Genomic DNA, 121,896 nt, shown 5'->3' on the forward strand with positions numbered 1-121,896 from the left:
TCATAAATGTGTTTTACAGTTAGTTTGGATTTGAATCAAATAAGGTCAACATATTACATTTGGTTGATATATGTCTAAATTTCTTGAAACCTACAGATCCCCATCTTTTCTTTTCTTGTAATGTTTTGTTGTTGAAGAAGAAACTAGGTTATCTGTTCTGTAGTTTCCCAATTTGGATTTTGGTAATTGTATCCCCATGTGTCATTTCACGTGTTCCTCTGTTCCCTGTATTTCTGATAAACTAGTAGTTGGATCCAGAGGATCAGATTCAGGTTTGATTTCTTGGCAAAAATAATGGCTCGTTGGGGTTCACCTGTGTGGAGGGAGGTCTATCCCTTTGTGATTTGAAGATTGAGCAGCAGGTTCAGGTGTTGCCAATCTGATACATTTATCATAAAGCTCCCCCGGCATGTAAGAGCTAAAACTCTTTGATAAAACTCTTTAGACAAAAACAGACTGGTGTGGGCAGTGGGCAGGAGCCAGACCTTGCAGGGTCTATCCGGGCTTAAGTGGAGACACGGGGGAGCGGGCAGGTTTCTATTTTGGAAAGATCACTCTGGACGTTGAAGGGTAGGTTGGAGAGGGAGCCAAGCTCAGAGGGTTGAGTGCTGTAGGATTCCATTTGCATGGCTTTTGGGAGCGGGCAGAACTAACCGTGAGGATAGAAAGCAGATCTGGGCTTGGGGAGGACGGTGGGGGCGACAATGGGGGGGCACAGGGACTCATGGGAGGTAATGGAGCCTCCCACAATGGAGTTGTGTGACTTGGTGGTGGATGCATAAGTGTTGTGTCTGTCAGGACTCATTATTCCACCAGTTAGTCCAGCACTTGCAGAGGATCAGGATGCTGCTGACTCAGCTCTGTCCCCAGGCTTTGTCAGTAACCTCCAAAGCTTTAGGCCCTGCCAGGAGATCTCACCTGGATGGCGGTCCCTTGTCCGTTCATTCATTTAACAAGCAATGACTGGGCACCCACTTGGGCCAGGCTCCATGCCGGACACTGGAGACTCAGACGACCAAGACCACCCTTGCCCTTAAGAAACATCTAGGCTGGCTGGTACGTGGCCTCAGTCCATCTGACATGTTCCCCAAGGCCTTAACTGGTGCCCACCTCTCTTGCTCCCCTTCTCTCCTCCAGCCAGCCAGGTCGTGCCAGACAGAACTCACAGATGTACCAAAAAATAGTCTTTATTGTCACTAGTATAAAACAGAGCAGATCAACTGGCCTCTCAGTCTGTACAAAGTGTGGGGCATAAGACCACCTGGGTTGCCCCCTTTTCTCCCATAATGCCCTGTCCCAAAGCAGTGCCCAGGAGCTCCAAGACAGGGAGAGGGCCACCCCAAGTGCCTTCCCTTGAGGAGAGGGGTAGAGGGTAGACTGGGTGAGGGGTACTTTCTGCCTGAGGGAGGAATAGGAGCAAGGCGGAGCCCTCCAATTATTCACGATCCTGTCCCCACCTTCTGCACCCTCCAAGTCCACTCTATGAGTGGAGGGAGTGGTGGGCAGCCTGGAGCTGGTTAAGACATGTGCCTGCTTGTGTGGCAGTCAGAGGGCCACGCGGGTACAGCAGTGGCGCAGCAAGCACGGCAGGATGCCGCGGTTCAGCTGGTGGAACTCCACAAGCTGCAGCAGGTCAGTGAAGCGAGTCTGGCCATCATCCATGCTGAAGTAAAGGCGGCCCTCCTCCTCGCTCTGGGGTATGGCCATAAGGGGTGGAACGTCAGGGAAGGGCACGAGGCTTGAGGAGCCCCCTCCTGGGTCAGGGCTGAGGTCCCCACTGTTTGTGCAGGGAGCAAGGACAGCGGGAGATCCCAGACCCACTCAGGCCTAGGAGAGCTTCTTGAGGGGCCCTGATGAGGAGGACAGTTTCTGGGAGTCCTGTGTCTCCACTGCAGGAAGCTGGGGCTCTTACAGAAGGAAGGATTACTCACCGGCAGGATAAGATAATGTTTGACTTTCTGCAGGTGGCACAAAGAGAGGACAAAGCCCTGTGGGTTCCGCTGACTCTCTCGGACCAGGAACAGGCTACCAGGAGACAGGGCAACATTACCAGGGGACACACGGTTGCCACCTACCCAGGGTCTCTTCACCCCAGGGTGTGCTGCCCGGCCGAGCCCTGCCCCTTACCCATCTACCAGGCCCTGCTGCCCGATGAGCCGCTGGCTCTCCTCGCGGGAAATGCGTCCATGGAACCAGGGTTGGGTGCGGTGGATGGCTGGGGTAGGGAAGGCAGATGGGCAGTCACTCCAGGGAGAGGACCCTCATCCTAACCACCCCCACCGGGAATGCTCAAAGCCAAGGCAGCCCCCACCCCCAGGGACGCTGGGTCCTCTCCCACCTGCACTGAGGCTCGAGCCTGAGCATGGGGTGGGCAGGCTGAGACGGTGGTTCGTCTTCTTCTGCAGAGCAGTGGGGGACACGGGGGTCAGGGCGTGGCTGGAGTATTACCCAACCCAAGATTCTAGAACCCCTTTCTGCAGCTCCCTTCACCCCTCTCTTCCTCCCACTCCATGGAAACCCAGGACAAACATGCAGATGGGTGCTGGCCCCTCACCCTCCAGGCCTGGGCCTCCTCCAGGGCTGCGCTCAGAGCTTCCCGAGGGTTCTCGATGACACGCCCAGCATGGCCAGAGAAGTCCATGGCCACCAGGGTGTTATCCGAGACACTCCTCTGCAGACGGGATATGATGGGGGAAGGGTCAGAACAGGACCCAAGTACCTCCAGGCTGGGGCCTGAGTGCCCACCCCCAGCTAACGCCCCTGTGTACACTCACCAAGGGTGGGGAACCCACACAGGATGGACGCAGGTGGCGAGACTGTGCCTGCTGGTAATTCTTATACAGCTGCATGCCATACTGGGGGGTAGAGAGAAAAAGAAGGCCTAAGGTCAAGCAGATCCTGGGGGCTGGGCTGTGACCCCCCTAGACCAGAACTCCCCAAAAGCAGCACTGTGTCTCTGCCCCTGGATAGGGAGCTTCCCAAAGCCAGAGCTGCGGATCCTGCCTTGGACCAGGGGTTCTGGAGAGCAAGGCTGTGATGCTCCCTCATTCCAGAGACTTCCTCATTCCACATTCCTCATTCCACAGCTGTAACTCTTCTCTCAAGCCAGGGATCCGATGGGTGGGGCCAGCCCCCCAGGCCAGTCCCAGAGCCTCACCTTGAAGAGGCGGAAGGCAGCTAACCAGCAGGTGCGGCTCTGCTCATCCTCACTGCAGAAGATACGAAGCCCCTTATGGCCATTTCGAAGCTTGTTCGGCTACAGGGAGAGGAAACTGGCTGGTCCCATGTCTGCCTTTAGGACCAGATGTCTGTCTCCTGCCTCCATGGGGCAGGGCACAGTGCAGGGAGAGGAGTCTGGTGTCCCAGATGGAGCTCAGAAGCCTCAGGTAGGATCCTGGGGCCTGAGCAGCTCCCGCTCCCTCCCAGGCAGGCCAGGGTCTTCACCTTGATACAGAAGCCGAAGTCCGTGGGCATCCCATAGAATTTGCGGCCCTGGGTCACCACATACACGTTGGACTCATTCACATCTGCTACGTACTGCAGGTGCCTAGGATCCTGTGCAGCATGGGTGAGCAGCACTTGTCACAGGCAGACCCTATCCCTTTGCTACTACCACCCTAAACCAGTTGGAGAGATTTCAGGCCCAGAGAGGGGCAGAGAAGTGCCCCAGGTCACACAGCAAATAGAAGTAGGGCCAGGACTCGAACTCAGTTCACCTGCCTTTCCCACAGCTACTTCCTGGGGCAAGTAAACTGGGAGGGAAAGAGGAGCAGCTGAGGGTCACAGGGCCCAGGGGAAGAAAGGTCCAGGAGTTCCAACAGGGAAGGGGGAACTCCTAGAAGGACCGGAGATGGGGTATCCAAGGGGCTGGGGCTGTCACCCTCAAGGACTCACCTTGGAGGTGCCCTTGGTGGAGTAATAGAGGCCAGACCGGCGCAGGAAGCAGAAGAAGCGTTTCCAAAGCTTGCGTCCCGACCCCCGCAGCTGCAGGAAGCCCTGGATCTCTGGGAAGCTGCCTGCATTCAGGAAGTTCTGAGGCCAATGGAGAATAGGGTGAGAGGCCTGGAGGGGGCCTGACATTCACATTCACACACACACCCAGGCCTTCATAGGACCTGCCTTTATGACAGGAGGTGCTCTGATGCATTTATTGTCCCCATTTAACAGACAAAGAAACTGATGCTCAGCCAGGGAACGTCACTTGTCCACAGTTCCATAGGGCATAGGACTGCGCTGGGCTATATCCATCACACAGAGGGGAGGCACAAGGCTTAAGGGCCGAGAAGCAATGGGTGATCCTGAGGAATCATGACTATGTCATGAAATGACATATTCAGGTGAAACCTCACCTGGATGAGGTCTTCGTGGGATATGCCCGTATGTGCATCAAAACAGCTGGACACCATCTTTTCTGGGAACAGGGCATGCTGGGGGAGAAAGGAGTCAGGACTCAGGGATGGAGGGTCCAGGCTGGGGATCGGGGTGTCCTAGTGCCCAGACCCCCTTCACACACACTCACTGGGGAGCTCTTGAACAGTTCATACTTGGCGAAGTTTTTCCGGAAGATGAAGCGGCTATCTCCGCCAATGGGCCAGGCAGCCTGCACTTCCACCACTGATTCATGGTCCTCTAAGCCCCGCTCTGGGGTCAAGGGCAAAAAGCAGCGGTCAGTGGAGACCAGCCAGGCCTCCCAGATGAGCCACCTGCCTAGCCCAAGGTGTGAAGTATTGCCTTCCAGCCCAGGCAGCCCCAGCACCCCAACTCACCCAGTGCTAGATGTGGGTGGCACTCCACCAGCCCCCAGTTTTCATCACTTAGGGCATGAGCTCGCTGCACCAGCATTTCACAGACATAGCGAGCTGTTGCACCTGCCGCCACCTCCACCGACCGGCAGGCCCCATCTTCGCTGTATACCTTTACTACCTGCACCCAAGGAATTACAGATGACTTGAGGAAGGGCAAAGGGTGGTTCTTTCCCGTTCCCCAACCTGCTGTACTCTGAGGGACCCCTGACCAAATCCCCCCACCTCCACAGAACTAGCGTTATATCCACCCCAGTCCCGTCGCACCCCCATATCCCAGACTTCTCTTTCCCAGGACAACTCACATGAGGGCAGCTGGCGTCTCGGGGGAGCAGCCCCCTTGCACTGCAGGACCCCCCAAGAATGGGGGTCTGTGAAGGGGGACTGCAGAGCTCAGGGAAGGGGTTCGGAATGGAGGGTAGAGAGCTTGCCCGCAGCTCCTCCTCTCGAAGAAGTTTCCTATGGCCAAGTAGGGAGGAGTTGACTGCAAGCTTCTATGTATAACCCAGCGCTGACCGCCCCCCAACCCCTCCTCAGTCCCAGTACCCCATTGTACCTGCTGGTTGGAATGGGCAGAGGCTGGGACCTCTTCACCTCCCCAGGCAGGGGGGGATCAGGAGGTGGGGGGGTCCCAGGAGGGGTCCCAGGGGCCGGGTACAGGTCTTCCGGGAAGCTGCTGGGATGAGGTGGAGACAGACCCAGCTCCATGACATCTGAAGGAGAAGACGGGGCTGAACGCAGCCGCCCTTGTGCCCTTGTCCTGGGGAGAAGGGCCAAGAGGACCCAGACCTCCTGACTTCACACAGCTGTCAAGGTGCCCCTCAGAGTTTACATTGTACCTCAGTGCTCCCCCTCGAACTGGAGTTTCCCTGGAGCCTTTGGGGAAGGGCAAAGTGAGCCCATTTTACAAAAGGGGACACTGAGTCCCTGAGAAGGAAGCATTCTTGCCCCCATCACAGGTAAGCCAGGGAGTGGAACCTGGTGTTTGGACTCCAAGTCCAGTGCTCTTCCTTTAGCCCCACGTTGCCCAGGGGAAGAGCTAAGAGGACCCCCCCACCACAAGCCAGGCGGCAGCAACAAACTCCACAACCCGCAGACTGTCTGGGGCTCAGGCTCTCAGTGTCAGGGCAAAGGGCCACCCCACTCCTCTGGGCTCTGCCCCAGGTTTTTCCAGTGCTTCGTTGGCAGACCTGGTTGCCAGAGCCTGTTGTGGCAACGCTGGCCCAAGTGCTGAGTGATGCACAGAAGGGGAGAAGGAGGTGGGGAAGGACAGGAGCCAGGAGGGCAAGAGGCGGGCTCAGCTGCAGTAGGAGGGACAGGGCCAGCCTGGGGGCCCTTGCCTCAGCAGCCCCCAAACCTTGTGTGCCCTCCCCAGGTCCCTCCTCCTCCCCAACTTTATTGAAACCCCAATACCCGAGCTATCTCCTCTGAGAAGACTTCCTAGATTTTCCACATTTAGACCGAAGGGCTCCCTCTCCCCAGTGTTGCTGAGGCCACACTGCGCCTGTGCACCTGTCTTATCCACCCACCAGTCTGAAGATGCCCAGCACTACCAAGCAAGACCAGGGTCTTACCCATGTCTTATCACCCACAGGTGCTGTACAGGCACCCAGTAAGGATAGGGGAGATGGGGCAAAGATGCTGCTGAGGGTAGAGGCAGGGCAGGCCCCTCCTTCACAGGAACCAAGACAACATCCCTTTGGCTGAGCTGAGACCGGGGAGAACCTGGGTGAACCCACCAGTTCCAGCCCCCAGCTTGCTCTCTGGACACTGGGCTAGTGCTGTTAGGCTGCTTCGGGCACCCAGGATTGCCCTCCCAGGATGGGGCAGGCCTCTGACCCTTAGGTGAGGGCATAAGGGGATTTGGGGGACAGGTGAGTCAGGGTGGGGCGGGACAGCACTGCCTGGAGCTCTCCATTCAACCTTGACTCATCTGTACAACTTCCTGGCTTAGGAGAAACACAAACAACCCTACCTCTACCCATACCCGCCCCCAACCTACCCGCCTGGGAGGAATGAGGGAGGCACAGGGCAGGGAACAGGATAGGGGAGAGGGAGGAGGATGCAGGGCCTGAGGCTCCTGACATCATCTCTTCCCCACCCTTGGCCTACCTACGATTGCAACTGCTCCAGTCCAGGTGGGACCTGCAGTCTGCCCCCAGTCCTGTAGCCACCACCCAGCCCAGGAGCCCCCTCACCCAGGAAGGAGAGAAGAAAAGCCCGGCCTGGATTCAGAGGCCCATGAGGAGTGGAGCCAACCTCTCCTTGGTGCCCCTGGCTCCCGAAAGAAACGCACAGCGGTCCCTCTCCTGACCCGGCCCTACCGGGCTTTCATCCTGCTGCTGCGGCCCACCCCTAGCACCCAGGACTCAGCTGGTCTGGGAGACTCCAGCACATCACCCCTGGAGAATGAGGGTCCTGCTAACACACTTTCTTGGGTGTCCTGGCCAGAGGGGTGGAAAGTCAAAACACCCAAGAGGACAGACACAGACAGGCAGGCAGGGAAAGGCCTGGAGAGAGAGCCAGGGAGGGTGTTCAGACTCCCGCTGGGAAGGGCAAGACACACCCACCATCGGACATCAACAACAGAACAGCAACACCTAAACACAATGCCCCCACCCCCACCTCCTGTCTGACCTCTGGCAAACAGCCCAGCATTCCAGGGAGGACTAGGGGGAGGGGCTGCGGGGCTGCCCCTTCCATGAAGTCAGAGACCAACAGTGGGGCAGGGGCAAGAATCAGGGAGGGGAGAGGGAAGTAGATTTAAATCGGATTAGAGTCTTGGGTCAGAGGGCAGAAGGGCCACTGAAGACTTCGGTTTGGCCTTGAGATCCCTCCATCTTGCCCTCCAGAGCCTTCTAAGGCAAGAGAGGAGTGGCACAGTCAGGACCAGAGGTGAGATGGGAGAACTGGGTCCTAGCTGTGGGGCCTGGTCAGCCCCCGTCCCAAGAGATCTGAAGCTTTCCAACTGGGGTCCTAGGAAAGCTTCTGTTGAAACCGACCCCCGAAACCAATCTGCCCCTCAACACTGCAACTCCAAGCTGTGGCTTCCTCAACCGCCTCTCCTGCTCCGGCGGCTCCGGCCCCACCCTCCTTCCCGCCCTCCCTGTCTCCTGCCTCCTTGTTTACTTCCTGAATCTTGCCTCACCTGGCTGGCCCCTAGGGCGGGTGGCAGGGCCCAGTGTTTAGAGCCGATAGAAAACAAGGCCACCTTCGGTGCTTCCCAGGGCGGGGGGGAGGGACTGGCAGGGAGAGGCCTAGACTGGGGACCTGGAGGTGGCGGAAAGGCCCCGGTCTGGCCCGGTACTCCACACCCCGCCCCCATCGAGATTTATTGTAGTGAGGAAGGCTTAATCTCTGCGGGAGCTCTTAGGGTGCAGGGCCCTGGTGAGGAGGCGGGAAACCCCTAGGTGACCCGGAGTTGGGGGCAGCGCCCAAAAGCCTGAGGCCCCGCCCACTCCCTCACTCAGGAAAAAACACCCAAGCGGGGGGGGGGGGGGGCTGGGGGGGGCAGCTCTTTTAAAGTTTAATTTGGGAAGAATGCTGGAGTGTCTGTGGAGTTAATCATTAGAGGCTGCTTGCCTTCATGAAGGGCCCCCCTCACAGCAGGATATCGGGGAGAGAGGGGAGAGCAGAGTCCAGGACAGGCAGACCAAGAGGGGGCATTCTTGAGGGGCACTGGGATTGGGAGGCCTTCCAAGGGCAGACAGGTGCATTCTCCACCCGCAACGTGCCAGGGAGACCCAGACCCAGACCCGGGTCTTCCTCCAGCCTGTTCAAACACACAAGACCATCTGCCCAGCAACGCGCACCCAGACTCTCCCCAGGCCCCACTGCGCTGCAGACCGCCCAGCATCCAGCCCTCCAGCCTTCCAAGCCCATTTCATTCTGAACCAGGAGGGACCCCAGGGCCTACCTCGCCCGTCCGAGGGCAGGAACTTGTGTTCCTGAGCAGGATACAATCCGGAGAGACGGAGCTCTAGCAATGTACAGAATCCCTCACATTTACTGCCCTCCAAATTGGAGGGTGCACCCCCTTCCCGCGCGGAGACGTCAGTCTTTAGTAGAGACTTGGGGAAACTCAAACTGGAGTAAAATCAGATTGCGCAAGAGAGTGACTCGGTGCAGCTCCCTCGGTATTCGGACCCTGCTCCTAACTCTCTTTCTGGGAATGTGGGGAGGGGCTAGTTTCAGCGGGAAAGCTCGTCTCCTGGAGGAGAGAATCTGAGATTTTACTTCCCTAGCCCCACCAGCTAGTTTGCCCGGGGGGCTGAGGAGAGGGTTTCAGAAAGGGAAGGAAGGAATAAGGAGGACAGGAAAGGAGAACAGGGAAAGACGGAGGGAGGGGGCGAGATGGGAGACTGGAGGAAAAGAGAAAGCGAGGCCGCCAGAGTAACACAGCAGGAGGCGGAATCTTTCCATATTGACCCGCGACCTGGCGAGGCTCCCCACCCCCAAGGTGAAGCGCCCGCTTTGGTCGTTACCTGGACCCTGGGTGTTGTTACACCTGGCTGGGGCCACTGGTTTAGGGAGGGAGACGCCAGGCCCTTAACTACCTGTCCCCCTCCTGCCCCCGCCCTTGGCCTGACATCACTGAGGGGGGAAGGGGGGAAACCAGGCGGCCGCCGGTCCGCACACCTGGGCAGCCAGCCAGCTCCTAGCCCTGAGACGGGCACAGCTGGGCCCTGGTGCGGCTGGAGGTGGGAGCAGATTGTCGTCTAGGATCGATCTCTGTCCCCTTACCTGGAGGAGCCCCAGCAGGAGTAGCAGGACACGGGGTCCGAAGTCCGGCTCTGTCTAGGAACCCTAGATACCTGGGCTTGATTTTAAATCCACTCCCTCTTCTTGTCTGCAGGTAGTAGGAGGGTGTCCTGACTTTGGACGTAGAAGTGGGAGTTGGGGGAAGGTGAGCCCTGTGTGTCCGGGCTCCTGGCCCAAGAAAACTAAAATTATCTTGGGCAGGTGGGGGCGGGGCTGGGGGAGGGGCCTGGGAGAAGGAAGCACACGAGCGGGGGCGGGGACTCCCTGACTTCGCCGGCTGGAATTGTTTTGGCCCTTCTTAGCCTGGCAGCAGGTGCCGGGGGAGAAGCGGGGAAAACAGTCGAACTTAGCCTCGAGAGCGAAGATCTAGAGTCTCAAGACCTAGGAGGGAGGGGCTAGGAGCTGGAAGGTAGGGGGAACGGCCCCGCCCACTCTTCCCATGCCCCTCCCCAAACCTGGCCAGTTTATTGGCCAAGATAGGGGGCCTGTCGGCAGCTCTGGGTCCCACCTCCTGGGGCAAAGAGCACGCTGCGAATGAAGGAAGCCAGCCAGAGGGGATGTCCAGCACATGACCTGTCCCTTGACCTCCAGCCACAGTCTAGCCACCCAGGCTGCACCCTAGCCCCTCGGAGGCACCCAGGGTCTGTCTTCCCTTCTGAGCAAAGTCCAGGCTCTCAGCTTCTCCTTTTGAAATCGAAGGGGTTAGGCAGGGTCTCATGGTGGGAGGAGTGATCTGGGGAACGCTCTAGCCAGGTGCCAAGGAACTCCCCTCAGGGCAATCATGTTAGCGCTCTCCTTTGGCACTAGGCAAACACAAGGACCTGGGAGAGGGCCTAGGAGGCTGAGATCAAAGGCAGCAGCCACCTCCCAGCCTGAAGTGGGTGACAGTTGGGTAAACAAACATCCATAGGGTGATAAGAGGTCTGCCCTGGGGGACCATCAAGGAGTGGCTCCAGCCTCAACTTTCTCCAGCTGGGTTTCCCTTGAAAAACCGGGATGAGAAATAAGCAAAGAAGTGGGGAGGGGGCAAGATCACCTGGGCCATGGAGAAGCTTGTACAAAGCACAGTAGACAATTCACTCAATCATTCATTCTACTAATATTTGTTAAGTACCTTCTACATACCAACCCCACGCTTGGTACTCGGGATACAGTGGTCAGCAACAAAAACAGACCCTGCCCTTATCTTCATGCAGCCCAGGTGGGGAGACTGATGTTAATCAAAGAATTACACAAATAATAAATGACAGGTGATAACTATTCTAGGAGAATGACTCACCCAGGGAGTTAGGAAAGAATTCTCTGTTGAAGTGACAATTGAGCAGAGGGGAAGCTGTCTGGGGCAGGGAGGAGGTTCGAATTGGTGGATGGGAATTGGGGCAGGAGGCACCTTTCATGATGACAGAACAAGAGCCAAAGCCCTTGGCAGGAGGGGACACAGCAGGCAGACGCAGAGTAGGGGCGGAGGAGAAGGAAGGAGAGGAGGCCACAGGTAAGCCCAAGCTGATGTGGAAGGTATGGCGAAAGACAAGTGTTTTGGACTCAGCTGTTTTTCTCAAATTGTGGCCTGTGACCACCTGCCTCCAAATGTCCCTAGGCTTATATAAGAAACAGATCCCTGGGCCTTTCTCCATCTGCTGAATCTCAGTCTCTGGAGCCAAGACCCAGGAATGTGTGGTATTGACAAGCCCTCAGGTGGTTGTTCTGTAAACTAGGTTTAAGAGCCATCCATCCTGTCTGTCCAGACTGGCAGGGCCTATGGGCAGAGGCCAGACCTGCAGGGTCTATCTGGGCTTAAGCAGAGGCACGGGGGAGCGGGCAGATTTCTATTTTGGAAAGATCACTCTGGATGTTGATAGGGACGTTGGAGAGGGAGCCAGACTCAGAGGGCTGAGTGCTGTAGGGTTGCATGTGTATGGCTTTCTGGAGGGGACAGAACTATAAGGACAGAAAGCAGATCTGAGGTTGGGGAGGAGGAGGTGGGGTTAACAGTAGAGGGGCACAGGGACTTGTGAGGAGCTGTTGTGCATCTTGGTCACGGTGGTGGATGTACAATTGAGTGTGTCAGAACTCAGAAAAAAGTTCACTCGAGAGGGTGAATTTTACTGTATATAAATTGTATATGAAGTTTTTTAAATAAAAAAAGACAACAACAAAAAAGAATAGATTTATAGATCAATGGAGCAAACTCAAGAGTCCAAGCAAAATCAAGGCCCAGGGATCTGTTTACATTTCCTTTACATTTCTGGTCAATTGATTTTTGACAAAGAGGCCAAGACAATTCAATAGGGCAAAGGATAGCCTTTTCAATAAATGGTTCTGGGGACAATTAACTATGCACATGCCAAAAGACGAATTTAAATCCTTACCTCACACAGTGTACAAAAATTAACTCAAAATAGATCATAGACTTAAATGTAAAAGTTAAAACTATAGAGGCTGGCCCAGTGGCGCAGCGGTTAAGTGTACATGTTCTGATTCTCAGCGGCCTGGGGTTTGCTGGCTCGGATCCCAGGTGTGGACATGGCACCGCTTGGCAAGCCATGCTGTGGTAGGCGTCCTACGTATAAAGTAGAGGAAAATGGGCACGGATGTGAGCACAGGGCCAGTCTTCCTCAGCAAAAAGAGGAGGATTGGCAGTAGTTGGCTCAGGGCTAATCTTCCTCAAAAAAAAAAAACAGTTAAAACTATAAAACTTCTAGAAGAAACTATGGGAGAAAATCTTTGTAACCTTGGGTTAGGCAGAGATCTCAGATATAACAGCAACAGCACAAGTGACAAAAGAAAAAGTTGGTAAGTCAGATTTCATTAAAATTAAGTTTTTTGCACTTTATAAAACACCATTAAGAAAATTTTTAAAAAACTTATCAAAGACTGGGAGAAAATATTTGCAAATCATATATCTGATTAGGGACTTTGTATCCAGAATATATAAAGAACTCTTATGAATCAATAAGAAAAAGACAACAACCCAATTAAAAATGGGCAAGAGATTTGAATAGATGTTTTTCCAAATAAGATACATGAGCAGCTAATAAGCACATGAAAAGGTGCTCAACATCATTAGTCATTAGAGAAATGCAAATTAAAACCACAATGATGTACTACCTCCCATCCACCAGGATGGCTATAATCAAAGAGACAAACAACAACTGTTGACAAGGTAACAGGGAAACAAACCCTCATATGTTGCTGGTGGGAATGTAAAATGGTACAATCACTTTCAAAAACAGTTTGGCAGGTTCTGCAAAAGGTTAAACATAAACTTGCCATACAACCCAGCAATTCTACTCCTAGGAATCTACCCAAGAGAGATGAAAACACACGTACATACCAAGACACTTACATGAACATTCATAGCAGCATTATTCAAAATAGCCAAAAACTGGAACCTCCAATGTCCATCAACTGGTATTGAACAGATAAAAAGGTGGTATATCCATACAATGGGATACTCTTCAGCAACAAAAAGAACAAACTACTGGTACATGCCACAGCATGGATGAACCTCAAAAACTTTTTACTGAAGAAGCCAGAAGTAAAAGACCACATATTGTATCATTCCATTTATATAAAATGTCCAGAAAAGGCAAATTTATAGACAGAAGACAGATCAGTGGTTGACTAGGACTGGAGCTGGGAGCTGGATTGACTGCAGACAGGCAGGAGGGACCTTTTCAGGTTAATAGAGATGTCCTGTAACTGGATTGTAGTGATGGTCGCACAACTTAATAAATCACTGAACTGTTTAAAAATGAATGGTTTAAAGTGGGTGACCTGTTAGTGTACCATGGTGGGACTCCAGGGAAGGAAGAGGCAGCGAGACAGTCTTCATTTCTAGAGCTGCAAAATGGGAATAATGATGCCAGCCCTGTAGTGAGGCTGGGATGAGACACGGGAGGTGCAGGAACCGGGTGCACGTGGAGGAAGCATAGAGCCTGAAGAGCGGGAGCCCGAATGCAGGGGAGAGGCAGTCTCTGTCCCAGATTGTGCCTACTGTTTCGAGTTTAAGAGTCAGAGTACTTGAGTGTGTAACTAGGGGATGGTTTAAAATGCCACCAGCATGTTAGTGACAAATAGCAACTATTCCATACCAAACCCCAGGCCCTGGGTCCGCTTGCCCCACCACTTTCTCTTCCTTTTGTAAACTGTAAAGCGCTTTGCCGTCTATGATCTTTCATTAGATTAAATAGGCCGTGAAGTCCAGCGGACACCAAGTGCGTGACAAGCCTGGCGCCCTAAGAACCCCGGCCAGGAAGATGGTATGGGTCAGACCACCCGCCACCCGGAGCCCTCCAGCTGGCGATAGAGCCAAAACGTAGCAGCAGCCGCGGCCTGCAGGGGGCGCCCGAACGTAACGCGCGCCTCCGCCCCGCCCCGTCGGCCCCGCCCCGTCACGTGTTCGCGGCGTCGCGCACACCCGGAAGCAGCGGCTGGAGTGGAGCCGGCCGCAATGAGCGGGGAGCCGGGGCTGACGTCCGTAGCGCCCCCTCCCGGGGAGATCGAACCGGGCAGTGGGGTCCGCATCGTGGTGGAGTACTGGTGAGCGGCTCCAACCGGTGGGGGTCTGGTCCGGACGGGGGTGGGTCCACAGTGGCTCCTCTCCCAAAACCCAAGCGGACCCCAGGTATCGTCTCCCTAGTGAACCCTGCGGCTTCGAGGCGACCTACCTGGAGCTGGCGAGTGCCGTGAAGGAGCAGTATCCCGGAATCGAGATCCAGTCGCGCCTGGGGGGCACAGGTGAGGCCCGCAGAACACCTGCTGAGTCAGTGTTCTAAATCCCAGCTCTACCACTTTCTAGCTCTGGGATTGGCTGTTTTATATAGTGTCCAGCAGTGTCTGGCACATAGTGAAATGTCCAGCCAACTTGAGTCCCCTTCCGTAGATGAGGGGGTCACAGATGAAGCCTGTAGAGAGAAACTGGTGAGACTACAGAAGTGTAGTGTTACGGGGGGTCGGAGGGTGGGATGCTCTTCGTCCAGTTATGAAGCCGAGTTCAAAGGAAGGACACACAGGTAAAAACTAGGTTCCTTTAGCTTGACCCTGGATTGGGAAATGGCTTAAAGAATTACGAGTCTCTAATGGAGCCGGTGGGGGACATGAAGGAGACTGTGTGAAGCCTAAGGAGTGTGGAGGGACCCCATCTGGAGGGCCTCCCCTGACTTTTGCGTGTTCTCAGCATGCACTTCATTCATTGATTTATTTCATACCAGGGGCCTTTGAGATCGAGATAAATGGACAGCTGGTGTTCTCCAAGCTGGAGAATGGGGGCTTTCCTTATGAGAAAGATGTGAGTATTTGCAATCTTGGGAGGACCCTCGCTTCACCCTGCCCCTACAATCCCCTTCCACATCTCTGCCCTCTAGCTCATTGAGGCCATCCGAAGAGCCAGTAATGGAGAACCCCTAGAAAAGATCACCAACAGCCGTCCTCCCTGCGTCATCCTGTGACTACATGTGACTACACTGGTGCCCCTTTGGGTACCAGGAGAGAACAGAAGCTTCTGTGGTCTTGGGGGTGGGAGAGAGACCCTCTCCATGGACATTTCCACAGCCACCTTATACCCCCTTCCCAGGATTAGTGCCCACAAAAGCCAACTCCCCTCTCCAGCTTAGCCATACCTGTCAGATGCCACCATAGTTCTAACTTATTTTCCACTAACCCTGGGCAATATCAGCTATTGGTAATAAAGTGACACTACAAACACCTATGCCAACTAGTGTGTTTTTATGTCCAGTCTGGGGGTGGGGGATGGGCACAGAGGGCAGCCCAGCCTTTACACCACCAGGGAGGCTGTGCTGGGTGGGTGGGCTTTTTCTGGATAGCTACTTCTAGTTTAATGATCTCCTCTCTCATAGCCAAGGCAAGGAAAATGAGTCACACAGTAGCCACTGCCTCTTCTTTCCTCTACCCCTCCCCCACTGCTCCTACCCACAGGGGGAAGTCATCCCATTCTGGTGGGTGGCCTTAGGAATTCATTTTTTGGTGAGCAAAAGTGATCTGGTTGTCAGAGATCTCTCAGATCAGAATCCCAACTCTCAGATCCCCCAACCCAAAAGCCAGGAAACTGGAAGATAAGCTCTTCAAGCTTTCTCAAGATCCCTAGGGATCCTTCCAAGAAAAGATGAGTTGAGTCTAAGTTAGGAGGTGAGCAGTAAGGGATGGCACAGAGCCACCCCTAGACATAGGCCAGTTCCCAGCTGTTTTCCAAAATATATTTGCAAATGGAGATGGTGGGTGTGGAGAAGGGACATCCCTCCCCCAATCCCAGGGGTGCCCCTTCCACAATACCCACGCTCCCCGAGCCCTTATTTCATCTTTAAAAAAAACCCAAAAAACATAAGTAAAAACAAAACAAAAAAAGCACTCTGTACAAGAACTGGATCTGGGCGCTCCTGCTGCTCCCATCTTCCTGGGGGCAGTTAGGTCTCAGGGACAGTCTCTGTGTGGGTTGCTCTTCTTCTTACTCCCTTGGGGCCCCTTCCCCTCCTAGGCCCAGCTTCCCTAAGTCCTTCAGTGCCAAGGATCTGGAAGAAGAGACCAGACTGCTGAGCAGACTGTGTCTGTGGCATCCATTGGAACCTACAGTCTGCTGGGGCAGGGCTCCAAAATCACTCAAGACTCCCCAGTGCTGCTCCATCTTCCAACCAGGCTGGGCCCCTCTCAGCCACTTGGGAATTGGGAGTAGGCAAGAAAGTTCCTGGCATGGCAGGTTCCCCTTGAAGTGGTCCAAGGGCCCTCTCCCCGCCTGGTCCCGACATGGGCCAGAAGTCCGGCCGTCCCCACTCCCTAAGGGTTCAGCAGGGCCTCAGTGGACTTGGCTTTTGGGCTCACACTGGCACGTCCAGGCCCAGGTATTCCGGGTTCTCTGCTGTAGGGGTCCCTTCAAAGGTGCTGGGTGGAGAGCCCCGCTCTGATGGGTCCTGGTCCCAGTAATAGAGGTTGTCAAAGGCTGGGCTGAAGGCAGGAGGAGGGTGGGGCTGAGGGGCAGCTCTGCTCCGGGGTGCCAAGTACTCAGGGTTCTCCACGGCACCCCCAAAGGCAAAAACGTCTTTGACAACCCCATTCTTCCCGGGGGAGAGAGTCTTGGGCCTTTCCAAAGTGGCACCATCAGGTCGACAAGGAGACAGAGGGCCCTCTAGGGGCGAGGGGGGCTGCGGCCGAACCTCTGGCTGGTTCACGTATTCTGAAAGGGCAAGAGAAGGGGGCTTGTCAGGGGATGGAATCCACGTGTCTGGGCTACTACCACTGCCCTCATGGTGGGCTGAGCACCCCCAACTCCCCCACCTCCCAATCTCTCAGCTCAGGCTTGGGTTCCATACCAGGCTGGGGGCTGCAGGACAGGGGGGCAACATAGCCGTCAGTCTCCGGGGGCAGGGGTACTGTGGGGTCCTCGCTGTACCTCTGTAGAGGGCTGGGGTCATGTTGTGGGAGGCTCTGCAGCCCCTTGGCTGCCCCCATTCCCAAGTCACCATCAAACACATCAGAGCCAGCCCCTTCTGAAGGTGCCAGTGGAGACTTGGGGGGCTCCTCCTCCGAGGGCTCCAGCCCCAGCGTCAGCTCACCACCGCCACTCTGGGGACGAAAGAGGTCATGATGGGAGTCATTCATGGGTGTGGGATAGAGACTCCATGGGAGGTGAAAGGGTCACAGGAGATAAACAGAAGTCACCTTTGGGGTATGACAGTCACCGTGGAAAGAATGGGGTCATGGGTTGGAAGGCAATAGGAATCCTCCTTAGGGATAATGGGGTCTCCAGGAGAGGTGATGGTTGTGGGGACATTGGGCTAGGGTCCATTGGGGTTGGGAGAGGTAACCAAACACACCCAACACAGTGTGAACGAGGGCACTGACCCTGGAGGATGAGCTGCGGTGCCTGCGGTGGGCTGTGCCCCCAGCACCAGGAGCAGGGTCCGGGCAGAAGAAGCCCTGCTGGGGTACCAGGTACTCCTCAGCATCTACCAGGTCCCCCATGTCATCATCCTCCAGCAGCGAGCGGTAGAAAGTGCTGTCCAAGGGGCTGGCAGGGCCCAAGTCCTCATTCTGGGGAAGAGGGAGACAGAGCATGGCAGCCTCTCCCCAGCTCAACAGGCAGCCTCCCGAGGAAGGCTCAGGGAGGACAAGAGGGATGATGAGTCAGGTCAGGGCTGGGCTTGGAGGCCTGGGACCCAGGAGTCATCTCCTTTTCCACCCTCTGCAGGAGAGTCCTCTTAAAGTCATAGGCAGGGATGGGGAGCAAATGCCCCCGGTACCTGGATGACCACAAAGCGCTGGGGGTCCCTGGCCATGCGGGAGAATTCGGCCACCAACTCCCGGAACCTCGGCCGACATTCAGAGTCAATCATCCAACCTGGGGACAGGAGGGAGCTCAGCATCTCAGCTGTGGCTGCAGCCTGTGTGCGGGCCCCACTCCCTCCCTTTGCAGTCTGGTCTAGACAACCCCAGTTACTAGAGTCCAGAGGCCTCAGCTGGTAGAAAAGAAGTACTAGACTCGGGTCCTGAGCCAGAACTTTGAGAATCTCTACTAGTTTCCCCTTTTATTTTGCGTATGAGTCTCTTTCGAGCTGGTCCTTTAGAGCTCCTCTGGATTGGTACTGTAAAAGGGAAGCCAGAACCTTTTGAGGCTCCTTTAACCATATCAGGGCCCCTGGGTCCACATCCTGCTCTTGGCCCCCTCTCAGGTCCCTTGTAGGCCCCTCCACCCAGGACTTCCCACCCCTCCTCCAGGCAGTTGGCACAGCTCAGCCACGCACATTTGACCATAATCATGTAGACATCAATGGTGCAGATGGGGGGCTGGGGCAGCCGCTCCCCCTTCTCCAGCAGGTCAGGGATCTCCCGAGCTGGGATCCCATCGTAAGGTTTGGCCCCAAAAGTCATCAGCTCCCACACAGTCACACCTGGGCAGAGAGTTAAGAGTTGGGGGGACAAGAGGGATCTTTAGTGTACTGAGCCCCCAAAGGCTCTGCCCTAGAGCCTGGAACCACGGGGAAAAGAGGGGAGGGACGCCAAGGGGCAGGAGCCACACAGTCTTTCCCCAATCCCTGGGAAGTGCACAGACCCTGGCAGACTGAGCTACTGGCAGCCCCTTCCTTCCCTCTCACATTCACGCTAAGGCGTCTCCGTTAATTCTCCCCATCCTGGCTCTCATCCTTCCACCAACATCTCCCCCAGGGCCATGGCTCCTTGTCCATCCCTTCCAACCCTCCTCACCACGCACCATAGCTCCACACATCACTCTGGTGGGTGAACCGCCGGCGGAGAATGGACTCCAACGCCATCCACTTGATGGGCACCTGGGAGAGGAGAGGAGGAAGTCCTTAAACTAGGTGTGGTGGGCAGGCGGCTGTTCTCAGAGTTTTCCCAGAAGCCAGACCCTACTCCACCTCGCCTCACTCTGCTCCCTCCTCTAACCTTGCCCCCATCCGCATGGTACTCTGTCTCGTCAATGTCCAGCAGCCGAGCCAGCCCGAAGTCTGTAATCTTGACATGGTTGGGACTCTTGACCAGCACATTCCGGGCAGCCAGGTCCCTGTGCACAAGCCGCACATCCTCCAAGTAGCTCATCCCCTGGGATCAGAGGCATCCCTGTGGACCATGCTCTGGCCACACTCTCCCAGGAAACCTCCCCATCCTAGCTCTGCCTGGAGACAGAGGCGCACCTCCAAGGGCACCTGCAGAGTCCAGACCCCCTAAGTGCATACCTTAGCAATCTGCACACACCAGTTCAGCAGGTCCTGGGAGCCCAGGCGGCCGCGGTGTTCTCGGACGTGGTCTAGGAGGCAGCCATAGGGCATAAGCTGTGTCACCAGCTGCACTGTGGATGTCAGGCAGATGCCCAAGAGGCGGGACACATATGGAGAGCCCACACCAGCCATCACATATGCTTCCTGGGGGCAAGGGTACACATTGAGAAGGTACGGGAGACCACAAACCCCCAGCACCACACACCCCTCCTAAGGGCTGAGGCAGGACGGGGGACCCTCACCCAATCTAACTGCATCCCTCATAAACCAGAACCATGGCCCACAGATTAGAGAGGTTAAGAGTTGAGGTTTGGGGAATCATAAATTGTCTCCCAGGAAAGAGAGAGAGACCAGAGTGCAGACCTGCAGCCAGGGGGTCCCTCCTACACTCCCGGCTGGAGAGGGTGGAGGGGCTTACGTCCAAGATTTCTTTGTTGGCTTTGGGGGATGTGTTTTCCCTCAACACTTTGATGGCCACTGGGATTTTCACATTTTCTCCATCAGGGATCCAGATGCCCTGGGCAGAAACAGGAGAACATGAGCAGGAAGGGGGCCGGCCAGATCCAACTTGCAGTGGTCCAGAAGGTCACTACTTGTGCTCCGAATACCCTTCCCCATCCTTAGGCCAACCCCACTATTGAGGAACAACCCTCCCACTTAGGCCCATCCTCCACTCCTTTTCCCCTTGTTCCAACCTCTGTAACTGTTCTACCAAAGAGCAGGCCCCCCCACCCCCTGCTCCCCTCCACTCTTGGCCACACCCCACCCATCCTCTGAGACCGCCCACCCCAGAACTTTGGCCCCACCCCTGACCTTGTAGACTGTGCCAAAAGCTCCGGATCCAAGCACCTTCACCTTCCTCAGCTCTGTCTCTTTCAGGATTCGCATCTGAGCCTGGTTGGGCATCGCTCCGCTAGGTGTCAGCGGCTCCACCAGCTGGGGTGAAGGGATGGTGCATCAGTGTCGGGGACTGAGCTGCAGACCCAGATGGGCAGGGAGGCCCTCAGACTGCCTCACCTCCGTTTCCTGCAGCAGCCTCCGCATCGTGTATTTCCGGATCTTCTGCCGCCTTCGCTTGATTAGGATGCCGAGGACCAGACCAATGACCACCACCAGCAAAATGCCCACCACAGCAGCAATGATGGATGTCACAGGGCTGGGGGCGGGAGCCAGGGTCAGGGATTGGGGACCAGTCTGGGGCAGGAGGGATGAAGGGGCCCCATGGAAGGGCATGGAGGTCAATAGCGTTTGGAAAGGGAAGTTGGAAGGGTGCCCCACAGGTTCTGATCCTCTCTGCCCTACTCTAAAACCTCCCTTAGCTCCCTACTGCCTCCAAGATAAAGACTAAACTCCTTGCTGGGCATTCAAAGCCCTCTCCATCCACATCTCCAAATTGTCTATGCTCTTGCCCATGGTTCTACCCTAGGATTCTCAAATTTCCTGACAAAAATCACCAGGGAGCTTGTTAATATGCACGAGTCTGGAGCCCCACGTCCAGAGATTTTGACTGTGGTATGGGGTGGGGCCCTGGAATGTGCACCCAGTGATTCTGAGCTTCCAGCCAAATTTTTCACCCATAGGTCATGATTTTCCACAACTCTTAGCCTCTGCACAGACTGCTACTTCTGCCTGGACCACCATTTCTCTGTGGGATCCTCCTTCAAGCCTTGGCTCATCCTGGGAAAGAGGGAGCTCCTGGGTGTTGACCCTGCATCGTGGTCTGCCTGGCCCCTCCCTGGTTTAGCCAAGGGCTGGCACATTGCCAGCCTCTCAGCAACGCTTGTTTAACGGACAATGACTGCCTAGGACAGACTCCAGGCTGTTTTTCTCCCCAAAGCCCTTCCCAAAGCGCCCCACTGCCTAGAAACCAAGTCCAGCCCTGTGGCCTGGTGGTGAGGGAGGGCCTCTGCCCTCCAGATCTGGCCCTACCCTGACTTCACGCCTCACTCCCTTCTCTGTGCTTTCTCAATGGCCCACCACACCAGAACCTTTGAGCAAAAACATCCCAGATTTTCCTGACCCCTCCCCCAAAATGCCACCTGGTTGCCTTCCCCCTAATGCAAGTGACATACCTGCCCCTTTTTTAAGGCGTGGCTCAAACGCAGCCTCCTCCTGGAAGCCTCCCGCCACCCACCATCAAGAATTCACTGTTCCTCCTCAGTGCTGCAGCTGCACTCTCGTCTCTATCTACCTGGAGTCCCGGGGAGTTGAATGCCACCTGTGTCCCTTACAAGACATCTAGCTACTCGAAGGTGGGGAGGCGCTGGGTGTCTGCGCCATCTTTTCCTGTTCCCCACTCCCCCAAGCATCCTGAGCAGGTCCTCCATCCACTTGTTAAAGCGAATTGAGGGGAGGATCAACAGAGCAAGAGTGGGCTGGGCTGGGATATATGTCATGTCAGGAGACCCCATCCCTGCAGCAGTGACCACCCAGGGGCTGGTGGGGGACTGAGAGGCAACGTGGGGTGCGTCCTGGGGATCAAGCTGACCTGGCTCTCTGTTCGGCGGGACAGCCCCTGTCATCCAGGTCCAAACAGCTGCAGGAGAGAGAGTCCCGTCAACAAGGCTGGGATCCACCTCCTGGGCTCACTCCAGCCTCACAACAGCCTCACAACAACCCGGGAGGTGGGTGTGGCTGGGTTATTACCCCAGTTAACAAAGGCAGAAACTGGGCTCAAGGTCATCAATACTCTTTCTACCACCCCACGAGGGGAGTCCTCCTCCAGCCTGCAAAGCCACGTCCCCTGCTCCCCTGCACGTCCCTGTGGGGGGCTAGGAAGTGGAGGGCACCCAAAGGATCAAGTCCAAAAGATCGACTATTCCCTCCATAAAGGAATAGCAAGGCAGTAAACTGGCACAACTTTTGCAGGAGACAGTTTGGCAAAACCTATTAAATGTCTGTGACCCAGCAGTTCCACCTCTTGGGAGATACCCTAAAAATGCCAACACCTGTACTCTAGGAGGCATGTACAAGACGCTCACTTGTACATAGAGCTCAAGTGCAATAAGCTGTAAAAGAAAAAAGGAAACAAGCTCAATCAATATCCCTCACACAGGGACACGGTTAAATAATACTACATCCACGCTGCAGACTGAATCGTTAAAAAAAAATAGGAGGTAGATTCGTGTGCACTCACAAGCGGGACCTCCAAGATACATAAAGGGGAGTACAAAGTGCAGAACAATTTGTAGGCTGTGATCCTATTTACATTAAAAAATGCACACACGCAAAACCCAAAACTGATTATATATGAGTTGAACTATATGAAACTATTATCTCTTGATCATTTTTGACCTACAAAAACAGCAACCTTATATGACTCAACCTAATATAAATGCAATATATGTTTATGTAAATGTGTAGACAAAAGCCTGGAAAGACACACAGCCAGAGTGAATCTGGTGGTTCTCCCCGGGGAATGGAGAGACTGGGTGGACGGGGAGTGGAAGGACAGGGCACATTTGCTCTGCAATGTTTATACTTTTATGTTGTTGAAAATGTTTATCACAGCGCTGGCCCGGTGGTGTAGCGGTTAAGTGCACACGTTTCACTTCGAGGGCCTGGAGTTCGCCGGTTTGGATCCCGGGTGCGGACATGGCACCGCTTGGCAAGCCATGCTATGGTAGGTGTCCCACATACAAAGTAGAGGAAGATGGGCACAGATGTTAGCTCAGGGCCAGTCTTCCTCAGCAAAAAGAGGAGGATTGGCAGTAATTAGCTCAGGGCTAATCTTCCTCAAAAATAAATAAATAAATAAAATAAAATGTTTATCACAAGGATGTATTCATGTATTTCATGTGCAATTAAAGACAATCAAATGAAAAAAATAAAAAGAACAGGGTAGATCACCATGTTACGACATGGAAAAACATTGCAAAACTCTGCTAAGTGAAAAAAAAGCAATTTACAAACAATATGTATGATCTCATTTTGGTAAAAAGAATATATGTTAGAATGTAATATGCACAGATAAAAACAACTGAAGAGTAATAATATTTATATTGATACAATTAAACATATTTTATATGTCATAATAATATATAAGCATGTGCACAGATAAAAACAACTTGACAAAAAATATTACAAATTATTAATGGTGGAGATGGAAGGGCTAGCGACATTTATATTTCATGTTTTCATTAAAAAATTTTTAACGTTACTTTTGTTATCAGAACAAAAAAAAGATACGAAGAAGTAAGAGTCTCAGAGTAAAAAAAGGCAGAGTTGTCCCCCTTTTATAATAAGAGCTCCAGAGAAGCTCCTGGAACGATGCCCTCCTTTCTGCAGAAAAGGCCCTCAGACTCACGAGTGGGTGCAGTTGATGGGGCACGGCTGGCACGTGCCCTCCTCATCTGGGAACTTCCAGATGGGCATGAAGGAGAGGTCAGGTTTCACACCGCTGGGGCAGCGAGCCACGCAGAAGGGCGGGTCCTTGTAGTGCGTGCAGGCCACACACTGGTCAGCCTCCTGGGAGGGATGGAAGGGTTTGTGGAGGGCTGGCACCGCTACCCCCAGGGCAGCAGGATCAGGCCCTTGGGTCCCCTTCCTGGTTCGCATGGCCACTCAGCAGCACGTTCACCCTGCTCCTGGGACCCCTGTTCTTCACCCAGCTCCCCCTCGTCAAAGTTTCACCCCCGAGGTGAGGGCTCAGGTGAAGAATGGCAGGCCTATTACCTAACAGGAGGGGGCGTATTCCCTGAGGCACAACAAACAATGATAACAGTAACTAACATGGAGAAAGCCTTTCCCGTGCCAAAACCTATTTTAAGAAATTCTTACTACACCCCAGTAAGGGAGGTGCTAGTATAATATTCACTTTACAAATGAGCAAACCAAGGTTGGAAGCAGGGCCTGGATTTGAATCCAGGTAGTCTGATGCCTAAGCCCACAGGTCTGACCATCTTGCCACAGCCACAGCCAAGAACACAGGCTTCCTGGGATCTTTGCATAGTCCCAAGGGTCTCAGGGTCCACTACACAACTCTTCCCCAGCATCCCAGCCTCCTTTCACCCTTCTGCTGTTTGGGCCTGAGTTCGGAGCCCTCTCCAGGGATATTTTACCAGACTCGGCCAGGCCTCTGGCGATTCCCCAGCATCCCAGCCCTTGCTTCCCCTCTCCCAGCTCTGAGCCCACCAGCACCTCACCGATCCAAAGCAAGTCACTGAGCCATTCTGGGGCTGACATTCGGGGTGGCACGGCAGACAGTACCTGTCCTTCACATATTCCCGGGGGAGCCTGAGAGAGGGGACGGCTGGTGAGGAGATCTGGAAGGATCTCCCATGTACCCCTCCAGCTGCCCCCCTCCTCTGCCCCGCATACCCCTGCAGTACTCGGCATTCCTCCACGCATTCCTGGCCCCGAAGGAACTGGCTGCAGTTGACACACTGGGTGGGGCCCGGACCCCAGCAGTGCCCGTGGGCGCACAGCGGGTAGCAGGCCAGGCCCTCGCCCACTGCAGTGAGGAGCAAGGTGGCAGAGGGGACTCTTAAGGGAGGCTCCAGGTCCACATGAGCCAGGGTAAGAGGCTGTGGGGGTGGCTCTGGGCTGGAGGGGTGGGGTAGGTACAGGGCAGTGCACAGAGAAAAAGAGTTCTGAGGTCCCAGGAACAGGGAGGAAAGGGAAGGCAGGGTTGCGAAGACAGTGTGGCAGGACCCTGCTAGAAGCCATGACAAGACGTCAAGCCAGCCAGAGCTGTGTCAAGAATGGTGCGCCAGGAAGGGGCAGGCTGCACAAGTCCCAGATTGCTGCTGCTAGGGGCCGGTGGTTACTCCTGCGTGCTGGCAGACGGGGAGCATGCAGCGCTGGGCTCCATCTTACCACACTCGTCCTCTGGGCGGTTGGCACTGTGAAGCAGGGCCTGGTGGGGGTTCCGGAAGAGCTGGGCCCAGGGCACCGTGTGGACGAAGCAGAGGCGGGCATTGTGGTGGACAAGGGCCAGCCCGCTGCCCAGTTCCTGCAGCGAGCGCAGCCCCAACCAGCTGATGCCCAGCCCTTGCAGGGTCAGCGAGTAGGCACCACTGTGGGAGGAGGAGTGCTCAGCTGTGGGGTGGACAGTGTGCCACCGATGCCGCCCTGGTCAACGAGGGCTGCCCTCCCCTTCCTCCTGTCCCCAGCACACTCTGCAAACTCCCATCGAAAGGCTGCTGCTGGAGTCCTGGGGAACGGGAGCACCCACCGCGCCCAAAGCTTCTCCCAGGCCCCCTCCCCTGGTGCTCACTCATGCAGAACTCGGCCCCGGATTACTCGCAGGTTCTGGAAGACACTGAGGTCAGGCAGGCTGTCTGGCCACGCTGAGATGTACAGGTAACCTGCAGGCACAGGGTGAGGTTAGGGGTGTGGGGATAGGACGAGGACCCCCCACGCCCTTCAAAGCAGGATGCAGAGGCAGAGCCCACCTGTGATCTCCTCCAGGGTCTCAAACACTCTGAGCTGCTCAGGCTGTAGCGGGGCAGTGTTGGAGGCTGGGTCCCTAGAAGGAGGATTAGGAGAGGAATCAGCTGGGCCAAGAAGGGGGTAGGCGTGACCCCCAGAGCTGGCCCTGCCATCCTCCTCCGCCCTCCCCTCCATTAATGATTTCACTTAAACCCTTTGCCCATCAAGCCCAGCTATTCCCATCCTAAGCTTCAAAGCCCAGGCCCTGGTTTGGCAGGCTCCACCAAATCAGTATTTACAGCCTTTGATCGAGAAATCCTACTTCTAGGAATGTGGCCTAGAGACACTGGCCTTTGTTCCCAGAGGCATGTCCAAGGCTGACTGTAAAGGCAAAAATTGAACATGACCTAAATATTCACCAGTAAATAGAGGAGCTGTTTGATACAATCCTGATCTATCCAGACTATAGACGAAAAACTAATTGAGGGGAGCTTAGTATCTGCCAGGCACTGTGAATATTAAGTCATCGAAGCTTTATAACCACTTTATGAGGTTGGAACTATACTGCCCCCATTTTACAGATGAGGAAACTAAGGCACAGTAAGGTCACATGACTAGTAAGTGGTAGAGCCAGGTGTCAGGCCCAGGCAGTCTGGCTCCCAAGCCCAGGCTCTTAGCTGCTACTCTGCAGCCACCTGCTCCACGGCTGGTGATAGGACGAGGCAGCTCGACTCGAACTGTCGTGACCAGCTCTCCAAAGCAAAGGGCAGACAATACTCGCAGTAAGCTCCCATTTACATAAACCCCTCTCCCCAGCAAAATCACTAAGACTGTCTTTCTCTGTGTGTGTGTCTGTGTACGTGTAAATGGTCTAGAAGAACACGCAATCTGTTAGCAGCGGTCTTCTCTGGAAAGGGGAGTGGAGGGGAGAAGTGTTGAAAGGAATTGTCTCCTTTTTTTAATAATATTTTTATTGAAGTACAATTCACATACAATAAAATGCACAGATTTTTAGTGTACGGTTTGCTGAGTTTTGACAAATGCATTCACTTGTGTATCCACCACCTCAACTGATATACAGAACATTTCCATCACCCCAGAAATTTCTTTTGTGTCTCTTTCCAGTGCCCCCACTCTGGGGCAACCACTGTTCTGATTTCCATCACCAGAGTGGTCTGCCTATCCTAGAACCTCACATAAAGAGAACCTCACAGCGTGGACTCTCTCGTCTGGCTTATTTCATTTAACATAGTGTTTGAGACTCATGTTGTTGTGTGTATCAGGAGTTCATGTCTCTTCACTGCTGAAAATTCCATTGGGTAGACACAACACCGTTTATTTATTCATTTACCTATTGACACACACTTGCGTTATTTCCAGTTTGGGGCTATTACAAATGACGCTACAGTGAACTCAAGGAGAATTTCACTTTATCTGGATGGCTTGCCCTCCATACAAGTGCATGTTCATGGATAACATGTAATTTAGGAAAATAATCCCCCCAAAGTCCCTGTTCCCTCTGGTTTCCCACCTTCTTCCTTTGCAATCCCGGCCTCCCGCCTCTGTCTCCCACCGTCCCCAAGAGATTCTGCCACTTCCGGACTTCAGGATTCAGTGACTGCCCTCATGCTGCCTCCACCCCTTGTGCCACTCCGAGTATCCTTACCCCTCAAAGCTCTCCGGCAGAAATGCCAGGCTCCCAAAGATCTTCTTGCAGCCAGCAAAGTCCTGGATGTTGGCACTGGTGACCGCCCTCACCTCCCGCAGGTGTTCCATGCCCAGGCCATAGCACACTGCGGGGAGAGGGGCCAGTGGGGAAGCGGCCATCTCAGCCCCCACACCAGGACTGATCAGCCCCCACATGGAACACCAGGAACTCAACCCCCCTGGGGTCCTGTCCACAGTCCCCTCCTGGGGCCACATGCCCCCTCCCGACACTGGCAGGAGATATGGGGGAACTTGTGGGACTGATCTGGGGAGGGCCAGGGGCAGAGACAGTGGGAGTAAAGGACTGGGTCCCAGGAGGGTCTGTGGAAGGGTGGGACAGCGAGCGAGGCCAGGCTAGGTGTGCAGAGGGGCAGGAAGTGAGGTCTGGCTCAGGGGTGGCCAGTGGGTACCTCGGGCACAGGGCTTGCTGCATTTCTCACACCGCTGTGTTCCGTCCTCAGCTGTCACCTCTTGGTTGTTCAGGGGACAGACCAGGGTGCAGGATCCCACGTCCGTAGACAGGTAGTTGTCTGCGGAGATCGAGATCATGTGACCACGAGCTCTGGCCCTTCACAGTCCACCATGAGGAGTGTCACCGTGCCCAGGTAGTACAGTAAGAACCGTATCACCCGATACTGAAATGCCCTTACTCTATGTCCAAGCACGTGACATTCATTTACTCCTCATAACAGCCCTACGTGATAGGCACTGTTAGATTCCCCTTTTGCCAAAAGGGAAACCAAAGCACAGAGCTTTATGTAAATTACTCAAGGTCATTGTGCTAGTAAGTGGAAGAGCAGGATTTGAATCCAAATGGTCTGGTTCTACATTCTGTCCTCTCACCCACCACGGCGAGGTGACGAGGACTCGAAAGCCCACTCCTGTCTCCTGTGAGAGAAAAGAGGTCCCCAGGTCCGAGGCCAGTCCCTAAATGCCCATCGGTAAATAGGGAAGCCGTTAAATAAAACTCAGATCTACCTAGACTATAGAATAAAAATTAACATTTAGGAGCGCTTAGTATCTGCCAGGCACTGTTCTAAGAGCTTATGAATATTAATTCATCCAAACTTTATAATCACCTTATGAGGTTGGGACTATACTGGTCCCATTTTACAAATGAGGAAACTGAAGCACGGCAAGAAGCTCACATGACTAGTAAGTGGTAGAGCCAGGTGTCAGGCCCAGGCAGTCTGGCTCCCAAGCCTAGGCTCTTAGCTGCTACTCTGCGGCCACCTGCTCCACGGCTGGTGATAGGACGAGGCAGCTCGACTCGAACTGTCGTGACCAGCTCTCCAAAGCAAAGGGCAGACAATACTCGCAGTAAGCTCGCACTTACATATACCCACCTCCCCAGCAAAATCACTAAAACAATGTTTCTCCCAGGCACTCACAAGGACAGGCGGTCACACAGCTGGCGCCGAAGGTATACCGGCCCTCAGGGTTGGGCATGGACTCGAAGGTGTCCGTGTTGTAGATGACCAGGGATGGGCAGTGCAGCTCACAGATGCCGCTGTGGTTGAAGTGGAGGCAGGCCTGGGGGCACAGGCAGCTGCTGGTCACTGGGCTGTTTTTCCCTGGTGTGCAAGGGGCAAGAGGGCAGTACCAGGCAAGGTGCGCCACCCCTTGCACCCCTTATGGGGTGGGGCCCGGAGGGCACGTACCAGGCAGTCGGAGTGCTTGGGGCCTGTGCAGCCGGCAGCACACTGCTCATGGCAGCAGTCGGTGGGCCGCGGGCCCTTGCAGCGGGCACAGCCACCGGCACAGACAGTTCTCGTCACTGTCAGGCAAAGGGCAGGATGAGGGCTGGGCGGCAGGCAACCCAGGCGCCAGTCTGTCACCAGCATCTCTTCCAGGGGGAGACTTCCTGCCCCAGGGAAGACGCCCGAGGCCGGGTGTCCCACCCTCCCATGTCACCTTTCTTCTCCCCAGCCCGTGCCCCCCCAGATTCTGGGCCTCCCTAAGACTCACAGTTCTGACAGTCCTCGGAACTTTCTCCCCAGCAGTGGGAGGGTCTACAAGCTGGAGAACAGGGTTGGCCTGGGGAGAGAAACAGAGAAAGAGTGAGAGAGACAGAGACCAGGAGACAGAATGCACAGCGAGGGAGAGACCCAGGCAGGAAAACAGGGCTCCGAAAACAGAGGCACATCCTCGAAGCAGACGGAGACAGGACAGAGGACCACAGAGATGAAGAGGCACAGAGAGACGGCAGGAGGGACTGAGAAAAAGGAAGTGGGTGGTGTAAGTGCGGGGTCGGTGGGCGGGGGGATGTAACGCAGGAGGTTGGGGTCATTGGGCTGTCTGAGAAAGAGAGGAGGCCACAGGTGGGGAGCAGTGTGGCTTACAGGCCCGTGAGCGGTTGGTGTCTATCAGCGTGAGGGTCAGCTGGTTGTTCTTGTGGAAGATGTCCTCCCACAAAATCGTGTCCTGGTGGCAGAGCTGGGGGTTCCGCTGGATCAAGACCCCTCCCTTCAAGATCTCTGTGGGGCAGGCAATAATCACAGGCTTATTTCTCCGTCTGTCACCTTCTGCCCTCCCTTGGGGCCCATCTGCCTTCTAAATGGAGAGCCAGACTCTTAAACATGCCCCAGGTTCCCGGGGCACAGAGAAGACACCTTCAGCATCTTTTAGCCCTACCAATACCACCCCCTCCCTCACACACAGGAACAAACCAAGATCCAGGGAGGAGGGAGTTGTCCATGTCAGGATCCAGATGTCCAAGTCACTTTCTCCTCTCCTCCTACCTCTACTCTGTGCACACTGCTTAGCAGTTAAAAGAGAGACTCTGGAGTCTGAAACCCGGCCTCACCACTAACTAGCTATATAACCTTGAGCAAGTCACTTATCCTCTGCAAACCTCAGTTTTCTCATCTGCAAAATGCGAATAACATTGATGCTTCCCTTGCAAGATTGTAGCATGACTGAAATGGGATCACCCATGCAAAGCATCTGGCACACCCTATCAGCTCCAGGGTTGCCATGTGCAGTTACACAGGTTGTTCACTGCCCATGTGTACTCAGCCAAGAAGTGGCCTGCATCCTACTTCTTACTGTGTGGGCTGGCAAAAGCTGTGACTTCCTGGGAAGAAGGGAAATCTTTTTCTAATCTTCACAAGGGCACCTTCCCTAGCTCCACCTGCATCCATCCAGAAGGGCCCTAGTTAGCTCTCAATAACCAGGAGAAAGTTTCAATGATAATGATGACCACCTGTGAGGCTTCGAAGCTGTAGCTCCCGCAGCCCTCCTGGGACAGCCCCTGTAGCAGAGGTGGCATTGTCCAGCAGGTCTCCATTGTCCAGCACAGCCAGGGCGTAGTTGTCCTCAAAGAGCTGGGTGCCTCGCACGATTCGCAGCCTCTGCAGTGGGACCTGTCTCACTTGGTTGTGAGCGATGAGCACATAGCCTTGCACCTCCTGGATATCCTGGGAGGGGACAGCGTAGGGAGGGGCTGAGACAGGCCTGGGCCCTGGAACGTGACTACCCCCCTCAAGGCCTCCTCAGGCTTGCCCAGTGCTTGCGGCTCTTGGGCAAGGCCCCCATCCACTGAACAGTCCTGCTCCCTCATGCATAAAACGGAGATCAAGGCCGCCGCTCCCCACCTCCCCGAACCAGATTCTCGTATGATCAGGAAAGATAATGGCACGGGGAGCACTTTGCAGACTGTGAGCAAGCACCCAACCCTCTCTGCGTCTCAGTTTCTTCATCTGTAAAAGGAAAGGCCGGAACAAGATGATGTCTGCGATTCAACAGACCAAGCATCGCACACACGGCCCCACTCTAGGGCACCGTGGACACAACCCAGCTGTCTGGTTTCCACTCTCTTGATGCTTTCAATACATTTCCCATTTTATTTTCAAAATGGGCACCCCAGGGGGAGTCAAAGCATGCCTGTTGTTCCCAATATACAGATAAAGAAACTGAGACCAAGTGAAGCCAAGGGCCTAGACCACATTCCCATGGCTTGTCAGTGGTGCAACTGGACCTGGAACTCCCATTTCCCATGAGCCCTTTCTCTTTTTTTTTTGAGGAAGCTTAGCCCTGAGCTAACGGCTGCCAATCTTCCTCTTTTTGCTGAGGAAGACTGGCCCTGAGCTAACATCCGTGCCCACCTTCCTCTACTTTATACGTGGGACGCCTGCCACAGCATGGCTTTTGCCAAGCGGTGCCATGTCCGCACCCAGGATCCAAACTGGCAAACCCCGGGCCGCCAAAGCGGAACGTGCGAACTCAACCACTGCGCCACTGGGCCGGCCCCGAGCCCTTTCAATACTCCAGATGGGAGAGGGACAGTGGCCAGGGCAGTAGGACAGGGGTATGCAGGAGAGGAAAAAAATTTAGCAAAGGAACAGACGCACTCCACCCAGATATGTCCACAGCCAGCCACGTTATAGAGAGGGAGTCAACCAGTCTTTCAGTACAATGGGTAGGGGTTAGATATCAGAAAGGACTTCCCAGCTGAGGAACCAGAACAAGAGAGGAAATATAGGGCAGGGGCACCCTCTTCTACCACCCATCTATAAGCAGAGGGCTCAGCCCAGTTGGGGGCAGAGCCTGGCTGGGCTGCTCATGGGCCTCACCTGCAGGAAGGAGAGGCTGGCGCTGGCTGGCAGGTAGGTGAGCTCCAGGTTACCCTGCACCACCTGGCAGCCCTGGTAGAGGTGGCGGAGCATGTCCAGGTGGGTCTCAGGACTGGCTGGCAGCCGCAGCTTCATGTCTGTGCCGGTGCACACTGGCAGGAGTAAGGAGATGGGTCAGAGGACACTACCCACTGAGCTTCTCCACCCTGGCCACGTCCTCCATACTCAGTCCCTACAGTTGTGCAATCTCAGACAGTGAGAAAGCGCAACTGAAGGACCCCTCCTCTCTTGTTACACATCTCAGACAGCAAGAAAGCACAACTGAAGGACCCCTCCTCTTCTTCCATAAGGTCCAACAACAAAAGAGAGTTCTCAAGTTTGGGAAGAGGAGGGAAATCAGGGGAGAGGCTCCTTCTGACTCGACCCATCCTCAGTATCCAGAGAGGGCCTCGTCCTGCCAGCCCTAGGGAGCTTGCCCACCCCATTCAGAGTTTTGGCTGGCAAAGAAAGCCTCCCTTTGTCCCAAAGGCACGACTCAAGGCCAAGGGGTAAAAATCACCCAAGAGAGGCAACGATGAATCATGAGTCCTCTGGATACCCCCTGCCCCTCTCCCAGGCAAACAAACTCAGGGCATTCCCCCCGCCCCATTCCAACGCCACCCACATGCCAACCTCCTGGCAAGGAACACTCACCCCCACAATGCCACCCAGAAAGCGGGAAGGAGGGTCAGCTGGAGTCATATCTGGGGCATGGGGACCACTGGGGGCTTGGTCCCTGCAGGGACCTCTGGAATTCCCCCAGGCAGAGAAAAGGAGCATCAGACCCTGACTGTGGGCATCGGGACCTACGCTGCAGATACTAGGCCAGAGTGATGCCTACTCCAAAGGCTCCTACGCTGGTACCTCACCCTTGCCACCTCCTCAGGGCAAGACTCCAGAACCAGCTGGCAGAATCTATGCCATGAAACTCCTGCCACAAGGGCACTACGTCAGCCCTGTGTACCTGCCCGGTGCCAACCATTGGCCCAAGGGCATCAAGACGAACCACTACCCTGGCCCCCCTGGACCCTAGATGGGTGTCCCAGAGACCAGAAGTGCACGCTAAGTCCAGGAACACTACAAGGGGTAAACTACCCCTGGTGAGGGGTACTTTGGGCAGTGGCTGGCACCATGCCTGACAGCAGGCGGGGAGAGTAAGGTGCCCAGTTGAACCCGTTTTTCTGCTCTGGTGAGAAGATGAATCATGTAGTGCGTCTTGCTCAGGAGGGTGTGCCAGGAGGAGGTGGGTGGAGGGCACCCCCAGATACACAGTCCCACAGGTGCCTGAGCTGCCCAGAATTCCTGTTGGTCGCCACTCCACCTCCCACGGACTCCATGCAGAGTCAGGGGGACGGCATGGTGGCTGACTTCAAGGTCTGACACCAGGGCTCGTGCTCCCCCAGCAACTTGGAGCCTAAGGTCAAATCCTAGGGAGTAATAAGAGATACTCCTGCCTCCAGAAAGCTAGGGAAAGGCTGGTAGAGCAAGCCCCTGGGGTGCCTGCCTGCGCCAATGGCTAAGAGCTGGCAGCCTCCCACTAACACCCAGAGTGGTCTCTGCTCCCACCCTTCTGGGCAGATAGGGGAGGAAGGGGAGGACCCAGAAATAGAACTCAAGGGTCCCTCCCCCCAGACTCCTAAGAGAAACAGGAGCAGGGGGGTGGCAGGCCAGGCCCAAAATAACGCCCCACTGCCAGGACCTCCCCCGGCCTCGGCAGCTTCAGCTGCTTTGTAGGCACAGCTGTCTCCAGGCCCAGACCCCAAGGCCCTGGCCCAAGCCTGGGACAGGGACAGGGAGAGCTGGGGCAGGGGCTGTCTCCACCCCCTGCGGACCTCTGCCGCCTCTAAGGGACACAGCTGTGGCAGCCAGGCAATAGGAAAACAACAACAATGGGAACACTGGGAGCAGCAGCATTAACTGAGTGCCTACTGTGTACTTAGCAGGCATTCGGAGTAGCCTCAGAACATCCTCCAGAGGCTAGGACTGCAAACTCCATTTTGCAAAGAAGGAAACGGAGGCTGACAGGGGTTATTCTCCCAAGATCATAAAGCTTGTGAGTGAGCAATAGAGGCAGGATTTGAACTCGAGTCTGTCTGACGTTAGAGCCCACATTCCTTCCACGAGGCCTAACTGCACACATACAAATTCACCCCACATCCCGCACAAAGGTAAAATACACACCAACTCTACTGATGCCACAGATAAACATTACAGGCTCTGGGCTGGACAGGGTGGCTGGGCTGGGCGGGAGGACCAGAAAGAGCAGTAGCCCCGCCTCACTAGGGAGTTTGTGTCTGATTTAAGTCTGATTAAAACTCTTTGCAACAGGTCGTAAACTTGGTACCCTGAGACCTACTCCCAGGGAGCTGGAGGCTTGTGGGCTGACACCCCCATCAACCTGACAGGAAGCCTAAAAAGCCCTCTTGACACCTCCCCTACCTCCACCTCCCTCCCCTTCACCATGGCCCTCCCACTCCCCCATTTCCTCCCCAGTCTCCCCCTCCCCAGTCCTCATCACAGTCCCCATGTCCACCCCACCCCCATTGATTTTCTTGGAGGACATGGCACCCTGCTCCACACTGGGGAGTTCTTTTGACTCCAGGACACCTACCCCTCGGAAGCCCCAACCTCCAGCTCTCCAGGGCAAAGTCAGTATGACGCAGGACCAGCCCAGAGCCAGGGCAGGGCACACAGTGGGCGCCAGGTAAGTGTTTGCTGGATGAACGAATGAATGAATAAATGAATGAAGTCCAATCAAGAGTTTCCAAAGCAAAAGGGACCAGTTGAGATCATGGTGTCCATCCCTATGCTCAGGGGCTGGTCAGGGTCGCCCATGTCCCTTCAGCTGGACTTCAGCAATCAGGGTTTGGTCCCAGCTCTGAGGGTGCTCTCCAGTGGGTTCTCTCCTCCTCACCAGCCTTCAGCCCCAACTGCTCCTCTTGCTTACCACACGAAAGTCAATATTTCCTTTGGTTTCCAGGAACATACCTGCATCCCCAAAGCTCCCCTCCCCCAGACCCACGGGGCCAGAACCCATTCTTGCGACGCCAAGACTCACCCCACAGCCACCCCTGGTGTATCAGGCCTGATGTCAGACCAGAGCCTGGGCTCAGGGTCATTAGACCAGAACCCTAGCCAGGCTGCTCACTGTGTGACCTTGAGGACGTGCCTGGACCTCCAGGGCAGAGGCCAAATCAGATTCATCTGTATGCCCGGCCATGCCTATGACTTAGTAATGAGTATTTACTGACCTGAACTTGGCTGTAAGGAGGGGATAATAAAACAATAACAACTCTTACTCTCTGCAGGGAAGTTAAATGAGAGTTAAATGAGATAATGAATCAAAAAGCAGTCTGTGAACATGACAAGGCTTTGTCAACAAAGCTGAGGCAACACCAACATTGGCTGTAGTAATTCCCCCACTCCCTGAGAGAGCACACGCCCCTCGCCCTACCCTGACTCTCTTCCCAGGGGGACTCTCTTCCCAGGAATGGGGAGGGAAGGTGGCCTAGCGAGAGATGGAAGTGTCACCCCAAGGGGGCTTCCCACAGGTTGAGGTGGGGGAGGGGGCTCTCCTTCCAGATCATTCCAGCACCCAGGGGCAGACACAACTACCTGGGCCTGCCACCAGCCCCCAGCCCCAGCCCCACACTGGTCCTTCATGCTTCCTCTCCAGCTTCTCCCCTGCCCAGAGCCCTGCAGGTCCCACTGGCCTCCACCCAGCTCCTGCCCTCAGCCCCCTGCCATGCCAGGAGGGTCCAAGTGGATGGCAGACATGAGCTGAACAGGGAGGGAGAGGACTCTGAAGCCAAGAGGAGACCTAGAGGGGACCGTGCTCACCCCACTTTCTATAGTCCAGATAAGGGAGGTCACTCATCTGAATAAGAGTAGCACCTGTACCCAAGTCTGGCCACCTGGCTGCCCCTGAGGCCTTGTTCAACCCATCCCTGTACAGATATGGAATGAGACTTTGACCAGCTCCTAACACCTCTTTATTAGAGTCCAAAAATGCCCTGGACATTACTGGGTCGCCAGGAAGCCCTGGCTAAGTCACCTCCTTCCTTTGAACTTCAGTTTTCTTATCTGTGCACCTCCCTCACAGGATTGTTGCAGAGAGAAAATGAAACTGTAATGGAGAAGAACATGGCACACAGGAGGCATGCTGTCGTTTTTAAGTTAAGGCTTAGGAAGTTCCTACAGCAGGAGTAGGGGTAATTCCAAACCAAGAGAAAATAAGAAGTGCTTTGTATGTGGAATGCAATCTATTTTCTCTCTTTGCATTTGATCCCATCTTTTCAATTGTTTTTTCCTGAATATTAAAATGAGGTTACTTTCCCTAAGCATAGTAAAAAGAAGGAAGGAGGCTGTTGGGGGAATCCTATGGGAATTAAAATATGAGCTTTGCAAGATAAAGAGGATGTGTTTGCTGCACTTTACGAAACTCTGACCTCCAAGAAAGGATCTCAGCAAAACCCTGACCCTCTGGGCCCTCCCCCCTCTCCCCTTCCCCCACATTCTTGCCACAGCCCTCAGTCCTGGGACATAATGGGGGTGCTGGAGGCAGCTGGGTGGTGCGTTGCCATTTTAACCATTCCCTGCACAACACACAACCCAGCAGTGCAGGTTGAGGGGTGAGGAAGACCCGAGGAGGCCACAGTCGTCGGTGGGGGAACTGACCCCTCAGATCCCAACAACCTGGCTCCTCTCCACCTGCTCAACTCGCAGGCCCAGGTGAGGAGGGCAGCCAGCCTGGCCTCACCCTTTTCAGCAGAAGGTCAGGGGTGAAGACACCCGCCTGGAAAACAAGAAGGGGAAGGATGGGCTCCGGGAAAGAGGAGCCACCTTCCTCAGAAGGAAGGAAGGTGTGGGGCCACCTCCCGCTGTTTACAGCAGATCTGGCCCAGCACCTCGAGGGAGTTCCTTGAGAGGACAGAGTTCAGCCAAGTCCCCAAGTCAGCAGGGAGACTGCTGTTTGGCAACACAAAGCCCAGACACACAAACACACAGACCACACAACTCAAGAACACTCGAGAATAGATGCCCCTCAGACAACACAGCAACGCTCTGCTCTGACAGAAGGGCCCCGGGGCAACACACAGACAGGATAACACCCACCCCTTCTCCAGACTCCCTGACCTATGGAGACCACCCACTACTTCCAAAACACTCTCATTTTGTCTTCCCACAACCCTGTGGTGCAGGGAGCAGGGTCCCACATTGTTCAAGGTAGATTTATATAGTGATTGCAAATGTGTAGTCGGAGGTCGCACTGTCTGGGGTCCAATCTGGGACTCACCACTTACTTGCTGCTACTTAACCTCTTTAAGTCCAGGTTTCACCCGGAAAATGGGAGCAGCAGCAGGACGTCTCTTATAGGGTTGTTCTAAGGGTTCAAGGAGGCAACAAACGGGGAACACCCGCTCGGTGCCCGCACTGAGTCTACTTCCAGTACACATACCTCTAATCATTGTTGCACACGGACTGACAGGCAGATGGGCAGGACACACACTGCACCCCCCACAAACACGCACATCCCCCTTCCCCACATACAGCCAGAAGAAAAGGGCAGGACAACCCAGCCCTCTGCATACCCCTGTCTGGTCCTGTTTCTTAGCCTCCCTCCCACCTCCAACCCCCCAGGAATCACTCCCTCAACAACTCTCCCACTTTAAGCCCCAGACCAGGAAACCCACCGCCACCCCTCCGGGGCCCATGCTCTCCAAAAGTCACAAAGCCCTCAGTCCCTAAACGGGCCCTAAAGGAAACGTTCAAAACAAACGTCTCCTCCTCCCCCACCCCGACTCCGGCATGAGGCAACTCTGCAGTCCGACTGGCCACTCTCTCCTCCCCGGCTCGGGCTGGACAGGTTGCGTCCCCCACCTCCCCACCCCCCACACCCCGATCCTGCCCGAAGCTGGAGTAACTAAACCCTATCGGCCGATGGGGGGCGCGGAGGGGGCAGGGGGAGGGGCGGAGAGAAGAGACCCCCGAGAAATCCAGCTCAGTCCAGTCTGGAGGCGGAGGCTGCCAACTGGAAAGGCTTTGAGATAGCTTGAGGGGGCTCTAGAAGGGGGAACACGAACGAACACACGCATGCACCATGCGATACACCCTTTGAGGGAAAACTTTCTGAACAATTTCAGAGAACTTTCTTGACAAGTCCCCGGAGCCGTCGCGGAGTCTGGGAAGCGCCCGCCTCTTGAATGGGACATCTAGAGCCGCTCAGCTGTAACTGACCCCCCCGTCCCACCTTCTTTTGCCCCCTCCCTGCCGAGGACCGGCTGCTCCGAGCGCCTGGACTGTCAGAAACTTCGGGTCGGGGAGCTCGTATGGCCCCCTCTGCCCCCGCGGGCCCGGGGATTTCGGCGGGGGTCCCAGGCTGCAGGGTCCCGTCCTGCTCCATGCCCACCCCACACCAGACCCACCTTGGGTGCCCGCGGCTCCGGGGGGCAGGAGGGCGAGGAGGAGCCCCCAGCGGCACCAGGCCGCCAGCTCCATGGTGCTCACTGCGGCTCCGGCCCCATGGCTTCGGCTGGACCAGGCTGGGAGGGCGCCGGGCGCGGCGAGGGGAGGGGGCCGGGCGCTCGGCGCCGGAAAGGGCACCCTGCGAAGGGGCGGGCGGCTGCCTCGGGGGGCTCTTCTCGGCTCTCTGGGCACGATGGGCACGATGGAGGGGAATCTCAGCTCCACAACTTCATTCCTGTACTTCCTCAAGGCAGCCCTCCTCCTCCACCTCCTCCTCCTCCTGTGATTGGGAGCAAGCGCGCTCACAGCTCGCCCCCCCCACCCCCTCCAACCGCATTCCAGCAAGTCCCTGGGAGTGGCAACTCCCAGCTTCACTTTCTCCCTCTCTCGGCGCAGGCCTGGGGTGCGTCGCTCCCAGCGCTCGGACGCCCGGGTTGCCTGCAGCAGTTCTCACCCATTCCCATGGAGAACCCCTAAAAGGAGAGGAGGGTGCTCGCACCGCCTTCGTCGGGAGTCTGGAGCAAATGCTTTAGGCTGCCATCCTTAACTTTCTTTTAAGTCTCAGGTTTTATCGTAAACATTCCTGGCGAGTCTGCATCCTACTCCATCACATGCCTTGTTTTAATATCAAATAATGGTTTTCCCACTGCGTCCTTAAGTAAAATCGATAGCCAACGAGGGGGATGTGTTGTATTTCGCCTGTGGCTTCCAGGACTCCCTGGCATAGTCTCTGGAATTTTGGGGGTATCTTTTCCAGTCTGAAACGCATGGTTTTAAGGGGGCCTACAGGTTTGGGGTGAGTCAAATCGGAGAGACTTCCATCTCAACCCTTCCAAGAACGCCTCTCTTGTTTCTTTCCGGGGGCATTCAGCACCCAATTCATCCGAGGTTTCTTCTCTGTCTCTTGCCTTTTATTAGCCTGCTCAATTCCACCTCCCCACCCGCATTCCACCAAGAGCCCCTGACTCTGTTCTTAAGGCCGCCCCGTCTGTGTGGAGTGGGGGTGGGGGATGGAAGGAAGGCTTGTTTTTGTTGAAAATTCCAACAAAGTATTGCATGGGACATACTTACACTAATAAATTATTCGTTGTTTATCTGAAATTCAAATTTAACTGGGCATCCTTATTTTTATCTGCTAAATCTGGTAACTCTAGTTGGAATGCCTCAGCCAAGGGCACTCCTGCGCTGGTCTAGAGGGGATCAGAGACACCTACTGGGGACTAGAGAATGAAGGACACTAGCCTTGCTTAAGCTGCTTCCATATTCCTAGCATAGTATGAAGCAGGCACTTTCGCTAAAGGGGTTGAGAACAGGGCACCCTGGGATCAGAATGACCTGAGTTCAAATCTCAACTCCAGTGCCTATTAGCTGTGTTACCTTGGGCAAGTGACTCAGCCTCTCTGGGTCTCAGTTTGCTCACCTGTAAAATAGCCCTCTGGCATACTGTGCTGAGGGTTAAAGAAGATATGCTCCTGAAGTTCTCAGCACAGTACTTGGCACATAGTAATTGCTCAATAAATGGTCTCAGATTTTGTTATACTGGGGCAGATCCAGGTTTTGCGGGGCCTGAAGCTTATGAAATTTGGGAGACTCTCTTTAAGAGGAGGAATACAAAGTTATGAATACAAAAATAGACACATGCTTCCAAATGAGGGGTCTGAAGTTCACCCTTCTCTAACACCATGCTAAGTCCCCCTCTGGCTCTAACCAGTGACGGCCAAATTGCAGATCAAGTTCTATTAGAAAGTCAATCGTGAAACCAATTTAGATGATCAAGTCAAGTCTTTTTTTTTTTTTTTTTTTTTAAGAAATAGAATGGAGAGGCCAGCCCGGTGACCAAGTGGTTAAGTTCCTGCGTTGTGCTGCGGCAGCCCAGGGTTTCACTGGTTCAAATCCTGGGCGCGGACATGGCACTGCTCATCAGGCCACACTGAGGTGGCGTCCCACATGCCACAGCTAGAAGGACCCACAACTGAAGATACACAACTATGTACTGGGGGGCTTTGGGAGAAAAAGGAAAAATAAATCTCTTAAAAAAAAAATAGAATGGAATAGAAAAGATCTGCACGCACCACATCCTCACGTGTAGTAAGTGTGAGTGTGGGTAAGGGCATCTGTGTCTGAGGTGATGAGGTACAATGGATTTATTCCTTGGATCATAGTCGCAAACACTGAAGAAATACTGCTGTGTATGGGGACACAGCAGCCCTTCAGGATGGCTGTCAATATCCCTATTTTCTCTAAGAGTTAGAGTTAGGGTGAGGGTCAAGGGGGTGGAGGCTCAAGTGGAGTTAACCAATTTGCCCAGGACCGTCCATCTCAGGGCTAATGAGGGAAAAGCTGAACAGCCAGCAAAACCAGACCCACTCCCTCACGCATCACATAGGCCAGGACCTAGTCAAGGTGCCTCCCGGCCCTGCAGGCAAACGAGACCGCTGACCTGGCTCCAAGAGTCATTTGTGGTCACATTGTGGAGGTCTTGCACCCTGAGTGCATGCCGCCTTCAAGAGACCATCAGGGTGTTAGGGTCAGGGTTAGAGATGTCCCTTCTCCCCCAGGCCCCACCCTCCCCTCCCTTTGTGTTAGAAGGGTTTGTCCAGCCAGGAAAGTGGCACCATCCTTTCTGGACCCATACTCTGTGTCCCTCTTCATCCTAGAGCCACACTCCTCATCTTACTAAGTCCTCCGGGTGCCCGAGGAGGCGGGCATTATCTTTCCCCATTTTGCAGAGGAGGAACCCTGAGATTCCGAGGTAACAAGAACTGAGCCATGAAGCTTTGACTTCATCCGTTATGCTCCGGAGCCCTGAATCAAGGGTACCTGAACCCCCTCTCTCCCCGGCTCCTGTAGGGGAACCAGAGAAGGGTCCTCCAAGAAATCAAGGTAACTACCAGTTCCTCACTCCACAAAGATCCTGCCTCCCCCCAACTCCCTCCCCGCCAAGGCAGGCCCACCGGCTCTACATCCCAGATCCCAGGAGGAAACCCAGACTAGAGACAATGCTCAGTCCTAGTGGGCTGCGGAGGGAGGGTGGAGCAAGCAGCAGTGGGGGCCAGAGTGGGGATGAGGGAGGAGCTGGGGTCAGAACTCACGCCCCAGGAGGAGGCTTGAGAGGGGCTGAGTTGCCCAAAGAGAATGAGCCCATTCAGAGCCAGGAAGGAAGGGGAAAAAACCTTGTCTGGTGTTTGACAAGAGGAGAAGAAGGGGGGCAGGGGTGGGCGCTGCTGATTCGCTTCTCTCCTCCACTGCCCCTCCAGCAGGGCCTGGCAGGAGAACCAAGGAAAGAGGATGTCTGAGGGACAAAGGCTGAGGGGGGGCCTGAGGAGAAGGGAGGGGGCTGGGGGATGGCTGGGTGGCTGGAGGAGCCTGAGAGTTTGCCAGAAGGGTCCAGTGAGGGGCCTGGGGAGAGGGAGACAGCTACAGAGGAGAAGGGTGACTACAGGACAGAGAAGAGTGGACCGAGGGACAGAGGGCAGAGGCATGAGGCCTGTCGGAGGAGGTTTTTGCGCAACAGGTACTGGGCCTGCGGGCCATGGAGGTGCCCACTGGCGCTCAAGAATCAGGAAGGGGCTCTGGCTTAGGGAGGTGACCTCTAATGGTCAACAGGCTGAGGTCTGGAACCAGCAGCCTGTGAAATGCCAGTCAATCATTGACCAGCCACTGAGACTGGGGGGTACAGGAGGTTGTGTGCATGCCTGTGTGCATGTGCGTGTGTGTGTGTGTGTGTTGGCACCAGAGTCTCCTCCCCTCTGGCTACCTCACCAGCTAGCCTGGGGTCAGAGGACTGAAAACAAACAGAAAAAGGGAGGAGACGGTCCACAGTCCGAGGTCTAGGCCACATACTGGAGCCTACCCCACAGGTCTCGAGTCTGGGGCATGGGTTGCTGGGGAAGTGTTTATATGAATTAGTTACTTAGAAAGAGTCCCCCCAAGAGTAGGGGGGCCTCCCTGAGGCCACAGGAGAGTAATTTGGAAACTTCTGATAAGAAAATCTGTCGTTCGTAAAGGTGGCCTTTTAAGAACACTTGCATCCTACCCACTGGGGGCCGTTCCCCACTCCCCGGGCCCAGAGTTAGCAAAGGAGCAGAGCCCAACCTGGCAAGCTGGGTGTGCTGATCTCCTCCCTCAGCCCCTCTCACTCGCATCTCGGGAATGCAGGCCCAAGGCCTGGGGAGTTTGCCTTTTCTCTCCCCAGGCTGCTTTGCCAAGACAAAGAGCACTCGTGCTCTCAGCTTCACCTGGCTTTAATGCATTTACATGTGGCTTCTGTCCTGGCCTGTGCATACCAGGCTGTCATGGTTTGTGTTCCTGTGTCCTGTGCTCTCAGTGTCTTTGTGCTGGCTGCTAAACATGTGCCCTTCATTTATCTGGGGGTCTGAGACAGTAAGTAACTGGGCTGTGTGGCCTTGAATAAGGCTCCACTTTGCCATCTGAAATATACGAGAGTTGGACTGAATGGTTCCTGGTCACAGTGTTTTAGGATTTGGTGTGGGGGCAGTGACCCCTTCAGCCCCCACACTTGTCCCCTGAAAGCCCCATTGAGCCATTCCTCTGCCAGATTCTGGATTCCAGATTCTTTGTTTCACAAGCACTGAGTCTTCCTGCTCCATTCAGCTCTTCAGGACCCCAAGCTCACCCTGCTGGCTGCTGGGGATACAGACACTGGGGTGTGAACGAGAATAATCTTACCTCTGGCTTTTAGTTTGGGGAAGAGGAGACTAGGAAGCTTCTGGAAGCATAAAACTATGGCCATCAGGAAGTCCTGATTTAGAGGGACACTTCCAGTTTTAGCTGTTTTCGTTCACTGAGCCCACATTGTTGATTCCTCCCTTTCCTCGCCCTTTACATCCAATTGTTTTTTAAGATCTATCAGTTCCTCTTCCAATCCATTTATGTTTTTCCCACTTCTCCCACTAACTAGCCTAAGCCTCTATCAGTTCTTCTCTAGGAGAAAGCACTAGCCTTTCACCTCCCCTGTGCTGCTCTTCCCCCCTTTCGATCCCCTGTCCTTTTCCCATGATAGCCAAAGTAAATGTTTTAAACACAAATCAGATCATTTCATTCATTCCAGTGCGAAAAACACCTCCCAGTGGCTTCCCATTGCCTCAAGTCTTCACCGTGACCTGAGACCCAACAGAACTTGGTCTCTGGCTGTTGCTTCAATCTCAGCCTTCCAGTCACCCAGACAGGCCTCTTTTCTGTTTTTCAGAGATAACAAACTTGTTCCTGCCTTAGGGCCTTTGCACTGGCATTCTCTTGGCCTAGAACAATCTGCCCCCAGGTATTAGCAGGGCTGGTTCCTTCTTGTCATGCAGGTTTCAGCTCAAATGTCACTTTCTCCAAAAGGCCTCTGACCACCCAGTCCAAAGTAGGCTCCCCCACCCTCCCTCACTTTTACATTATCCCGTCACATGACTCAACACTGTGACCACATGAAATTGTTCTCTTTACATTTTCCCTTTGTTTTTAATTGATATATACAGATGGTACAAAATTTAAAAGGTACAAGAATAAGAAGTGTCCCTCATGTCCCTGTCACCCAGACACAGAATCCCACTTCTCCCCAGAGGCAACAACTGTTTCTACTCTCTTATATATCTTTCTAGATGTATTCTCTAAGATAGCAAACGTAATATATACTCTTATTTTTCCCCACATGAGGTAGTGTGTACACACACACACACACACACACACACATACTGTTATACCTCTTGCTTTTCTTTTTGTATTTTAATTATTTTATTGCAGTCATATTGATTTATAACATTGTGTAAATTTCAGCTGTACATTATTATATCTCAGCTTCTGTTTAGACTGCATTGTGTTCACCACCAATAGTCTAGTTTTTATCTGTCACCATACATATGTGTCCCTTTACCCCTTTCACCCTCTCGCCACCCTTCATCTTGCTTTTGATACTTACCAAGAATATCACAAAAGTTTTTCCATGTCAGTGCATTACAAATCTGCCCCATTCCTATTAATTTCTGTCCAGCATGCCATTGTAATTGTATGGATCTCCCTCAATTGATGTAATTCATTCCCTATTGATGGACATGTAATTGTTTCCTTTTTTTTTTTTGCTGTTGAAAATAATGGACAATGCTGCCATGAGTAGCTTTGTACTTACACCATTTTGCACTCGTAAGTACACCTAGAGCCTGTGTAAGTATACCCAGGAGAGAAATTGTTGGTTGGAAGGTTTGTGCAAATTGCTGGGTTAAAGGGTTATGTGTCCTTGTCAGTCAGATAGTGCCAGATTCTCCTACATAGTGATCACACCAACGTGCTCTTACGTTAGCAGTGAAATGATCTTACTCTTTTGTTTGGTGCTTGTTTATTGCCTGTCCCCCTCCTCTGCCTTGTTCAGCACTCTGTCCCCAGAGCCTCACACATGATAAATGGCAATAAATATTTGACGAATAAAGGAACTTCTTGGTATGCCCCAATTTTTTTCTAAGAATATGAACAGTTTGCCTATGAGCCCTCAGCACATTGCACTATTACTTTGTCTTTCTCCACCTTGGACTGGGAACCATTTCTGCTTCATCTTTTTTTCCCTAGTTCAATGGCTGACACCCAGTAGAGCTCAATAAGCCTGAGCTGAAGGAATGAACTAATGACTTTGCAGGCTGTGACTCGCATATGAAGCCAAATACGAGTTAGGAAGCCGATTAAACTAAGGGGGCTGGGGCGGGGGCGGTAGAGGGAGCTCTGGGCTGAAAAGTTGGGAGAGGGAGAGGCCTGGTGATTGTCTAGAGATGTAGGGCTGCACTGGCAGGAAAAACCCTCAAGAGATGTTCCAGAGAGACAACAGCTCATCTTCCACCAGAGCAACATGCCACAAGTTTCAACTGTTCCCATCCACATTTTCTTTTTTTTTCTGAGGAAGATTAGCCCTGAGCTAACATCTGCTGCCAATCCTCCTCTTTTTGCTGAGGAAGACTGGCTCTGAGCTAACATCCGTGCCCATCTTCCTCCACTTTATATGTGGGACGCCTACCACAGCATGGCTTGATAAGCGGTGCCATGTCCACACCTGGGATCCGGGCCAGCGGACCCCAGGCCATCGAAGCGGAACGAATGGATTTAACCACTGGGCCACTGGGCCAGGCGTCCCCCTACTCCACCTTTAACTGAGGATAGTTTTCTTCATCACGTCTGTAGGCATGAGTTTTCAGGGACCTATGAAATGTTTAAGACTAGAACAAATTTTCAATGTTAGTTCCAAAACATAAGAAAACTACAAAAATCAACTAATATTTTATTAAATGTATACAAAATGTAACAATATGTCAACTATTAACAGCAACTGAATTCAACTATACATAGTTATTTATAAATTTTATTTAATGTGTATTGCCACATTTTTTTTCCCCCTGCTTTTTCTCCCCAAATCCCCCAAGTACATAATTATATATTTTAGTTGTGGGTCCCTCTAGTTGTGGCATGTGGGACGCCGCCTCAACGTGGCCTAATGAGTGGTGCCATGTCCGTGCCCAGGATGCGAACCGCGAAAGCCTGGGCCACGGAAGCGAGTGCATGAACTTAACCACTCGGCCATGGGGCTGGCCCCAATTGCCACATTTTAATATGTTTGATATAATATAGGAAGATTCCTCCAAAACTGGAACCTTAAGAATTTTAAAAGAACCCTATTTCTACCTTGGAGCTCTCTCAAAGGAAGAATCTCTGCTTTGTCAGGATTTAATCCTCTTTATTCCTAAATTTCCTCATCTTTAAATGGGGATCCCTGTAAAAAGATTCATCCCAGCATTATAGTAAGAGAAAATGAAATAATGTTATAAAAGGACTGACCTATCAGATGCAAAGTAGTATTAGTACCGGATTATTTCTGGTCAGCTCCTGGAGGGCTGAGCGGTTGTTTTGTTCATTTCAGCTTCCCAATCAGTATCAACTGGGTGCTCAACTCCAGGGGGCACTATTCATGTTACATTTAACTCGAAAAGGCACCATTCAGAGAAAATGCACTGTGAATGGTGCACCCTGAGCGCCATTCACAGAAAATACCATGTGAATAGTGCCCCCTGGAGGTGTGCTTTGCCCAGCAAGTTGCTAGAGCTAAGGGCTGAGGAAGTGTTTGCTGAATGAGTGAATGAATGGAATCCAATTTTACTTCCTACTCATTTCACCTCCCAAGATAAAAAAGAAAAGTTGACCAGGAGGGAAGAGAGTGGGGGAGGAGGAAAGGCAGTCATTAATCTACACATGCTAATTGTGCATCTAGCTACAAGGTTTCAATGCTTCAACGAGATGGGGGTGTGTGTGTGTGCGCTGGTGGTAGTGCGGGGAGGAGGCGGGATACTAAAGCAAGGATCCTATTCCCAAAGGTCCTCCTCTTAATTTTCCTTGAAATATTACACCTCTCCTATCTCAGCGTCGTCTGAATCACGCTGGTAATTTGACCGTCCTGGATTTGGACTCAAATTCTTACGTTGAATTACGTTGTTTATTCATTTTGTTAAAAAAAAAAAAAGGGGGGGGTGGTTCTTAGCGCCTACCATGAGGCAAATTTTGTACTACCAGTGCTGGAAGTAGAATGGTAAACAAGATAGCAGAGGTCCCCACCCTGCCTGGGGAAAACAGACCACTGTATGTTATATCATCCTCCAGGTGTTATCCCAGAAGTGGTGTTTAAATTGAGACTAGAAGAATAAGCAGGAGTGGGATTAAGAGGGATACAGACGAAGCAAAGCCAGGAGGCTTCAAAGACATGGCCCCTCGAGGTAGGTCTGGGGCAAGGGAGGGAGGCCAGTGGGCAGGGGCGAGATCGTGCAGAGCTTCTGGAGTTCTGATTTTATCCTGAGGTTAGTGGGACTCGTTAAGGGGCCACTGCGGCAGTCTCGGCGACAGATGATGATGTCTTTAACTAGAGCAGTGCCAGTGGAGATGGAGAGAACCGGACAGGTCCAGGTACATTAGGAAGTGAAATCCGACAGGGCTGGGGACAGAAAAATAGCTCTTCCTCAAATGAAGAGACCCTAGAGAAGAAACGAGACGGATGTTTATAAAAGACCACTTTATTCTGCTCCTTAATCCACCCGGCGCCCCCTTTCCCTTAACTCTGTCTCCTCAATATGGACATGACAGTCAGACGAGGGGCGGGGCAGACGCCCACAAAAATCCAGGAACTTTTATTTAAACTGCATGGACGTCAGCGGACGGTAGAATAAAGAGCACAAGGCACTTCCGCTTACTCCGGAAGTGGAGGTTCCTAAGCCCCTCCGCCGGCGGAGGGCCAGGGTGCAGGGATGGCCGGGCGGACGGCGGGGCTGGTGCTGCTGGCTGGGGCCGCCGCGCTAGCAAGCGGCTCCCAGGGCGACCGCGAGCCAGTGTACCGCGACTGCGTGCTGCAGTGCGAGGAGCGGAACTGCTCGGGGGGCGCACTGAAGCACTTCCGCTCCCGCCAGCCAATCTACATGAGTCTAGCAGGTAAGCCCCACCCCGCGACAGGCCACGCCCCTTGGTCTTGGCCCCTCCCCCTGCACCCCAATCCCCCTCTGCAACTCTGAACCTTAGTACCCCCCCCACCCTACTACCCCGGGTCCCTTATGAGTGTAAGTGAGTGGAGCCCCAGGGTGATGAGAGCCTTGGCAGCCGGTCTTACTTTCCCAGGAGCTTTCGTTTACTTTTTATTTATTCGGCCAAACGGGTATTTACTAGATACACCTGAGTAGCAGGCCCTGAAAGGACACTGAAATCAGATCAGTCCCCACGGAGGAATTAGCTTTCTCAAGTGGAAGGTCGAGGATGATCTGAGCCCTAAGGACCCTTAGATTAAGCAATAGGAGCATGTGAGGGAGGAAAGAATGTTTCTGGCCTTGGGGGGTGGGGGCAGTGACCATCTTGGAACCTTCTGTGAAGGAAGGGCTTCCGGACGGATCCGTTAAATTTGGACCTGTGGCAGTAGTGGTCACCTCTGGTGTGACAGGTGTCACAATAGGTCTGTTAATTTTCACAACAACCCTCTGAGGTAGTTTCTCTTAACCCGGTTTTACAGAAGGGGAAAATCAGCGAGGTTAAGTGCCCTGCCTGAAGTCGCACAGCCAGTCAGTGGTAAAGCAGAATTTCTAGTTCTGACCTGTTTGACTACAAGTTTGTTCTCTTTACTGTCCCTTTGCATTCCAGAGAGTGGAGGCCCTGGGCAGATGTGGGCACATCCAGCAGCTTGGTTTACTCAGGGAGCAGGGTGCCTGAAAAGGAATAATGGCAAATAAAGTTGGAAAGGCAATTTGGGGCCTCAAAAGCCAGACTGAAGAATTTGGACTTAATTTTCATAGAAGGAGGGTGAGACAGCAAGGCTTCCTCCCTGGGGAGTGAGAACAAATCCTGTGTTCAGGAAGGGCAGATGTAAATGCAGGTATCCGTAGGTGAGTCTATCAGATGCTAAGATCCCCATCTTGGGTGAAAGGAGAAGAGAAGAGACATTGTTCACTCACTGTACACCCCCACCCCCTAAAACCACACACACATGCACACACGCACACACATGTATGCGCCTTTCCCTTATGTGTATATCCCACCATGCCCCCTCCATCCAAGTGGGAAGCTAGAATTTTGAGATTTCTTCTGGGTCTCTCCAGCCTGCAGGCCCTCTTGGCCTGCATTTGAGCTTGGCTTTCTCTTTGCCGCCCGTGTGGGGAAATTCATGAGACCAATTTACCTCTTTCAGGCTGGACCTGTCGGGATGACTGTAAGTATGAGTGTATGTGGGTCACCGTTGGCCTCTACCTCCAGGAAGGTCACAAAGTGCCTCAGTTTCATGGCAAGGTGAGTTAGAGGGTCAGGGTAGGTATATGGTGGGGATGTGGTGGGAAGACGATACCCCTCAGTTGGACACACTGTCCAGGCAGTTGAGGTGTGGGGTGGTGGGTGTGAATTTGGGGCAAGTACCTGTTCTTCTCAGAATATGCTGGTTTCCATATAATCAGATGGGACCAATGTGTCCTGCCTCTGGATTTGGAGTGACAAGATCTGAGGTCTCCTCAGAGAGTGGTGCTGGGCTTCTTAGGGTATTTGAGATGCCCACCTTGCTACAAGGACAAATTACCTGACCCACCACGGCATGCTTTCTGTTGCTTCTTCAGTGAGAGTCTGGATTAAAATACCAATACCCCTTGGATTGCCCAGCAAGGCACAGTTTGCTGATGCCTTTTGATACAACATGATCTTGTTCTATCCTGTTGAGATTGGCAAGAATTATTCTCCATAATTTGTCACAGAGTAAGCTGAGTCTTAGAGGGCTGTGGTCACTGGTAGAGGAGGCATTAGGGCCTCTGTCTTCTGGATGGCAGGTCTGTGCTGTTTCCACCAGGCCATACTGAGCCATCTCCACTGACCCACGTGGTCTTCACCAAGACCAGGCTTACAGTGCTCTGAGTTCTGGCCAGGATGGAGGAACAGCCCTCAGCCTGGGAGGAAGGGGAGCTCATTAACCTGAAAAAGGACTGACCCTGAGCTTTGGCCAAGGTCTAGGGCTGAAGAACCAGCTGGGGACCTGTTGATGCAGCATGTCAAGAAAAGGTAGGCTGGGCCATCCGAGGTTTGCTTGCCCCTGAGGCCCCCTCCGTGTGCTCCTTTTTCAGTGGCCCTTCTCCCGGTTCCTATTCTTCCAAGAGCCAGCTTCTGCTGTGGCCTCTTTCCTCAATGGCCTGGCCAGCCTGGTGATGCTCTGTCGCTACCGCACCTCCGTACCAGCCTCCTCTCCTATGTACCCCACCTGCGTGGCCTTCGCCTGGGTAGGTAACCTGGCAGGATTCCTGCTCTACACCCTCATCTAGGAAGGAGGAACTCTTAGATCTCCATTCTCATCCAACAGCGTTTCTACCCACCGAGCTTCCCCTCTGTTTTCCAGGGCTAAATTTGCAGCTGTGGAGTGGTCAGGCATGGGAAGAAAACAAGGAAGGTGCTGAATCAGTCCTTATCTTTCTAGCAGAGTCCTAGGCCAGGCTATTTGAGAGGGAGGGAGAGAGGAAAGAAACATCATTCTTGTTCCTGAAGGAGGAAGCCACTAAAAGATCGAGCAGGGCAATTTACAAACACAGAAGGGAGATGGGTGGTAGGGAGCATGCTGGGACCACGGGTCTCTCCGAGGACTCCTCTGGAGGACCTGAAGCAATCTCAACCCCAGCCCAGGCCTGGAGGCAGTGGCAGCCACAGCACTGTATCGAGAGCTCAGCCTCGTCTTGCCTGGAGATGCCGAAATATGTTCCATCTGAGTCTCCAGAGAGGGCTCTCAGCTTCACAGTGTGACTGTCAGAGGAGCCAGCATCCAGGGCCTGGAATTGTGTGAGAAGCATAGACTGGGGTACAGATAGGAACTGTGGCAACCTTGGGGAGGGTGTGAGAGTAAGAGGTCGCAATGGATGTCTCTAGATCAGAGCTACCACTGTAAGCCTTAGGGAAGCATGCCCACTCACTCACCTTCCTGCCATCAAAGCAGCCATCAGTTTATATGTTGAGCACCTACTGTGTGTCAGGCACTTTGCTGGGCTCTGGTGATCCAAAGTGTATAAAAACAGACAGGTCCCTGCCCTCTAGTACTGACCGCACAAGCACACAATTAAATGTAAAGGTGCAGTGGAGGAGAGGTGTATAGGGGTATGATGGGGGACCAGACCAACGCAGGGCAATCAGGGAAGCCTTCCCTGAGGAAAGGGCATTGAAATAAGATCAGAATGATGACTGAATGTTAGCTAGGTGCATTCGGGGAGGGTAGGAGGAGTCCTCTACACGGAAGACTCAGAATGTGCACAGGCAGGAGAGAGCTCAGGTTGTATGAGGACCTGAAAGGCCAGGAAGCCTGCCATGCAGGAAGCCAGGGAGTGGGGTTTGAGATGGGTGGGCAGTGGATGGGGCGAGTCCCTGGAGAGCCTGGGCACATTAACACTTTAGATCTTGACTCTCAAAGCATCAGGAAGTAATGAGGGTCGGAGAAAAGGGGTTTCTTAAATAGATTTGCTTGGAAAACTCATTCTGGCTACTGTGTAGAGAACAACTTGGAGGGGGCAGGAGAGGATGCAGGGGGCTAGTTGGTCGTTTTAGCATAGGGCACAGTAGCTAGGCTAGAGAGGTGGCACAGGTCTTGGGAAGGAGGTTATTAAAGACAAGTGTGTTTGAGCTGTGTTTTGGAGGTGACATTAAATTTTTTTAAATGCGTTTATTTAACAAATACATACATAGCTCTTACTGTATGCCAGGTACCATTCTAAGCATTTTATAAATATTAACCTTGTTAATCCCATAACAAGCTTATGAGATAGGTAGTATTAATATCCCCAGTTCACCGATGAGAAAACCAAGGACTGGAAAGATTAAGTAACCTGCCCTAGCAGCCAGGGTTTGACCAGCCAACTGGCTCTAGAGTCCAGCTCTTACCATCCCGGCTGTACTGACAGCCTCAGCGGTAGGTTAGATGAGGAGAGAGGAATCAAGGATGAGCCCTGTGTTTCCGCTTATGAGACACTGATAGCTGTGAATGTGGATGAGATCACCAGGGGGAGCTTAGCAAGAAGAGAAGGGGTCTAGGAGGGAGCCCTGAGGAACCCCAAAACTTAATGGCTGGATAGAAGAGCACAAGCCAGTAACGGAGACAGAAGGAGTGGCCAGAGGGGTAAGTGGAGACTGGGATATCATGTGGTTGGGGGAACCCCGGGACAAGGGCAGGAAGGAGAGAGTCATCCATTCTCCTGAATTCTGCTGGACAGTCAAGTAAGATGAGAACTGAACGACGCCCCTGGATCTGGCGACCCTGGGCTCTCTGAGGACCTTAGGAAAACTGATAGTGCAGGATGCTAAGAAATCCCGCCAAGCCTCAGACTTGGGAGATGGGGATCGGATCGGAAGGAGAGCAGGGAAGAAGGCTCTTAATACGCCTCTGGGAAATGTTGATCCTCGCTAATACTTTCTATTCAACAAATATTAATAATAATTGTTATGAATTATAGAACGCAAATCACCTGACGGGCATTGTCCTGAGTTCTTTACATCCATTTTCTCGTTTAATCCTTACAATACCACCATGAGCTCTGAGTAAGGCTCAGAGGGGGAAAACTTGCCTAAAGCTGGCAGCTAACAAGTTAGTGAATAACGGAGGCAGGTTGGTGCCCAGGGCTGGCTGACTCCAGGCCCAAGCACTCAGCCTCTCTTTTGAACGTGCACGGTGACCAGTGTTTGTTGAGCATTTGCTGTGGGTAGAGACACAGGTTAGCACTTGTGGGAGCTGAAGCCCCTGCCCCCAGAAGCTGAGCCTAGTGGGAGGTGCAGGTCCATGCAGGCAGAGCCGAGGAGGGCTCTGGTCAGGAGCCCTGGGAGTTGTAAGGAGGGGAGACCATGTCTTCTAAGTGGAAAAGTCTGTCGGGGAAGCCCAGGGAGGAGGAGAGGTTTCCTCTGGGACCTGCAGGGCTGGCGAGGCTCAGACACACACCTGTGAGGGGACAGGAGGTGGGATTCCGGCATTCCAGGCTGGGGGCGCAGCAGGAGCAAAGGTGCAGAAGCTGCAGAGTGTGAGAGATGGACCGGCGGCCTTGGGAAGCTCAGCCTGGCCACAGCGTGGCTGTGTGAAAGGGAGAGGGAGGTAAGATGGAGCAGAGAGGCCCTGAGTGCCAGGCTGAGGGGTGGGGAACTCTTGTGTGGGTAGGGGCCAGGTATCAGCACACTCCCTTACAGGCATGGGTGGGATAGAGCCCCCACTTCCTGTGTAGGCCTCTCAGAGAGAAGGACACTTGGTCCTGGCCAAGAAAGCAGGAAGGGCAGGGAAATTAAGGAGGTTACACCTGCCCCCTTTCCCTTGGGGTTCTTCCAGGGACACTGCTTTCTGGGCCCACTGCCTGCACTGCCCCCTCGCCCGCACCCCTGTTAGAGAGCACAGGACAGCCCTGCCCAAACTCTCGAACAAAGCTCAGAGCCTCCTTGGATAGACCCGTGGGTCTGAGGGGACCTCAGAGGGTCCAGCCTTTGTCTTCTCGACATGTGCCAGAGGCAGTGGTCACTTCACAACTCTCATCTTGATCCGCTGACCCTTGAGTCTTTCATCTCACTGGCGTCTGCCACTCGGCTTCCTTCTTGGTGAGGGTCATACCTCCCAGGGGTTCCCTGCAGTCCAGTGTGGCCGAGGACCCTTAGGGACAGAGCAGGAGATGTTAGGTTGGGAGAGGGCAGTACCTGGGGCCTGTGTCTTAGGGCATCCTTAGGGATGTGGGGTTCTGGGACAGGGGACTCCATCATGCCACCATCAGGCCCTTGAGGGACAGAATCTTGGTGCCCATGTTGCCGTTGACGATCCCGTTTGGATTTTACCTTGATCTTTAGTGTGTGTGTGTGTGTGTGTGTGTGTTTGCAGGAGGGAGGGGTCCTGGGCTGTGTATAAGGTGTGTCTGTGGACTTTGTCCTGGGCTGAGTCTTCTGGAGCAAGTGGGGCTCCTGATTTCTGTTGGGGTGGAGTAGGAAGGCCCCTCACCTGCTCCAGGTTAGATCTTGGTGGCGGGGGGTGGTCTCAGTCTTTTTCTCTGGGAAATGAGGAGACTCTGTCCCCAGCAGGGCTAATGAAGCTTTGGCACAAGAAGCCAGCCTCTGCCTTGACGCTTGGACCAGGCAGCAGCCAGCCTTTAGGGGGCCCATCAAAGCTCTGCACACCACAGACCTTTGACTTCCTGGAGTTGGGGGCTTCTGCTCTGCCAGAGCTGGAAGGCCAAAGCAGTTCCGCACCCCTTCATCCAGCAAGGAAAGGTCCTCAGGGGTAGAGGTGAGGGAGTGAGGGTGCCAGGAAAGCCCAGGATGATTGACAGCGGTGGGGCTGACTGTGCTCTGCCTCTGCGGAGGAAACGACGGGAACAGAGAGGTTGAGGCTGCGGCAGAATGATGGTTAGACTTCACGAAGGATTTCTCTATGGTCAGACAAGAGTCAGTGGAACAGGCAATGGCAGGAAATCAAGGATTCCTTTTGGATCGTGGAAAAAGCCCTCCTTCTCCCATCTCCATCCAGCTCTTCGCCCTTCTCTCTCAGGAGTGGACTGGGGTAGGCTTGCCCTGCCTGAGGCAGGGGATGAGGCACAGTGGCCTCTGAGGGGGCCCAGGGTGGCAGCAGGCGTCATATTTAACATTCTGCCTCCCCCACTTCTGAGACACCGAGCTATTTAAAGACCCACTTGTCCCCACTGCCACGGTGTCAATGACAGCCCCGAGCACTGAGGCTTAGCACTGGGTCGAATTCCTGACAGATCTGGCTCACTTGGCATCCACCCAGTTTCACGGCGGTGATATTTTTGTCTCAATTTTCTTATTTTCCAACAGACTGAAACAGCCTCTGCTCTCCCTCACCCAGCTTCCCTGTCCCCCTCCATTCCCACTCTCGTTGGCACCCTGCCCCTGGCCCCCCGCCTTTCCTCAGTGTTTACCGAAGTTCTTGGCGCCTGCTGGGCCAGCCCATCGCCCTCCTGGCCTGTCTGATTGGCCACTTACCCAGTCTGCCCCCTCATTCTACTCAAGCTTGGCTGAGGAGTCCAGGAGCAGCCATACCCTTGCGTCTTGAGGGCTTTCCTTTCCTTGCATATCTGTCCATCTGTCACTTGAGTCTTGATTACACACACTGCGTGAAGAGAAACAGCATCTCTGCAGTGCCTCCTGGTGGGGTAGGGGCTCAGGAGCAAGGAGGAGGGGCTCTTCCTAGAGCGGAGGTGTCCGCATTCTGCGATCCAGAAACCCTAAGGCCCCATGGCTTGACCTGGAACATTGTGACTCTTAGGAAGAGGAAGGTGCACATGATAAAGGAAACTGACGTTTGTGGAGCACCTGCTCTGTGTGCCAGGCAGCAGTGACAGCAACCATTTACTGAGTGGCTTCTTTGTGCCAGGCATTTCAGAGACATCACCCTCATAACCCTTATGCAGTGGGTACTAATATTAACCCCATTTTGCAGGTGAGGTAGCTGAGGCTCAGAGAAGCTGTTATTTGTTCAAGAGCACACAGCTATTTAGGGGCTGAGGCAGAACTTGAATCCAGGCTCCATCTCATTGTGGAGGCTGCAGACATTCTGCCCCCAGCCTGGAACTGTGGGATGGGCTTTAGGCAGCTGTGGGGAGACCATCCCTTCTCCCCCTAGACTTCCTTGCCTACAGGGAGAGGGGGAGGCAGACTTGGCCTCTTCAGCCTCAGGTTTGTGGAGAGGTATGAAGGTCCCAGGTTGGTCAACAAGGTGGAGAGAAATAACACCTAATGTTTTACCCTGTCCTGGGCACTGTGCTGTACACTGTACTTGTTTTGCTCATTAAATTCTTATCAACACTATGATTATTCCCATTTTACAGATGAGAAAACTGAGGCACAGCAAGGCTAAATAACTTGCCCAAGGACACACAGGAAATGCAGAGCTGGGATCTGAACCCTGGCAGTCTGGCCCTAGGGCCTGCATTCTTAATGATTCTATCTCCCAAATCTGAGGAGAGGGTCAGAAGAGGAGCCCCCCATAATGAGACATCCCCAGGGGAGAGGGGACTTATCAGGGGTGCAGAACCCAAGCTTCAGGTGGGTCTCTGTAAGTGGAAGGCACCCCTGGGAGGCGGTTGGACTGGGGACCAAGCAGCCCCCAGCCCTGTCCTGTGAAGCTAAGCTCTAGCCCTGTGTGCCGGCCCCCTGCTTTCAGTGTTCCAACTGCCACTTAGCTCAGTCCTCTTGTCACCTCCCCTTTCCTGCCATGGGTGACAAGGAGGCCTGGCCGGCTGCCAGTCCCTGCTGCCTTCCCCTTGCCTTTCACACTGGCTCCAGGGCCACTCTCCTCCCCAAAGATGTCCCTGTTCCTGGCCTGCCCAGGAGACCTGGCCCCCGTGACTGCCTGGGCCCTGTCTCCAGCCCTGAGCCTGCTCTTCTCCCCATGCTGCCCCTGAGCATCAGACTTTGTAGGAGCAGTGGCCGAGAAACCACCCCGTCTGTCCCACTCTCCGGCCTCCAGACCATGCCTCTGTCACCGTCTCTGGGGAAGGGGCAGCACCAGGCACGGGACAGGACGACCATCCTCAAAGGAGGAGGCAACCTGACCTAGAATAATTACCTGACATCAGGGCTGGGAAGGGACAGAGGATCAGTTAGGTCGGCCCCTGATCTGTCCCGAGGGAAGCTCGGGCCTTTGCCCAGATCATGAGGAGCATAAGCAGCGAGGCTCAGCCTAGGACCTGGGCCACACAGACTTGCACCAGGCTACTGGAGTCTCCAGAGACTTCCAGGGCTGACTGGCTTTGCAACAGAGCCCTGCTGGTCCCGTTCTCTCAGAAGCCCCCTCCGACAAGCCGTAGGGAACTCATTCTGCTGTCTGACCTTCCTGCTGTAGTACTGGACGGAGAGTAGGAGAGTAGCTGCTTACCCTGCTCCTGCTGTCCCCTGCCTGGCCAGTTTGCCTGCTTCACCAGACCCAAGCAAGCAGTTCCTGGCCTTCACCCATCTCAGGCAGGCCTGTCCCACCCTAGCACATCCCTCCCTACCTCCAGGGCATTCCAGGCTAGACCTCTGCTGGCTGTTCCTTTGATGGGTTATCACTGGTTTCCCAGCCTTTCCTCCCAGCCCCACTTTTTTCAGTCACTTGGGCGTCTGCAGTGGATACAGTAGTCCTTGAAAACAGCACCACTTCCCACAAGATCTAGGGCTCATTTGCAAGATAATTTGTATTCTCTCCTTGCAGTTAATTTCCAGGAAAAAGGCTGTAACTGTTCCCCTGGGCTCTTGCCCACTACAGCCCCTCTAGCCCTGCTCATCTGCTCCTCCCAGAGTTCCGAGCAGCAGCCACTGGTCTGGCGGGTTGGGCCGGCCCAGCCAGGAGGAAGCTGGGCTCAGCTGGCCAGCCTCCTCCTCAGAGACTTGGCCCCAGTGGGATATGCTTGATCTGCCTCCCTTGCTTGCTTACTCAGGACACGCCCCAAGCTGGCTCGAGCCCCTCCACCCCACCCACTTCATTCCCGCCCCCAGAGGCTGAGGTCACTGGTTCCCCTGGCCCGGGTGGGGCTGTCATCACCTGCTGGTTGGGGGCGGAGGCGAGGCCCCCCGGGGGCTGTTGTCTTAGCGATTGAGTAACCAGGGAACTTGGTTCTGCCGGAACTGGTTCCCAGGCCAGGCCGGAACCTGTGGAGGCTGCAGCCCCCGTGGCCTAGGGGGTTCAGGGTGGTGGGAACCTGAGCCTGCGGGAGCTGGGCTGGGTGGGGCTGGAGGGGCACAGGTTTGTTCATGGGCTCCAGGGCAAGGAGAACCACCTTTCTCTGCCCGAGGAGCCCCTCCCTAAAGTGAGATGGGTGTGAGCTTTCTGGGGGTCTTCCCTGCCTTGGGGCGCCATGCTCACCAGCCTCCTCCCTCCTCAGGTCTCCCTCAATGCTTGGTTCTGGTCCACAGTCTTCCACACCAGGGACACCGACCTCACAGAGGTGAGCACCCCTCCCGTGCCCTCTCCTGCTTGGGACAGTCCCAGAGGAGCCCAGGACGGCTCAGGCAGAGCAGGCTCTTAGGTCTCATATTGACTCTGTTTACGGAGCACTTGCTCTGTGTGGGCATTTTAAACCTATTAGTGCACTTGAGCCTCACTTGACCCTTGTGAGGCAGGTGTGATTATTAGCACTTCCTGACTGACGAGGCAGCTGAGCCTTGGAAAGGCGAAATCACTTGCCCAGGATCACCCAGCCCGTAAGGGGGTGCAGTCACGACTTGAGCGCACAGCTGTCGCGCTCCAGACTGCGCCCTGAATTCTGTGGCATGCTGTAACGTTCTGGAGCCTTGATAGGCATCCTCCACCAGGGCCTCTAAAGCCTCCTGCTGAGCTCATCTTTTAAAAATTGTATAATGTGAATACGAGGGTCATCTTGTTAAATTTGAGAGTGAAACAGCAATAGGCAGAAGGAGCACAAGACGTGGTCGCCTCTGACCACGGCCTAGAACTCCCATGTTAGACTCTGGCTGTGCCTCTGCCACCCCACATTGCCCCCATCCCTTGTGGGTCCTCTCTGGGCCCTGCCCTCCACAAAGCCTCCTGCCCTCACACCGGCCCCTCATCCAGCTCTCCCTGTCCTCAGAAAATGGACTACTTCTGTGCCTCCACCGTCATCCTACACTCAATCTATCTGTGCTGTGTCAGGTGAGTCCACCTTGGCTGCTACAGAGGCAAATTCAGGCTCTGGGGGAGGAAAGGGGTCACCCAGCCTCCCCTGGGAGCCCTCCCCAGGGCCCTCCTCACCAGTCCCTCCACACATACCCATACCCTCCGGGCTGTTCTGCTTGGGGACTCTGGGGCAGGATTAGGGGCCCTGGCTCTTTCCAAGGAGCTGTAACACTTGGTCCCAGGCCCCTGGGGGATTGGAGGCCTGCCCAGCTAGCCTGTTTTGGTGGGGGAGGGGCAGTGGCTTTCAGGACCACTAACTGATGGTGGGGTGAGGGGGTGCTTCAGGGAATGCTGCTCTGGGGACGGGCCACCCTCCATCTGAGCAGCTGTGGATGGCGGGACAGGACTGTGGGGCTGCAGCACCCGGCTGTGGCCAGTGCCTTCCGGGCCCTCCTCCTGCTGATGCTGACTGCTCACATCTCCTACCTGAGCCTCATCCACTTTGACTATGGCTACAACCTGGCAGCCAATGTGGCTATTGGTGAGGCGGGACTGGGGCCCTGGGGGTGGACCATCTACAGAACTGCTGGCTTGGGGTGGGAGTCAGAGGTTGGTGCTGTTCCTCGAGAAGGAGGTTCTAGAGAGACCCTTCCTGTAGGGGAAGAGGAAATAATTTGGGATGGGAGAGAGGGGGCGCTGGGAGGAGAGTCTGAGGATGGTCTGGGGTCAAAGAGCATGGGGATGGGGGATGCCTTGCGGGGTGAAGGAGGTCCAGGGAGTGAGCCCCTCCCTGCCCCCCACACCCAGGCCTGGTGAACGTGGTGTGGTGGCTGGCCTGGTGCCTGCGGAACCAGCAGCGGCTGCCTCATGTGCGCAAGTGCATGGTGGTGGTCCTGCTGCTGCAGGGGCTGTCTCTGCTTGAGCTGCTTGACTTCCCGCCTCTTTTCTGGGTCCTGGATGCCCACGCCATCTGGCACATCAGCACCATCCCAGTCCATGTCCTCTTTTTCAGGTGGGTGCTACTCTCTGCCCAGGCCTCACCTTCTTTGTGCTCTTCCTTTCTGCTCCTTAGAAGAGACTGGGGCCTCTGGGGCCCCATTCGCCCCCTCCCAGCTTGCCTGCACTCACCCCACCCTGCCCCCAGGGAACCGCTCAGAGCTGTGCCTCAGTGGGCTCCTCCCTCTGCCCGCAGCTTCCTGGAAGATGACAGCCTGTATCTGCTGAAGGAATCAGAGGCCAAGTTCAAGCTGGACTGAAGGCCCTTGGAGCGGGTCTGCCCACTGGGGATCCTGCCCTCTCCCTGCTATCTCTCCTTCTCCCCCCAATCTTTGAGATGATTTTTTTCCTTTTAGCATCTTGAACTTGGACATGAAGGGTGTGGGCCCAGAATCATGTAACCTGCCCACCCCCTTTCTTGCCCCCACGTTGTCCTCACAGGTCTTCAGCACCTATTTGGGCCTGGCCTCTCAGCATCTGGGGCTGGAGAAGGGGCAGGCCCTCTGGTTCCTGGAGCTGCACTAGGGAAGAACTGTGTTCCTAGCTCCATTGAGGGGAGAGCTGCCTCTGCCTCCTCCAGGTGTCCCCTCACTGCCTGAGTGATTCCCAGAGCCCTCTGTCTAGCTGGGAGATCAGATTCCACAGGCCTTTGGGGATACAGTGGGGTCCCCTTCTGTTGCCCACCCCATGCCCTCCTCCAGGGCACCACTAGGTGGCACTAGACCCTTGCTCTTTGGCTGCTCGAGTTTTAAGGCAGGTCTCATTCTCCCCAGCGAATCTTGAGGGACCAAGCTACTGGGATTGGGGAGGGGTCTCACTCTGACTGTTGCCCCAACCAGACCCCCAGGAGGCCTCACCAGGACCCCAGAGGGCCCAGAACAGGAATCCCTTTGACCCCTGTGCTACTGTTGTGGTTGGGAGCCTGCACACAAGTGTGTAAGGGAGTGTGGGCCAGACTGAGTGTTAGGTGACGGGGTGGTGGGCCCAGGCCTGGGGGGTGTGGGATGCTGGGTGGGACTATGTGTGAGCACCGGCCTGGGGCAGTGTGGAAGGCGGGGGTGGTGAGTGGTTTTAAAGTGTGTGTGTTGAGGGGCAGGCAGGTTAGTGTGGGTTAGGGGAATATGCATAGACTTGAGTGTGAGATGAGTGTGAGTGCAGGTGAGTGTGCTACACAGTGGGGAGAGGTTGGAGCAGGATAGGGTGAATCAAGTCACCATCAACAACCATTTATTGAGCACCAACTCTGCACAAGGCCCCAGGCCAGGCAGAGAGTAAGGATATCCCCAGGATCTGGGGGGGGTATGGGTGTCCAGGCTGCGTGTGTGTGTGTGCGCGCACGTGCTCTTGTCCGTTTCCCCTCTCCTTTGCAAACCTGATAGTGCCCCACACAGCTCAAGATCACCCTCCAGAACCAGCCCCCACAAAGGCAGAGAAATGGGGATCCTCTGGGCCTCTCCAGCTCCCTGTCTCCTTGCCTAGGCATGGTTGAACTTCCCGCTCCTCCAGTGCCCGCCTGCTAGCCCCTTCACCACAGCCTGGACCTTGGGGAGGGAGAGGGGCCATCTGAGGGAGGAGGGGAGGAGGCTTGTGGCTGGGTCTGGTTTCTGGCCTCCCAAAGGCAGGCAGGGGCCACCTCGTGCCTGCACTCCAGTAAAGGTGACCCCTGCCAGTTGCCAGCAGCCCTAGCACATTCCTGCTCCACAAGGATAGAATGTGGAGCTCCAGAAACTTTCCATTCAAAGGCACTCTCTGTGATTGGAGCACGGAGTCTGGATTCTTGTTCTGTCCCTGCCCCGGGTCCCACACCAGGGGTAGGGCACTATGCTAGGACTCCAATCTCAGGGACTTGGGTGGCCTGTGTTAGTTTCTTTTGATACTGAGAACTATTTTAAGGTAGGAGGGTACAAGGGACATTCTTAATAAACCAATTCTCAGCCTCACCTACCCTTGTTCAGCTCGTTTCTGTGAGTAGGGTGGGCTGGAGGCAGCAGACAGGTGGGGTCTCTACCTAGGCACGTGGGGGTGGGGGTGGGAGGGTGGAGATGCAGAGCTGGGCAGAATCCAGTCCAGCTCATGGAGGGGCCTGCGTCGGGGAGCTGGTACCCCTTCTTCCCCTCTCACTTCCCCTGGGCCTTTGTTTGCAACCCCGCCCCCCTGCAAGTTCCACTTCAGTCTCCTAATTGCCCCTCCTCCTCCCCTTCTGGTCCTAGGCTCCACTACTATTTGTTCTTAACCTTTCTGAGCTTCACCTGCAAACAGGATAACAGAACCTGCTGTTGAGTGTGAGGACTAAATGGACCTAGTAGGCACCTGGCACACAGCAGATGCTGAATGAGCTCCGCCTGACCTTGGCCTGCTTTAGTTTGGAAAGAATGAGTGGTACAGAAACCTATCTTCATGGAAGCTTCTGGAAAAAAAGGCTAAAGTTGGTGCCTCCCATACCTCCACAATACAAGAGAATTCTGGGCCCTTGTTGCTTCCCAGGAGAGCCAAAGACAGTGCTGACACTCAGCAGCAGGGCCTTATTTCTTTATTAGGTGCCACTTCAGATAATAAAGAATCTGGGTGGGTGAGGGCCGTCAGCACTGGATGCACTGGGCCCTCACACCCCCACCTTCTTCTGGGCCCAGGTGAAGAAGATGCCCTTGACATCGTCTACACCTGTCTGAAGGCGGGCAGGCATGGTGTAGGTGCGCAGGTCTCGCACTTCATAGCCGCTGTGCTCCAGGGCCTCCCTCACCTCCTCTTCACACACTGGCACCACTGCCAGCCTGGCCTCCCCAGCCAGGTACCATGACTCCTCCAGGGCCCCGATGAGAAGGAGGTGCCCTCCGGGCCTCAGCAGTGTGGTGATGTGGTCCAGGGCCCGCTGGAAGCTGGCGAGGTCTGGGCTCACAGCCTCCAGGCAGAAGGCAGAGACCAGGGCGTCAGCAGGCAGGGGTGCCAGGCTCCCAGCACCCAAGGGCTGGGACTGGTGCACATCGATGGGCAGGACCCTCTTCACCCTGGCTCGCAGCTGTCGCTCCTTCTCCTGCCAGGACTCACTGTGCAGGGGCAGAAGGCAGAGTCAGGACCAGGGGCTCAGGACTGCCACACACCTAGTCCTCTCTTGCACCCCAGCAGCCACCCCATGGGAAGCCCCCTGTCCACTCTCATCCCCTAGCTCTTACCCCTTGCCCTCAATGAGGCAGACGTGCTGGCTGTACACACTCCAATCAAAGGCCCCGGGCTCCTCCCGCAGCCAGAGCCCCAGTTCCTGGCGGTTCGCCTCCAGGAAATCTGTCATGGTGATGTCTTCAAAGTGGGCGCAGGCACTGAGCAGTTGGTATATGGTGGGTCCTGAACCAATGTCAATGAGGGTGCGTCCAGACACCTCACCTGGGCAGGGCAAGGAAGAGTCCTGGTGCCAGGCCTGTCCAGGCAGCCCCCTGCCTCAGTCACTACCTCCCTTACCTGCTTCTCCCTCCCTCTCTCTCACTGTTCCTTCTTCCTCTGTACGTGTGTCTCTATCTGGAAAAAGCGTCAGCTCTGGAGTTAAGACTGGCTCCAACCTCACGTCCACTGGCTTACCTTGGGAAAAGGAACTTAACTCTGACATTCAGGTTCTACATCTATGAAACTATACTACCCGGGAAGATTGAGTGTGGAAATCCTGAGATGCCTGGCAGTTTCTCTCTCCCCTCCCCAATCTTGCCTCCATTTCTTTCTCTGCCTCTCTTCATCTTGGTCCCTTTTCTGCATCCACCACCTCACCTCTCAATTCTGAGCGTTCTCCCCTCCCCACCCTCTCTCCACCGGTCTATCTCCTTTGTCCCTCACCTGAGGACTATTGCTCCTGTTTTTCTATTTTCACCTAACTACCTGTTCTGCTTCTTGGTCCCTTCTGGCTTGCGCGCCCGCGTTCCTGTAACTCCCTAATAACTTCTTGTCCTCCGTGCCTCAGTTTCCCCGCGCTCACCAGTGGCGAAGGTCTGCGCCAAGCAGCGCAGCTTCCAAGGCCCGACGCCATCCGGGTTGTTCAGGTCCCCCCGAGGGGGCGCGTAGTTGTTGCGGAGGTAGGCGCGGGGCTCGAAGCGCTGGTAAGTCGAGGCCACCGCCATCCGGCCCGGGTCTGAGTCGGGGGCCGCGCCCGCAGCGTGACTACGGTCTGCCGTGCTCATGCTGCCGCCGTGGGCCGGCCTGTCCGCCGCTCGCTTCGTGGCCTTGTTATCTACCGCTGGACCCCCACCCCGACCCCGCCGCTGCGGGGGCGGCGGCTGAGTGATGAGCCGCCCCGGGCCACGCGCGCCGCGTCTCCCCAACCCCATCCATCTCCTTTAGTGTCTGAGCAGCAGACACACAGGGGGATGGGGGGCGGCCGTGGGCACATCTGTTCCCGCCCCCGCTCCACAGTTGCTCCCCCTGCCCTGCATCCTTTGCCTCACCTGCCCTGGTGCAAGTCCCGCTTCCGCGAGCCCCCCAGATTCCTCCCTCTATAATCCTTAGATCTCCGTCCCGCCAGTCCCCAACTCCTTCCGTCGCTCTTCTCCAGCTCCCCCAGCCATTCACCCCTTTTGCCAGCCCATCCCTTCTCTTTTGCCAGGGTTTGAATTAGCCCTTTCCCCAGTCCATCTCCCAGCGCCCTCCCGCAAGGACCCAGCCCCCTGCCAGGCTCTCCTTCCTCCAGTACACCCTGTCCAACATCCCCCTCTTCCTCAGTAAGATCACCCCAACTGCCCTTCTCCGCCTCTCCTCCAGGCCTCTTTTTTGTTTTTTTCTAACCCCCCCCTTCCCCCCCACGTCCTGCAGCGCCGCTCTCTGCACCCCCGCCCCCGCCAAGAACAGTCCGTTCTGGGCTCCGCCGTGGTCGCCCCGGGGCCCTAGAGCGGAGCTCGCCCCGCCCGTCCGATGGCAGCAGCGATAGGGGAGCAGAGGGGACTAAATGCACTTAGCGAACGGAACAGCCGGACCTCCCTTGCGGGCCCTGCGGGCTCCGAGCCGCTTATCTGGGGGATGCCAAGGGCCGAAGGCTCGGGATGTTCCCGCCACGTCGGGGGCGCGGGACCCAGGGGAACGAGAGAGGGCGAGAGGGCACGGGGCGTATTCTCCAATCTGCCAGGACCACCAGGGGGCGCGGTCCGCACCTTCGGGCGCCGAGGGATTTGGGGTCCTCACCAATCTGGGTCTCTGACCTCTCTCCTCGCCCAGCCCACACTCCAGCCCCTCTGGGAAAGCAGGCCAGGGCAGGCCTGCATCTTGCTTGGCGCTCCAGGTACCAGGCTGTTAAGACGCCAGGATCTCCCCTCCAGATGGGAAGTGGATTCTGCAGGGCCATCTCCATGGTCTTCCTGGAGTGGGACCCCTCTGGGTCAGTCCAGTGCCCCTTTGCCCTGGGTAAGCTACCAGCTCCTGCCAAGATGGGCCTCTGGTGTCCTCTGCCCCCACCCCTACCTTGTCCCAAGGGGAAAGTGTCTTGGGCCAGGCAGCCAAGTTGGGACATGAGTCACCACAACAGCTGCAGGGGTCACAGACAGGAACCTGACCCCCCCACCCTACCCGACAACCCACCCTGGCTCTGAGGGCAGGGAGGGTGGAGTGCCCGATCCCAGCCAAGGACTGATTCTGTCTGAGTTCAGAACTGAGAGGTAGGTCAGCCTGTGGGTCACTGACCCCATCCACACCTTGGGGCACAGCCACGGACAGTCCCCGTGCCAGCCCCCTCCATATTCTCCATGAGATTATTTAAACAAACCCTGGATGCCAGCTGGCCTGCTGGGCACTGCCCAGTGCCAGGGGGCTGGACACGGAGGCCAGGACTGCGCAGGAGAGTCAGGGTATGGAAGGGAGACTGCACAGACAGCCACCCTGTTTACAGCTCTGTCCTGCCCACCTCCCCAAGCATGGGGCGTACCCACTAGCTCTGCCATATTTAGCTCAGATGCAGGGCCTGATCTCAGAAGTGAGCATGAGGGGACACCAACGGGCTGGCCCCCACAACTACAAGGAAAGAAACAAAACTCTGGAACAGGATTGAGCATTTATTGCAGCGCTAACAGAGGGTGCTGGGGGCTCCATCCCGCCTCTGCCCTCTTCACGTCCCCCTTCCTCCAGTCTTCTCCAAGCCTCCTTCCCAGACCATTCCAGATCCCCTTACATTTGTCTTTGTTCTTCTCTGAAGCTGAACACTGGACCAGGGTCACTCCTCTGAAGAAGGGACCTCTTGCCCTCACTAGCGTCTTTTGTCCCTTCTTCTGGAGCTGGGGCTACTCGGCTGTGCTGGCCCCCAGCTCTGTACCCCTAGTGCCCCCCATCTTTGCTCCCCTCCCTTTGGGAACTCAGGGAACCCAGGCATTCTGGCCTCTGGCTTCCTCCTCCCCTAGCCCCCAACACTGGGCAAACTACAAAGCATCCATGGCCAGCAGCTCTCTTCTGTGGTCCTAGCCAGGAAGGGCCCAGCCCAGGGCGGGCATGATGGAGCCCGAGTCACGGTCCCCTTCAGCCTCTCTGTGCTTCCTGGGACATGGAGCGTGACAGGGAGCGATGAAGGGCGCCGGGCTTGCTGACAGGCACTACAGGGGGCAGCTGCTTGGTGATCTCGGCCACATCCTGGCGGTCCACACACTGGCCACCCAGGGCTGCCTCCATTGCCAGCAGATCCTGCAGCTGGATGGGAGTATCCTCGTGCTCCTCCTTGGCGCCCACCTTGGTGGGGGTGAAGATAGGTAGTGGCAGCACCCGCTGGTAGGGCAGCTGGTACTCCTGCAGCCCACGGCCGAGGATGCCCATACGCATCACCAACCAGGGGGAACGTTGTACCAATGCCTGGCACTGCCCCTGCCGGTGGTAGGTCTCACGCCGCTGGGCATCCTCCTCATGCAAGGAGCAACTGGGAAGGAGAGGGGAGGGGGACACTGAGCTCCTGAGAGCTGTAGCCCTCCAGTCACCGGCTGGGGCTGGGGCTGGGCAGGGGGCTCCCTGAGGCTGCCAGGACCTAGGGTGCAAGAGGGGTGACTCCACTCCCCAGTGGGCACTCTCCTTGCTCCCACCCCCAGAAACTTCTCCAGGTCTTGGTGCTCTGGCCTCATAAGGCCCAGGAAGGGTGCTCTAGGGAAGGAGAGGAGGGACCCCCAGCTGGCCAGCACTCACCCCTCTTCAGGCCGTGTGGACAGTGTCAGATCCTTCCATTCAGCCCAGAAGGCCTCTCTGCACTCGCGGTTCTCCTCGGACACCTGGCAGCTCAGCTCTGAGGTGGCCATGGTCACTGCTCACTCCTTCTTGGCTCTGCTCCTCCCAGGCCCTTTAAATAGCCCCCTCCTCCCCCTCTTCCAGGGGCTATTTTCAGCCCCTCTGGCGTCATATGCTATAAGCAGAGCCAAGACTCACTGATGGAGGACTCTGGGCTCAGGGTGGGGGTTGGGGTACCTGGACTCTGGCTACCCCCAGGTCAGAGGTCAGCTTCTGAAGAGATCAAGATGCTCCAGTGGGGGCAGGGTCCTCAGATTGACACCTCCAGGTGTGTGACACTGCTTAGACACTGTCTGAGACCAGGCACATGCCCAGCCTCGTGCCACCTTGGCACTTGCCCTCTGCCCCACCCCTTCCCCCTCGCCCAGAGAGGACAGTCGCTTGTCCGTAAACAGAGCAGGAAACAGTGGGAACCCAGGCCCCCACTGCTCTCCTCTCCCTGGGCTCAAGGGCACATCTTACGGCCATGTCCCTCGACAGGGACAGTACCACCATGTCCTCAGGTGTCTGTCCCCAAAGGCTTGGTCCCTGACCACCACCACACCGGCAAAGATTCTGGAAATTAATTCCACACCTGGGACCCTGGGCACAAACTTCTGCCCGGTATTCTCCTTTCCAAGGCTGGTGGTCAGAGATGTGGTCCCCAGGTAGAGCCAGTGAGGGTGGAGGAAGCAGGTGTGGGAGGTGGCCCCCAGCTCTACCCCGACCCCCCAAGTGGGGTCAAATGGGGTGAGGTGGGGATCCAGGGGCTCTGATGAATGGCAGAGATACAAGATTTGGCTCTAGCCCCAAGTCAGCCATACATAGGCTGTGACCATGGGTCAGTCCCTGCTCTTTTCTGGACCTCATTTTCCCCACTTTCTGGTCACCATGGTCTGGGACCTGCCAGCTGCAATGTGCCACCTAGGAGGGGCCAGCTCTCATTCACGGGGGGCAGGATGGCTACTGTGACAACCCAGCAGCCATGAGTAGCAATTCATGGTTCAAGAAGCTGGCACACAGGATGGTGGCACAGGGGGAGGAGGAATGAGGGCATTGCCGGGAAGACATCAGAAGAGGCGGTAACAGGAGCTGAGATGAGGACCTTGTGGGGACAGTAGAGCTCCAGCTGGGAGTGGAACTGCATACGCTTGATTACTGAGGCACTATGCCCGACTCTTGCTTTCTTTTCATCTTACAACAGCCCTATGACAGAATGAGTCTCATCTGTACCAAGTAGGCAATGGAGGCTGAGAGGTAGCCTTGCCCAGGGTCACACACCCAGCCAGGACCAAGATGGGACCCTCTGGCTCTAAGCAAGTTGGCTCCTTTGGAAGCTCCGCAGGGAGGGCAGGACAAGTATCCCGACAGCCTGCCACTCCCCTTGCCCTTGTCTGGGATCGGACTCCCTGCTGCCCCTGGGGATTGTGATGGGACAGAGGGGGCAGTGAGTGGACCCCGAGAGACCGAGATCCCAGAGGTGCCTCAGTGACCTGGAAGCCCAGGCCCCACCTCCAGGCCATCCGGACTTGGGACTCCAGGAACAGTCAAGGTCTGCTGTGGGTGCTGTTGAGTCTCTCCTGCCTCCCCCCAAATCATGGAGACCTTAACCTGACCTTCCCTCACAGGAGGCCTGGCAGGGTGGCAGGGCATTTTCCTCTGACTGTTCATCTGGCCAGTTGAACCGTTCAGGGAAGGGGGAGGCTTCCAGGAACTCAGTCCTCACTGGTTCCAGCCTCCTGTGGGCTCCGGGGAGGGTGTGAGAGGGCACGTGAGGTGTCTGGCTGCAATGGCGGCTCACTCCTTCCTCAGCTCCATGGTGCTGCCCTCCTCTCCCTGAAGAGGCCAGGCTGCAGGGGTTGCTTTTTTTTTTTAATTGGCTCAAATTACAAAGATCCCCAAGGAGGCCCTGAGGGGAGGGAGAGAACCTGGGAGAGGCAGAGGTTTACTGCCAGCACCCACCATCCCCACCTGCCCCCCCAACAAGTGCATGGGGAAAAAGGTCCCAGACCCTTTAAATAATCCTAAAAAACCGTGATGAGAGAGCAGGCAGATGAAAGGGCTCCTGCACCTTAACACTGGTGACAGGCTGCCCTGACCTCCGTCCTGCCCAGGGCCCTGGCCCTGCCCCACCAAGCCCGAGGCTCCCATTCCAGACCCTGCCCCTGGCTACTGAGGGGACAGCGGATCTCCTCCTCCAGGAGGCAGGGACCCCATGTAAACATCAGCAGGACAGACGCCCCTTGCCTCAGCGGCAGAGCCCCAGAGCCCCAGAGTCCCAGAGTCCAGATGCCTGACCCCACAACCTGTTCACGGCCAGGGCTCACAGGCACCGTGGAGCACGGTAAAGGGCGGTAGCTTGGGGCCAAGATGCCGCCATGGGAGGAAGTTCTTCCTCCCACTGCTTGAGGGCAGGTCCTCTTTGGGCAGTGGGAAGCCCACTGGCCCCCCTCTCTGGCTCTGGGGGCTGTGGCGACAGGACCCTGGCCTGCAGGGTGACAAGGGGGCATGGTTATGCCCGGGCCCCCAGCTCTCCGATGCGCTGCCGCAGGTGAAAGGCAAATTCAAACATGGTGGCTGCCAGGCTCTGGTGGATGAGGTACCGGGGCAGGCGACCCTGGGGGAAGGCAGGAAGAGGTTCCAGGAAGGCTCGCCCTCAGCAGGTGCTCCCCTCAACAACTGGCACCAGCAGGGGGCCTCTAACCAAAATGTAGGTGCAGCTCTGGACTGCAGCCTCGGACACCCTCTCCCTCTCACTCCTGGCAGGGGGAACATGCTGTGCCCGGTCTTGGCACTAGCCACGCACACAGACCGGGGAGGGGCTGGGTTGGCAGCCAGCCATCCTCCTAGGGCCTCAGGAGTCAGAGGTAAAAAAGGGGAGGCACAGGCCCTCCAGCAACCCAGGGCCAGAAGACCATCTGGACTCCGCCCCAAATTTCAGAGTAAGGAAGGAGGCGGAGAGTAGGGGAGGCCCTGAGCAGGGCAGGGAGCCCCCAAGGTCACACAGCAGAGCCCCCTCCACTCCACCGAGCTTGCCTCACAGCCCCAGCAGCCCCACCTTGAGATCTGTATTAAGGATCCAGATGAAGGTGCAGACTCGAGGGTTACTGGCCGGCTTGAGCACGATGAAGCCCCCAGGACCATTCTCTCCCCTAAGGAGAGAGGTGCCAGTGGGGCGGGGACCTTGGAGTCAGGCAAGGCCCCTGACGCCCCCCACACACCCTATTCTTGGCTCATGGCCTGGGGTGGAAGAAGGAGGGGAGCTGCTGATCTAGCAATTGCTACCTTGCCTGGCAGGGCCCAGAACAGGTGACCCAGAGGCCACAGCCCTCCACCCTCACCCACTATGTGATGCTCAAATCCTCCTATAAGGGCCTGCCGATGTTTGCACACCCCCAGTGGCAGGGAGCTCACCACCTTCTCAGCTTTCATCCACTCTGTCCAGGGATTCCAGGTCAGCTCTGGTTGTCAGGGGGTGGGCTGAGCAGACACTTATCCCTGCCCAACTCAGGGAGTAGTGCAGTGCCATTGGGCTCCAGGAGGGGGTGCCTCCTCAGGAGGCGGTCTGGGGCTGGGCTGTATGGTTCACATCCCATTGCCATTTAATCCACACCCAGCTCTAATGAGCACTCTTTTTTCTTTTTTGAGGAAGATCAGCCCTGAGCTAACTACTGCCAATCCTCCTCTTTTTGCTGAGGAAGACTGGCCCTGAGCGAACATCCGTGCCCATCTTCCTCTACTTTATATGTGGGATGCCTACCACAGCATGGCTTGCCAAGCAGTGCCATGTCCACACCTGAGATCCAAACCAGTGAACCCCGGGCCGCCAAGAAGCAGAACGTGCGAACTTAACCGCTGCGCCACCGGGCCGGCCTATCCACTGAGCACTCCTAAGCCCACTCCATAGATAAGAAGGTTGGCACTCAGAGAGGAAACAAGCTTGCCCGTCACCCAGTAAATTTGGGGTGGGGCAGAGGGCAGAGATCAGTCTCATACTCAAAGAACAGTGCTCTCTGTGGAAGCCCAGGAAGGATAGGGAAGAGCAGAATATCCGGGGCGAGGCCGCCTGCAGCACTGGAGTCTGAGATTAGACAGCAGAACTGGAGGATGCCCCAGCACAGACAGCAGGAAAACTAACCCCTCTTCCTTCGGCGGGACTTCTGAGCTCTCCAGGAGAAAGGCAGGGCAGTGGGGACAGGGAAGGGGGATGAGAGGGGCCCCGATGCTCCTCAGGCAGGAAGGTGAAGCTCCAGAATGCAGAGCCTCCTGCTCAGGGCACCCAGACTAGCATGACCTCATGGCTCCCAGCCCTCTTCTTGGGCTTGTCCCTACCCACAGTCTACCCCTAGTGCTGCTTTCTGGCTCGGGTGGCGTGGCTCCAGCCACCATCCCCCAGTCTCCCGCAGATGGAGCAGCGATTAGCAGGATTAGGGGCTGGGACAGGAAAGCAGCCTCGGCAGGAGAAAGTGCCCAGATGGACATACTGTACCTTGCCCTGTCCTCACAGCCACCAGGGGAGGGGCCCGCAGGGACGACCCTGGCCAAGGCGAGGCTCACCTGACATATTTGTGTGTTGGGGGCTTGGCACAGTGGCTGGTGGCAATGCCTGATGACAGGTATCGGTCTCTGCGTCGCTCAATGCGTCGGACATTCACAAAGTCCCTGGGGGAGGGAGGGTTAGGTCAGGGGGGCACCAAGCCTGAGATCCAAGGGTAGAAGGCCTGCCTGAAAGGAGGGGGCGTGGTGGTTACTCACCTAGGGGAGACCACACCGCCCGCAGCCCCTGCAGACACATCATAGGAGATAAGGGTGTTGTCTTCTACTCGCTGCAAGATCTGCAGGGCCGCCAGGGAGACAAGGTATAGCTCAGCCCAGGAAACCCCAGGGACGGGTCCCAGCACCTTAGGAGACCCCCAGGCCAGCCTGCTGTCTGCTCAGGGGCCTTTACTAAGAGCCATGCCCATTCACGGGCCCTGGGCCTGGCACTCTATGAGTACCCTCTTTCCATCTTGCCCACCCTCTCAGGAGGCACTATTATCATGATCCCCATTTTACAGATGGGGAAGCTGAGGCACAGAGCACTTGACGACATGACCCAGGTCCCCTGGGGAAACTGGTCATGCTGGGGTATGATTGCCCTGAGCAGCCATGTCACTCTGCTTCTACCCAGAGAGGTGGTCCGGCAAGGCCCCCTGGCTCAGCTCACCTGGCAGGCGGTCACCGTCTTGTTCCACAGTACCATCCTCTCGGGCTGCAGGATCACTTCCTGGTATACCAGCTCCGCGGGGCAGGGCAGGAAGGTCTGGGGAGGGCAGGTGGAGGGCTGGGTGGTGCCAGATGTGCTCGGGTGCACCAGCCCTTCCCTCTCAATGGGGAGAAACCTGCCAGAGGGCTCCTCGGCCACTTCCTGGAGTCCCAGACAGGGCAGGAGGCTCCAGGAAACTCCAGGACACCTGCTTCCCTCACTCACCTTCAGGATGAACGTCTTGCCATGAAAGGGAATCTCAATGGTGTACACAGTGTCCCCATATTCCTGTGGCAGGGGCAGAAGGGTAGCAGGGAGGTGGGCGGAGGGCAGGGGGAGGGCATGCGGCAGTGGGCTGGGGGTACAGGAATGGTGACAGGCAGGGCAGGTTTTTAAGAGCTCAGGGTAGAAAACTCTAGGAGTTTGAGGATATTTGAGCAGCTGTTAAAAAACAGTGGTTTTGACAAATGTCCGGCAACAAGGAGAGGAAGCCTTGTGCTATCAAGTTAAAAGACAGGAGCACAGCTGTGGCTGCAGCCACGAAGAACCGTGTCTCCAGGCTGACAAGGGCTGCCAGGGGCGCTGGCCAGAGAAAGGGCTGGGGATGTTTCCCCTCTATTCTCCAAGCTCTCTGCCATCTTTTTAGATAATGTTGTTTTGATCATGAAACAAAACACCGGACACAGGGCAGAAGCCTGGCTTCCCCTTCAAAGCAGGAGCCAAGGGAGCAGAGCAGCAGGGAGGAGAGGATGGGTGGGGGAGTAGCAGGGGGAGGGGCAGTGGGAATATCCAACCCAACTCAACCCCAGGGCCCAGCCCCCTCTCTTGGGGCAGGAATAGGGTTCCAACTCATGCAATCCTTGGGCTTAGTTCTCAGGCCTCAGAAAAGGGAGGGAAAGCTCCCAACACACATGGGCGGGTCAGGTGGGAGAGAGGTTTCTTACATTATTCTTCTCGAACTTCCAGTTTTCCTCCTGGGCCAAGATCTGGTCCACCACTGCTGTGGCCTCCTTCCCCTGACGAATGTATTCCCGTTCCTGGCCAGGGATGGGAGGCAGGAAGGGATCAGCCTGGTGCCTGCACCCCACCTTGTTCGTGGCCGGTTCTTTCTCTAGACACTCCACACACCTCTTACAGAAGGCTGACCCAGCCAGATGTGGGGTGTGGGGTGGTCTCCTGGGCCCTGTGGGGTTCCTGGGGCCAGGGACTGTGGCTATGGCTGCTCCCCACTGGGCCCCAGGCATGAAGGAGAACAGTGGGCCTGACCGACGGTGGGGCAGACACTCAGAGACTGACAGGCATTCAGGCTGCTGAGGTCTACCTTCTGCCGGGAAGCCCCTGTCCACCCTGGCTGAGCCAGTGCTGGCCCTTTTCTGGGATGTCCTCCAGAGGTAGGATGGGGGTGGCAGCCAAATACCTGGGCAGAGAAGCTTTTCTTCCCGACGACTTCATCTTCTGATTCATTGTCAGACCCTGCAGAGAGCGAGTACAGATGACAATGGGAAGGGTGGGGAGAAAGTGGGGAGGTAGTGGGGTTCGGGTACAAGTGCAAGGATGTGGGGGGATAGAAGTGTGTGTGGGAGAGGGTTGCTGTATTTCCCCAGGGAGCTGATAGAAGGAAGAGAAAGAACAGACCCAGCCTTCTCCGCTCCTCATAAAACCCTCCCTGAAGGCAGTTCCCCCACCCACTGCCCTCACCTGCAAAGGATTCTGGGGGTGAATAGAACTGGCCCTCAGACAGAGCGCCGGAGAAGAGGAGGGGTCCGCGAGCGACAGCAGCCTGGGCAGCAAGATACCCTGAGGGAGCAGACATGGGTAGCCATTGTCCCAGACCGAGAACAGGCACACCTTACACGCCTTAGCAGCCTGCCTCCCCTGCCCCCCAGCTCACCCTGAGGCTCTCGGAGGCTGCTCAGAGTTGGCAAGATAGCTCAGAACTGGCTCTCATGCCTGAAACTCTCCTCTCTTGAGGCTAGGATGACCCCCACTGCACCCCCTTACCCCCAGCACTCACATCGCTCCTCCTCAGCCTCCTGGGGTAGGACTTTGAAGTCAAGGAACCAGGTTTCCAACCAGGCAAGGACAAAGGAGACGATGGGGAGCAGGTAGCCAAATGCCCCTTTGCTGAGCAGCTGTGGAGGGAGGGGGCTGAGCTCCATGGCAGGGGTGACCCCAAACCCAGAGCCCCTTCCTGGGGCTACCAATTCTGGCATATATCCCACTCCTGGTACCAGATGCTTGGGGGACCCTCTGTGGCACATGCCTCTGAGATGGATTAATGCATTCTGCAGCAGGATAAACTGAGGTTAGGCTGGAGGAAGAACTTTCTGTTCTTGGGGTTTTAGTGGGGCAAGTGGGGGAAGCCAGTGAAGATGATTCCTTAGAAATATCAAAGGACAGGATTCCCCCTCACCCCAACTGTGACAACAGGGACAGGCACCCAAAATCAGAAAAATGGTCCCTTAGGAGAATCCCATCCCTCAGGCCAGAGACCCACCAGACTAGCCAGACCCTGAGCTACTGACCTCAGAGAGGATGACCTTGACAATGAGGAATGCACTAGACACCAGCGTGGTAACCTGCCCAAGGAAGGGAAGGACGGAGAGAGGGAAAACTGAGGCTGGAGAGGGAGTCCTCCTCCAGCCCATCCCTTGCACCAGCCCTGCCAGGGCCCGAGAGCTGCCAGGAAAGTGGCATCTTACCGCAATCACCCACCAGTGCCGGAGCCGCAGCACAGCGTAGCCCAGCAGCAGTCCCGAGAAGCGGAAGAAGGCCAGCACCTGGAGGGGCCGGGGGCCGGGCAGGGCGCCATCACAGGCAAGTCAATGCCCCACCCTCCCCCTCCAGTCCTGCCCCCCCAGGTTCTCTCCACATGGTGTGCACGCCTTGGGAGAGAACAGCTAAGTCAGTGTTTCTTTGGGGACGATTTGGATGTGACCTTCTTGGACAGGGGTCTTGTCTTCCCCTCCCACTTGGGGCTCTCTGAAGGTGGGGCCTCATTTAGGAAACTTTCTGAAGGCTGAGGGCTTCCTGAGTATGGGAACCAAGTCTCCCTGATCAGATTAGGATGTGAAAGAAGCAGAAAGAAGAGAATCCAGCCAGAGTCATATCCCTGCCCCTTCTCTGCCCCTAGGGACCCCAGGATCCCCTAAGGCCACTCACAAAGATGTCGAAGAAGGAAGTTTTAAAGTTGTAGTGGATGATCTCCTGCTCCAGGTTTTTCTGGATACCTGTCTTGGTCTGGAAGAGGGAGATATGAACAGTTCTACACACAGGACCGGGTCCCCGGGGCTGCCCCTCACCTCTTAGAATAGGAAGAGGGCGGGGGGAAGTGGAACCTGGAGGAGAGGCTGTAAATGCTAAGCCACCACCCAAGGAGGCCCCCAAAGCACCCAGGGAGCTCAGCCAGAGGCCTGAGACCCCAGCACTAATACCCGAGACAGGCAGGGCTGGGCTCAAGCCCAATGCTCGTGGGCACACTGCACAGGAAGGGGTAGGCTCGGGGCTGTGCAGGGGAGGTGATGGGTCCTAAGCAGGTAGGTAGGGCTGGCAGGCAGGGTACTGGCAGCCTGCCTCTGACAGAATTTCATCTCCCTCCCACCACTGTGGTGCTCCATCTTCCCAGGCAACCATCCATCTGGGGTGATGGGGGCAGGGGGTGGGCAGTGGTGTCAGACAGAGCCCCAGGTGGCAAATCAATTGATTAGGTTTGTGCTTAATGGGCAAAATCTATCACGCTGTTGGAGAGGATGGCATGGATGGAGAGTGAACAGACTTGTCCTCGCCCTGGTCCCTGCCCCAGCCATCCAGACACTTTCAATGGGACCCCTGAGACCTTGGCTGGGGACTGAGGGGTCTGGATGGACGCTGAGAGCCAGACTCCAGCCTGACTCCTCAGGAGGAATGGGGTGGCAGGCCTAGGCTTCTGCAGGTGGGGCAGCAGCCCCCTGGAGAAGAGAAGACACAAGGGGACTCTGGGGAATGGATACCAGGAGTCCTGAGGGGGAAGACCCTTCACAACCATCTAGACTGGGGCTTCCGATCTCTGGCAGACGATCCAAATTTGGGGTGGGGGGGGTGGGGAAGATACAGATGTTCAGGCCAGAGTCTGACTCTCAGGCTGAGCTGAGCATCTGGAATCTATATAGAACTCCCTGGTTATTCTGATGCTCAGAGCAGGAACCAGCAGTCTAGACAGGCCCTTCCCTCCTTGACACTCAACCCCCTGCGCATCCCCACAGCACGCCTCTTTCTCAAGGCCACCCTGAGCCCCGGGGAGTCTGTCTGACACCCCAGCCCAGCCCAGCCCGGCCCTCCTCCTACTCCTCAGACTCGTCCCTCCTGGGCTCCACAGCCCCTCCCATGCCTAACAGTCGCTGTCCCCCGGGGCTCTGTCCTCTGTCCTCTTTATAGAGAACTCTCCCTCTGCCTGGGTGCCCGCCTGCGCTGACTGCACCGGGACTCAGGAGAGGCGGGTTCCAGCCCCAGCTTTGCCAGTCTCTGGCTGCAAGACCTTGTGCGGGTCTTATAACCCCACTGGGGCCCTTGTATCCACTGGGCGACACACAGTCTGTTAGAGAACTAAAAATATATATGCTCCAAAATACGAAAATAAAACACAAAGTTGAAAATTAATAAAATTTTAGTTAGATATCTACCAAGTGAAACATTATGCTAACTCTACTGATTGTTAAATCCAGCATCTTGAAACTTTCATTACGTTTGAAAAGTTTGGAGGTTAGATTTTCTCACTTTGCAAGAATTCCCAAAGTTGCATGATGACTGCCGAAGTATTACAGACAATACAGCCAGATAATTTCAAAAGCAAAAATTAAAACATTTTCAGGGGCTGGCCCGGTGCTGCAGCAGTTAAGTGCGCGCGTTCTGCTTCGGCGGCCCGGGGTTCACCGGTGTGGATCTCGTGTACAGACATGGCACTGCTTGTCAAGCCATGCTGTGGTGGGCGTCCCACATATAAAGTAGAGGAAGATGGACACGGATGTGAGCTCGGGCCAGTCTTCCTCAGCAAAAAGAGGAGGATTGGCAGCAGATGTTAGCTCAGGGCTAATCTTCCTCAAAAAAAAATTTTTTTCAGCTCTTTTCTGGCAAGAAAATCTCTATGGAATGAAGGAGGTGGGTGAATTTTAGTGCTTGCTTTGATGTTGGATGGGACCTTCAAAAGGAAGAATGCCTAAGACGTTGGCTATTCACATAGGCCTGAACCTTGCTGGGCCTCAGCTTTTTCATGGGTGAGATAGTCCCTAAGGTCCCCTGTAGCTGTGGCGCCAGCTCACTGAAGGTGCCAGCTCATTTCTGGGCACAAAGGACAGTCACCCTCAGAGCTCTGCCTTGCCCTCCAGCTCAACATACCCAGAATCAGACTCATCCTCTTCACGCCTAAACCAGCCTCTTCTGTAAATTCCTCACTTCCATCAAAGTCATCGTTTTCCTGTCACTCGAGCTTGAGACCTGGAGGAAGGGGACCTGCCATCCAGAACTCTGACCCACTTTGCAGGAGGAAAATGAGGGGAGGCTCAGGGAGGCTGAGTCCCTTGCTGATGTCACACAGCTAACACAGAAGAGGAGCTGGGATAGGACTGAGCCTGGGGTGCCCTACCCCCAGGGATCCTGCCTCTGTGGTCAGGTCCTGCTCTGCACTGTCAGCGCCCAGAAATCAGGCCCCACAGCCAGCTGGCCAAGTACTGCACTGGGGGAGGGGCTGCAGACCCTGCACTGAGAGGAGCTCCAGGCTGTTGGGTAGCATCTCAACAAATCTGGAAAGGCCAAACTGTCCAAAATGGGGAAGGAGAGCTGGGAGCCACTGGGAACTGGGAATTTCTACTGGTTTGCTCCCCAATGTACCCTCTGCTTTTAGCACAGTGCCTGGGACACAGCAGGGGCTCAAAAAATGTTTTCTGAAGGGACGAATGAGTGAATGAATGAATGAACTGAGCCAGAGAGCACAGAAGGGCAGAAAGACAAAAGCTTTCAATAGCTCATCCAGAGCCTGCTGGGCTCTCTGCTCCTTTCTCAAGAGTGTCCACTAGGGGGCACAAGGGCGCAGAGGTCAAGAGTGAACTCTGGAGCCACAGCATCTAGGTTCAAACCCTGCCTCCTTCACCCAGATGCTGAGAGACCTCAGACAACTGACTCGATCCCTCTGAGCTCCATTTTCCTTCTCTGGAAGATGTTCTTATCTGCCCATTCTTCATTTTACCCAGAAATCAACCCCATTGGAGAGGCAACCCTCCCACTGCAGATGGAGTAACTGAGGCCCAGGTGACCCCCCAACATGGCTTGTGCCCCCAGCCTTGGCCCCACTCACGTTCAGCTCAATGATCCAGAGCAGGGAGACGAAGAGCAGGTCGAAGGTGACAAAGAGAGAGAAGGTGCGGCGGACATCAGAGATGGCCCTGCGCTTCTCAGGAGGTGGCGGGAGCAAGTGCGATGAGAGGGTCTGGCTGTGGGACAGCGACGAGCTGAGGGAGGCCACGGCCGGCAGGCTGCGCTCTAAGTCGCGGGCCAGCTCCCCAGACGGTTTGTTCATCCTGGGGGGCCCCCACCTCAAGGAGGGGCGGGCAGATCCTCAGCAGCACGGCTGGGGGGAGGCGGGCGGCTGGGTCAGGTCCTGGGTCCCGGTAACCTCCTTCGTCCCTTCACACACAGCCCCCATGGACCCCATTTGCTCCCAAACACATCTGCCCACTCTCCCTGTCCCAACCCCACAGCCCAGGGCCCTCTCTGCCCAAACCCTCCAGCAGCCTGACTTCCAGGATGGAGGGGTTTAGCACCCTCTCTGTCCTTCCTCACCACCCCCCTGCAAAGCCCAGCGGGCCCCATGGTTCACCCTTGGAGGGCTCTGGGGTCCTCCCCAATGCCTAGGGGCACAGCCTGCTCCTGCCAAGTCCTGCCCTGTGGCTCAGCCTCTGGTCCTGTCAGCAGCCTCTGGCCTGCCCCCACCCCCAAGAGGACAGGGCCCCAAGCTCTGTTCTTTGTTTTCCAAACACAAAGGCACATTCCCTCCCAGCAGCCAGCCCTACCCTCCCACCCGCTAAGCCATGGTTACTGGGAGGGACTTCCTAGAGCAGTGTCTCTGAGAGCTCTGCGCTGGGACGGTGGCTATGGAGGGAAGACATCTTGGTTCCTTCTCTCTAGCTCCACCCCCCGCATCCCCCCTCAGGCCCATCCACCATCTTCTCTGACTGGATGGCTACAATGTGCTCCTAATGGGCGTGTCTCCAGGCCGCCTCTCATCCTGCAACAACCACTTCTCCACAACACAGCCAGAGAGAACTTTTAAGCATAAATCAGACCTCGCTATTCCCCTATTCCCCGCTTACAATCCTCCGAAGGCTCCCCACCTAAGGCTCCCCACCAGAGGGTCTTAGGATAACAGCGCCTCCGCCAAGCCGCCCTCCCTGTCTGGGCCCTGTGGAGTGTGGCTCTGTCCAGATCCTCAGGAGGCATGCCCCACCCCCAACTACCATCGCCACCCTGGCCTGCTTCTAGGTCCCTACGTGTGGCGGCCCCGGCCGGCCTCGGGCCCTTGGACCTGGCTCTCCCCACTGCTGCGTGGAACGCTCTTCCCGGTCCTCTCAACTGGCAACTCAAAAGCCCTCTCCTCAGAGCCTACCTCCCTCCTGTCCCCAGTCACAGCGTCACCTTCTATTACAGGCCTTTACTTCACTGAAGCAGCCACTCTCTGAAATGATCTTAGTTATTGTTCTGCCAACTCCGCAGGGGCAGGGCCTTTACCTGACTTGGTCACCGCTGTCTCCTAGTGCCTGGCACGATGCCTGGTACCTAATAGGTGCCAAATAATTGACTGCTGACTAAATGGATGATCCAGAGGGTCTCCTGGCCCTCCATGCTAGGACCAGCAGAGAGGACCAGGGCGAACTCAAGAGAGTAAGAACCAGCAGCCACGACTCAAGGCTAGCCCAGAGCTCCCTGCCCACATGACACCACACCCATGGCTGTGTTTCACGTCCACACAGAGCAGGAGGGCTCCTCCTATTCCACAGGTAAGAGAGCCAAGGCTCAGAGAGGTGAATGGATTTATCTCCCCCTTAACTGCCTGTGCAACTAAGGGGCTGAAATTCTCAGGAACCCTAGAGACAAAAGGGGCCCCGGAGCACTCCCTCCCTGTCATGCAGCCCCCAGGCCTGTCTCTGCTCCACCAATTTGCTGGCAAGGGGCCCTAAGAGGCCCTGCCCCCTGGGCGGGGGAAGGAAGGGTTCAGTCTAGAGCCGGGGGGAGGTGACTCAGCGTGGTGTGGCCTGAGCTTCTGTGACTGGCCAGATCAAGAGTCTCCCTGAGTCTTCTCCCATGCCAGCTCGGGGAAGGGGGATGTAGGGGGGCAGGTTTGGGGGCCAGTGGAAGGGGAGCCCTAGATGTTTGTCCCTGATCCTGGGAAAGCAAGATCCCATCTGTCTCCCCTCCTGATTTGCTGTCCTCTCCATAACTTTACTGTCTATTACCTTCTGTGGCCCCCTCAATCTACTAAATCCAAAACAAGCCCCCAGTCTGTGGCCAGCAGAAGGTTTGGAGCAAGGCAGCTTGTCCATCCCTATGCCTCTGCGCAAGCCCTAACAGACAGGAGCTGACTATTCTCAGCAGAGGCACCAGCCTAAGGCCACCCCCCAACAGCATACTCTCGGGGTCCCCATGACAAATTCATCCAGAGGGTACTCAAGGCAAGCTGGGCCCAGCTCTGGAAGGGGGCAGTGAGAAGAGGAGACGTGACAGGCCGGCAGCAAAGGGAGCCCCCAGCATCCATCAGCTGGACTCAGAGCATCCCTCACAGTGACAGGGGTGCAGCTCCGGGGCGAGCGACATTTCCTTGTCTCTAATAGCCTCTTGTCTCCTACCCGACCTGTCTCCATCTCTCCTCTTTCCTGCCTCTCCCACAAACCGCCTTTCTATCTTTTCTCTAAGTGTCTCTGCACCCCTAATCCCATGTCCATCTTTATTTCGCCCCGTCTCTGGGTCTTCCCCTCAATCTCTCTCCCATCTACGAGACTTGTTCTCCACCCCGACCAGATCAGTCTCTGTCCCTTTCTCCAGTTTTCTCTCCTGCTCTTCTCTATCTGCCTTCCCCCTATCTCTCGCTCCCTCTTCCTTATCTCGCTGCAGGGCCAGTCTGCTCCTGTGTCAGCCTAGCTTTCCCCTGCGCTTTCTACCTCCCTCCCTGGGACAGGACTTCAGTGGCAGCAGCTTGGGTATGAGACACATTAGGAGTGGCAATAGCACCGACACTCACACACCCAGACATCCCTGTTGAAGCGAGAGACACAGATGGGGGCTGAGAGCAGAGGTGTCGGGGAGCCTGGGAGAGCTGCAGATGCAAGGGCCTGTGGGAGCCCAGCATGGGGCACTGAACAGGGCTGGGGCAGCTGGCAAGGAATCAGAGCGGGGGGGATCTGTATCTCCCTTGTCCGCGAAGCAGCTCAGAGTCCAAATAAGCGAGAGCTTGTCGAGAAGGAGCACCAGTCAGGGGTTAAGACCTGCATCCCTGGGGCCGGCCTGGTGGCGCAGCAGTTAAGTGCGCACGTTCCACTTTGGCAGCCTGGGGTTTGCCGGTTCGGATCCTGGGTGCGGACATGGCACCACGTGGCAAGCCATGCTGTGGCAGGCGTCCCACATATAAAGTAGAGGAAGATGGGCACATATGTTAGCTCAGGGCCAGTCTTCCTCAGCAAAAAGAGGAGGATTGGCAGCAGATGTTAGCTCAGGGCTAATCTTCCTCAAAAAAAAAAAAAAAAAAGACCTGCATCCTGTGCCTAGGGCAGCTGCTAATCCTGAGTAACTCTGGGCAAGTCTGCTCACTAAGCCTCCATTTCTCTGTCTGGGAAAAAGTCAGTGATTTTTAAAAATCCCTTTTTTAAGCAAGAGAAACGTTTTTTTTTTTTTAACCAAGGTCTTTTACTTATTTATTTATTTATTTTTGGTGAGGAAGGTTGCCCTGAGCTAACATCTGTGCCAGTCTTCCTCCATTTTGTATGTGGGACACCACCACAGGGTGACTTGATGAGCAGTGTGTAGGTCTGCGCCCGGGATCCAAACCCATGAACCCCAGGACGTCAAAGTAGAGCATGCAAACTTCACCACTGGGCCAGTCCTAAGAGAAACTTTAAAAAATATAAAACCTTACTTGGACCCTTAATATGTAAAACAGATAAAAACAGGACTGTTACGGGTCCTGCACAGAAGGTGGCCAGGAGAGCCCCACCGGTCAGCCTTCCGTCAAACTCCAGGGTCACCCCTGAGGCATCTCCTTGGGTGTGGTCTGAAAACCACTCAGGCGACTTCAAAAGGCCTTTGAGCTCTGCCAGACGGCCTGCCAGTCTAAGAGACAAAGCCATCTTGGCCTGGAACTGCCCTAGCAGTCCCCAAAACACTTGTTCCCTGGCCCCCTGGGCCTGGAGGGCAGAAGGTAGCAGTTGCCAGTGGAACAGCTAGGCCTGGCCTCTGCCACGCCGCACCCACCCTCCTGATGAGGAGAGGCAGCAAGGAGTGTTGTGCAGCTGGGGGGAGACAGCAGGGCTGCCACCCAGGCCCTGGGAGCAGCACCCCTGCCAAGCCCGCCGCCTGCTGTCACCAGCCCCTCCCGAGCACCTTCAGAGGTGTCGGGAGTGGAACAGCATGGTTGGCGTGAAGCAGTCCGCCTGGGATGGCTGCAGACTTGACACGCGTGTGTTTGCCGAAGCTGAGCTGCTAAGGCTTGGGGAGAGTGGGAGGGAGAGGGGAGGGAGGAAATTGGAGGTTTTATCGTCCTAGGCTGGAAAGAGGGGTGGGGAGGAGTAGTCAAGTCAGATCTGGGCACGGTGGGAAACTCCTGAGGCAAAGGGGAGGGGTGGGCACAGGCCCTCACGCCCCCTCCCTGACCTTCTCTTTCTTGCTTCAGGAAACACTAGTACCTGTGGAGGCAATAGGAGCTCTTGGGTGGGGTCCCAGACTCAGGGCAGACAACAGCAGGCAGCTGATATTGTGGAAAGAGGACTGGACTCTGAGGTCAGGGTTCAAATCTCAGTCGGCTATGCGCTCGGGGGCAAATAGAACCATTCTGACACTCAGTTTCTTCAGTTGCATTAAATAAAGGCAACAACATACTTAATGCCCCAGAACTGTACACTTAAAAATGGTTAAAATGGTAAATGTTACACTACGTATATTCTACCACAATGAAAAAGGCGACAATTGCTACCTGCTAGGGCTAGCGTTTACATAAACATCAGGAGACAGTATGGCAGGTGCTTGGTCAGTGGTCGTGGAGATGGAACAAGTAGCTGGCAAGGCTGTTCAGGTGAGAGGGAAATTAATGGGGCAGGGGGTGGCAGTCACAGTGGCGCGTAATAAAATCATCCCGAAAGGCCGGGATTCAAATCTGAGCCCTACAATTCACCTGCCGGGTGACCCAGAGCAAGCTTTCGAAGCCTTCAGTCCAGGTTCCCTCATCTCTATATAGAAAGAGCCAAGTCATTCCAGCTCCAGGCAAAGGTGACTTCCCAGGCTAGGGGGTGGGCGCAGGAAGTGGGGGCTGTCCTGGCTCCCTGCACAGGCTCTCAGGACCCATCTCCGATACTATGCATTCCCACTGGTGCCCGGCCCCACTGCAGTTCCAAGCTCCTGTCCACCTCCCACTCACCTCCAGGTCCCAATTTCCACAGTTCTTAGGTGGCAGGGGCACAGACGGGGTCCTTGCCAGCCCTCAGCTACACCCCAGGCCAGAAGCTCCAGCCGTCTCCCTGCAGCTCAACACCCCAGCTGGCTGCAGCTCCCGGCTGGTGTTTCCTGGCCAAGGCAAGTCTGCAATTCGAACAGTGCCACTGCTTCACTGTGCAAGCCTCAGAGGCTGCATCTGGAAAGTGGGGATACTGTCTTGACCCCAGGCTGTCTGAGCATTGAAGGAGACAGCAATGTGGGGGAAATGCAGAATAGCGCCTGGCAGCAGAGAGTAAGCACTCAACAGAAGTTAGCCATTGCCACCAGAGTCTTCTCACCCCTTCCCATCTCCAAACCTCCTACAGAGGGCCGGGCCAACCTGTGCAAGTTCCAACCAGAGTTGTTTCCACAGAGCTGTGCTCTGTGACCCGGGGCAGGGGGAACACGTCACATCTATATCCAGAAATGATCCACAGTTCTGGGCAGTGTGGCTTCTCCAAACCCTCTCCCGAGGCCCAGTGGACAGTGGACACAGGCTCTCAACACCTCCCCTGTTCTGCATTCCTCAGGAAACACAGCACTAGCTCTCCACTGGCCATTGGGGCTTCCCAGTGGGGTCCCTAACTCAGTACAAATCAGGAGCAAGCAGTGAAGCTGAGAAAGAACTGGACTCCGAGCCAGGGGAAGGTTCAAACCTTGGATTCCCACCTTACTAGTCACTGAAACTCTCCATTTTCTCCTCTGTAAAATGGGGATAACAATAGCGCCTACTTATTACAGGTATTATCGGGATTAAGTGACATTAAATGTACAGGCCTAGACGGTCCCTGACAGAGTGATCACTATGGAAGGGTGAGCTAGGATGACATCCCTGCCTCTTCTTTAGAGGAAGACACAGTCTTGGGCTCTGACTGCCCCATGAGAGGGCTTCAGGTCAGGTCTGGGGTTGTTCTGGGTCAAGGCGCCCCCGTTAACGCCCAGCTTAATGGAGAATCCACAGATGGGTGGGAGGCGGAGGCTCCAGGTGTGGAAGAGCGTGGCCTTGGCCCATGTCCTGTCGCTGGCCAGCCTGGGAGGGAGAACAGCAGACCAAACAGGCCTGTGGACCATCCAGACGGGCCAGCACAGAAGAAACGAATCCGGGCTGGCAGTGGCCCAAGCTGGCAGCCTGCAGACAGCCTCCCCTGGGCGCATCACACCCCAACCAGGAGCCGTGGAGATGAGGCTGGGACAGAGGAGACAGGAGCTCAGAGAGGCCTGCTCACAGTCCCCCAGCCAGGACGGGGCAGAGCAGACCCCAGAGGCAAGTGGGCATCCCCCTGTGCTGGGCTGGGCCCCGTAAGCCCAAATGCAGCTGCCTCCAGAGCCTCTGCTGGCCAGCAAGTGGGGTGTCAAAAGACCCCAAAGAGCTTAACGGCCACCCAGCCAGGGCCTGTGAAGAGCCCAGGGTCCTCCCCTCCACATCCAAACCAACAGCAAATCCTGCTGGCTCTTCCTTCAAAATCCAGCCAGCATCTCCCACTGCTCATCAATACCACCACCACCGGCACCCTGTCCAAGCCATCGTCTCTCACCTGCTACAGCTTCCTGACCACCTCCTTGTCCTTGTCCCAAGTCTATTCTCAGCACGGCAGCCAGAGGGATCCTGGTAAAAGTCAGACCACACCTCCCCAATGCCCAAAACTCCAATGGCTTCCAGGTCACCCAGAATAAAGGCAAAAGTCCCCACTCTAGCCTACAAACCCCTCTTCCCCTAGCCTCTGCCCCATGAACCATCTGCTCCAGCCACACTGGTCCCTCTCTGTTCCTTGGACACATCAAGCTTGCTGCCTACCCCAGGGCCCTTGCACCTGCTGTTCTTGGTCTGGAGCTTCTCCCACAGGTCTCTGCAATGTTCCCTCCCTCCATTCTGGTCTCTTTGTAAATGTCCCTTTGGAGAGGCCTTCTCTGAACTCTCTACTTAGCCCCCCACTCCATCCACTTACTCTCCTTTGTTCTTCACAGCAATTATCCCCAGACGTATCATATGTTTACCCGTCTGTCTTCTCCCACTGGAATGCCAGCTTCATGAGAGCAGGAACTCCTGCTCTGCTCACTGCTGTGTGTCGCGTACCCAGAATGGTACCAGGCTCGTGGCAGACACTCAGGAAACATGCTGAATGACTATTTACACCCTTTCCTATGGCAGCACATGCACAGGTACACAAGTACACACTCACGCCCAACCTGAAGGCACAGTCCCTCTGCGTCCAGACTGCCTGCCTCTCCTGGAGCTCGACTCCACACTCTGCTGGTGTCCCGCCCTGCCCAGAGCCCAGGCACCCCCTTCACTAGCGGCCAAGGGGAACTGGCTTCCTGAGCAACCTCAGGTGGGTGGTGCTGCTCCCCACTTCCCTTCCCCAGCCAACTAGAGGTGAGTTAAATTCCTTGACAGCAAAAGTCAAGGAGGAGGGACTCGCTGTCTTGGCAAGACCCTAGCACTATGGGGGTTCACACCCCTCCCCCAATACTCTCCTGACCTCTGGCTGCTGCCAGAACACCCCATGGCCAGGTGGACTCCCTTCTGCACCTGCACTCCTCGATTCCTCATTCTGGAACAATCTCCGCCCCCTGGGGAAGAACTGCAACTCTTCAGAGACCAGTTCAAAGGTCACTTCCTGCGCAAAGCTCTCCCTGGCCCTCCAGGCTTCCCCAAGCGTGGATCCAGGACTGGGGCTCAGCATTCTGCTTCTCATACCTCTCCTTGCGCGCTTGAGGCCCAGGTCACAGTGCGTGGCCATGGCACACATCTATTAAGTTACTTGGTGTGCGGATCTGTAACGCCCACCCTGGAACCGGGAAAAGGACATGGTTTTGGGGGTTGGTCAGCAGACCTGGTGTCAAAAGTCCAAAGTTATTCTTTATTAGGCTGTGTGCCTTGACCAAATCACTGAGTCTCTCTGAACCTCAGTCTCCTCATTTGTAAAATGGGGATAGTACAGTGCCCACTTCACAGAGCTACTGGAAGGATTAGAAATAACACATGCAAAGTGTTTGTGCTTAGTTACCAGTAGCTACTACTACTATTAGAAGCCATGACTACAGTGGCAGAGGCAGGGTCCTGGGCCAGGCATATATAGCACGGCACTTTGCCCAAACTGCATGTCCCATCATTACTGCTGGATGGAGGGATGGGCCCTGGCCTCAGCGCTGACCCAGGATGGCCCATCTTAGGCTCTACTGTAACTCAGGGCCCGTGCATCAGCCCTGGCATGGTGGGCTTAGTGGCCCCAGCCCCGCCCTACTGACAGAGGGTTTAGGAAGTTCCCTGGAGAAGCAGGAGTTTAAGGAGAGGAGGACACGGAGGTAGTGGCAAATAAGCCAGGTTCCATTTCTCCTTTTCTTCTGGGTAAATGGAAAGCAAAGAGTCAAGCCAAAATAGAAACTACATTCATCACCGTACACTCACTCCCCAGCCCAGGAGGTTTGATGGCGCAGTTTACTAGAAAACCCTACCAAACAGATCCACTCAGCCCTCCCGCCCCTTGACACGCGAGCCCTGTTAAAGGTCAGGGATGCCCCAGTTCTGATTCCAAGACCCCTGGCCCCCTCAGGGGCTGGTGAGTCAGGCCCCACTCCACCCTCTACTGCTGTCGGGTAAAACTTGGGGCTAATGAGGCCACGTTCTCAGGGTCAGTCTGGAAAGGGCCAGTCATCTTCCGGGAGAGACCTCTACCAGCCCACTCAAGGGGAGGCCTCCGCAGACGAGGCCAGGGCAGGGGTTCAGCACAGACTCCTCCTGGCACCAGCCCTGACCGCCAAAAGCCAGGACCAGCCTCTTGCCAGCGAGAAGAAGTTCAGAGGGATACACAACTGGCCAGATGAGATGCCCTCCTCATCCCTTGTCCCAGTGATGTGGCAGCTGCCCTTTTGGGGGCTGGGAGCCTGAGACAATTTCTGGGAGACAGTAGTGGACTTGGAGTCAGGAGTCAGTTCTTGAAGTCCCTGCTGAGTGACCTTGACTTTAGCTCCCCTGGGTCTCAGCTATCTCATCTGTAAAATGGATTCAACAATCCCCACCACTCAATGGAACAAGTATGATCTGTCAAATGCACAAGATTTTTGGTCTCACCCACACTCCCTCCCCAAACAAATCTAGGTGTACGAGAACTCAGTTTAATACAGCACATGAGCTAAGAGCTGGCAGTGTGCCAGACACGGAGCCAGTCCCTGGGGACATTCAGGGGCTCCAAGTCTGGGGAGGGAAGCGGACAGAGAAACACATGGAGCCACACTGTGATCAGCACTTTCAGGGAGGAACGAACAAAGGACTGTGGGCTCCCAGAGAAGGGAGCATCTGACCCAGGCTGGAGTGAGAGCGGTGGGGAAAGCCACAAGGAGGAGGAGCCAGCTGACCCAGGCTTGAAGAATCTGCATCTATGAGCTGCAGGCAAGGAGGACGAGCATTCAGGCAGCCAGAACAGCACGAACAAAGCCCAGACTCTCATGTAAAGCGGAGGCCCAGCCCAAAGGCCTACAGGCTGACCCCACCCCAGGGGGCCTGCCCCCAAACACCAGGAACCAGGCCTCCAGATCTCCCCACGCATGGTCCCCACACGCTCTTAACCCAAGGGGACACTTCCTCATGGCCAAGAGAGGAAAGGAACCCCCACCTCAGCAGAGGAGGGTGCCTCTGCCCTCCTGCCCACCTTGGCCCCCTCCCCGCATAAGAGCTCTGTTCCGAGGACCCAGCTCTCCATTTTACCTCCCGGTCTTTGCCTCCCTCTGGTAAGTGCATCCTCTTGCTCTAAGGCCCCTCGCTAACTGTCAGCTCCTCTGGGAAGCCATCCTTGGCCTTTCTCTCTCTTAGGATCCCACAGCTCCACATACATCTCTCGAGAATTAATGCTTGCCATATAACATTCATCCATTTCCAGATTAATTTCCTGAACAGACAGACATCAAGTCTGGGTCTTTTTCACTGTTGAATCCTCACTTAATAAATCCAGATCCTGCCCCCAATGCCCTCCACCCCAGAATTTTATTCATGAACAAAGAGCCAGGCTTTTGGGCTCTGGGACAGAATGAGAAGCAAGCCATATCTGTCCTCAAGCAGCTTATAAAAGTTACAAGCTGTTTATAAAAGTTATAACCACTGCTCTACATGGGTCTTAAATAAACAATAGTAGCTAACATTTATTGAGTTCTCACGTGTTGTTTTAAGCCCTATTATTTCACTTAATCCTCAAAACAACTCTATGAGGTGGGCACATCACTATTTCCATTTTAAAAATGAGGAAACTGAGGCACTGACTTCCTCAAGGTCACAAACAGTATCAGAACCCAGGAAGTCTGGTTCAGGGGTCTGTATTCTCAACCACTATGCTACTACGAACGGGGTGCTGCCGGGACACAGAGGGGCAATATTTAGTCTTGGGAGTCGGGGGAAGTCCATCCAGAGATGGTGCTACCTGAGCAGAGCACTGAAGGACAAGCAGAGGCAGCCTGGCAGAGAAGTGGAGAAAGGGCTTTCCAGGCAGAGGGGCTGGTGAGTGCAAAGGCATGGAGACACGAAATAGCAAGATGTGGACAAGCACACCCTGCAGTGCACATTATTGGACCCTAGGGTGCACATAGGAGACTGGCAGGGCAGAGGTCAGACCCTACAGAGCTCTGTACATTGTGCTGGGGATTCAGCCTTTCCTATAGGCAATGGGAAGCCATGAAAGGGTTTTAGGTAAGGAATTGACACTATCAGACTTGTGTTTTAAAAGGATTACGAGAGTTCCAGTTTGGAGACTGGATGCAGGCAGCCTGGGAAGCCACTGCGGCTCCCCTGGTGAGAAACACACCAACAAGGTGGGAACAGAAGAGATGGGGGCGCAAGACCAGGACTGAAGCGAGTTCAGGAAGTTAGCTGAACTAGGTCACCTCTTAGATATGGAAATTGAGGAGAAGAGGAAGTGTAAGATACTTTCCAGGTGTCTGGCTGGGATGGGGTGGCGGAGGAAGAACGAGTCTGCAGGGGAAAAGATCAGTTCAAGTTTAGACACAGTGAGCTCCAGCTGCAGTGCAGCTGTCCAACTGGTAGCTGAATGGCCAAGTCTGGGGTTCCAGAAAGGGGCTGAAGATGAAGATCTGGGCGCGATTCGGGTATTGAGGTGGTGTAAAGTTGAAGCCATGGGAGTAAAGGAGACCATCCACACTCAGTGTACAGAGTGCGGGGTCGGGCAGGAGAGGAGAATGTGAAGCAGTACTTCTACTGTCAGAACAGTAGGAAGAAAATAAGATGCTGACGCAGAGGAAGTCAAAAGGGGGGGCGTGTCAATGATGTCAATTAGGAAGGAGAATCACTGGTGTTACGCACCTCTAAGAACTCAAAAGATAAGTTTAAAGGGCGCTTTTGATGTCAATTAAGAAGTCATTCACTGCCGTTTCCAAAGGAAGTTGGGGGAGACCGTATGACAGTGAGACGCAGACCTACAGGAACGTGTAGACATTTTCCTGCTCATTCTCAGACCCTGACCCCTCCCCATAGCCTACTTCTGCCCCTTAACACCCAGAAACCGTCCCCTCGCCTTTCCGCTCAAAGGGAAAAGGAAGGCTTTGGGGGGCCCTCCCCAGGTCTTCCAGGGTGGGTGGGGCCGTGAGGGGCTGCGCCCTAGACCCCGAAGCCCGCGCAGAGCGGAGCACGGCCGAGCAGAGGAAGGGGGCGGAACCTGGGACGCGGGGGATGTGGGTAGGGTCGGACGGAACGAAGACGGACAACAGGCTGGCAGGCGGGGTCCGCTGGCCAGACCCAGCCCTCGTACCACCACCCGGTCCCAGTGACCTCTCCAGAACCCACCTGCTCCATGTCAGCCGCCGCCCTGGCTGTTCCTGCCCCAGCCGCAGGCCAGGTCCGCAGCCCCGGCAGCGCCTCAGAGCGGAAGGGGATCTTCCGGTGGCGCCACTTCCGCCGCCGGGTCCGCCCCGGAGAGCGAACCGGGAGGGGCGTGGGACGGCAGCCCTGCCCCTCCGCCTCGGCCTCCATCCCCCACGCCAGGCGCACAGCCAAGGGCAGGAATGGGGTACCCGCTGGTTAGACTTCAAGAGGGTCTTCCTGATGCGGGGGTGGGGAATGGGAAAGAAGCCCAGGAGCATCTTTATTATTGGACACAGGCCTGGCACTGCGTAAGAAAAGGAGAACTTCGTGGAGGGAGGACTGTGCGGCTGGGGGACAGGTTCTTTGGAGAAATCCAGTTCCTCCTGAAGGATTTCTCTTCTCTTCGTTCCTCCCACCCCGCCTCTTTCAGCCGTCCCTAGCAGGATGTAGAACTTGTGTGGTCCTTCCTAAGAGTGCCCCGAGCTTGTTGTCTGCAGGAAAGACTCCTAGACTAGAGGACTGGACACTAGGGTCAAGGCCCTGCCCCTCGGATGACCACCAACCAGGTCTTCCACATCGGGAAGGCCGTTGCCTCCTCCTCCCTGTCCTTCCCCTGAAAGAGGAGTCTCCGCACAGTTATTTACAAAGATTTATTACAGCACGGGAGCGGTTCAGGCCTGGCGTCAGGGAAGAGGGGAAGGGGGCAGAGCAGCTAGAGGACAGGACAACCTGGCTCCCCTCACCGTGTGCATCCCCCTCCCCCCAAGGACGGATACTAGGCGGCATTCTTGGCATCAAAGCACAAACAAAACGCAACAAAGCAGCCTCTGCCAATTCATCTTCCAGGCACCCAGGCTGGGGAGGGAAGAGGATAAGGGGAAGATTTCCAAAATGTTGAGGCTGTGGAGAAGGATGCCTGAATCCTGGGTCCTGGTAGAAGCCAGTGAGAGGGGTGGTGACTTGGAGTCCCCCATAGGAGAGGGGATGGAGAAGGATCTAGGGGCATCTACAGGTTCTTAGTACCTACCCCCTTTGCCCAGATCTTAGGGTCCTGCCCTGTGGTTTTCCTGTGCCCAGGGGAGAGGGTCTGGGGAGTACAATTGGGAAGACTGAACCTTTGTCCCCCAGTTACTGGATTTTCCAATGCAAGCTCTCTCACATCCCGCCTCCCACTGGGTGAGTAGGGGAATGACTGGCAGGGGTAGGCATCAGGCAGCAAGTGCCCAGGGACTCTGGGCATCAGCCAAAGGTGGGCAAACAAGCAAACACAGACCAGCTTTAATCTTCTAGAAGTCAGAAGCCGCAGCACTAGCAAGTGAGGGGAAGGGTACAAAATAGGGTGGGGACAGAGTGGGTTTCTGGAGAGCAGCAATGCCTCCTCCACTTTCTTCTGGGAGATGCAGGGCTGGGTGCCTATGTGCCAGGCTCCAGGTGGGCAGGGCGCTGTGGCTCCTCCCCTGGCTCTGCAAGGCAAGCAGAGGGACTCAGGGCCTGGCCACACCCACCAAGATCTAGCTCCACATCCTCATCCCTCCACCCCCCACCCCCTACCCCCCTGGCTCCCAAGCCTCACCACTTAGTGCGGGGTCTTCCACTTGGTCATCGGAGCTTCCATCTCTCTGGGGCTCATCCAGAGGGGGCGGGCGCTCCCAGGGCCCCTCCAGACCCTGGCCACAAGTTGTCTTCTGCCCAGCTGGGGACAGGGAAGAAGTAGTGAAAACACAGGCTCTGAGTATCCATCTGGCTGTCCTGGAACATCGGCTGAGTCTCTGATGGCTGAGGCTAAGCTTTCTGAGGGCATCATGGTATAGTGGAGACAGCACTGGACTGCACAGCTCTTCCAATGACTAGCCATATGGTTTAGATAGTCGTTACCTCTCTGAAGGGGACGGTAAGAGGGAAATTGTGTAGATTGCCTTAAATAAGATATGCGTGGCCCAGCACTAGAACCCAGGAGCCACTCCGAGAGTGGTGGCAGTTGATATTGCTCCTTGGTAGTCATGGGACCCACTGCCCTGCTGCTTTTCCCGAGAGGGAACGCTCTCCTCTCACCTCCTGTCTACCTGTTCTGGGGGTCTCAGTGGGAGTTGACTCAGAGACACAGAGAGAAGGTCCAAGCCATTTTGTTTGGGTGCAAAGGCTGGACACTTCAAGCAGGGGTGGTCGGCTGTTTGTCATCCCCATGAATAATGGGACCAAAAAGTTTAATGTGCACTAGGAGGGACAGATGTGGCACAGCCTTGCATGGCCAGGTCTGGAAGAATCAGCCATGAGAGGGGCTTAGATCTCCTGCCGAGAAATTCTCTGGGCCTTGGGACCCTGTGTGGAGATTTTGGATCTGGGACCTCTAGCTCTGAGGCCTGCTGTGTAGGTCTTAGGCCACTCGCTGGCCCATCTCTTCCGAGGCAGCTGGGGTTGGAGGTGCGGAGGACCAGATTGGTTCTTGAATCCTAGATTCTCTGTCTAGACGCTAGAGGGCACCATCTCCCCCTCCCCCCCCCCCCCCCCCCCCCGCCCCCAGCCTAGGAAATAAAAAAGGGGGAGAAACAGCCACAGGATCCTGGAGAGGACTTATCAGTCAGCACTCTGCCTCCCAGCAGAGACCACATCCTAGTTCAGAAATGCAGGCAGTGAGGGCACTGGACACCCTTAGTCCTCCATCCCTGCATCTCCTTGCACCCCCTCACCACCAGCGAGATGGGAAGTCCTTTCTTGGGTCTAGCTTCAAACCTCATGTGGCCTTGCCTTACTTCTTAGAGAAGAGATGAATTATTAGGAAAGCCTGATTGGGAGAGGGGCTGAGTCAAGGATGGGAGCAGCCCAGGTGTCAGGTAAGGCTGAGTGTGAGGCATCCAGTGGGGTGAGAGGATGGGAGGCCCCTTGTGGTGTGAGTGCAGTTAACATGTGTGAGAACTGGGAACTGAGAGGGGGTTACCCAGGACACTTAGGGAGGACCCCACCTAACCATGGTGGTGGGACCCAGGCTTCCAGTCCCTTCAGCTTACCAGACCCCCTGCTGCTCTTCAGGACTTCAGCCTGGCTGTCCTCCTCCTCCTCCTCTTCTTCGTCATCCTCCTCCTCCTCCTCCTCCTCTTCCTCTCTTGGGTAGCCCAGCTCCCGAAGCTCCCCCAGCTCATCCTCCTCCTCCGAGGCCTGGTTCTCATTCAGGTTGCTGATGGACTGCAGGTGAGACTCAGCAATGCGCTGCACAGCTGGCACAGGGGAACCCGGGGAGGCAAGGGTCAGCCAGGTCCAAGAAGCAGCCCATGGAGCTGGAGAGGCATGTGGCCCCGCCCCCAGCCTCCTTCCCATGGGCTGGGCCAGTGCTAACCGGCTCAGAGTTCTAGTTCAAAAGCTGAAGGCTGCAGGTCAGCCTGCTGGGGTCCACACCAGGGCAAAAGCAGCAGGGGGTAGACTCTTGATCAGATTTGGCTCTTAAGCTGTCCAAAGATGCTGGCCCCCCAGAGGCTGGCACCAGGCAGCTCCCCTACACCATAGGGTGCCAAGCTGGACAAGACCAGGCGGGCACAACAGCAGCTTAACATTTCCTGGCTGGGGAGCTTGCTTCTCCAAGGACCCAGTATTAGGAATAGTGTCCAGCTACAGCCCCTGGCAGAAGGCACAGGGCCTAGGGGCCAGGGCCTGGAGGATTTGTCCTTTCAACTTCTGGGGGAGTGTGCAGCCTGCTTAGGGCTCACTGTTCACCCTAATCCTAGCCCTCCCATGCTGGGCTTGGTCCCCACCCCCGGGCGCTGCCCTGTCATAGATGCCACTCCACACACCTCTGCCCCAAGCTCTAAGAGGTAGGAACAATTCTGAGACTGAGGACATAATAGTCTGCAGCCAGTGAAGTCGTGCCTGGGGATGTGGCGTGCTCGACGCAGCCCCCACAATCTTGACCCACATCCCCAAGCTCCCAGCTCCCTCTCTGGTGACCTAGAAAGCAGCAAACACCCCCCACCATCACCACCACCAAGGCCTGATGGGATAGGGCCTAGGAAGGGAACAGAGTGGGCAGCTGGAGAGAAGTTTCCAAACAATGGAAAGGACCAGGAGCTTCGGGAAAGGGGCCGGGGCTGGGGAATTCTGGGAGAATGGCAGGGGTTGAGGGGACACTGTGAGGTGTGGCTGGGGCAGAGGCAGCAGGGGGGCCAGGAGCTGGCGGGATTTTAAAGGATTTGGGTCACTAAACTCACAGCCCACAGCTGAGATGCTGACGAGCTAGGGGCTGGAGTTGCCGCAGCTCCTTCCTGGTCTGCAGGCAGCCCGTCCCCTCAGAAGGCCCGAGGGGTAGATCCAGGCTGGAAACCTGTGGTGCAATGAGCGGGGCACTGTGCTCCTGCCAACTCGGGGACAGGCACAGAGGGTGCATTGTGTGTGCCCGCTGCCCCGCCCTGCCCCAGGCTCCAGCCCAGTGCCTCCCGCTGGCTCTGGGCAAGCTACCCAGGCAATAAAAGCGCAATAAATCACCCTGCCCTGGCCTTGGGGATGCGGCAAAGCTTCACCTTGAGCCAAGTGTGAGGGTTCGGCCTTGGAGAGCCCCCCTCATGCCTAGACTCAGTGTTATCCACCCTCCACCAGGGGCCCTTCTCCCCCTACAAAGCCCCAACCCGGCCAGGTGCCGTCCCCTGCCCAGAACGGGGCTGGAGCCTACAAAACAGTGCCCCCCAGGGACAGAAGGGTCCTCTGAGGTTTGAGCGGGGAGACAGAGGGGGTGGCAGCTGGAGCAGCCGTCCTCTCCCCCAGCTAGGGGAGGAGAGTTCAGTTCGTGAACAATAGGTGTGTGTGCATGTGCAGCGCCTGTGCTGGTGCCCCGTGCACCTCCCGCATGCCTCGCCTCACCTCGCCCCTGCCTCATGCCTCTCAGGGCTCTCTGGGGTCTCCCGCTTGCCCTCCCAGCTGTCTCCTTCTCTCTCTGTCTCCATCTCTGGGTTCCTGAACTCCCGCCCACCCAAGTCTCCCTTTTTAAGCTCAGAAGTCTCTAGCACAGCCCCCACCTGCAGGCTACCTGCCCCTGTCCTGGCCCCTTTCCTCTGCCCTGCCTCTCCCCACTTAGACCCTCCTAAGGCACAGCCCACAGAAGCAGTGGGGGTGGGGGCACATTTCTGGCCATTGCAGGGGGCCCGGGAAGCGCCTTGGCTGTATCCTCTTCACCCCAGCCCTCTGCCCCACACTCATAATCAGGCATCCCAGCGACGCGACGCTTCATCCCCCTCACATCCACTCGGCCCTCCCCAGCCCAGGGAGGGAGGAGAGAGATTCCTCATATTGTGTGCTGAGAAGATGCCACCCCACCCTCATGCCCACCCTGGGGACTGGCCTTCCCCACATCCCTACAGGTGGGAAGTCCTTCCAGGTGCTGAACCACACTGCCTGCTTGCTGTCCCTTCATTCCCTGTCCTGGGGGGAAGAGAAAGAGCCCCTGCCTTTCTCTCCTCTCCTCTCTGCTCCCAACCCAGGCAGGCGGGCTGACAGGTGCACCTGTTGACCTTGACCGGTGCTGGGAATTCATTAAAACCACCCCAGAGGGAGCACTCAGCACACCGGGAGAAGGGAGCTGGCCAGGCAGGAAGAGCCCCAGGCAGGCGCGGAGGGGGGAGTGGGAAGGCATCCCATGGCTTAGTTAGGAAGAGACCTTCCCCACACCCGTCTGCCCCACCTTCTCCTCCAGCTCCCCACCGGAAGCCAAGTCTCCAGGCTGGCCCTAAGACCCCCTCTGATTTCACATCTCTTCTCCTTTGCACACCTTCTTCCCTCTTCCTGGAATGTCCTTCCAGTGTCTCCCCCACCACCACCACCTGTTGAGTTTTCATTCATCCTTCAAATCCAGGCTTAAACATCTTCTCCTCTGTAACTCTCCCTGACCCTTTGGGGCAAAGGGCCCCAGGAGGGCAGGGGCCAGATCTCACTCCTCTTATTTTGCCCACTGCTCACCAGTGAGGCCTGGCATACACTAGGTGTTGCATAAGTGTGTGTTATAGGAATGACTTGCCTTCTAATACAGAAAGGAAAAGCAGGAATGAGAAGCATCCAGTGGGCAGGCCTGTGCCAATGTTATGCGAATGGAGAGGAGGGCAGGGCAACGGGTGCAGCCCAGGAGAAGGTGCCCCTTGGGGAGTGGGAAGGGGGGTCCACACACACTTGCAAATAGGAGGAGCAGAGCTGAGTCTCTTTATGTTGATGCCTACTTGTTATTTTAGGCCAGCCACCTCTTTTCTTCCAATCCCACACCTGATTTTAAGGCTCATATCTGCCGTGTTCAGCCTCCACACTCCTGCTTTTTGACAAGGCCACATTAAGAGAGAATTGGTCTGCAAGTAGGGGTTGAGGTACACGAGACCATCCCTCCCCACTGACAAAAGTTCAGCTTTCACCTCTCCTCAAATGCCAGCCCCGCTCCAGGGGTCAAGGGGACAGCCAGACTGATGGGTGAGGGGACAGTACCTTTCAGTGAGGGCGGTGTGTAGGCACAGGGGTTGGATCTCTTCGACTTGAGGTGGTGCCCCTCTCCTGAGGCTCTCTGCCAGGGGAAGGGCCAGATTAAATGGGCTCACCCCAGGCCCCTTCCTGTCACCCTCCCTGCATTCCATCCCACCCATGGCAACCCAGGCAGACTGGTCTAGCCTCTGCTGATGGGTCCAGGCGCTGCTGCCCCCAGGGTCCTGCACCTAGGCTGAGGCCTCCCCGTTGCTTTGGGAGGGCCTCAATAAGCCGTGGCCTGGCTCTGAGCACAACCCTAGGTTCTGGAGGCCTCACCCGGGTCTGAGGAAACAAAGGGCAGAGGAGGATGTGCTGGTGGCACCCTGGCACCAGGCACTCTCCCTGGAGGTGCCGATTGATGTGCTAATGTGTCCTCCTGGGCGGCCCCCTGTGTTAGTCCACCCCACCACAAAGGGCCCCAGCATCCCTTTTTCCAGCTGCCCCTGAAAACTCACCTGGTGCGGGGAGGCCTCCTCCTCTGAGAGAGGCCACCGATGAACCGAGGGCGGAAGAAGAGAGAAGAGGGAGAGAGAAAGGGGAACAGAGACAGAGAATTCAAATTACTTTCTCCAAAGGCTCAATCTCCAGGGAAAGGGAAAGTGTGCCCTTTCCTTCCCGGTGTTGGGAGGGGCCTGGGCAATAAGTAAACCCAGCCCCTCCCAGACCTTACCCACTCCCCCCCTCCATCTTCTGCTCCGTCTCCTACTCATGGGATTTGGCAAGGGCCCCAAGAAAGCATCAGAGTTAGGGTGCGGCAAGGGCTGGGGGTGCGGGCGGGCAGGGAAGGGGCCCACCTGGAGAGGAGTGCTCTGAGAGCCGGAACAACATGGCAGGGGTTGGTCTCCTGCGCCGGATCTAAGGAGATGGAGAAAGAGGTGGGGAGGAGGGGGACAGGACAGACACCTGCAGCCCCCCCCACCCCCCACATCACAGCAGGAAACAAACAGTGCTTTGGAGTCCCTGGGGAACCTTTGAATCAAAGACAGTCAGAGCTGAAAGGAACTCTATAGCTCACCCCTCATTTTACTGAGGTGAAAACCCAAGGCTCAGAGAGATTCAGCAAAGAGCTCAAGGCCACACAGCATGCCAAGGCAGAGAAAGGAGGAGAAAAACCAGTTAGTGACTCCAGCCCATGCCATCCCACTCCATGGCTACTCTAGAACGGGTATTTCCCTTTCTCTCTTCCCCTACCAAGGCCCTTCCTCTCCCATTTTTTTTTAAGACATCAGACCTCAGGAGCCGAAGCCAGCTATAGAAGATGCCCCATGGGCCATGGCACCCACGTGGCCCTGCCCACCTAAGCTCAGCTCAAGGGCTTCAAAGAAACTGGATCCAGCTGCAGAGGGAGGCTGAGTCGAGGCACTGCAGACACCTCCAGCCTCACACTGAGGCTCAGGTGTGGGCCTGAGCCCCAGACCCCGAGGGGCCTGGTGGGTGTCTCTGGAGGCTTGGGTCTGGGCCCCTCTAGCAGTCTCTCTCAGGCTGTAGAACTCTTTACCTAGTCCTCATAAAAAAAACAAAAAGTTGCCCTCCTAGGTACATGAGCCAAGCTGAATAGTGAGGGGAGGCACGGAGCACTCCCAGGAATGGCCCCCCCAGCTTGGCAATCAGACCGACTGTCAGTTAATTAGGTCCCCTTCGAGCTCCAGGGAAATGCACAAAGAGAACCAGGTGAATTAAGCTGACACTGCCACCTCCTCCTGCCAAGCTCCCAAGACGGTCATCCAGACAGAAAGCTGCTTAGGCTCAGGACCCAACCCGCCCCCCATAGCCCCCTATCGCCCCTCAAAATGACTTGGCCCCACTGTCACTGCTCTGTTGAGTGCCAGCTACACCTCAGCAACAAGTGAACCTTCTAGGTTGTTGGGGGGCGGAGCCCTCTTCTCCTCCCCCACCCCTCTTCGGAGACCTCCCAGACCCCAGGAAGGCTCTCCAGACAAGCCAGGCGCCTGTGTGTAGAGGAGTGGCTTCACTAACGACTGGTCATCCTCCACGTCCCCCCCCCCGCCCCCCCCCCCCCCCCCCGCCCAGGTTCTGGCTCTGTCTAGGGCCTGACAGCAGAATGAGGTCAGAACAAGGTTCTGGCGACCCCAGCCCAGCCATACAGGGTGGCACTAGAGAGAGGCAGAGCAGGGGGCGAGCAGAGGGGCAGGCCGGCTTTGCATAATGAATGGGTCAGTGCACCACGTTTCTCACATCTGACCAGGGCTGGCTGGGACCAGGGCGCAGGGGTCCTGGTGGTAGCCTAGGGAAGGAGGACACTGTGCGGGGTCCAGAGCACAGCCCCCCCTCCCGGGACGGCCCAGAATTCTCCCGCCCGGGGATCAGGACGGAAGCCCTGGGAAAAAGTTGCACGAGTTTCCAGCGAACTTCCCGCGCGGCCCCGCGCCCCCGCCGTGTCCGAGGCGGCCCGGGACTCTCCTTCGCCCCCCATCTCCCGGGCCAGTCCGGAACTGGCAGCGCCCGGGAGCGCAGAGAGGCCCCGGAGTGTGGGGGGCTCTGCAGGGGTGGGCGCGGCCCCTTACCATCTCCACCTGGCGAGGGTCAAGCTGGCTGGGGGGCGCGGGCACGGAGAACTGGATCTTCTTGCGGTCCTTGGGGTCCATGGCGGGCGGGGTGGTCAGTGGGGCGGGGGCGCACGGTCCCGGCTGGGCTCCCCCGCGCTGCTCCGGGCGCCGCGGCGACAGCGGGCTGTGCGGCGAGGAGGAGGAGGAAGGCTGTTCGCGCACAGATAAAAATACCGCGCTCAGCGAGGGGAGGGCACACGGGCGGGAGGAGGGGTCGGCGCCGGGCTCCGAGTGCCCCCCGGCTCTGGGGCTGATCCGCCTCGCGCTGCGCTGCGTCCGCACCCCGGTCACCTCGTGCCTCCACCCTCGGGCCCCCGGCTCGCTTGTCTCTGTGTCTCTGTCTCTCTCTGTGTCTCTGCCTCTCCCCTCCTTCCCTCACTCTCTCTGAGTGTCTCTGTGTGTCTCTTCTCTGTCTCTCCGCCGTTCCTCTCTCTCCCTCTCCGTGTGTCTCTGTCTCTGCCTCTCTCCCTCTCTCTTGGTGTCACCCCTCTGGCCCCAGCCTTGGGGTCCCCAGCCCGTCCCCTCGGCCTGGGACTGGCGCCCGGGTGCTTGGTGGGAGGGCTTAGGAGAAAGTGGCCAATGAGCACCGGGAACCGTGTTCTTCCCGGGCCCGGAGGAGGATGGGGAGTGTGAGCCAGGGCCGGGGGATCAGGCTGGGGGCCCCCTGCGGTCTCCCCAGAACTTGAAGCTGCATTATTGATGGAGTCCAGCAGGGAGGATAATGGGGGGAGGCCGAGGGGGAGAGGGGCAGCAGGGAGACAGGACTCTGGCCTTAACCCATTCATGGCCTGGGTACTTGGAGTTTCATGGGGAGGCCTGTGAGGACGTGGAGAGTACCACCAGCATGTCACGCTGTGAATGGGGGTGTCCTAGGAAGCGAGTGAGTGTGGAAGAGCGGGTTGTGTGTGGGAGGACATGTGTCAGTCATCATTGCAGGGACTGTGTGTGTGAGTGAGTGCCAGGGGCCCTGTGGTGCCTATAGCTGGGGAGTGTGTGTGTGTGGGGGGGGAGAGGTCGGTGTGGTATGAGTGTGTGAGAGTCTGTGTGAGTAAGTGTGTCAGAGTGTCAAGGATGCTGGTGTGAGTGGCAGGATGTGGGAGGACTATGTGTGTGGGGAGGAGGGTGTGGGTGTGGGGGAGGATGTCAGAGGCTGTCAAGGTGATGGGCAGGCGTGTGCCAGCTTGCAGGGGGTGGGGGTACTGTATCCACAGCTCTAGTCTGCCAGTAGAGGGGGGATGAGGTCGTGATCCTGTGAGCACGCCTGGGAGGGGAGAGGGGATGTGACCCTGCCATGATGTACCCTGGATTCACGTGTCTGCTGCCTTTTTTCCCCAGATTTAAGAGGGGAGACAGAGCCAGCCCAGAGGGACAGATTTGGGGGCGCTGGGGGGGCTGCCTGTACCAGTACACGTGCCATCACGTGTGTGAGTTTGGTGCATTCAGGAACAGAGCTGAGAGGACAGGTGCCTGTGCTCATTTCTGAGGTGTGAACCTCTCTCTGCAGAGGTGTCTGTGTGTCTCTGGAGAGGAGAAAGGAGAGGAGCTGGCCCTGTAGGGTGGAGTGTCCCTGTTTATCTGTCAGACCCTGGGTATCTGCAGAAGCTGGTGTCTCCCTCTGCAGGCCCGTGGGTGAGGGTCTGAATGCCTCTCTGTGGTGCTGAGAGGGTGTGTGTAGAGGTGTACATATTGTACACATGTATGTGTCTTCCTGGGGCTCTGTTTGTGTTGGCTGTGATCTCTCCTGGTCACACTTGGACTTGGAACAGGCATGAGCCCTCCCCCTCACTCTTCCAGCAACTTTTCCACTCCCAGCCCCAGCATGCTGGGTCTTTGGCAGGGCGAGGAGGGAGCAAGAGGCCAGAAGAGTCTTGTGGAAATGGAGTCAGGGGCAGGATGTTGTGCCCCAGGGTCAGTGCCCACTCTGGGGGTGAAGGAGAGGGTGGCAGGAGGGCACAGCTTTGCTCATGGGAGCTGGAAGCCCTGGCCGCTCAGCTCCACTCCTCCCAACCCCAAGCCTGGCTCAAGTCCTGCTGTGTTTGTTGACTTATATGCTTGTTGGGAAACAGCCGGATGCCAGGTTGCTTGCCCAGGGTGTGGGCATCTCCTGCAGCCCCTGGCTTGGCCCAGACCCCTCTTCCAGACGGGGTGTGGCGGGGAGTGGCAAACACCAGTTTGGCAGGGCCTTGGGAGGGTAAATAAGAAGGTCCTGAAAGTCAGAAGGGGCACAGGAAGGGTATGGCCCAGGCAGTAACGGGAGTGGCCACTGGGACAAGGGCAGGGTGAGGAGCCTGTGGCTTCCAGTGCTGGGGGGTGGGAAGGTCCTGGGGCGGGATGAGGGAACAGAGGACAGCTGGGTGGGTGACGAGAGGACAGAGACAAGGAGCTATCCCCACCAGTCGCACTCAGAGCCCATCAGAGCTGAGAAGACCTTGAGAACCACGGTGGCTGAGGCTCTTTTGACCAGGGAGGACTTGTTTATGGATGTTCTGCCAAAAGGATTGGAGCTCTGGGAGACTCGGAACCAGGAAAAATTCCCCTGACCCAGGCTGGGGCAGCTGGGAAGGGAGACTTTCCCCTCTCAGCCAGGCCTGGAAGATGGGTTCTTTGAGGGTGGAGGGGAGGGTGTTTAACTCTGGCTGCTAAACCCTGGGACCAAGAAGGGTGGGGAAGACTGGCTGGCAGGTACAGGTGCGAGGGACAGACAGGAAGGAGGAGGAAGGGAAGGAAGGATAAAAGAGGCAAGAGGTGAGAGAGAGAAAGGGGGAGAGGTAGGAAAAATCGAGACGAAAGAGACGGAGAAAACACATGTGAGAGACGGAGAGACACAGGGAGAAAGAGAAAGCTCACGCTGGAGAGAGGCAGGAGACAGAGATGGAGAGAGAGTAAAAATAGCTCAGCATTAAGATAATTGCAGCTCACAGCTCTGCCCTCCGTTAGGAATTAAATGAGGTTTTATTACTTTGATTTTTCTCTACTGGATCCTACGCGACTTCTCAAGAACTTGGGGAAAAGTTTTTCAGGTGGGCGGCCAGGTGGCGGGGGCTGCGTGGGTGACAGAGGAGGAAGGGAAGGGACTTCTGGGAGCTGGGGGAGGTGTGGGCAGGAACAAGGAGTGGGGAGGGACTGGTGGGGACGGGGAAGCCCAGCAGGGGCTGGGGGAGGTGGCCAGGGTCAGGCACCTCTTGGAAGGGCTGGGAAGCAAGGGACAGGGGTGACCTCCATTCTCTTTGACTTAGAATTAATCATATGCAAATGAGATTTAAAAATAATATGCCACTCCTCCCTTATTATTCTTGAGTTAGAAGGGTGGTTGGGTCCAAGGAACTAATTCAAGACCTTGTTTGACTTAACTCCGATTGAACTATGGGTCTTTCTGCTTGGACTGACAAAAAAGTTTGTCACAGGGTGTCTATTAATGTATCATAGGCCTCAGCTCACTATTCTGAGCACACAATTTCTGTTCACATCATTGCCTGGTGCCAGCCACAGTGCCCGGCGTACAGGAGGCACTATTTGCCTTCTCTGGAAGTGTGAGACCTTTGCCCTCTTCCTGGGAGATGGGGAGAGTGGACCATCTCGAATATTCCTTCCCTTCCCCCAAGCAAGATACAGTCTCGTGGACAGAACACAAACTGGGGAGTTGGACAGACTTGGGTAGGAATCTTAGGTCTGTAACTTACTGTGTGACGTTAAACAAATTTCTGAGCCTCTCTGTGCCTCAGTTTCCTCATGTTTCAAAACCCACCTCACACGGTAGCTGGGACTATTCAATAAGATAAAACTGACAAAACCCCCAGCCCAGCACAGGGCTCCTGATAACACGTCTTCAACAAAGGTCCCAGGCTCCCCGGAGCTCAAGGGATGCAGTTCCCAAAAGGGCCAGCAGGTGCCGGAGTCGGCCAGGGTTTGGGCGCGGCACTGCTGGCACCTTGGGGCTGTAGTTGGGCATCACACCCGTGACCTTGGCACCACGGAGCTGAGTGGAGTTGGCTGGGTTGGCATGTGGCAGCTGGAAGGGAGGCCCCCGGAAGCCCGGGGAAGCAACCTTAGAGAAGCCAGGGAACGCTAGCTGGGCACACTAGGGCATCTTTCCCTCTTCTGCTGATGGAGAGGAGACGGGGAAGAGGGACGGAAGAATTCCAAGGCCCGCCTCTGGGGAAACCCGTGGACACGGAGAGGAGAGTGTGACGGCACCCTCAGCCGGGACAACGGTGGCACCAGGACAGGGGGGCAATCATCTGAGACATTCATTCACACACTCATTCATCCATCATCCATCCCTTTACCCATTCAATAAATTCACATTGGGTGCTTTTTTTTAAAATCAACTTTATTGAGCTGGAGCTTATATAAAATAAAATGTACCAATTTAAAGTATACACTTCTATGAGTTTTTGAGAATTTTATACACGTGACCCCTACCACAATACAGATATAGAATGTATTCATCACCCCAAAACATTCTCTTTTACCTCATCCAAATCAACCTCCTCTCCCCCCTCACTGGGTGTATCATAACTCTTAGCACACTATTTTGAGACGTGTCCTTCCCACCATCTGTCTTTGCATCATCACCTGCCTGCCATAGTGCCCAGAATACAGTAGGCGCTACATGCTGTAGAGGGGATGGATTGAGGAATGAATGAATAGATGAATACGTAAGTCATATAAATTGACAACGGGTGAAATATGGACCATTTGCTCTGTGCTGGGCGCTGGGCCTTTTATATGTATTAGCTCACTTAATCCTCATTAGTATCATTCCATTTTACAGATGAGACAAATTGAGGCTCAGAGCTTTTGCCTGGAGCCTGGGTTCAAACGCAGACAGTCTGACTCCAGAGCTCTCCCTCTTTACTGCTGCCTTCCAAACATTCAGGATACTCAGTGGAAGATCGCTTGCATGCACTGGACCGGGTTTCTCCCTCACCCAGCCCAGATTGGACCGATCGGGGCGGGGGAGGGGTGCGGGGGGTGACGGAGGCGGTGGGGGGTGGGGGGAGGCTCGCCGGGAAGCAGAAATCAGTATGCCGAGGCTGCCCTCTGGTGGCAGACATGAGAACAGCGGCATCTGGGCCCTCTGGCGCCCCCAGGTGGGATGTTGTTAAGAAGAGTGAGCAAGAAGGCAGCTCGCAGTGCGGGCAGCCTCAGCCCCAGGCACCTGGAGACCCCCTGCTCTGGCCACTGCCTGGTGCCCCCCGAGGTGCCAGCTGAGGCTGCCCCGAAGAATGCCAGCTGCCGGAGCCCGCCGCCTCCCACCCCCTCCACCAGCCTCCAATCCCGGTCCAGTCGGCTGCTTCCATTCCCTGAAGAAGAGGCCCTAAAGTTAAAACAGCTGTTAATTTATAAACCAATTTTTCCGTGACTGCTTAATAAATCGCCAGCAGCTGCTCTGCCCCCTCCTCCTGCCCAGGCACCCGGCCCCGAGGGCTGCACGGAGAAGCTCAGAGCCGCCAGCCTGCCCCTCCTGCCTCTTTCCCCCAACTCCCCAACTTGCCTCATTCTCCCAGGAACTGGGCGTATGTGGGGGAAACCCTGATGAACTCAGCTTCTCTGGGCCTCAGTGGAGTGGAGAGGTGAGGATGGGTGTTCTTTCCTAGTGGGCTGCAGCCCAAAGGCCATCTCTCTCAATGCCCTCAAACCCCCACCCACCGCTCCCAGGCCAGAAGGTAGATGTCAAAGGTTTTCTTAGTTCCGTGGAGACGAGAGTGTCCAATTCCCGAGAGAAGTTCCCCTGAGGCCCCAGGAGGTAAGGGGACAGTGGGCTCGTCTCTGAGAGCACTGGAATCTCAATTCCCCGTATCAGGGTGGTCCCCCTGACAGATGCTAACCGGCTCCCTGAGCCTGCTGTTCTCTCTAGGGTGGGCTAGGAGGGGGCAAGGAATGCTGGGCTGGCATCCCCCTCTGGGAAGCTGCCCACACACACCCATCCCCAGGATGATGAGAGGAGGGATTTGGGCCTCCTGAACATTCACTTTGGCCAACTTCCTCTAGCATATAGAAGGTACCATGAGAACCTATGTGGGGCGGGGGCCATGTGAACAGCAGGCATGAGCCGTGTTCTTCCTCTTTGCCTCTGCAAGTTCTGAAGGCACCCAGGGGAGAAGCCTGCGGCTGCTGTGATCCCTGACTCAGCTGGGCAAGGGGCTCAATCCAGCCGTGCCCCTGTAGCCACAAGGACCTCAGCAGGAAAGGGGGAGTAGGGTGTTCAAGCACACCAGGTCAGGAGTTCAGATCCCCGTCTCCCATTTACTAGCTGTGTGACCTTGGCAAGTAACTTAACCTCTCTTTCCTTCGTCAGTGTCTCCATTTATAAAATACGGATAATAATTATGGGACTGTTGTGAAAATTAAACAAATCGATGCACATAAAGTGCCTGGCACATAGTAAGCACTTACAAAGTGGCAGTACTATCTTCTTATCACCCAGCTGGAAAGAGCAGAGATTGGATCTCCTGGGGCCCCCTAAGTGGCAAATCTTGGGGTAGGGGTGCTCAGGAGATTTCTAGGGGCCAAGGAGGGGGGTAGGAATGCTGGACAAAATTAAGACAAAACCCCACCAGGATCCCTGAGTTATATGCTTCTGACTGGGCTTTCTCAGTCTGGGCCCTTCTGTTCTCCCCATGCCTCTATTCCCCACCTCCTCCAACACCGGTAGCCATGGCCCTTCCCCAGCCTGCTTCTTGGGAAAGAAGGAAAAGCTTCCTCCCTACTCCAGCTCCTGGAGCCCCCACCTCTCAAGAAGCAAGTTCTCCCCACAGTCTGTCTGTCTAACCAAAATCCCTTCCGTTTCTTCTTTTGTTCTCTAGTCAGCAGGGGCTGCCATGACACTTTCCTGCCCCACCCCCAGCGGGATGGGGAGGCATCAGAGCCTGCTGGACTCTGCTGTCACACAGGCCCGGTGTGACCCTGGCCTTACTACATCCTCCCTGTGTGCCCGGAAGAACTTAGTCAACCTCTCTGACCCTTGGGTTCCCCAGCTTTAGCATGGGGGGGAAGCCCGGAACCTCCCTCCTGGGTTGCTGTGAGTGTTGAATGCCACACTGCCCATGAAGTTCTTAGCACAGGGCCTGGCTCTCAGCAGGTGCTGAGGACGTGGTGGTGCAGAGACGGATGGCAGAATGTCGTGGAAAGAACTCAGATGCTAGAGCCAGACTGTCTGGGTTCAAATCCTACTCCACTACCTGCAGCTGAGTGACCTTGGGCAGGTCACTTAACCTTCCCAAGCTCCTGTTTCTGCATAAAATGGGGACTGTAACAGAGCCTATGTCACTGGGTGGTTGTGAGACATTTAGAGCTCTCAGAACAGTTCTCCAGCTAAATAAATATTTGCCCAAATTAACAGTATTGTTACTTGCTGTTATTATTATCGGCCCCCACTAGACCACTGATCCCCTCTAGGCTTTGCCCCACCCAGGGGCTTGTTGATGGCAGAAGGTTGGAGGGTGAGCAGAACCAGACTAGAGACCCTGGTAGTGAGGATCCAGGCTCAGGGCAGGCCGCTTCCTCAGTGTTCTCACCTCTGGCATCCCCCTGGACCCTTGCTTGGGCATGATCTGGAGGCACAACCCTCTGTGTCCTCAAGTCAACGGTCCTGCGAAGCAGCCAGCTCCTCCCAGTGCCCAGGTCCTGACTATCTCCTGGAAATACAGCAGGCTCCCGGGGGCCCACTCAAGCCCAGGACTGCTCTGCCAGGGTGCCAGCTGGTGCCACGGGGGCGGGGCAGCAGTTTGATCATGTGGAAAGAGAAGCTGGAGGCACCCCTAGCCTTGGTGGCCCTCACCAGAGACAAGAAAAGGCTGGGGCACCCAGGACCTCCTAGTAGCTTCCTCCCACCCCCTCTCTCCCCCAGATAGGCAGGGGTGAGAGCCAAGCTTGCCCTGTCCAGGGCCTCAGTTTACTCAACCATCCTGGAGGTGGAGTCTCATTTCTGTCTCCCCGGGGCCCCAAAGGCCTTGGCATTGGTCTCTCACAGCTCCTTGCCCTCTTTCCTTTCTTAAAGAAACCGAGCTCGGCCTCCTCCTCCCGCCAGGATTCTCTCCTTAGAAGCCACCCAGGAGGACACTTAGCCCCAGAGGGGAGGAGAAAAGCCAACCGCATGCTGGAGATGGCCTCTGCAGGGTGTGGGGCGGCATCTCCAAGCCCGCCCAGGGCACGGGCCCCCGCAGGGCTCTCCTGGCGCTCCCCGCCCCTGCCCCTTCCCGCCGCCACTGGCCCTTTAAGAGCCTCTCCGCGCGCTGCCGTCCCGGATCAGCCAGAGAGACCATTAAAATTTTATGCAGAATGAAAATGGGCCAGGTCTCCAGCTTCCTCGCTCCCATCCAATGATTTATTACTCGCAAATACCACAGAACTAATTAGTATAGTAATTAATTAATACGCATTTGCATATTTGCATGTGCAATTAGTGCAGTGGAGTGATTACTGGGAGAATGAGGGGCCCCGGATTGTCAGATGTGAGGGGGAAGTGGCCTGGAAAAGAGTTAGTGGGAATGAACTTTGTAGGGAGCGCGAGGCGGGGAGGGAGGGGGAGGCGCGCGGGGGCGAGGAGAGGTTCGCCGGGGCGCAGGGGCTCCTCGCCCGGGTGCAGAGCAGCCGCGCGGGGGAGCGCCAGGCCCGGGCCCGCCCGCAGCCACCGGACGCCGGTCGGGGGTCGCGACCTAGGCGCCCCCGCCCCGCCCGCGGCCCCGCCCCGCCCCCGCCGCGTGGCACGGCTCCAAGCGCGCGCCTGATTGTTATGCATTGTGTTTCTTGTTGCGAGCGGAGCCGGGCGGAATGGGGCTGGCACAAGCTGTTTCCCTGCCACGCGGCGGTGGCACCTTAAAGGGGCAGCGTCCTTTCCCGCCGCCGCCGGTCCGCCCCCTCCCCCGCCGACCCCACCTCCGAGCCGCCCGCTGGACCCCCTTCCAGGAGGAGACCGGCGGCCCAAGCCAGGCTCGGGGCAAGGGGGCGCGCGCGGAGGCCGCCCAGGAGGTGGCTCGGCCCCAGGGGGCGCGGGGCACGTGCCGAGGGAGCCCGGCGGCAGGCAGGCAGGCTGCGAGCGGGGATTGGGCGGCTGGGGCGCGCCGGGCCCCGTGCCAGGCGCGGGTCAGGGGCGATGAGGAAAGAACGAGGGGAAAGCCAGGATGAGAAAGACAGCACAAGAAGGAGAAGGAGCAAGTGTCAGGGGCCCACTGGGTGCCAGGTGCCCCCTCATAGGACGCTGCTTCACTTCTAATCCTCACACTGATTCTGTGAGGTAGGGCTCCTTATTCCCATTTTACAGACGCAAGAACAGAAGGTGTGGCAGGCTGCTAGTGATCAAGTGGTAGAGCTGGGGGTCCAGCTGGTCCGTCCATCCCCAAGTGCTCAACGTGGTGCCACTGGGCTGGAGGAGAGAAAGACATTTCCTCAGGGGGCATCAGGGAGGACTTCCTGGTGGAGGAAACGCCTCACTGAGCCTGCACGGGTGAGGAGGGCACCTTCTGAAGGAGCTGAGGGAAGGGGGACACAGGATGGTGAAACCCCATGTTTACTGTGACCACTCTCGCATGTAGAGAGGGAGCCCCCACCCACCCGTGAGTAGAACTTCAGAAACCCAAATTCTGGGCATTAGCTCCCATGACCTAGGGGCCTGGACAAAGGGCAAACCCTGGGCACCATTCCTTCCCAAGGTACCCTCCCCTCCCTCTCTACTGCAGGGTCTGCTGGTCCCAGAATGTGGAGATATGGGGGTTTTGGAGAAAGGAACACAGTTTGTAATAGTGAGTAAGAGCATGGACTCAGACAGAACTTGGTTCAAATCTGGGCTCTGCCAATTACTAGCTGTGTGACCTTGGAACAGGAAACTTAACCTTGACCTCTGTGCTTCAGTGTCCTCATCTTTAAGTGGAGGTAATAGTAATCTCACCTCCAAGGTTGTGGTGAGAATGAAATACACTGATGCATGTGAAGCCCCATGCCTGGCCCGGGTAACGCTCGCCGTCCTCATCATCACATTATTACAGATTACGTATTACATTACTACTGAGAGCTCTGAGGACCCCAAAGTGGGAATCGGGCTCATCGTTTCTAGTCCCAGCTCTCTTACTCACTTAATATGTGACATCAGGCAAGTTGTTTCCCCTCTGTGTGCCATGGTTTCTTTATCTGTAAAGTGGGGCATCGGTCCATGAGGCTCCAGTGCCTAGACTGTTCCCTTCTCTCCTGCGCCCACCCTGGCCCCTCAGGGTAGTGAAGTAGAGAAATAATGGCTAGTCTCATTCACACTGTCCTGGGCTCCAGGCTCCCAGGAGTTGAGCCAAGAGGTCTCTTGTTAAATTGTGACCTCCTGCCCTGGCCATGCCCTCCATGTACATCCCCCATCATGGCCCTTTGGGGCCGTCTCCTGTGAGCACCAGTACCGCTGCAACTGCAGGTTATCTGTGCCCACTGCCAGCCCCAGGGGCCCCCTACACCAGAGCTGGGCCCCTGGAAGTCCCCAGCTCAGATCCCTTGCTTTGATTTCCAGGAGAGGAAACTGGGAAATGCCCAGGTCACAGGGAGGTTCGTGGCAGAGCCCGCCTGGAGGAAAGAGAGCCCGGGACACACATCCTGTCCTCCCTCTGCTCTTCCCATTGCCCTGCCCTGCCCATCAGGTGCCCACCATCCCCCTCTGTGTGCTTCATAACCGGCTGTCTTTTTGGTCCTCCCATCAGTGCTGAGTTGGGCAGGCGGCACGGTTCCCGTTTCACAGATGAGGACGCAGAGGGTTACATGATTTGACCAAGGTCAAGACCCTACTAAGTCTGGTGCACTTTTGGCCACCTCGAGCTCTCTGTTCATCTGACTGCCGTCCTGTGTGGACCCTTGAAGGGACGGGGGCAGGACATCCCCAGTGCTCACTTGGAAAACTGACAAGACAAGCAGAACAAAGATGTGGTAGTGAACGGAGCTCCAGAAACAAGATTTTAAAGATTTTATTTTTCATTTTTCTCCCCAAAGCCCCCTGTACATAGGTGTATATTTTTAGCTGTGGATCCTTCTAGTTGTGGCATGTGGGATGCCGCCCCAGCATGGCCGGATGAGTGGTGCCATGTCCGTGCCCAGGATCCAAACCGGCAAAACGCTGGGCCGCCGAGGCAGAGCGCGCGAACCTAACCACTAGGCCAAGGGGCCGGCCCCTAGGAACAAGATTTAAAAAAATAAAGTTGACAGGGGCTTGAGGTGAAATCAGCCGTGTCTGGACAGGACTGTGGGCTGAGTGTGGGCTGAGGCAGCCCTTTCACACCTGTTAGCTTGGTTGGCACGACAGTCTGGGCAGGCAGGTCTTATTGTCATTACCATGCCCATTTTACAGAGGGGACGGCTGACTTCCAAGTCAGTGCCAGGATTGGTGGGGAGGCTGAGGGCAAAGGAGGGAGGGTTTCGAGGAGGAGCTTCCTGGGGGTGGGGGTTGTGCTCTGGCTGCAGCATTCAGTTTCTGGGGTAGAACTGGCACTTCCTGCAGCAGTGGAAGGACAGGCCTCTGGTGCCACAACCATTATTGAGGATATTCTATGCGCCAGGCTCTGAGCCCAGTTCCTGCCTTCAGTGGATGTGCTGTCAGATGGGAGAGACCCATGAGGCAAAGGCCATGGCCTGTGCCCCAGTAGAGGTGTGCAGAAGGCATCAGGGGAGCCTGGGGAGGGGCATCTAACCCAGAGAGACTTCCTGGAGGTGGTGCTTAGGCTTAAAAGGGGACTAAAGGGAAGAGGGTGCTCCAGGCAGAGAGGACAGCCTGAGCAAAGGCTTATAGGCATGAGGCTCGTGAAAGCAGAAGCAGTTTAGAGCTCAGACAGGGACAAGTGTCGAGGGAGAGTTGGGCAGCAGCCAGATCAGGGGTGTCTCTAAGGAGCACGGCCTGATCCTAGGGGTGATGTGGAGCCACTGAAGGTATCTGAGTGGAGAATACCACGTTCAGATTTGCCTTTCAGATGGGATGGGCAGGACAGACCGTCTTGGCCCTGTGCAGGAAGCCAGAGGAGTGAGGGCCTGTGGGAAGTCAGGGCTTCCCAGGAGGAGGACCTGGGCTGGGTCCATAAGACAGAAGGGTTCTGAGATGTTGGGGGTGGCTTTGGGGAGTAGCATCAGCAAAAAAAAAAGGCAGTGGGAGTGGGACTCAGCCGTGTCCCTGGACCTCGTCTCCCCTCCCCTCCGGGAGTTGCATTCACCCGGTGCAGGGTAGGAGTGGGGTGGCGGAGGAATGAGAAGGCCTCTGAGCCTGCTGAGAGGTGTGAGGCCCAGGCCCGGGGTCTACAGCTGGGCAGGAACACCCTGGCGGGGGAGGCAGTGGGGGGCCTCATGTGGCCTCAGAACCAGAGCTTGGTGTCCAAGGAGTGGGGGTTGAGCACTGCCAGGTCAGCCTCCGCGCCCTAAGCCCTCTCTCTGAGGGCCACTTTCGGGGAATCTGTGACCCCTCATCCCAAGTCCGCCGGTGCAAAAGGCAGGAGGAGGGGTCTGGTGGCTCTGGACTTGACCCGGGACCCTGGGCCTTACTGCTTTAGGAGATTCTGGGGAGACAGCCTCCAATACCCCAAACCCTCTAAGTCAGCCAGGCATTAATGCAACAATTATTTGTTGAGCACCAACTCAATGCAATCTGTGTGAAGCACTGGGCTATTGAAATATAAAACAGGTAGCCACCACAGTGGAGTCAGGGAGACAGATGAGTAACTGGATCCTCCTCACAGGTGGTAAGTACTGAAGCTGCCCTGCCTGGAGAGGTCAGGGAGGGCTCTCAGGAGGAGGTGTCTGAGAAGCATCTTGGTAAGGAATGAGGATGAGTTTGAGGGAGACTCAGGGACCAGTGCCCATCAGGGAAGGAGCTCTGATCTGAAAAACAGGGCTCAGAAGCCAGAAGTCAAAGGTTATGGGGCAAAGGTCACTCCCTTTTTGGAGCAAGGGAACAATCCTGAGGCGGCTGGTTTTGCTGGAGGAATAGCTGATCTCTGCTCTCCCTGCTGCCATTTGTCCTGGGTTGGGGGTGGAGGTTGGAGAGCGGAGGAAGAATGCAGCAGAGGTCTGACCCAGGACTCTCAGTGTCACACCTGGCCCCATGGGCGTGTGTGCGCACCCATCTTTGGGTGGGGCCTAGGCCCAGACTGGAGCCCAGGGAACAGGCAGGGGAAGTGGAGGAGCATGCTGGTGGTGAGCTGGAGGTCAGGACAGGAGGTCAGCACAGAGGAGGGGGCTACACCTCGCTGGTCCTCCCCCTCCCCCTCCCCGGTGGCACCACAAGGCACGCAGCCGCATATCACCCGTGCCAGCCCTCACCTCCCGGCAACGTCGCCGCATTCTCAGCCACGCCATCTGGCGTGCCCGCCGCTCCCCAGAACACTGCGGCGGGTGGGGGGAGGGGGCAGCGGGGCAGGTGCCCACCCCAGAGCCAGGAAGAAGTGGCAGGTCCCCCTCCCCCAAGGTCCTTCTGGGCTTGAGGTGGGGCAGGAGCTGGGGGAGGGGGTGGCAGGTGCTCTGATGCTTCAGGAAGAAGCTTTGAGCATCTCGAACTGATGGAACAGGCGCCGTCTGGGCAGTGTCAGCCTGCCCCTCCCTCTCCTCCTCCCTCCACAGCTCAGCTAAAGCCAGGAGCACAGCCCCTCAGAGGGTCTCCTGCCCTTCCCCTCACATGTGAGGTGGGGGTGGGAGGGATAGGCCGCCCCCTCCTCACCACGCTCCGCCCTCATTCTTCACCTGCCCGCCCACCTCAGCCCAGGGAGGCCCCAGGAGATGGAGGGAGATGCTGAGGCCGGGAAATGGACACCTGGGTTGTAGTCCACCTGCTCCCCATGGCTTGGCATTTTGGTGGGAAATCAAGTCTCCTTCTCCCGCACACTTGTCCCCACCAATCTTACTCGGTGCATGGTGGTGGTGGCGGCTGGCTAAGTGTCCTTCTGGGTGTCAGAATGGAGTGGAGCCTTTACAGATTTATGTGTGTGTGTATTTATTTTGGTGGAGCAGGAGGTGTAATGAGAGCATTTTATAGAACATTCATTCTGTCCCCTGAGCAAGATTCCCCTAGACTGCTCAGGAATGACCTATCCCCTCCCTGTCTTTCTACTCCTCACTCTCCGCCCCCCCCACCCTCCTGCCCCGCTTGGGACCTAAGCCTGCACAAAATGGCCGCCACCCCTGTGAGGCAGCCATTTTAGGTGCCCAGACTGTGGCCTCCCTTGGGATGGGGCTATGTCTCCATGGGAACCTCAGACCCTCAGCTCCCAGCGCCCTGGATGGGGGTGGGCAGCAGAAATGGGACTCTTCCAGGCCTGGCTGAGGTGCCCACCATTCCCCTTTCCCTCTCAGAGACCCGGAGGGGACCAGGCCCCTCACCAACTCCCTTCCCCCAATGCCAGGGGGAGGAACAGATGGCATCTCTGGGTGTCCTTCTCCTTCCGTCTCCTTCCTTCCATTTCTGGCTCTTTCTGTCTCTCTGTCGCTGCATCTCTGCATCTCTTGGTGTACAGAGAGGAGCATGTATGTCCCTGTATGTTCATGCTTGTTTGTGTGTGTGGACATGCATGTGTTGTACCTCTTTCAAGCCCATGTCTGAGGCGGGCCCATTCTACACCTCCCTCTGTTCCAATTTTCCCCTGTTTTTTATTGTATCTTCTAAAAAAAAAGTTGAAATGTGTCGAGTGAGAAAAACTTGTTCCATTTTTCTGAAGGAAGGAAAGACAGGGGCAGGAAGCAGACCGAGAGGGATGGAGTTCCCCATACCAGCCAGGTACACCTCCCCTGCCCCCACTCAGGCCTCCTTCTCCGAGGCACTGAGCTGGGCTTCTCAGACCAGAGAGATGGGTCGCTCCTGACAGGAGCCAGGGAGGGATGGAAGGACCTTCCAAGGGCTCCCTTACCCTGAGCAAGGTTCAGCCTCTGCCTAGAGCAGAAAGCAGCGCTGGTCAGGGGCCTGTGAGGCTGAACCCAGCCCTCACGTCCAAGGAAGAGGCAGGGGGATCTTTCTACCCCAAGGAAGCATTCATTCACTGACTCATGCATTCATTCACCCATTAGTTCAACCAAAACTCAGTTCCTATATAGACAAAGCATTCTGAATGTGTGTGTGTGTGTGTGGGGGGGGGGGGTGATGTGTGCAAGAAATTAACATTGTAAAGCTTGTTACAGTTTACAAAGTGCTTTAATAAAATAAAAATGAGAGCTGGCCTTCATTGGAGCCTCACTAGATTGCTCTCCTGTGCTAAACTCATTACAGGTGTCATCCCATCTAGTACTAACAACAGCTCTGTGGGGGGGGGGGGGGTAGCATAATTATCCCCATTTTACAGCTGGGGAAATCAAGGCTAAGAGACATTCTGTAACTTGCTCAGGGCATTCAGCATTCTTTGAAGCTGATAAGTGGGGTAGGCCACAAATCAGAGCCCAAAGCATGTGCATGTAACCAAAATCACACAACTGGGGTGCTCAAGAAAGGCCATGTGCCAGGGTTGAAGACACCACCCTCAGTAAAGGGACAGTAAAGCCTTTGGGGCTGTGCCCAGCACTCCTGAGTCTCTTCCCCCTGAGGCCTATCCTTTGGCCTCTCTCTCTGCCATGTCCAGAATGCCCCAGACCGTCTGCCATGGGTGGGGTTCTACTTCCCAGACCTAGATGCATGAATGGAGGAAAACTTACCATCGACTTCTCATTCTCAGTGACCACTGAGGCAGATTGTGGGGTTGTAGAAGGAGCACTGGGCTGGGAGTCAGTTCCCTGGGTTCTCTGCTTGTGTGTTCCTGGGCAAGTCAGTCTGCACCATAGGCCTCTGTAAAGGGAGGTGTTGGGACTGTGCGGTCTGAGGCTCCTTTCTGTTCCGGCCGAGTGCCTCTGAGAGCCTCAGACAGCACCAGAGCCCCTTCTCCAAGGCCTCCTTACCATTGTGTGTGCCTCTATTTAGAACCTAATTCCTTCTGCCAGGCATCAAATCAGTGTCTTACCAGGCCAAGACTCCCTAGAGGGAGAAAATTGTATCTGCCCAGGTTGAGGGTGAAGCCTTAGTCTTCGCACCAGCATAGTGCTTGGCACATGGTTGACATGAAAGTGTGTGCACTTAAGGTATAATTGAAGTTGTGCAAATGTAAGCTGAAGGGTGGGGCAGGACACGAAAGGTGACTCTGAAACCCTGAATTGCCTGAATCAGTGTGTGGGCAAGGGTCTCTCTACACCTGGCTGCGATTACCTGCTCACACACCTATCTATCTGAGTAGGGGTGTGTATCCATTTTCTGCACCACAGAATGAGGAGCAGGTGTGTGTGTGTGTGTGTGTATGTATGTGTGTGTGAAGTTACCTCCTTTAACCCCTGCCATTTACATCTGCGTCTGGCCCAGTGAGAGGGTTGAAAGATGAGCTCTAAGATAAAACGGCAATTTCCGACCTTTCTTATCAAGACACCTGTCTGACCTGCCCCACCTCCCCTTGGTCTCTCTCAGGACTGCTGGAGTTGGTTTCAGTATTTTCAGTACTTTTTGCAGCAGGAGGAGAATGCTTGAGTCTCCTCCAGGAATTTGGGCTATTCCCAGCCCAGCCTGCTCTTCCCTCAAATAAGCAAGTCAGAAGGTCAGGAGAAAAAGCCACTGGTGGGATGGTCATTTGTCTAGCAAGGCAAGGGGATGTTTCGGGGGGGAGGGGGGAGGGGTTTCTGGGTTAGGAATCCAGTCTGAGACCTTCTCCCTAATTCCCAGATGGTGGGTGCAGAGGCTCATCCCAGGGGTTCCTCTCCACCCTCACCCAAATGTACATATACCCCCCAAACACCCGAGGAAGTCTCTCCCATCAGCTGACTCCAGATATACACACGTCCCCACAGACACACACACGCCCATGCAGAGGCACAGACATCCAGGCAAGTCTTTCCTTTTCTCTGTCTTTCCCTTGGTTTGAATTTCGTGCAGCCACATATGTTGTGTGTGCGTGAGAGTGGGTGGGGGAGGGGCAGACAGGGATGAGGGATGGCATGGTGCCAACATCTACCTATGGGGCTTGGGCCAGGGACGCCCCCCACGCCCACCCTGGGAGGGGGCCTCAGCTGTCCCTTTGTGGCTGAGGAGGTTCTGGGGGCTGGGAGCAAGCATAAAGGTCCCTTCTCTAGACCCGAGGGTCTGGTCCCTGACCTACCTTTGGGGCCTGCAAGGGAGGAAATGGACAGAGCAGAACCCTGCAGGGAGCACAGAATTGGGGGCCACCACAAACCCCCAATTTCCAGCCTTGCCACCTCATTGTTCCCATGTGGGGGGCTCTATATCCAAGGGGGGCAATTCTTCCCACCTCCCTCTCAATCCCTGCTTTCCCTGCGTTGGGCGGGGAGGGGAGGGCGGCAGAGATATTTATTTATTTCCTTTATTTATTTAATTTTTTTTTTTTTTTTTTTTTTTGGAGTAGAGAGTGACAGATGGCGGCGGGTCCCGGGGGAGCCGGCTCTCCCCCAATGCAGACGCATGCCAATCACCGTCTCTCATGTGATAGCTGCTGCCCGTGACGTGCCAAGCCCATATGGCCTGGCATAGAGGCTGGTACCCCGCCTGGTAGAGATGCCACACTCGCTCCGCGGTTCGCATGGCGCTCTGAAGACGCCGGCGCCCGCCGCCTTGAGGAGCCGCTGCCCCCGCTCCCTGAAGATGGGGGAACAATGAAATAAGCGAGAAGATTCCTCTTCTCCCCCCTCTCTCTCTTGCCCCCCTCCCCCCCCTCCCCTCCCCTCTCCCCTTGACTCCTCTCCGAGGTAAGTTGTCCGAAAGGGAGCTAGATTTGACCTGCCGGTTATGTTTGGGGGGCTGCTTCGGGCGACAGGAAGGTCCCCAAATCCTTTCTTCCTGGGACGATGCCCCCTCATGGGGTGGGCATCGGAGGCGCCCCGGGTTCCCTCTCCCCCAGGGGCTGCAGCTCAGGGGGCTGCGGAGGGAGGCGTCTCTGCCTGCGATGGGCTTGGGGAGGGGGGAAGAAGGATCATGGAGGGGGGTGGGGTGGTGAAGAGGCTGAGATGGGAACCCCCCATAGTTGTCCCAGAGGAACCTGCGACCTTTCCCCACTACCAAAAGAAAGAGAAGCAAACAAACAAATTTGGATTTTTTCCCGTCAATCCCGAAATACAACGAGATCTGAAGAGCCGTGTGGGAGGGAGGCAGTTTAAAGAGGGGAAGGGGGCCCCTAGCCGCAGGGGAGACGGACGGGTCTCGCTTCTCTCGGTCTCCTCCCCACGCCCGGGCTCCTCAGTCCTCGCCGCCTGGAGCCGGCTCCGGGAGCTGGGGACGCAACGGCTGGAGGAGACCATCCTCCCGCCGCTGGAATTGGGGCTGCGGGGGTGGGGGCCGAGCCGGGGGCGGCGTGCGGCCAAGTTGCAAATTGGATTAGGGAGCGTGGGGGTGAGAGCCACGGGAGCGGCGGGGGAGCCGGGCCGAGGGGCCCGGGCCGCCAGAGCCGCCGAGCGGGGCAGCTGTCCCCACCGGCGGCCGCCCAGCCTTCTTCCACCGCCGGGAGAGAACAGGCATTCAGGGCGAGCGCGCCGCCTCCCCAGGCAAAGAAATCTGTTCCCTACAGCCCCTGCTCAGTCCCTGTCCTGACCTAGAGAAAACCCAAGCGTGGGGAGCGGCCCCTCGTTCAGGCGAGGGGCGGAGCTGGGGCCCAGCGCTGGGGAAAGGGCCTGGGCCGAGATCCCGGGCGGCCGGGACAGGGCTGGGCCGGCTGGCTCTGGGTGGGGCAGGCGGAGGAGGTGGGCATCCGGGCCGCCTGGGGAGGAACCTGCACCAGACTTGGGGTTGGAGGTGGGTTGGGGGGAGGGCGGCAAGACCCCAGCGCGCCCCTTACTCTGCTGTCTTCCCTTCCCGCCCGCGGGGCGCCCTCAGGCACCATGCTGACCCGCCTGTTCAGCGAGCCCGGTCTCCTCTCGGACGTGCCCAAGTTCGCCAGCTGGGGCGACGGCGACGACGACGAGCCGAGGAGCGACAAGGGCGACGCGCCGCCGCCGCCGCCGCCTCCGCCGGGGCCCGGGGCTCCGGGGCCCGCCCGGGCCGCCAAGCCAGTACCTCTCCGTGCAGACGAGGTGCCGGAGGCCGCGCTGGCCGAGGTCAAGGAGGAAGGCGAGCTGGGGGGCGAGGAGGAGGAGGAAGAGGAAGAGGAGGAAGGGCTGGACGAGGCAGAGGGCGAGCGGCCCAAGAAGCGCGGGCCGAAGAAGCGCAAGATGACCAAGGCGCGCCTGGAGCGCTCCAAGCTGCGGCGGCAGAAGGCGAACGCGCGGGAGCGCAACCGCATGCACGACCTGAACGCGGCGCTGGACAACCTGCGGAAGGTGGTGCCCTGCTACTCCAAGACACAGAAGCTGTCCAAGATCGAGACGCTGCGCCTAGCCAAGAACTACATCTGGGCGCTTTCGGAGATCCTGCGCTCCGGCAAGCGGCCCGACCTGGTGTCCTACGTGCAGACGCTGTGCAAGGGTCTGTCGCAGCCCACCACCAACCTGGTGGCCGGCTGCCTGCAGCTCAACTCGCGCAACTTCCTCACAGAGCAGGGCGCCGACGGCACGGGCCGCTTCCACGGTTCGGGCGGCCCGTTCGCCATGCACCCCTACCCGTACCCGTGCTCGCGCCTGGCGGGCGCGCAGTGCCAGGCGGCGGGCGGCCTGGGCGGCGGCGCGGCGCACGCCCTGCGGACCCACGGCTACTGCGCCGCCTACGAGACGCTGTATGCGGCGGCGGGCGGCGGCGGCGCGAGCCCGGACTACAACAGCTCCGAGTACGAGGGCCCGCTCAGCCCCCCACTCTGTCTCAATGGCAACTTCTCCCTCAAGCAGGACTCGTCCCCCGACCACGAGAAGAGCTACCACTACTCTATGCACTACTCGGCGCTGCCCGGCTCGCGGCCCACAGGCCACGGGCTGGTCTTCGGCTCGTCGGCTGTGCGCGGGGGCGTCCACTCGGAGAATCTCTTGTCTTACGATATGCACCTTCACCACGACCGGGGCCCCATGTACGAGGAGCTCAACGCGTTTTTCCATAACTGAGACCTCGCGCCCGCCCCTTTCTTTTTCTTTTGCCTTTGCCCGCACCCCTGCCCCCAGCCCCCCCTCATCCCGAGCGCGGGGGCACCCCCACCTACTCTGGCGCCGGGCGCGGGGAGCAGGCCGCCGGTCCTGCGGCTCTCCTGGGCAGCTCGGCCCTCCTACCTGTGGGTGGCCGATCCCAGGGGCCTCGCTTCCCCCAGGGGACTCGCCTTCTCTCTCCCCAAGGAGTTCCCTCCTCCTCTTTCCCAGGGAGTACTTCTCCAGGGACCCCTCTTCGGGCACTCCCTGGAGACACCGCCCCTCCTTCCCAATCCCTACACTTAGGTTTCCTCCTCCCCTTCCTCCCTGAAGGCCCAAAGGCGTTGGTAAGGGGGCAGCTGAGCTGTGGGATACTGTTTTCCTCCTCTCCTTATTATTATTTTTAAAACAGACACCGAGCTGCCAAGGCAGAGAGGAGCAGGGCGCCCCCTCTTTCTTGAAGAGGGCGGAAGTCAGGGCGCCCGAGCCCGGACCTAGAACGCCCTCACCCCTAACCCCTAGTCTCAGCGTTTTGTGATTTTAATTTTGGCGGGAGGGAATGTGGATTGAGAGGAAAGAGAGAAGCCAAGACAATTTGTAACTAGAATCCGTTTTCCCTTTTCCTTTTTTTAAACAAACAAACAAACATACATACAAAAAACAAACAAAAAAAAAGCTAAGAGGCGACGGAGGCCGAACGCAGAGTCCGGATCGCAGAAAAAAACGCAGTAAGAACTTTTAGAAGCAATAAAAGGCAAAAAATACTACTACCAATAATAAAAAGACACAAATATCTATGCAAGGAGGTTCTGACTGAGCCTAGCGGCCCGGCCCAGCCCCGGGATGCCCCTCCCGGCCCGCGGGGACGTGCCGCCCAGGCGCGGATCTGTGCACTTTGGTGAAGTGGGGGCCGGCGCCGCCCCCTCCCCTCCCCAGGTTCTTACAATCAGTGACTCCGAGATTTGGGGCCCCAGTGCCACTGCCCTCCCCCGCCCCGTCCCCGTTGTGCGTCATGCTGTTTTTTAAAATCCTGTTTCCAAATTTGTATGGAATGGCAAACTGTTGGGGGGGTCGGTTTGGGGAGGGAGGGTTTGCATGAGAGACACACACACGCACACCACACCGCACGCACACGCAGGCCCGGCGCGGGCGTCCCGGGGCCGAGGGAAGAGAGCTCGCCAGCCCCCACCTCCCCGCAGGCACCTCTACCCCTTTCTGGGGTAAAGGTGGAGACCGAGACCTGGGGGCAGCCCCGCCCCTGCCCGACTGTGCCTCGGTGGGTGCCAGGCGCCCGGCGATTTCCGGTGGCTGGAGAGGGAGTTTTTGTCGAGGCGTCCTCTCGGTTCTGGCGGACAGGTGGGCGAGGAGAGGGCTGAGGGCTCCTTCTGGAGTTTTCCCAAAAAAGGGGCAAAAGGAAAACCTCTCCCCACCGGAAGCAGGAGATCAGGCGTCCAAATACACGATGCAAAGATGCAAACCCACAGGCGACACACCCACACACTCACCCACACACTCACACGCAATTTTACCTTCCTCTTGTAGCGAAGATGAAACTCCCGTCGGACACCCGAAGTGCATTGCGTGTTTCTGTTCAGTTTAATGACGATTAATAAATATTTATGTAAATGAGATGCAAAGCCGGTCCGGTTTCTCACGGTGGCCTCATTTCATTCCATTTCATTCGGGGGATTGAGCTGGGGCTGGGGGTGATGGAGACACAGAGTCAAGTGACTGTGCAGAGGCCAGGCAGAGGGACCCTGGACACTCCTGGGTGGGAGTCCCACCCTACAAACCCCCTCACACACACCCACTGGGCACCAAAACAGCTACACTTGCCGCCCCTCCCAGACCTTACACAGACTCACACACGCCCCCAGCACAAAGCAATGCACTAATCTCCTTATACTCCTTCAGTTCCCAAAGATGCACACGCACCTCCTTTGAAAACAAAATATCTTTCCATCACTGAAAAATGGCCAAATTGGGAGCAGCCGGTCATTTTACAACCTTCTGCTCACTGTTGCAAAAAATAAGTGTGTAGAGATAAAGAGACAACCATATGAGCTAGACAGGGATATTTTTAAATAAAAAAAAACTATAAGGTCATGAGAATGAAATATTAATGGAGGTAGTCTTTTCGGTCTTAAATTTGTGTTTCAGTGGACTCGGGAAATGGCCTCAGGAAGGTTGAAATTTGTAGGGGTGTTGATGAGATTGGAGGAACACCCCAGAGCTCTATGAGGGGGCCTGAGTCTAGGCACCCGCCCCATAGAACGGAGCTTGGCTTCGCCCTGAGCTTCCGCCGACAGGGCAGCGGGAACCTCTTTGGTCCACCGGGACA

General features: G+C 56.1%; 9 protein-coding genes and 1 long non-coding RNA gene across 27 annotated transcripts; 3 read left to right on the forward strand and 7 right to left on the reverse strand.

The window, feature by feature from the left end:
* Positions 1-1,171: 1,171 nt before the first annotated feature.
* GRB7 (growth factor receptor bound protein 7) lies at positions 1,172-10,222 on the reverse strand. 8 transcript variants are annotated; one of them, XM_070562088.1, is made up of 16 exons: positions 9,287-9,338; positions 8,719-8,781; positions 5,359-5,515; positions 5,108-5,261; positions 4,767-4,923; positions 4,520-4,641; positions 4,350-4,427; positions 3,895-4,032; positions 3,445-3,555; positions 3,158-3,256; positions 2,775-2,855; positions 2,555-2,671; positions 2,339-2,399; positions 2,128-2,215; positions 1,932-2,025; positions 1,172-1,692 (listed from the first exon to the last, which is right to left on the reverse strand). In XM_070562088.1, the coding sequence occupies exons 3-16, from the start codon at positions 5,508-5,510 to the stop codon at positions 1,546-1,548; spliced, it is 1,599 nt and encodes a 532-aa protein (XP_070418189.1). In that variant the 5' UTR covers positions 5,511-5,515; positions 8,719-8,781; positions 9,287-9,338; the 3' UTR covers positions 1,172-1,545. The 8 variants fall into 8 exon arrangements, with proteins under 8 accessions (XP_070418189.1, XP_008517112.1, XP_008517114.1 ...); XM_008518890.2 differs by lacking the exons at positions 8,719-8,781; positions 9,287-9,338 and adding an exon at positions 9,546-10,222; XM_008518892.2 differs by lacking the exon at positions 8,719-8,781 and having other exon boundaries at positions 9,287-9,371.
* Positions 10,223-10,886: 664 nt separating this feature from the next.
* On the forward strand, positions 10,887-15,273 carry MIEN1 (migration and invasion enhancer 1). Its single transcript, XM_008518888.2, has 5 exons — positions 10,887-11,055; positions 13,748-14,105; positions 14,206-14,303; positions 14,777-14,853; positions 14,930-15,273. Exons 2-5 carry the CDS (start codon positions 14,017-14,019, stop codon positions 15,011-15,013), a joined length of 348 nt encoding a protein of 115 aa, XP_008517110.1. The 5' UTR covers positions 10,887-11,055; positions 13,748-14,016; the 3' UTR covers positions 15,014-15,273.
* Positions 15,274-15,764: 491 nt separating this feature from the next.
* On the reverse strand, positions 15,765-38,930 carry ERBB2 (erb-b2 receptor tyrosine kinase 2). Of its 2 annotated transcripts, XM_070562075.1 has the most exons (27): positions 38,427-38,930; positions 31,963-32,114; positions 30,594-30,807; positions 29,731-29,865; positions 29,357-29,425; positions 29,050-29,165; positions 28,780-28,921; positions 27,799-27,918; positions 27,348-27,474; positions 25,705-25,778; positions 25,527-25,617; positions 25,127-25,326; positions 24,629-24,761; positions 24,454-24,544; positions 23,616-23,776; positions 21,798-21,845; positions 20,327-20,465; positions 20,123-20,245; positions 19,728-19,826; positions 19,268-19,453; positions 18,978-19,133; positions 18,784-18,859; positions 18,317-18,463; positions 17,816-17,913; positions 17,418-17,606; positions 16,886-17,138; positions 15,765-16,749 (listed from the first exon to the last, which is right to left on the reverse strand). In XM_070562075.1, the coding sequence occupies exons 1-27, from the start codon at positions 38,497-38,499 to the stop codon at positions 16,394-16,396; spliced, it is 3,768 nt and encodes a 1,255-aa protein (XP_070418176.1). In that variant the 5' UTR covers positions 38,500-38,930; the 3' UTR covers positions 15,765-16,393. The 2 variants fall into 2 exon arrangements, with proteins under 2 accessions (XP_070418176.1, XP_070418177.1); XM_070562076.1 differs by lacking the exon at positions 18,978-19,133 and having other exon boundaries at positions 38,427-38,785.
* Positions 38,931-41,880: 2,950 nt separating this feature from the next.
* PGAP3 (post-GPI attachment to proteins phospholipase 3) lies at positions 41,881-61,491 on the forward strand. Of its 5 annotated transcripts, none has more exons than XM_070562095.1 (9): positions 41,881-41,980; positions 47,101-47,213; positions 49,160-49,257; positions 50,073-50,225; positions 57,825-57,887; positions 58,530-58,591; positions 58,960-59,096; positions 59,363-59,567; positions 59,748-61,491. In XM_070562095.1, exons 2-9 carry the CDS (start codon positions 47,201-47,203, stop codon positions 59,809-59,811), a joined length of 795 nt encoding a protein of 264 aa, XP_070418196.1. In that variant the 5' UTR covers positions 41,881-41,980; positions 47,101-47,200; the 3' UTR covers positions 59,812-61,491. The 5 variants fall into 5 exon arrangements, with proteins under 5 accessions (XP_070418196.1, XP_070418197.1, XP_070418195.1 ...); XM_070562096.1 differs by lacking the exon at positions 41,881-41,980 and adding an exon at positions 46,727-46,883; XM_070562094.1 differs by lacking the exons at positions 41,881-41,980; positions 47,101-47,213 and adding an exon at positions 47,498-47,919.
* On the reverse strand, positions 51,627-55,240 carry LOC103550151 (uncharacterized). Its single transcript, XR_544700.2, has 3 exons — positions 54,946-55,240; positions 54,128-54,297; positions 51,627-53,605 (listed from the first exon to the last, which is right to left on the reverse strand). It is a non-coding gene; the product is annotated as an uncharacterized lncRNA (long non-coding RNA).
* A 573-nt stretch (positions 61,492-62,064) lies between the features above and the next one.
* On the reverse strand, positions 62,065-65,003 carry PNMT (phenylethanolamine N-methyltransferase). 2 transcript variants are annotated; one of them, XM_008518881.2, is made up of 3 exons: positions 63,510-65,003; positions 62,722-62,929; positions 62,065-62,595 (listed from the first exon to the last, which is right to left on the reverse strand). In XM_008518881.2, the coding sequence occupies exons 1-3, from the start codon at positions 63,856-63,858 to the stop codon at positions 62,154-62,156; spliced, it is 999 nt and encodes a 332-aa protein (XP_008517103.2). In that variant the 5' UTR covers positions 63,859-65,003; the 3' UTR covers positions 62,065-62,153. The 2 variants fall into 2 exon arrangements, with proteins under 2 accessions (XP_008517103.2, XP_008517104.2); XM_008518882.2 differs by having other exon boundaries at positions 62,722-62,890; positions 63,510-64,000.
* A 552-nt stretch (positions 65,004-65,555) lies between these two features.
* Positions 65,556-69,371, reverse strand: TCAP (titin-cap). Its single transcript, XM_008518884.2, has 2 exons — positions 66,677-69,371; positions 65,556-66,416 (listed from the first exon to the last, which is right to left on the reverse strand). The coding sequence occupies exons 1-2, from the start codon at positions 66,784-66,786 to the stop codon at positions 66,026-66,028; spliced, it is 501 nt and encodes a 166-aa protein (XP_008517106.1). The 5' UTR covers positions 66,787-69,371; the 3' UTR covers positions 65,556-66,025.
* On the reverse strand, positions 68,614-91,163 carry STARD3 (StAR related lipid transfer domain containing 3). 4 transcript variants are annotated; one of them, XM_070562090.1, is made up of 15 exons: positions 90,490-91,163; positions 78,325-78,460; positions 75,162-75,239; positions 74,702-74,779; positions 74,525-74,578; positions 74,014-74,131; positions 73,698-73,796; positions 73,417-73,472; positions 72,944-73,036; positions 72,225-72,287; positions 71,961-72,056; positions 71,510-71,589; positions 71,312-71,416; positions 69,813-69,906; positions 68,614-69,371 (listed from the first exon to the last, which is right to left on the reverse strand). In XM_070562090.1, exons 1-15 carry the CDS (start codon positions 90,783-90,785, stop codon positions 69,267-69,269), a joined length of 1,551 nt encoding a protein of 516 aa, XP_070418191.1. In that variant the 5' UTR covers positions 90,786-91,163; the 3' UTR covers positions 68,614-69,266. The 4 variants fall into 4 exon arrangements, with proteins under 4 accessions (XP_070418191.1, XP_070418192.1, XP_070418194.1 ...); XM_070562091.1 differs by having other exon boundaries at positions 78,325-78,597; positions 90,490-90,623; XM_070562093.1 differs by lacking the exon at positions 90,490-91,163 and adding an exon at positions 79,755-79,923 and having other exon boundaries at positions 78,325-78,597.
* Positions 91,143-100,621, reverse strand: PPP1R1B (protein phosphatase 1 regulatory inhibitor subunit 1B). Of its 2 annotated transcripts, none has more exons than XM_070562100.1 (7): positions 99,513-100,621; positions 97,782-97,842; positions 97,443-97,465; positions 96,952-97,027; positions 93,513-93,719; positions 92,081-92,200; positions 91,143-91,970 (listed from the first exon to the last, which is right to left on the reverse strand). In XM_070562100.1, the coding sequence occupies exons 1-7, from the start codon at positions 99,591-99,593 to the stop codon at positions 91,921-91,923; spliced, it is 618 nt and encodes a 205-aa protein (XP_070418201.1). In that variant the 5' UTR covers positions 99,594-100,621; the 3' UTR covers positions 91,143-91,920. The 2 variants fall into 2 exon arrangements, with proteins under 2 accessions (XP_070418201.1, XP_070418202.1); XM_070562101.1 differs by lacking the exon at positions 99,513-100,621 and adding an exon at positions 98,285-98,968.
* Positions 100,622-116,923: 16,302 nt separating this feature from the next.
* NEUROD2 (neuronal differentiation 2) lies at positions 116,924-121,184 on the forward strand. The gene is made up of 2 exons (XM_070562143.1): positions 116,924-117,263; positions 118,384-121,184. Exon 2 carries the CDS (start codon positions 118,389-118,391, stop codon positions 119,535-119,537), a length of 1,149 nt encoding a protein of 382 aa, XP_070418244.1. The 5' UTR covers positions 116,924-117,263; positions 118,384-118,388; the 3' UTR covers positions 119,538-121,184.
* Positions 121,185-121,896: the final 712 nt, after the last annotated feature.

The sequence above is a fragment of the Equus przewalskii genome, chromosome 10, assembly GCF_037783145.1.
Source record: "Equus przewalskii isolate Varuska chromosome 10, EquPr2, whole genome shotgun sequence".
NCBI classification, from domain to species: Eukaryota; Metazoa; Chordata; class Mammalia; order Perissodactyla; family Equidae; genus Equus; species Equus przewalskii.

Coding starts and splice junctions, on each gene's coding strand:
- GRB7 (XM_070562084.1), bottom strand. CDS start 5,510: ATGGAGCTGGGTCTGTCTCCACCTCATCCCAGCAGCTTCCCGGAAGAC. Junction 4,033..4,349: donor CCCACGAAGACCTCATCCAG/GTGAGGTTTCAC, acceptor CATTGGCCTCAG/AACTTCCTGAATGCAGGCAG. Junction 2,216..2,338: donor AGGCTCGAGCCTCAGTGCAG/GTGGGAGAGGAC, acceptor TCCCTACCCCAG/CCATCCACCGCACCCAACCC.
- MIEN1 (XM_008518888.2), top strand. CDS start 14,017: ATGAGCGGGGAGCCGGGGCTGACGTCCGTAGCGCCCCCTCCCGGGGAG. Junction 14,106..14,205: donor CGCATCGTGGTGGAGTACTG/GTGAGCGGCTCC, acceptor TCGTCTCCCTAG/TGAACCCTGCGGCTTCGAGG. Junction 14,854..14,929: donor GCTTTCCTTATGAGAAAGAT/GTGAGTATTTGC, acceptor TCTGCCCTCTAG/CTCATTGAGGCCATCCGAAG.
- ERBB2 (XM_070562075.1), bottom strand. CDS start 38,499: ATGGAGCTGGCGGCCTGGTGCCGCTGGGGGCTCCTCCTCGCCCTCCTG. Junction 29,426..29,730: donor CACCAACCGCTCACGGGCCT/GTAAGCCACACT, acceptor TTCTCTCCCCAG/GCCAACCCTGTTCTCCAGCT. Junction 19,454..19,727: donor CCAACAAAGAAATCTTGGAC/GTAAGCCCCTCC, acceptor CCTTGCCCCCAG/GAAGCATATGTGATGGCTGG.
- PGAP3 (XM_070562094.1), top strand. CDS start 47,739: ATGGCCGGGCGGACGGCGGGGCTGGTGCTGCTGGCTGGGGCCGCCGCG. Junction 50,226..57,824: donor CCTGCGTGGCCTTCGCCTGG/GTAGGTAACCTG, acceptor CTCCCTCCTCAG/GTCTCCCTCAATGCTTGGTT. Junction 57,888..58,529: donor GGGACACCGACCTCACAGAG/GTGAGCACCCCT, acceptor CCCTGTCCTCAG/AAAATGGACTACTTCTGTGC.
- PNMT (XM_008518881.2), bottom strand. CDS start 63,858: ATGGGGTTGGGGAGACGCGGCGCGCGTGGCCCGGGGCGGCTCATCACT. Junction 62,930..63,509: donor GGCGCAGACCTTCGCCACTG/GTGAGCGCGGGG, acceptor TGCCCTGCCCAG/GTGAGGTGTCTGGACGCACC. Junction 62,596..62,721: donor TGCCTCATTGAGGGCAAGGG/GTAAGAGCTAGG, acceptor GCCCCTGCACAG/TGAGTCCTGGCAGGAGAAGG.
- TCAP (XM_008518884.2), bottom strand. CDS start 66,786: ATGGCCACCTCAGAGCTGAGCTGCCAGGTGTCCGAGGAGAACCGCGAG. Junction 66,417..66,676: donor TCCACACGGCCTGAAGAGGG/GTGAGTGCTGGC, acceptor TCTCCTTCCCAG/TTGCTCCTTGCATGAGGAGG.
- STARD3 (XM_070562090.1), bottom strand. CDS start 90,785: ATGCTCCTGGGCTTCTTTCCCATTCCCCACCCCCGCATCAGGAAGACC. Junction 73,797..74,013: donor GGAGGCTGAGGAGGAGCGAT/GTGAGTGCTGGG, acceptor CTGCTCCCTCAG/GGTATCTTGCTGCCCAGGCT. Junction 72,057..72,224: donor GCAAGACGTTCATCCTGAAG/GTGAGTGAGGGA, acceptor TGCCCTCCCCAG/ACCTTCCTGCCCTGCCCCGC.
- PPP1R1B (XM_070562100.1), bottom strand. CDS start 99,593: ATGGACCCCAAGGACCGCAAGAAGATCCAGTTCTCCGTGCCCGCGCCC. Junction 92,201..93,512: donor GAAGAGCAGCAGGGGGTCTG/GTAAGCTGAAGG, acceptor CCCTGTCCCCAG/CTGGGCAGAAGACAACTTGT. Junction 91,971..92,080: donor GGAAGACCCCGCACTAAGTG/GTGAGGCTTGGG, acceptor CTTGCCTTGCAG/AGCCAGGGGAGGAGCCACAG.
- NEUROD2 (XM_070562143.1), top strand. CDS start 118,389: ATGCTGACCCGCCTGTTCAGCGAGCCCGGTCTCCTCTCGGACGTGCCC.